At 39.9% G+C, this 144179-nt stretch overlaps 2 protein-coding genes across 2 annotated transcripts; both read left to right on the top strand.

Annotated features, from left to right (window-relative positions):
- Nucleotides 1-27354: 27354 nt before the first annotated feature.
- On the top strand, nucleotides 27355-60308 carry CPB1 (carboxypeptidase B1). Its single transcript, XM_058548938.1, has 11 exons — nucleotides 27355-27425; nucleotides 27538-27613; nucleotides 34461-34585; nucleotides 41274-41373; nucleotides 41458-41559; nucleotides 42404-42505; nucleotides 45237-45347; nucleotides 45426-45516; nucleotides 46206-46408; nucleotides 58988-59072; nucleotides 60121-60308. The coding sequence occupies exons 1-11, from the start codon at nucleotides 27355-27357 to the stop codon at nucleotides 60306-60308; spliced, it is 1254 nt and encodes a 417-aa protein (XP_058404921.1).
- Nucleotides 60309-65074: 4766 nt separating this feature from the next.
- On the top strand, nucleotides 65075-93838 carry CPA3 (carboxypeptidase A3). The gene is made up of 11 exons (XM_058548925.1): nucleotides 65075-65156; nucleotides 65248-65323; nucleotides 68043-68167; nucleotides 76886-76988; nucleotides 77093-77194; nucleotides 78524-78625; nucleotides 79965-80075; nucleotides 81049-81139; nucleotides 82155-82357; nucleotides 84147-84231; nucleotides 93305-93838. The coding sequence occupies exons 1-11, from the start codon at nucleotides 65089-65091 to the stop codon at nucleotides 93490-93492; spliced, it is 1254 nt and encodes a 417-aa protein (XP_058404908.1). The 5' UTR covers nucleotides 65075-65088; the 3' UTR covers nucleotides 93493-93838.
- The last annotated feature ends 50341 nt before the right edge of the window (nucleotides 93839-144179 follow it).

The following is a 144179-nucleotide window of genomic DNA, read 5'->3' as shown; positions in this document are numbered from 1 at the left end:
CATTTCTTATTTCAATGAATATAAAACTCAAAGTTTAGTCCTTGGGGCACTAGGGAAAACAAAAGATTGGCTAAGGTACAGAATTTTATTTAAACCTAATTTAGATAATCATATGAAGGTTGATTCTTATAAATTTTCAGTTCAAACTCAAATGATAAAATCCCTTTGAGCATGCGCACAATGGTTTGAAATCAAAGTACCTTCTTCATTTTCAAAACTTTCTATTCAATCTCAAATGTAGGGAAAATCTTACAATTAAACCTCCTAGGAACTATGTTTACTTTTAAGGCACAGCCAGTCAAGACGTAAAGTCTTCAGAGTCCTTGAATACTTTTTGCATTTCTTTCATTGTTTATTTTTAAAATAATATCAAAAATGAAAGAATAAGATAAGTTCTCAAATAATAATTTTAATTGCTTAGTTTTCACTAGTCCTTAACCTTAAAGTGTTTTATTTCAACCAGTGTCCAGATAATTAGCTAATATCTGAGTTATAAAGTACCACTGGTATTGTTATTATTATTATTTGAGGAATTCGACAGTTTAGGAATGTTTGTCAAAGTTACTTTTCTATTATCTCTGCACAAAATAAAATTAATTCAATAATAATCTCAGAAACCAGAGAGAGTTACTCTTAACATTCTAGTATATTCTTATAGACATTTTTCTTACATGTTATTTTTATTTTCTTACCTAATTAACATCCTATAATTTTGTATCATGCTTCCTAATCTAATATTATATTACAAGCACTTCCCATCTACTTGATTGTATTTCAACCACATTATTTGTAATAGTTATTATTCCATCTACAACTACATTATAATTTATTTCAGCAGTCCACTATTGTTAAACATGTAAGTCACTTACAATATTTCTTTACTAGAAACTATACAGAGTTCCATGTTCAAAACATTAAAATGTGCACTAATGTATAACCAAACATCTAAATAAAAAACTATTTTAATACACAGCCAAGTGTAAAACAAGATAGGGAAATTCCTAGTGCCAGAAACAAAGAGAAAACTAAAAGTCTTAAGGATAAGTAGGAGATGTAAGTGCTCACGAGGGGTATAAGAATCAGACATAGGCCATAGGGGCTGGAGGCTGCAATTTAACGGAACTTAGGAGATAGGAGAGGAGAAGTCACACCCATGAGAGTCAGAACTAAATTTTGCATAAAACCAGGAGTCACGAAGAGCTGTGCATTCCATTCTACAGGCTCTGCTTGCCAGCCTCGGAAAGCTACAAGGAAGCTGGTCATGTACATAAGGATAAGGTTGAAAAGAATCACCCTAGGAAAGCAGAACACCAAACCTGGGCCGCTCATGGGTCTAAGGGTCATATTTCCTGGGTGTGGAAATCTCAACATGAGAAATTAGAATAGTTTGTCTAAACCAGTAAAACTCATAAATCCTTGGATGAGGCAAATACAAAATCATTCCACAGGAATGACTCCACAATTCCACAGCCCAGGACGCTGGAGCTTCTGTGGTAAACAACTATTGCTGTAAAACCACTCACAGCAAAAGCTTATAAGCGCCACGCAGAAAAGAGCCACATTGAAGCAGAGTGTGTAGGTGCAACTAATGGGATCATCTGAACCCTAAGAACTGACGACAGCAGAGCAGTCCAAAAGAAACTTGCAAATAAATATGAAAGTTTCAAATGATCAAAGAAATAGAGAAAAGAACAGAAACTCTATGTTAAGAACAGAAGATTAGGTATAAATGTGTTTTTTTTTACAAAAGAGAAATTCTAGAAATAAAATATACGATCAATGTAATTTTTTTCAAAAACTTAAATGTTTCAGTTCAAAAGCCATTAAGTGGAGCTGAGCAAGATGAGTGTCTGTGAAAGATCAATGAGTTAAGGGCAGAGCTGCAATGAGAAATGGGCTCCTTATAGACAGGACTGACGCAGTAAATAAATGTATTGAGGATAATGGAGTCCATTTCCTCACTGTTAGAGAAAGGAGTGGCAAACATAAGAAGAAAAAAAAAATATGGGGCCAGCCTTGTGGCGCAGCAGTTAAGTGCACGCGCTCTGCTTCTGCGGCCCAGGGTTCACAGGTTCGGATCCTGGGCGCACACCAACGCACCGCTTGTCAGGCCATGCTGTGGCGGCGTCCCATATAAAGTAGAGGAAGATGGGCACGGATGTTAGCCCAGGGCCAGTCTTCCTCAGCAAAAAAGAGGAAGATTGGCATCGGATGTTAGCTCAAGACTGAACTGCCTCACAAAAAAAAAAAAAAAAGTTTATAAAAATAAAAAGGAAAGAGAAAACATAAAGTGGATTGGAATCGAAGGTATCAGTGGAACTCACAGGTGTCAATATAGACAGTTTGGGAAGTAAATATAGAAATATATATATGTATATGTATCTAGATAGATAGATACAGAGAGGCTTAATGTGGGAGAGACCTGGGAATAATAGCAATGATTACACCTCACATTCAGATCTTAGTTTTTAAATAACCAACCACTTCCCACTAAGAGGAACCAGGGCACCTTGGAGAAATGTCTACTTCCAGGGCTGGGGCAGGGAAAGTATAAGGAGAGCCTGGAACATCTTTGGTACAGAAAGTAAGAAAATGCTCAAAGAATCATGGGGAAATTTCAAAGACACAGACACCAGTGTAAGGGAACTCCTAGACAATTTTTGGACAATTTGAGCACCAGAATAAATAATTATTGCAACAGATTATAATCCATTGAATAAAATAGGAATTCTTGAGTCCATACTGATATAAATAATAAGTGAATATCTAAACGTGAAGAAAAGAAAGCTTTTCCCTGCCGTAGATTGCCAATGAATAAATGGAGAGAGAACAAAGAAATCAGAAAACCACAATTTGACGACCATCGGCATAATCATTAATTCAGCCAAGAAACGTCAATTGTGCTAAAGCTGCCTGGTGAAAGTTTAATGAGGAATGGGATAATTATATAGTTTCAAAGTATTTCTCCACAAAATCCTTACGGATTACCAAGGGATAAAGGGTACCTCTACAGTGGAGAAGCCCGACAGACACCACTCTAATCATGGTTATGATCACCAGCAAGGGAACAAACCAAACCACGTGCCACCTGATCAGAGGCAATGAGAAGAGCGTGAGGTCACTCCTGTGATATTCCCGTCAAAATGCACAGCCTGAATCTAACCATGAGGAAACATCAGAGATACGAAAACTGAGGGACATTCTACAAAATAACTGGGCTGTGATCCTGAAAAGTTTCAGCACGAAAGCCAAGAAGACTGAGGAACTGTTCCAACTGAAGGAGACTAAGAGACAGGCAATGCATAATTCCGTGCTAGATTCTTTTGCTATGAACAGCGTCACTGAGACAATTGGCGGAAGTTGAACGGAGCCTGATTAGACGGTAGTAACGTATCCATATTAATTTCCTGATTTTGATGGTTGCTTGTGGTGTTGTAGGAGAATGTCCTTGTTTGTACGAATCATACAGTGAAGTAATTGGAAGTGACAGGGCATCACACTGGCCGCTTACTCTTAAATATGCCAGACGAAAAAGTTCTTTATCCTACTCTTACAAGTTTTCTCTAGGTTTGAAATTATTTCATATTAAAAAAATTAAAATGCCAAACAGTAGAGCAGGCACAGCTAGTAGTGAATAAATTGTTTGAAACCTAGAACAGAAATGATTTTAAAACAAGGGGACTAAAATATGGGACAGAAACAAAGAACGTGAGTGGGGGATTTCAGAGTTAAGGATTTGCAAGGGCCTTACATTGGTTCAGAGCCTCCTCTGATGTACTGTTTTACTGTTTAACTTTAGAATTTAAGAAGGCGCATAAAAATTTAAAGATAACATAAAATAGAAATAGAGTGAAAAACTTCCAAATTAGTAGAGGAAAAAGTCAGGAATAATAAAAACAGGATCAATCTTACAGAAAGCTGGATGAAGAATAAAACCATGGAAACTGAATAAAAAAGATGATTTAAAAAAAAGATATTAACACTATAATAGACATCCTTGGATATAAACCTCTTTATATATATACATAAATACACAAATATTTAAGTGTATATATATATATAATACCCTTAGATTCCCTAGAAATGGAATAACTGTGTCAAAATTTATGTACACAATTTTATTGTAGACAATAACTTTTGATTTATCAACAAGTAAACTAAGGTTTTACTTTAAAAACTATATTTTTTTTATAAAAAATGTTATCTGTGCATCTCTGAGACTTCGCTTTGCCGTGCTCCACCCTGTTGATGAAGCTCCAGCCACGCGATTCTTCCACCTGCTCCCAGAACACGACAACCTCTCTCCCACCTTAGGACCTTGGCAGATGCTGTTCCCTGTCTGGGTTGTCCCCACTTTCCCCCACACCCCGCTACAAACACACTCCTTTTGGTCTTTCCATGATCGCCACCTCCCCAGAGAAGTCCCCCTTGATTCTTCTTTAGCCCTCCCTGGGAGATGACCTCCCAGGACACCCACAGCCACACTGCAGAACACTTCCCTCAACTTTCTCCCCTAAAACTGAGGACTGGAGTGTCACCTTCTTATGTTAATTTTGATAGCACAATCTTTCTCTTTTGACACACTATATTCAATTTTTTTCTTTCATAAATCAAGCTGCTAAGTGCTAATAAAACACGTAATAAAAAGGTAAATGGCCTCTGCATTAATCTTAAGTACTGCCGTCTGTAATATGATTTTTAAAGCTGTATTCTCAAATTACATAAACCCCGTGGGGCTGATTGTCAATGTCTTTCATACATAAGAAAGCCTCATTGTGGCTGTCATATAACTTATGCCAAATCTGTTTTCTTCTCCTTTTAAAAAAAAAGAAAATCTTGTTAAAAGAGATTTTTGTGAACTTAGTGCCGGCGAAGGAGCCACGCCAACAGTGCTCCTGACCTGGGCTTCACCACAGGAGCGATACCTCTTACAGCACTGATATGCCTCGCACGCACTACAGAAATCCACAGTTTTCCCATTAACAATCATCCAATACTGGTGAAAGTTTTTGTCATTTGAGGCTTTTCTGTTTCCAGTAGGAAATGACCTGGACTACCACAAAGCAACTGGTCCTGAGGTTCTGGTGATGGCCGTCAGGCATGAGCCGGTGAATTAGTAGCCTCACTGGACCTGTCTGTAGCTTTTACGATTTTCAGAGCGTTTTACAATCCCGTTTCTTAGTCATAACTCCTCGACTTGTGAAAGAGACAGTTCCTGTCATTTTTGCTCTGCAATTTGGGTGCTGATCCATGGAAAGGTTAAATCCCGTTTCCAGGGTCACCGAGAGTTTTCCTGACAGAGCCTACTTAAGCCCTCATTGCTGCTGACACAGGGCTCTGGGGAGAAGGAAAGAGAGGTGAGGAAAGCCCTAGGCTACGCTATGAGGACGCAATGCCATAAGCACATCGCTGGGGACAGCCTTTCTCATAAACTACTAAAGACAACTACATCACAGATACCCGATAATGTCCAATTCTTGCTAATATTAAATACCAGTATCCTTAGAATTCCTGGGGAACAGCAAATAGAATGGGAGGGGGATGGAAGAAAGTGCATTGACTTTTTTAATACCTACCAAGATACATTATTTATTTTCTATTTATACCACTTTGATGCTAACACATGTAGCTTATATTTACTAACACTAATGTAGTCCTGTCGTGTGTGCTGGAAGCACTAGGCATTGTTTGCTTTTTCTGTCTAAGGGTCACAACAGGATCTTATTGTCAAAGGAACCCTCTCATTTTTCAGAGTAGTGCACCATGTTCAGAAAAGTTAAGTGGCTCGTCCAACATCACACAGCCACCCAGTGCACCTTGTGCCCAGCACCACGCCCTGTCCCCAAGCCCTACTGCCTTCCTCTGCCTTTCTTCTGGTGGGCACTACTGATACCCTTAAATATGTGGAAAACAAGACCCATGAGGACATTTTAAGTTGGGGGGAGGACATGAGGGGAGGGAATCAATCAGCAACAAGAGCTACTGATCAACTGCAGGGGATTTGGATGAAATGCTGAAAATACCCCAAAATCCCAGGATCTGAAGACCTTTCAAGAGAGGAAATCATCATTGCTCAGTTTACCTCTCAACCTAAGGACATGAACAAAGAGGAGGTTGAAGCCCAGATCAGCTCTGGAGGTGCCTGTGACTCCAATCCTAGGCTCTCAGTCCCCACAATCATTCGTTTAATCAGATGGCCTTGAAGGTGCAGTTATGGCTACTTCTCACAGAAAGCAAAGTAGTAGTGTACAGATCAAATCTCTTGTCTTTCCTCTGTTTACTCCAGATGCTAACTTATTTCCATTGCACTGTGGTTCATGAAGACATTTGATCATAAAATCTCGGCAGCTCCTGGGAGTTAGTGTTGTCTAATCCAAAGCAGAATGGATGCCAAGGCAGGCCCTAGGGCAACTGAACACACTTGGGACTTTGAGATATTCCTCTCAGTCACGCCATCCTCTAAGCAGAGTCCAATCATGGCCCTTTTATTCCTGCCTGTAGCAGCAAACCAAAGACTTTTCACTGTGGGATTTGGGGATTTGGTTTGTTTTCCCTCAGCCGTGTGACCATGACTTTCCTAGTATGTGAGCGAGTTCATTGTCTCTCTGCCGAGCTCCCCAATTGGTTCCCCCAGAACAGACTTGGCGCCCAAGGTAACATAGTTAGGCAGACCACAAAGTCTCCAGAATGAGGGAATGTTGGAAGTGGATAATACATTCAGCTGAGCACTCTTCCTGGCAGTGTGAGCTAGAGCCTGATTTGGACATTAAAATCATGTGGCAATAACAAATGAGCGTTGGCCTGGAAAATCTGCTTCCTCTTAGGCAAGACAAGGTAGGTAATGTGAAAATAAGTTTTAAGTATTTGCAGAATCCCTCTGCATTTGAAAAAAATCGTCATACTTCCATACAGGCCGCTTTCATGGAATCATTCAGCTCTGCAGCCCTTGTGTGTGATCCAAAGCTCTTTGCATCCTTGACTGCCTCCCAGTACCTGAGGGTCAAGTATCCCACTGAGAGTTTGGAAAGAGAAGCCAAAAAGATTTGGAGCTGGTGCGAGTGACTGTAGAGCACAGATGGCCTATCAATGTAATCTGTGTATCTCGGAGGCATGTGCTGTAAGGAGGCAGCTGCTAAACCAAATGAATCAAGCCACAGTTTTTAAGAAGAAAGAGAGTGTGGATTGGAAAAGGATAGAAGTTTTGAATATATGCAGTTGTGCAGAGCTATGATCAATGGTTAAAAATCAGGATTGTATGCACTAATTGATTGAGGGTTTTCCCAAAGTACAACCCTATGGAGGGTCACAATGATAATCCATTGGGGGGTCATTTTGCAAGCTCAGCTTTAACTCTCTCAGCCCATTGTGTTCCTGGTATGCCAGAATGTGTTATATTACTATTGGTGCTCTGTGCTTCGGGATGTTACAGGCCCAGGGTTAGAAGAAGGTATTGATTGACCTGTCATTTTCCTATAGAGGGAGAGCTGGGAGTGCTTTTACTCCATTTGTTGATCGCTTAGATGTGTGGCTTAATCTGTACGGCTGGATAAATTTCGAAATTTTCTTTCTATCCATGGTGTAGCCCACAACGTTAGTGGAAAATGAGCCAACATTGCTTTGTTCTGGCTATGTGAGCAGCACTGAACTCTAATTGTGTTTCCCTGTCTAAGCCCCCAATGGAAACTGCCAAGATCAATTCATTTTGATAAATCAACTGTTTCTGATGGCCCTCTACACTGAACTACAGCTGCTGTTCTTTTTTTCCTAACAAAATGATTATGAAGCAAGCGTGCTCCAACTATTACTCACATTGTTTTACCGAACTAATGAATTGCTTTGGGAAGCCTGTTGTGAAGACTTTTGATCCATTATTGCGTACAAACTGGTTCAAAGGAAATACATCATAATTAGACTAGCAAATCTGCTGGGATACTGCCTCTCCTGATGAATGGATTCCTGGGAGATGGGGGTGGGCACATAGGGGTACTTTGCATTTTTTTGTTTACTGATTTTCATACTTTATAATATGATGGATTAACCAACACTGGCTCACAATTGCTCTTTGTCCAGAGTTTAGTGGAGGAAAGAAAATTTTGGTCTTTTTAAAAAAATCTTCTCCTAGACATGTGAGAGGAGTAAGCCTAGGGTCTCCAGCAATACTACCGAGAACACTCACCTTGATCAAAATCAGGAAATGCATTTCAGCTGTCACTACCATGTCATTCCAACCCCTCCTCAACTGCATTTATGTTGCCAACAAGAATCCTCACCAGATCAAAATGATTGGAATCAGGCCCAAGACAGCTGTGGCCTAGATAAAGAAACCCAAGTGATTTTCAGTCTCCTGGATACCAGGAAACAGGACACGTCATCAACGGCCAGTTAGTGACCTTATTCTACACTCAGTACTGCTCATCTGAGTGTGACATTTTCTGTATAGCCTTTGGACTATCATTGCTCCTTACAGTTTAAAGAGAAAAGGATTCCATTTTATTTAAAGCCTTTTACTGTAGAGTTGGGGACACGGACACCAAGCAGCCTAGAGAAATCTTCAGGAGTCTATGAAAAGAACCAACAATCCAATCGACCCCAATGCCCTTTTTCCTAGTAATTTTATTGTTCAAAAACTGAGGAGAAATTGGCAAGTACACATACTCTAGACTATAGACTACCAAATGACATGTGGAGTGTGGCTCTGGATTTATTAAAATTTGACCTTATATATTACATGAAGGGAGGAAAATGACTACATGAAGAGAAAGTCATCAGTCAAATCGCTCACAAGAAATTCTGGGCATTGATTAGAAATTAGCTCTTTTATAGCTATGTTTAAAGACACTGTTAGCATTATCCTCTATGAGATGAAACTTAATGAATTAAAAATTTATGGATCAGATATGAACGTGAGCAGGATCAAAGTCATTTGGACCTTATGCCCAAACAAATAGAAGAGAGTCTCTGAGACTTAAGGGTAGTACATTTCTTAGCAAAATTCGGTGCACCATCTTCCTCTGCCCCAAAAAGAAGCCAAAAAAAAGAGTCTCTTTGATGAGGCTCCATTTCCCAGCCAGGGAGTGGTCTCGTTCTTGTCCAAAGGGCTCTCCCCAAGGAACTCCTGAGCCTCCTGGTTCATAGAGCTTCTTGTTGCTCCCTGTTCTTGTTCCTCTCTGTAATAAAGCTTCTCTCTCCCTAAAATAAAGATAATAACAACATGTATGAGACAATTTGAAAAAGTGTGGTGTCCTTGGAAGACCAAAATTAAAGGAGTCAAATCACTAGTGACTTAGAGGACTCCCTAAGGGCCCCCAGCCTTCGTCCTATCATAGAACACGGAAAGTTAATGTTCCTACAGACAAGGCTGTTTGAGGTCAGGCAATCTGCCTGCCTGGGGTTGCTCCAGCAGCAACCTGCTACCCTGAGGACTGAGAGCTTAAATATCCCAGGCATACTGTGATCTACCCATGTGGGAAGCTTTGCTGTCTAGCAGAGGTGCCGTGGACCCCTTCAGGATCTGGTGACACCTATGGATCCCTTCTCAGAATAATAGTTTTAAATGCATAAAATAAAATTCATAGGATTGGAAAGGAAACATTATATTGATACAGTTATAAAATATTTAAAAACCAAATGTATGGTATAGTATATGTGGCTTTCTTATTAAAGCATTAAATAAGACGACTAGTGGCAAGTCTAGTCACCATCATAATTTCAAAGTCGTTATAAGTAACATTTCAAGATGTCTGCAACAATTACCTTGTGATATGAAAGTGTTTGTCCTACTACAGTGGTGTGTGGCCTATATTCATAGTTAAAGGACATGCCAACCTTCAGTTAGAAGTGAGAGAAAATAAGGATGTAATTTTTTCAAATCCCAACGTACAGACCCCCTGAATTGTCTCCATGGATCTTGGGTTGAGAACCCTGCTTTAGGAGAAGAAAGATTCAGGGAAGAGTCTTCTCTGTTCTTTCGAGTTTTCCCTTTCCCAAGACTGGTCCTGAATCTCTCAATCCGCTCCCTGTCCCCTTTTCCTGCAGTTTCTCACTATTTCTACTCTGTATCTGTCTTCCCTTCGTTCTTTCCTTACTACCTCCTCCCATGTCCTTCCTTCACTTCATTTTCTTTTCTCACTTTCCATAAGCCATTTCTCAATACACTCAGCACATGAGCAGGCTCTGGGGGAAGGCCCTTGAATTGGTCTGTCCATGGCACACAGTGGAGGTTTGGACAAAGAGAGACACTCACCATGCAATGCAATCAAGGCGTGGATGGATGCAGCTTGCTCCAGGCCAGGCCTCTTTGTCATAAGTAAAAGAAAGAAAGCAGCTCCCACAGCTCAGAATGAAAATGGGTAATTGTTTGCTAATTTTAGTCAATATACAGTCAGTAAAGTTATCCAATCAAAGTAGAATATTTGCAGACATAATTTTTATCACTTAAACATCAAGTTTTCCTATAGAAATTAAAGCTACATTAGTTAACCCCATATCATAATAGAAATTAGTATTAGCAAAACCCCAAAAATACTTCTGGACCTGTAAAAGATTGTAAGGAAGCTCACGCGTTTAAAATTGCTATCCACATGCATCAAATACACAACCATACACTGGTACTTAAAAATGTAGTAATACTTCACACACACACACACACACACACACACACACACACACACACCGCCCTCCTCCTCAAATAACATTCTAGAAGCATCTTATATGATTATTCTCTTAGAGATCACTGAATTCTCTAGTTGGCCTTCTGGGCCACCCCAGAGTAATCCAGAAGACGGTTAAACCCTTCAGTAAGTAGTTAAAAATAATGAATAAATGTGGAAACAATAGGAAAACAAAAGACTCATAAGTGAAATTTATTTTTAAATTGTGCCGGATAGATTAGACTCACCAATGAGGAAAGAGAATTCATTAAACGTTAAATATTTCATTTCAGTAAAGCATGTGTAACAACATTTAATGTAATTTTTTGTAAGACCATCTGAACTAATTTTGCAACAAAACACCTAGCCACCTGGGTAGAAAACTGCCTGAAAAAATAATGATAATTTATAAGAACGCCAACTGAGGAAAAGCACCTAATACTGTGCTGTCTGGCCAAAGAAAATGAGATCTATTCCAATCACTTCAATACTCTGACATGAAGCTTCCTGTGTTACTTTGTTCTTAATTCATCATGAAGAAGACCCAATCAGGAGGCAGGTAGAAGCATCTGGATGAAAGTCACACCTGAATTCACACTTTTTTTCTCAGATGACTCATCCCTTTTCAGACTACATAGGTCTCCCTTCTCTTGTTTCAAATACAAATAAATATGATGTCATTGGCTGCTCTGGCCAATAGTGTGACCTTGAGCAGTTACTTTTTTCTAAGTCCCAGTTTCTTCAAATATAATATGGGAGTATTTCATAGAGCAATGGTGAAAATCAAGATAGACAATCCATGTTAACTTGTTAGTACTGAGCCTGGCGCAGAGTAAGTTCTCAATAAACAATATGGTGATGGTCTTTAGCCGATCCATCCAACTGACCAGATATCTTAAACTATGAGAAGGAAGCACAGCCGAATATTGTATAATATGGAATGCCTTTTACCTGTTTAGGAATCCATTTTGTTCTCCACATATTCAGTGAAATATATACCAATGTGTGCCAATGCTGTGCCATTTTTCACACACCAAAATTGGTAGAAGTATGATTTTAACTTCAAATGTAAGCAGCTCATATTACGCCTAGGACAATGTCATATGCCTTGATACAACATAAGGAATAATAACATCTACCTGGAGAGAGAGAGGACAGCTATAGCCTTGTTTCTATTAGGGAGAGTAAACTAAAATTTCGTGTTTCTGTACTTTGAAATCCAAAGTACATTGGCTTAGCCTGGAGAGGCCCAAAATAATAATTTTTTAAAAAGTAATAGTGATCTTTAAAACTAGGGAAAGGATTAAAAATCTGTCTCCTTTATTCAGCCCATGCAAATATAATATCTATAAAAGCTTTGTGTTGTGGTAATAATACCTTACTATTTCCTCTCTCTCCTTGGTCTTTTCATTTATTCATTTCCCATTAATCGTAAAATTGAAATAAAAAGAGAATGAATTTTTTAAAGTCACTTTCCATTCTGGAGCTTTGTTAATTTCTTCTATGTGCACTTTAGTGCTGTTTAATTTGTATCTAGGGGTAGCGCACTGTTACTGCACTATTCGCTTATTCCTCCAGAGAGAAGCAATTAGCTGGGCTAGCCAAATCCTCCACCTGGCCGCCATCGGCATATGCATAGCACCAGGAGAAAACAGGAGGCTGAGTGTTCCTTAGGGCCTGTTTCCTTTGGTATTCAAAATCCCCACTTTCTCCAGTGGGCCTGTGGTAGTGGAGACATATCTATGGAACTCAGATCATCTCTGATCCTAATCCCTGCAGACAATAAACCTAGTTGTATTTCTATTCTGATATTTCAGTACCAAATGCAGTTTTTTCTATTTAAAAGCTATTGCACTGACAAACAAGGAAATCTTTAAAGTGTGCTTACTAATTTGGCATTGGTTGATACTTCTGATGTGTGTGTTTTTTCAACACAACCAAGCAATTTTCTGTGACACCAGCTAGGTGTCCTACAATTGAACTCAATTCTGACACTATCTACCTGGAAATAGCATCAGACCCCAGAGGTTAAGGGCTCAGTCCCACAAGACTCGCCCCCCTACTTCAGGTGCCAATTGCAAGTCCAGGTTGTTACCTGTGATTCCGACCAAGAGGCTATAAACCAGAGATTCCCATGATCCCCTCTTTGGGTTCAATTAATTTGCTACAGTGGCTCACAGAATTCAGTGAAATATTTTACCTACTAGATTACTCGTTCATTATAAAAGGATATAACTCAGGAACAGCCAGATGGGAGAGAATCATAGGGCAAGGTATGTAGGAAGGGGCGCAAAATTTCCATTCTCTCTGAGCTCACCGTTCTCCCGGAATCTGCATGTGTTCACCCCAACACAGAAGCTCTGCAAACCCCCTCCTTTGGGGTTTTTTATGGAGGCTTTATTACATAGGCATAATTGATTAAATCATTGGCCATTGGCAATTGATTCAACCTACACTCCTCTCCCCTCCCCGAAGTTAGAGGGGTGGGACTGAAAGTTCATTCCCTTGGCAACCAGCCCTCATCCTTAAGTGCTTTCCAAAAGTCACCTCATTAACATACACTAAAGTGTGGTTGAAAGGGGTTTGCTATGAATATCAAGACACCTTTATGGCTCTTATCACTTAGGAAATTCCAAGAGTTTTAGGAGCTTTGTGCTAGGAATGGGGAGGAATATCAAATATATATTTCTTATTATAAATAACAATATTACAATACTGGGACTCAATGTTTTGTTAATGTTATGAAAGAAAAGTCTAGAAAGAAACAGGAGTGATCTTGGTGTAGCTCAACCAGTATTATGGATGTCCACACTTAGGATAATGTATGGTGTTGAACTTTAGTGAGATTGTCTTTGTGGGGTCACTGGACAACTCCATACCCCTATGAATTAGAATTTGATAAGTTTGAAGTATAACTTGATATATCGCTATATTGAAAATGACTTTTCTCTTAGATGGTAGCATCACTAGTTTCTAGGCTTTCTTCTCAAAACTTAGCATAGCATTTTCTCTAATTTATATGAAATTTCACTCCCTAGATGTCACCTGATGAGTGCTCACTTTTATGCAGAAAAGTTTGAATTTAAAAATTAAATCATGCTTCATCTGGGAATCTGGTACCCAAGAGAGCAGCCATTTTTAACTAAAGATCTATCGGGTCACTTCTAACTGAAGCAAACATTGAGCATCTTGTACAAGATCAATAGCATGAGGAAATGTGCAAGAACTTTAGATGAATAGGACACAGCACAATATTTTTATTTTGTATGAAACGCTTGTAATTAACCCTGTAATTTTATTTTTTTTTATTTTTTTATTTTTTTGTGAGGAAGATCAGCCCTGAGCTAACATCCAATGCCAATCCTCCTCTTTGATTTTTTTGCTGAGGCTCTGGGCTAACATCCATGCCCATCTTCCTCTACTTTATATGGGACGCCTCCACAGCATGGCTTGACAAGCAGTGCGTCGGTGCATGCCCAGGATTCAAACCCCGGGCCGCGGAAGCAGAGCACGAGCACTTAACTACTGTGCCACTGGGCCGGCCCCCTTGTATTTTTATTTTTGAACAATATTTACATCTTTTTCCTCCTCAGGTTTCAACAAGAGGCAAGGGTTCAGAAGCCCTCATCGTGGAAGTCTTGGAAGACCATTCTCTTTCACCTTAGAGAATGATTCTTCTTATCCTTGGTCATGTTCTTCCTGGTCTTAGAAGCTGTTAAATACAAATCCACAGAAGAATCAGGAAAAATGTTGATCGAGCTATTACACCACAGAACTGAAGGGAAGCCCCAAAGATCTTTAAATCAAGTAATCAAAAGTTGCAAATTTCTTCTTCTAAAGCAAATTAACTCCTTTTTTTTAATTAGTTGGAAGAACCATTTGCTAAATAGCTTCTTTCTTTACTGTGTACAATATAAATTGCTGTTCACAGTTGTAATCTAGGTGCCTAGCTCAGTGCCTATCTCATGGACAATGCCACATAAATACCTTTAGAAACAATAAGAGGCTAGTTTAGTAAACAGACGAATGAAGACTATATTCTAAATCTTAATCTATCACTACCAATTTAGCAGACATGTCCTGAGAAGTGTTGCTGTTGATGTCAGTTTAACATTCGGCATCATCACATTTTCCCTATTCATCCTGTCAAAAATGTGCAAATGTAGAATTGGCCTCTAGATTGCTCTGCTGTGTAAGCAAACTGAGGTGGGGGAAATTTCCGAATCTCTTAACATGTCTGGTAAATCTATCAGCTATCCTGCATGTTGTTCTGGATTTGAAAAGATTTTAAAACAAACGATTTTTTTTCTCTTGGCCCCTTTAAGAACCAATCTAAATCCCAGTTTTCAAATGTGAAATGTCCTTCAAGCATAAAAGGACAAAAAGGGAGGGAATGAAATGATACACTCAAGGACATAGTTTTAAAGAATTAGATTGCTACAACACCTTACAGCAGACAGTCTAGAAATGACAATTGCTAGGCTTTTTGGTGGTATTAGCAGAGTAGTAAATATAATGTATATGTCATTTTTATTCCAGACAGGAAGACTGAAGGTAGTTACTAGTGAATGACAGTAAATTGTACCAGATGCCAAGTAAATTTTAACAGGCTTTTAGCTGCACTTCTCATATTCACATACTCATTAGTATTTTAATTTTTAGGTATATAACTCAAGGTTTCAATACAACCCTAAGTAAAAAAGAAAATTTCAAAAATGTCTATAGAACAACACCCTGTTCTTGAGATAAGAATCCATGGTTTGATCAAGAAATTATTCTGTACCTACCCAAGAGAAATGAAACATATATCCACACAAAGACTGATATGTGAATGTTCTTAGCAGCATTGTTCATAATAACCAAAAAGTAGAAACAATCCAAATGCCCATGAACTGGTGACTGGATAAACAAAACATGGTCCATCCAGACAACAAAATAGTATTCAGCAATAAAAAGGAATGAACTACTGATAAATGCTACAACATAGATGAACCTCAAAAACATTACCTGGAAATAAACCAAGTGCAAAAGACCACATATTATATTATTTCACTTTTATGAAATGCCCAGAAAATAAAAATCTTTAGAAGTAGAAAGCAGATCACTGATTACCTGGAGCTGGAGATGGGAGCAGTGATTGCCTGCAAAAAGGCCTGAGAGATCTATTCAGGGTGATAGAAAGACTCTAAAATTGGATTTTGGTGATAGTTACACAGCTCTGTAACTTTACTTCCTTATTGGTCCCTCATCAATCCTTAGTTTACATGACCTCTCAATAGGACTATTTTGGGCCTTAGAGTTGACGCTGTAATGGATTGAGACTTTGGGGAATGTTGGGATGGGTGAGTGTATTTTGCACCTTTACCCCTCCAAAGACCCAGATCATCACTTCCAACTGCCTCCTGCACACTTCCACTTGGATAACACATTGAAGTGCAGATTCACATACTATATTTCATCAAATCTAAATTGCTATCAATTATAAAATAAACCGTTACTTCATATACCATTAAGAAAAAAGTTACTAATTTTATTATGATATGCTAGTCATCGTAAGAACCATAGCAAATAGAGACACATTAAAATCTGGGTGGGGGAGGGGACACTGAGCCTTTGGTTCAAGAACTATGGCAAGAAGGTGAAGGGTCTCCTCCGCTGGACTTGAGAAAGGAAGATATTTCAAGCAGTTGGAAGAGCATAAGCAAAGTCATGGATGATTAAAAACACCTGGTCTGTTTGGGCAACTGTGGTATCTGGAAAGACCAATGCTAACTTGAAACAGTCTGTTATCAAAAAGATCTGAGCAATGAAGCAGGCTTTCAACACGATCCGTAGCCCCTTACCTCTGAAACGTGCTTCAGCATCCACAAACTCTCACTGAAGCAGTCTCTTTCAAATGAAGAAGTACCGCTCACTTCAGCCTTGAAGCTACCCTCTTTTAAGTCACCCAGGGAGCAGTGACACATTTTCAAGAATTCTGGAACTCAGAAATTAGCAAATTACATTGGCGCTTTAGAATTCTAAAGAAATAGTTTTCTTTTAAAAATATGTGTTACAGGTAAAAGAAAAAAACACACGAATAAGGAAGAATGTCTGTGTGCTTGCACAGATTTTTACTAACAGTATTAGGCAGGCCCAAGCCCAGAATGTGCTATGGTCTACGGGAAAATGTCAAGGATAACAAAATCATTTATTTGGATCACAAAGAGACAAGAATTAGCAAGAAATGGGTCCTTCTTCTTCACTTCACTTTGGGGAGTGAGTATCCTAACTAAAACGGAAAGAAAATAGAAATAAGTACACAGCTCCTGGTTTCCCCTGCCCCAGCTTGTCTTCACCTGGAAAGGGTAGAGGGAATCGGGCCCAGGGGAATCAGAGAACAGTAAGAAAGCATCTTGTCCCATTCACTCCAGTCACAGCCTCCGGGCCCAGCTGGACTGTGCAGGAAATCCAGTTTCCCTGGGGGACTAGAAGAACTTGCAGATGTTCAGAAGGAACAAATGCCAATGGATTTTAAAGAAATCAAGTTACCTCTATTCAAGAAAAGCCTCCCACTCAGTACCTGCCGCTCTCTTTGTAGGCAATTGCTGTCGCTTTCCAGCTTGTCACATCTCAGTTTCCACTCCTCAGGCCATGCTTCAGGGTTTCTTTTGCCCTGGGTACAATTGTTCCACTTCACCTCACAAAACTGCAGCTGCCTACAAGGCCGCCAACCCCTCTGCTCTGCACAGTTCCAGAGAATAATCTATTGGATCAAGCATCGCTTCCATGCTGGCATGTAAGTACCTCATTGTTACTGATGTTGTCTTGTGATTTTATGCTTTAATAGGTTCTTAGGGATGTTGATGGAGCCATCAAAAAGCCATGACCAATGTCTAATATTAACATACTACACATACACCTTTCTCCCGATTTGTGTCTACAGTCTACATCTGTGTCTACAGTCTTACTAAAGCTCATGCAAGCCGTAGCTTGATTTGGAAGCAAGCTAATCAGTGGACCAGTGGTTCTCAATAGGAGAGATTTAGACCCAAGGGGATATTTGGCAGTATCGGGAGACATTTTTGGTTGTCACAACTCAGAAGGGGTAAGGATGGTTACTACTGGCATCTAATTGCTAGAGTCCAGGGATGCTGCTAAAGGTCCTACAGTGCACAGGACAGCCCCCAGAACAAAGAATTATCCAGCCCCAAATGTCAACATTATAAGTGCTAAGACAGAGAAACCCTGCAGTAGTCTAACAAAATATTACAAGTTCCACGACTGTAAACTCCTTTTTCATTTGTCAGTATTCTTAGTATATAGAGTTACAGTACCTGCCACCTTCAAAGACCGAACACTAATAAGAGCCAGAACATGAACCTATTCTGCATACCTGCCATGCATACATTTAAACCAGATTCCGAGATCACCAACATCAGATAAAATAATTCATGTCAAAAACATTGTTGACTCTTTTTTATTCCCAAAATACATATAAGCTATTAATATGCATAAATCATCAACAATTCATATAATAGGTACATGAAAGAGTAAAGTTCTAATGGTTTCTACGCATAATTTTCACTGATAAACCTATCTCCAGACTGTTTCTCAACCCCATTAAAGCTTTATCTGCGTTACACACGATATCCCTACCATAACCAGGAAGAATGTGTGGAGTCTCTCTCATCTCAGCAGATTTGAGCCACACACCTCACCCTGCATGGTCAGAGGGTACACCATATTCTGAATCTGCCTGATGCCCGTTACAATGCTCTCACACTGCAGTACTGATGTGTGTGAACATTTTGTTTGTTGGACAAAATGCTAAGTAGATACGAGCCAACGAATGGCTTCAAAAATGAGTTTGAATGAGAGAGTGAAAAAGGAAGACTGGGAACGGAAAAAGAGAGAGAGAGAGCGATCTTTTTTTTTTAATCATCAAGGCTTATGCCAGTGATGTTGGGGATAATTACTTCAGCTGTGTCCTTTGCTCTGCCTCTGAAGCCCTGCCATTGTCCACAATTTGTGACTTGGTCCTGCATTTCTCTTGATCAACTTGTCAGCCTGTCAGTTAAAATTTGCCATCAAACAAAACTTTTCCCAACTGCTACCCTTATGCCCATTGGACTTAAACCAGCTACTCTTCCCCACATTTTGTACTATGAACTAAATTGTGTGTGAAAATTACCTTTTATTGACTTTAGCGAGAGCCTTATACAAACAACTGAGGGCAGATTTCAACTGCCCACTGCCAGAACAGCCCTCTGTCCCATCTGTTGGATGCACATATCATTAAGACTTTTATTAACCTCAGAAATAGAGAACTCATTTTATGGTGTTAGCTAAAAATCTACAAAAGTCCTTGAAAGGCAGCTCTTACTAGTGCTGGTAACCACTGAATCTGAGCAAACGCTGCTCAAGAACCAGACTGGCAACAGACATTAAGATAAAAATGCCTCCAAAAGATAGCACAAAAACGTAACTTCCTGTGTGTAAATTCACATTTTATATTAAACTGCTCAAAGAGAATGTATCTACTGTCCCTCCGAAAGTGGAGACTTTTTAAATTTGTTTTGAAAAAAGAATAGAAACGTTTCCTCAGAAACACTGGAAAAACATAATTTAGTAAAGAAACCACTGTGAAGACATGGAATAAGGATCACCACCAGAAGAAATCAAGAACTTTCTTGGAAATGGAAAAGTTGTAAAAGGCTTAACTATTAGGGGCCCAGGGAGAAGTAATGATCTTTTACCAGAAGAAGAGAATAAAATCATGGAAGCCTAATATGGCTTTCTACAGTTCTGCTTACAATTATGCATTAAACAATTTACCCCTTGTGGATGAGTTCCTAAAGCCTGCTGAGATGTTGCACTTGGAGAAACAAGTACATGCTGTTTTTTCTTCTGTTGTGGTTTATTTTTATTAAAACAAAGGACTTACTACAACTAAAAAGAAAAAAATTCACTTTGCTAAATTTTACTCTTTCCAAGAAGATCGACAGCATGGATGAACATTTGTCCAATGTTTGTAGTAAGTCCAACAATAAAAGACAATGGCTTATACATTCATGCCCAGTCAATGTCCTATGGGCTGGAATTCATAAAATAAAGGCAGCAGATGGCATACCTAAATTTAATTTGCTGTTTGATTTATCCTTGTGTTACCACTCTGAAATGCAGATACTAAATGTTTATCTAACACTGTTAGAAAACACAAGACCATGCTTTGAGCAAGTTTATCATGTAATCTGATGCTGGATCATCAATCCTGAGAATAAAAACTATAGTCCATCCACAGAGGCATCCTCCTCGGATTAAGAGGGTCCTGTCAACAGCCAATCCTCCCTGTATAAGGGATGGCATTTTGTGTGGTTTGGAATCACAACTCATGGCAGTAAAGCAATACCAGAGACCATCAAGAGGAAGAATGTGCCTTTGATTCTGCTGTTCTAATTTGAAGTTAGAGGGTATATTTTTGTGTGTCTCAGCCTTACCTCTCAATGTTCCCTGAGAAACCTGGTGTTTTGTTTGATTGATTCATGTGATCACTTTTTATTGTAGGTTCTTCTCTTGAACACTGTGTTACTGTCTTTGTCCATTAGTATGTATACATCAGACCAAATTCTAGACAACCACAACCTAAAATGGAAACTTCTTGAGTCTTATGTTACTGTTTCTGGCAGCTGTCAAAATAGTTCCTGCTGACATCATGTTTAACAGACTTGCCTCTGAGTCAGATCAATTTGGGGAGCAGCATGCCACGCTGCAAAATTAGGTCATTAATTGTGAAGCAAGTTCAACACTCCTTGCATTTGGAGACCAACACTCTGAGGTAAAAGCAAACTGAACAATCAAAGATTCTGGAATCTTCTTTTAAATCTCACTTAAGGTGTCAATTTAGCTATTTAATTCTCAGAGTTCTTTGAAAGTATCTTGTTATTTAAAAGTATGGTGATATAATACCTAGTCCTCCAAAGGGACTGTCAAACATTCCAATATTAAAGTATATCACTCCTAAAGGGTGAAAGTCCAAGTGCTAACTTCCATCTTACTCATCATCTTTCTGAGCACTCAAATATCAACTTTTTCAAATGACTCCAGGAGAATCTGTTGTCGACCTGTTTGTTACTCTCAAGTGTCAACCAGCGTGGTTGTCATAGGGTTAGCCTATAAAATCACCTCACAGTAATATACCAGAGAGAAACACAAGAGTCTCAATGACTTAGAATCTGGGAACAGAAAAAACCAACCTGGTGATTAGAACCAGACTGCCAAATGACGGCATCAGCTACATTATCTGTGTGCCTGGGGGCGGCCCTTCCAAACTAATTTTAAGAATAAATTGAAATTGAACTGGAGCCATGCAAAGTAGAACACAGACCTTTTTAAAGATTCATAGCAGGTAAACAGTAAACAGGTTGTCAGAAAATAGTGACATTTTCTTTTTGGAATTGATTTTATGCTTTTATATCTCTACCCATATGGCATTTTATATTATTAACATTTATTTATTAAAACCCTGCCCTTTCTTCAAAAGGTTTTAAGGAGCTTTAATGTTCTGTTACAGCATTTTAAGAATAAAAATAGTTCCCCATTACCTTACAAGCTAGAATAAAACAAATATTTCTCATATTTAAATAAAGGTAGAAATGTACATCTCTTACAAGTCTGTTTCCAATAAAGTAAAGATGTCAATATGGCAATATATGTAATTTATTCATTTAATAATTCAACATATCTGAGAATTTTTCCCTAAAATCCATAGTCTAATACACAAATCAAAGATAAAAATATTAAGATGGTCTATAAGAATTAACAAAGATAAATGTAGGTACAAAACAGGTTGACTTATTTGGCACCATTACAATTTACCTCCCTGCTCCTCTGTCCTGATTAATTGCCCTCAGCAAGGAACTGGAGCCTAGTTATGCTGTTTTCTTAATTCCTGTTGATAGAGTGTTGATATAAGGATAGAAAGAGAACCAACTACCTTTTAAATAACCCATTCTTCATGAGTTAATCAATCATAAATTGTCCATTTTAATTATCTCCCAAATTCCAAATGGAGATATGCTTGCAGTTTCCAAATATTTGCATGATTAAAGATGTTATCCTTGTTTCAATAAGGAACCTCAAATTGATGAGTCAGGTGGTAAGATTTATGGGATGAAGTTGTCCTGTTTATCTCCCAGCTTTCAAAAATACTGGTCTGCAATTCAGTAACAAACAACATTCCCACCAGAGATATGCAGACTATGCCCATTAACGGTGATGATCACATTTAAATAAAAAAACATTTACCACCATCAGTGATGCCAGAGAGAAAAGCTAGCCAAGAAAGTGTTTACTAGCCTCCCTCTTCATATCCATAAAAAGGCAGTTTATTTAAATATTAAATATAATTACACAAACCTAACAGGCCATTGGTGCACCTGGATAACATTTTCAGGTTGAGTTTGCCCTCCTTGGAGCAATACCAACGACTTGGGTCATCAATCAGTTATACCCACCAAGTTACAGAGAAATTCTGGCTGCTTCACAAACAAGTGGACAGTTCGGTTAAGATAAGGGTGTGAGCAGAATTTTCACTGAAGTGACTGAAACAATAAGTTATTTTGATTGGATGCAGATAAAAACAAAAGCTAACTCTTTTCAGAAATAACTACCCATTTAGGAGCTTCCCTCCTCTATCACCTAAAATCCTATTGTGTTCTTAACATCAGAATTGAAGCAACAATGTTCTCCTTTCATAGTAAATCGTCTAGCAATTGATGATAGAATATGAAGATGATGATGATGATGTTGATACAGGATTTCTGAGAGAATAATTTTTATATAAATTTTTTTCTATTCAATATATTACAATCACAAATACTGTACAAAGTACTTGAACTCTTCCAAATCATTAGAACTGTTTTCTCTGATTTAAAAGAAATTACAGATCCCCTGATTTCTCTCTTCCCTTGTATCATCTGGTCCTCTAAGAGTGAAGGAGCCCTCTATCTACTCCTCACCCATGAGTTCCAGGTTGCATTCAAGATGAAAGAATGGTGTACCCAGAATCATCAATTGACCCAATTATTAAATCCACACTCTAAAACAAAGAAAGATGCCAAGAAAACTACTCCACTTGCATGCCTGGCACAGCAGGGCTTGAAGAGCAAGAATCAAGCCCCTTTCATCTCTCAATACTCCATAGCACTTAGCCCAGTGACCTTAATATTGAAGTCACAATATACTCTTTAGCCTTGAACAAAACAGACTAAGAATCCATATGGCCAAACTTTTAAGTTAATGTGATTCCATTTGTGAACTCAGTCTAGAGTTTCCCAGAGTTTCCCTTAAGCGTCTTAAGCGACGCTTTGTGAAGAAAATGTCCCACTGCCAAACACACTGGAATGCAGCAATGGTCCTAAGTCTTCTAATTTTAGCTGGACTTATCCAACCTGGCACTCTACTGTGAGATATGTTTGGGAATGCTGTATCAGAGTCCCTTTTTGATGATTTACAATACATACTATAGACTCTAAAAAGCCCGACACTAAAAGAGCTTGTTTATTTTTGTTTAAAGCAAACACATTTGCCCTCAGAACGCTTCCTATTTAAAACCACAGAATATGCTTGGGGAAATGCTTTTCCAGAAACTGAGACATCACATAGGATGAATTACAACACCATGGAGCAGTTTACAGACTCTCCAAAATCTCACACTGTTACATGAAACACAAGCAGACACAAAGGTGCCTTTTGGCTTGTTAATCACCAAAGCTGTGCAAAAAATAGAAAAATTTAAATATATAAACATGAGATGGGAAGCAGAAATTTCAATATCTATGGAAAAATTATTGCAACTAACAAAAACAAATTTTAATCACTAACTGAAAATCCTAATTGCCCTCCATTTGGATTCACAAAGCATCAATTGAAATAAACTCTCTGGTATGTTTACAGTTTCAAGTACAATACCACCAGTTATCCACAAATGATTATGTCCTCTGTTAGTATATATTTGTCATTCTTTTTAGCCATCCAGATCTGAACCCCTTCTCTAAGTTTGGAGAATGCTCTAGCTAAGGAGCCATAAGAGGTGGAGACCCTTCCTACTATCAATGTTATAAGTCAGATTCCCACTTGCCCAGTCTCCTTTGTAGCTAGGGCACTGACTTATGACCTTGACTGTCACTGGGAACTGGTGATATACACAAGAGAGCACTGTTCAGGACCCATCATGTGGAAGGGTGGCAGCAGCAGCAGTAGTAGCTGTATTAGGCATTTTGTGTGGGGCTTATGCCAAGGCTCTAGGGATGGGCATGTGACCTGGGCCTGGCCACCAGCACATCCCATCATCCTGACCACAGAATTGGTTCAAGGAAAGAGAGGCACCCAAGTCAGTCCACTGAGATTCAATCTGAAGATGTGGGTTAGAATTTTGGGGAAGAAGAAACTATCTTTCCGGTAGGATCACCAATCCAGCAGGATGCAAAACTGGATCTGTTAGTGGCCATCCTGTTATCATATGGTAGAAGTGACCAAAAAGAGAGACCCAGGCTTAACAAACATCTTTAACTGAACTTGTGAAACCAGCACTATTGTTGAACTTTTCAGTTACATGAATAAGGAGTTCTGCCTTTCATTTAGCTAGTTTAGACCAGGGCTGTTATGGATGATAGAATTGCCCTAGACTGCCACCTTGTAGGCCATGGTGGAGTTTGTGCAATAGCTAATAGATCCTGTTGTACCTTTATTACTGCCTCAGGCAAAGTGGAGCAGTCAATACTGAAATTTAAGAAGAAAGCTACTTGGCTTTCTAAAGCAGACACTGATGGTTTATGGAATTTGTTCAGTTGGTTGGGTCTGGTACCCTGGGGAGGAATGGCTGAGTTACAGAATGGTTTCATCATGCTGCTTGGAATCCTGTTGATATTAACCTTAATTAAATTCCACATTAGACAAATTGAATGGATTTGGTCCCAGCCCCTGTCAGTCAGATTAATGAGTGACCAACAGAGTAGCGTACTCATGGGAAAATTCACCAGAAGTCAAGAGTGTGTGAAAGGGTAGGTATTGTTGAGAGACAATTCTTCATGGATCCCTCTGTTTCTGCATGTCTTGGGATAGCTTTTATTTTGGACTATCTTTTCAAAGACGTTTGTACAGCAAACAGCTTGGAAGGTAGAAATGGCATCTCCCTATAGGAAAAAAGAAAGATCTGTTTGCCCTCCAGGATAATAAAGCTAATGTCTCCTTTGGGGCAAAGGTTGGGCAGATTTGCTAGCAGCCCCCTCATAAGATTGAGAGTTTCCTAAACTCAGTATACCTCAATTGTGACACAAATCTATGTACCCAGCATAGGTTTGGGCCCACCTACACATCATCCCCATAGGACTAGGGAATAAAAGGACTGATACAAACATAAAGTTTATGCTGCCTGCCATGCCATGCGTAATAAAGTCCTTTGATTCTGACCCAGCAGTTTCATATCTTCTGACAGCATCTGTAAAATTGGCAAGATAACTATTTATCTTGCAGGTAGGACAAAATCTCAGACCCTTCACACTTTTTGACAAAGACCTAGATTAATGTACAGAGATAACATGCTCATGAGTTGAAAGACTTAATATTGTAATTATATTAGCTCTTTTCAAATTGATCTATAGATTCAGTGCAACACCAATGAAAATCCCAGTGAGATTTTTCATAGAAATTGATAGGTTGACACTAAAATATATATGGAAATGTAAAGTTGTTTGAATAGCCAAAACAATCTTGGAAAAGTACAAAGTTGGAAGACTTATATACTATCTGGCCTTAAGAGTTATTATAAAATATAGTAATCAAGACAACGTGATAGTTGTGTAAAATTAGACAAATAGATCAATAGAACACAATAGAAAGCCCAGAAATTATCCCAAACATATATGGCCAAATAAATTTTGACAGAGACACCAGTGTAATTCAGTGGGGAGAGAAAAGCCTTCTCAACAAATAGTACTGGGTCTACTGGATATCCATATTTTAAAAAATTTGTTGGGGCCGGCCCAGTGGCATAGTGGTTAAGTGTGCGCGCTCCACTGCAGCAGTCCGGGGTTCTGATCCTGGGCACACGCTGCTTGTTAAGCTATGCTGTGGCGGCGTCTCATATAAAGTGGAAGAAGATGGGCACAGAGATTAGCCCAGGGCCAGTCTTCCTCAGCAAAAAGAGGAGAATTGGCAACACAGGTTAGCTCAGGGCTAATCTACCTCACATTAAAAAATAAAAAAAAACAAAACTTGTTAATCCATACCTCACACCATACATAAAGACCTAAACTACAAAGCTCCTATAAGAAAACGTAGGCAAATATGTTTGAGTCCTGGGGAAGAGGCAACAGATTTTTGGAAAAAAATGTAGAAGTCATAAATTATAAAAGAAAAATATTGATAAACTGAAACTTCATCAAAATTTAAAACTTCTGCTCATCAAAAGATAATATTGAGAAAAAGAAAATGCAAGCCACACACTGGAAAGGAATATTTGCAACTTACATTTCTAACAAAGGACTTGCATCCAGAATATATTAAAACCTGCTACAAAACAATAATTAAAAGGCAAACAACCTATTTCGTTAAAACGGTAAAATTTTTCAATAGATGCTTCACACTGCAGGATTTACAAATGGTTAATAAGTACATGAAAAGATGTTCAACGTCATTAGTATCAAGGACATACAAATTAAAACCACAATTAGATATCACTGCACACTCACTAGAATTACCAAAATTAAAGAATAATAATATGAAAATGTTGGAGAGAATGCAGAGCAACTGGATACTGGTGGAAGCTTAAAATGGTACAATGACTGTGTGAAAATGTTAGTCAGAATCTTATCATTTAAACCCTCACCTACATTATTATTTAGCAATTCCACTCTTCGATATTTACCTCCCTCCAAAATGAAAACATATGTCAACAAAAAGACTTGTACAAAAATGTTTCTTGCAGCTTTATTCCTAGTAACACAAAATTGGAAACAACACAGATATCCATCAACAGAAAAATGGATAAACAAATTGTGGTATATTCATACAATGGAATATTACTTGTTAATGAAAAGGAACAAACCAATAATACAAACAAAATACTAATAAATCTCAAAAACATTATCTTGAATGAAAGAAGCCAAACACAAAGGGATATATACAGTATGACCTCATTCACGTGACGTTTTAGTACAGGCAAAATTAATGTATGAAAAGCTAGAAATTCAAAAATAGTGGTTGCCAGAGGGAAGTACAGAAATCGACTGGAGGGGTGCTCAAAGGAATCCTTAGGGTGATGAAAATGTTCTGTATCTTGATTGGGATGTTTATTACCTGGGTGTATACATTTGTCAAAACTCATCAAACTCTACACTTAAATCTATAGAATTTATTGTATGTAATTCTCAAATAAAAATGACAAAAAGAGACTACAAAATAGATTTATTTAAAACTCATTTACCTTCAGACTCTTCAAGGCCTGACATCCAAGTTAGATAGGTTGAACTTGAGATTATTTGCTCTGTTTCCACAGGTGTTGAGAGAGATAGACTCTGAGACTTTACACAGCTACTAAGGCAACAATGCCAGGAAAACCATTCATCAAGATTTGACAGTGCCTATTTGCAATCAGGAGAAGAAAACAAAGAACACCCTGGATATAAAAGCAGGTGAAACCCACCCAAAAGACCTAGTAAGCACAATGTTGGTGTTCTCGGTTCTCGTGACTGTGGCCCTAGCATCTGCTCACCATTCCGGTGAGCACTATGAAGGGTAAGTAAGCATCTCCTGAATGAGCAAGTCCCTCTTCCTCACTAGCTCAAAAATTTGAATGCATTACCCAGTTTTAAATTTTCTCTTATTCTTTTGCTATCTCACCATTCAGTGAGAAGGTGTTCCGTGTCAATGTCGAAGACGAAAATCATGTCAGCTTACTCCAAGAGTTGGCCAGCACCAACCAGGTAAACAATTCTATACCACAGGTTTGCTTCACACTTAGTTTAAAATCTTAGATTGCACTGTGATTCCATCAAAGGAAGAATGACATGAAATATTAACTATAGCACTGTTGTACCAAGAAATAAAAGCTTGAGAAACATTTAGTGCCACAATACCTTCTTTTTCTGCCTAGATTGCCATAAGCCATATAGTATTATAAATCCATGGTAACTTTTAAAAGAGCTGACAGAGCATGACAACTGGATGAGTTGGAACTGTCACAAAGGTCATAGAACATCTAACATACAGTCACTTCCCTTCTAAGGCAAAAGAGAAAAATGATCAACTTGGATATTACTGAAAACCTGGGCTTTCGTCCAACTTGAAATTCGTTTCCACAATCCATGTATCATCCGTTCTCTTTGATTTTCCTTCATTCCAAATCAAACAGCTTGAGTGTTCATGACCTTGATTCAGGCCTTCTTAATGATATGACATGAGAGGGAAAAGAAAGTAAAAACCCATGGGTGATTTCCATACTTTTATTTTTAAGAAACCAAAATCTCTATTCTACTTTAAAAAAAATCCACTGTATATGGGATGAGAACTGACATTTTTAATTATATGTAGTGTGGCAGGAAGCTATTGCTGATCACAAACAGTTCACTTGGGCCAATGCTGTTTCTTCATGAGTATATAAACCAAAATAATCTACTAGCTCCTAGATTTCTATCCATCCATCTATCTATCTATCTTTTAATAGTTTTTTTTTTTTTTTGGCTTTTAAGGTGTGGAGGAAGAATGAAGAAGGTAAAGGGTGTCATAATCTGAAACAGGTTCAGAAGTTTAGAATTGAAAGAGAATATAAAGTTATCTATTCTAGTCTTCCACTCAAATCGGGAATTTCCTCCATGGAAATAGCAACCCTAGTTGCTAGCCCTAATAAAACCTGCTTGAGTATTTCCAGGGATAGTAAGAATACTGCTTTTCAGAGTAGCCCATTTGCCTTACAAATCATTTTAATTGTTATGCTGAGCTGAAAGCTACCTTCTCTAACTTTGACCCATTGGACCTAGCTGAGCCAAATATTGTCTTCCCTCTAAGATTTATCTTTTCCAGATCCTCCATCATTTCTCTTAGCATTCGTTTACAGACACTTGATCATTCCAGCCACCTCTGGATACAGCTCAGTCTTTCTATCTATATTTCTTTTTTAAAATGTGGCTCGCAGAATTGACAAGGGACCTCCAGGTGTGCTCTGATTAATACATACTGCAGGACCATTGTCTGCCTTCACTTGTAAAGCAGACATTTATTAACGGGGCTTAAGATTCTTTTTAGCATCTTGAACAGTTGTAGAACACTCTTAGCTTATATTAAACCTACGGCCAATCAAAACCATTACGTTATTTTTTTTCTCACATGAATCACCCCCAAGCAGGATATTCTTCCTTCTGTGTTTGCCTAATTGATTTTTTTTAACCTAAATGCAGGATTTTAGATTTACTCTATTAAAATTTACCTTGACAGGGGCCAGCCCCGTGGCTTAGCGCTTAAGTGCGCACGCTCTGACACTGGCGGCCTGGGTTCAAATCCCGGGCGTGCACCGACACACTGCTTGTCCAGCCATGCTGAGGCGGCATCCCACATACAGCAGCTAGAAGGATGTGCAACTATGACATACAACTATCTACTGGGGTTTTGGGGAGAAAAAAGGAAAAAAAAGAGGGTGATTGGCAATAGATGTTAGCTCAGGGCCGGTCTTCCTCAGCAAAAAGAGGAGGATTGGCATGGATATTTTAGTTCAGGGGTGATCTTCCTCACAAAAAAAAAAAAAAAAAAAAATTTTTACCTTGATAGCCTGTTCTCAGCATGTTGAGATCCCTTTAAAAATGAATTCAGCGATCCAGGGAAATAATTCTTCCCCCTAACTTTGCATCACCAGCAACTTTGATGAGCATGCCTTCTCGACTTCTATCTTTGTCACTGATAAAGAAAAATATGAAGTAAGTCGGGGCTCAGCACAGAAATAGAGGCCTCCTTCAGTTCATTCACTCAATACGTATGTATCTTGAGTCTCCAATGTGCCAGACACAGTGTTAAGTACTGAAAGTGACTCATTAACCATCTCTCCTCAGATAAGTTTGCTCAACTACCCACGTCACTGGGGTGTTACCTAGAGCTAACACTGTGCTTTCCATCTTGTAAAGAAGAATATAAATGCAGACTTGCCAAACACTTGGCTAAGATCCAGATTCAGCATTCTACCAGGCTAGGGGTCTCTTTCAATAGTAAGATGAAGTTAATTGGGCCTGACTTATTCTCGCTTTAAACCGTCCTGGCTCCCAGGGATCACAGCTTTCTTTTCTAAGCATTCACAACCCATCTGCTTCCAATTTTCTCTGCATCTCTGCCAGAATCCATGCCAGGTCCCAGGAGCTCCTGCTTCTGGGATTCACCTGTCTCCATGTTTATGTAATCCAAGACTTGCCCCCTCCACTCCTCAGTGATCCCTTCAAGCTCTGATTCCTCCAAGATTGCTGAGAAAACTCTGCAATCATATCTGCAGTGTTTTCTTAGTTACCTAAAATATAGTGCTTTACAGTGGTCAAGAGCAGAGAATCTGGGCTCAGACTACCTGGATTCAATTCCTGGCTCTCCCACTTGCTCGCTGGACCTTGGACACACACCTCCCTGGGTCTCAATTTTGTCATTTGTCAAATGAGGAGAATAATAGTATTTACCCTATAGGATAGTTGTGAGGTTTAAAGGAATTAATATAAATAAAGCACTTAGAAAGAACTTATAGAATGAGATCTATATAAGTGTTTGTTTTTATTAGCATCATTCGATCTGGGATTTTGAATGCAATTTACATAATCCCCTCTTTCCTCATCTATCTTGGGCCTCAATGTTCTCTTTCCAAAGAAGATATTTCTGCTAAAATCATAACATGTGAAAAATTCTTTACTTATGGTACTTTTATTTCTCAGTAGAAGTAGAAGCAACAAGAGATAGTGTAATTCCTCGGAAAAGACAAAAACCAAACAAGAGTTAAATAGGGCTACTTCCTCTCTTCCAGGTGCAAACGTCATGTTTTAGCTCCAAGCAGTGGAACCACATGTTTGCTCTTTATTCATTGTATTTCCAACATGATTGAAAAAGAGATTTTTATTCTCCTCAGGAGTCTTGCGAGCGCAGCATGTTCTGGACCGCAGCCTTCCTGATAAGATCGTGCAAGGGCATCTAGTCTTTGTACTCATCCTTGGCCGTGTGTCCTTCCTCCCAGCTTTTGAACATGTCCTTTCAAAAGGTGAACGTGTTGGAGAGATCTGCGACCACTGGACACCAGCAGCCTCCTCCTTTTCATCTGTCATTTTGTATAGCAAGGATTTTATTTCATCTCCTTGCAATCAGGGTTGCACTTGGTCCTTTACTGGAAACATTCACCATAAAACCTACTCTCTTTTCTCTGTACTTCCTTCAACTCTGTTTCTCTAGCTTAAGGTGCATGTTCGTCTATGCCCAGAGTAACATGGGCACAGTCTTCCAATGTTCCCATCGATCCCACTGCACTAGTAAGTTCCTCCCTGCTGTCTGGAATTAGGCCTAGAGTAGAAGTCACTTCCTCTTCCAACAAGAAAGGAAAATTCCATCAAGGTAAATGAAGAGTCTATCAGATGCTCACCTTACAGTCAAGTGTAATGTGAAGAAACAAATTTGTGCAAATTTGTAAAGAACCAAAGATCTCCAACACCAATATTTATTATTTTGTATGCCCATCCTATTCTCAAAAGAATTTAAAGTGGATACACTACTTTATTTTCTTTTTGTGCTGGTTTTGTGATATATTTTAGGAAGGATTCTTTAGTTATTAGCCAGCTGGCTGATTAAGTTGTCATTCCCACAGTACTATCACTTAAAGATATTCTTTTTATCTTCCAACAAATGTTCTTTATGGTTCTTTGTCACTCAGCTTCCTGGATTTATAATTTTATAACCTCAGTTTTATAACTTTTTAACATATAATTCAATTCTACACATCTCATATCATATATTTTACTCCATTTCCGTATTTCAGACATAGATCTCATTCACAAGGTCTTGGTAATTACTGACATTTGTATTTATCTCCTTGTGCTAATATTTTGAGTCTATTACTTGTATCCATACTTGATGCACTGGTAAACATCTGTGAGGCTACAGTGTTGCTCCCGATTTTTGGCTCCACTGGGGATTAACTCCAGTATAGCAAATCTGCATCATACTTGCAGGACTCCATAGCGTTGGATGTTAGTATGTTTGCTGACAAATTTTCTCCACGTAAACTGAAGTTTTTCAGAGCCCTTAGGTTAGGTCTGCAAGTCTTCTGTCAAACATATTTATGAGATTTCTCCACCCCATTTTAAAGAATCTATCATTGTCACTGCAGAATCTTAAAAGTAATTCTCTCAGATAGATAGATAGATGATAGATAGATAGAGAGATAGATAGATAGATAGATTGATAGATATAGATATGGAGAGACATCTATATATATCTATATATATAGATTTCCCCCAATATTTGGCAGAGCCAAGACCAATGGGAAAGAGGTTAGTAGATTAGGGAAGGCAACTTTCAACTTAATATCAGGAAAAAACCACTCATAAGGCAATTAGGCTGTTCTGAAGTAGTACTAGAAGTACTCAACCATCACCAAGGATATTGTGCAGGTGTTTATTGCTCTAAGTGGACAGCTAGCATCTTAATATATGTTCTTCCAGACAAAGATTCAAGGGCAAAGATTTCATTTGGGAAGTGCAGGGAGCACTGGTAGAGAAGTGAGGCGTGATACAGAGAGGGGAAGGCAGCCAATAAAGGGGGCACTATTAAGCCAGCTACCACAGAGAATGACTAGAGCTTAATCCTACAAAAACTCTAAGAAAGGGTGCAAATCACACGCTTCAGAATTATCCCACCTGAGAGGTGAAGGAATTGGAGTATTTAGACATCCACTTTCCAGGGTCATTGGTTGAGCACTTCTGTGGAAAGAGTTATTTCTTTTGCTCCTCCTGCCTGCCGAAAGCTGTTAGCTTGGCTTTTTCCAGTTCTGGGGGAAAGTGCTTTCCAGCACAGAGACACAGATCTCGGCTGTGGGGAGGACCCTGAGCACACCGAAAGGGCCCAGGGTTATGTACAGACAGGGCACTCTCAAGTTGCCTCCAGACGCTTGGAGGACTTTATGTGTTTTATCAATTCTAATCTCTGTGTCTATAATAGATACACTTCCCTCTCCCATCCCACCTTGGAGTGACAAGCATTTATTAGGAACACAAATTCAGAGTTAACACTTAAAAATATGCCTTCTCCTGTAACGTGCTTATCTTCAGTGCCCTTCTCTTTACAATGCTGGCTAACTAGAATTCATCACCAGCCTCTTGTTTTCTCTGTCCTTATCATGGCATGCCTTTGTACTTCCTCCACTATCTTTTAACTTCTTCTCATCTTTGACTCACTAGATCACATTCTGTAGCCAATCCTTATCAAATCATCAATACTGTCTCTTTTCAACAGCTTAGTGACAACCACACACACTTTTTCTTCTGGAATCCCTCCTGCTGTAATTCTAATGCCCCTGCCTCCATTGCTCTGACATTCCCTATGGCCCTGACTCAGAATCGGCAACCACAAGACATCTACAGTGGTTTGAAGATTACCAGGACAGGAAACAGGCTATTGGAGTCTACACAGGTGTATCTACAATTGAGGCATCATAATATCTTACCTCATCAGTTTCTATTAAATAGCTTCTAAATCTGCCCAAATTCCCTTCCAAGTTTCCAACCAACAGTTCCAAATATCACCAACAGTCACATCTCCCACCTGAGACTAGCTCATAAACAACTGAACAGGGATTGGCGAGACACAGGGGCAGAGAGAGACGCAATGTCAGGCTCACCTCAGGCTTCTAGACATTTACTCAGCTCAAGGAAGGAACAGGAAAACACATACCTATGAGACGCAGCATGTCCTTGGTTAATATTTTTCCATGGAAAAAGGAGATTTGACACCACACATCCACAAAGAAAAACGTTAGAATTATCAAACATGTCCTCCTGTTATTTTGTGCATAATTTTCTCTAAAATCTCCCCCACGAGGACAGAAGCCATGTTTGATTTGCCCACGAGTATATTCCTACTCTCAGGCACAGAGCCAGCACGTGGTAGGTCCTCAATAACAGCTGATGGATAACTGAACAAATGAAAATGTCAGCACATTACTGGCTCCTCAAGAGTATTTTGTTTCTGGCTGTAGTGCCAAGATGACCACTGTGGAAAGATACATTTTTCCTCCCTGATGTATCCTCCGCAGCTCAGGGATCTTCCTGGTTCTACACATTACTGTGACATGTACAGCACTGAGTTCCAAGATAAACTCATAAAATAAGTCCATTAAAAAGTGAAAAAGAAAGCTCAATTTCTCTCTATTAAATTTTGTGACTCTAGTTAATTCATCATCATTCATTCAACACATTATCCCTGACCACAAACATTGCTATCACAATAAGCAACCGCTCCAGAAAATCAATAAATAGAAAAGAGCAGTTATAGAATACTGCAATTAACTAGCATCGTGGGAAATAATTATATGTTCTTCATGCTTGTTGACAATCAATTTAGTTTATGTATGTGTGTGTAAACATTTTTATTGACATCTAACTGCTTGGTCCCAACTCTTGTTCACTCAAAGGAGATATGTTTAAAGATTTCATGGATAATTTGAGTTCGAAAATAACCCAATGGAGTAGAGCAATAGTGTGCTTGCTGATGATAATTCACCTATTGAATTATAGGTGTCCAATACAATATATCTTATTCCTTATTCAGATTGACTTCTGGAAACCAGATTCTGCCACACAAATCAAACCTCACAGTACAGTTGACTTCCGTGTTAAAGCAGGTGATAGTGTCACTGTGGAAGACTTTATGGAGCAGAATGAACTACAATATGAGTAAGTTTATGTTTTATAGCTATTAAAATTCTCTCCCACGTATGCTCTCATCTGAGCCTCTGAATAACCCTGGGAAAGTAAAAATAAGACCAAAACCATAGCTTTCCCAGGACCCCACAAATAGGTCATGGCAGAGCTGGCCCTGGATTTCAAATCTTAAGACTTCAGGCCGGGTAGATTTTGTGTTTAGTTGTTGCTCTTATAAAAATGGCTGTGACACTCAAACCCCAAATCCTCAGCCAGGTATCTGAACTGCTACTGGCTTACAAATGATATACAGACTACAGGCCAAACCAACAGACACTCTATTATCAGCTAGACACAGCTTTAATCCCAAATTGTATCCAGTCTTCTCTCAGGTGAGAAGCCAGACCTATTGCGAGCCATGAGGGCTCTTCATGCTCTTTCAGATTAAGGACCAGACTACAGTTAGATTGAGTGGTACTTCTGTCCTTTTTTACCCCAAGGTCCCACCATTATCTCTAATAGTAGGAGAAGGCATGGAGAGAAGGACTGAAAGAAAGGAAAGTGGTTCTCCAAAGGCCTATAATAGAGTTAGCTGAGCTGATCACCCCACATCTCCTCTCCCCAAATACCATGCTGTTCCATCTAAGCCTTTTTTTTTATGAAGATAGTTATAGTTTTGTTTTGTTTTGTTTTTGAGGAAGATTGGCCCTGAGCTAACATCTGTTGCCAATCTTCCTCCTTTTTTCTTTTTTTCTCCCCAATACCCCAGTAGATAGTTGCATGTCATAGTTGTACACCCTTCTAGTTGCTCTATGTAGGACATTGCCTCAGCATGGCTTGATGAGCAGTACATAAGTCCGCGCCCAGGATCCAAACCGGTGAACCCCAGGCCACTGAAGCCTAGCATGTGAACTTAACCGCTACACCACCGGGCTGGCCCCCATCTAAGCCTCTTAAGATGAGAATATCCTCCTCAGGAAAGCAGTGCCCACTTGTTGATCCAACAAATAGATAGTGAGTGCCTATATATACCAAGGACCAAAAAGGATAGATACGGCCCTACCCCCTTCAGAGGAGACCAGACTTTAAACAAAGAATTGCAATAATGTGTAAAAAATGTCAAGGCCCAGCCCCAGTGGCCTAGTGGTTAAGTTCGGCATGCTCCACTTCAGCAGACCAGGTTCAGTTCCCAGGTGCAGACCTACATCACTCGTCAGTGGCGATGCTGTGGTGGTGGCTCACATACAGAAAGAGGAAGATTGCCAGCAGATGTTGGCTCAGGGCAAATCTTCCTCAGCAAAACAAAATGTCAAGAAGAATAAAGAGCTGGAGATGCAAGGGAAGAGACCAAGTCTAGGGGTCAGGGAGGGCCACCCTAGGAAATGAGGCTTCAGCTGAGAATTGAAGGATGAGTAGGAGTTAGCCAGATGAAGACAAGGAAAAGTCATACTCTAGACAGAGAATAGACTACACGCTAAGGCTTAGAAATAGGAGAGACCATATTGACCTGGAGGCATCTGTCCTAGAGAGAAGGAGGAAGTAAGGTCTTTAGACCAAAACAGAGTTCTTCCTCCAGGGAGCAGATCAGCAAGGAGTAAAGAGATAGTCTCAGGCTCCAGTCCTGAACATCTGAATGTTATCCAACAATCCCCCACCACGAGCTCAAGTCTTCATTAGATTTTGAGAAAATGTAACCTACATAATTTTAACAGAAATTCTCTCTTGTTTTTCACATCTTAAAGATATAAAATAGTATTTATGCTAGTGGAGATGTCAGAATTATCACCTATAAAATCTGTACCTCCATCAGGAGAAGTGGTGCAGCATAAAGCAACAAGTAAGTGCTTTGGAAAAAAACAGACCAGACTCAAATCCCAGCTCTGCAACTTCCTGGTTGTGTGACCGTGGGTAATTTGCTTAACCTTTCTGAGCTTCAGTTTCCCTATCCATAACATGAAGCCATAATGTCTCTCTCAAAGGGCTGTTGAGAAGATGAAATAAAACAATATATAAATGAATTGCAACTGATATTACTATTGCTGTGAATGCTGCTGTGGTTTCTTACTGTACAAAGAGGGAGATTATACATTTTTTAAAGGTCAACAGAAACTGTTTTGTTTAACTCTGTTTTATCATGCTTCACACAACTTAGCTATCTGCTTCTGCCTGAGGGAAGTGTCAAAATGTGACCTTAAGAATTGACTGTTGATTAAGTGCTCGCGCTCCGCTGCTGGCGGCCTGGGTTCAGATCACCGCTTGTCAGGCCATGCTGTGTCAGCGTCCCATATACAGTAGACGAAGATAGGCACAGATGTCAGCCCAGGGCCAGTCTTCCTCAGCAAAAAGAGGAGGATTGGCATGGATGTTAGCTCAGGGCTGATCTTCCTCACCAAAAAAAAAAAAACGATTGACTGTCTTTTTAAAACAAAGATATAACATGGTAAGTTTCAAAATGTGATTAAGATTCATGGCTGTCACATTTTCCTCTTCTTATTACACTAGGAAGAACTTCTAAAATCTTAGCGTTTAGGAGGCTTTAGTAACACTCAAAAAGATGAGTTTCTTTATAATTCTTTAAGAAAAACAAAAGGAAGATCAGCAACCATAGCTAACCCTAGCCACCTGAATGATGTCCTAATTCTACCCATATCACAAAGCAGTAAAATGGCATAATCGCATATCAACCTCCTTTTGTCAGGTGGAAAACTTTCTGGGAATTGTGTACGAATGTTGTCTCATCTAGAAGACAGGACGTTCCCCAAGGGCTAAGATCCTGTTAATTTTAGCCTCTCTGTTCAGTGCTTAGCACATTCATAGCATATAACATTCTAAATATTAAATAATAATAAGTCCCTAGAAATCCTGGAGAAGCACACCAGCAATATCCTTGCTGGGGCCACAAGCAGTCCCTGTGCACCCCATTATTACCTTGTATGAGAACTAATTGTATTTAGACAGTTTCCTGCCTAAGAATTTGCAGTTGTGTTTGTATTAACAGGAACCATCTACTGCACAAGTTCCACCAAAATAGCTTTTCAGATTTTTCAACGGTTCCAACCCTCTTCACCAAGGCTTGTATCATCTGGCAGCTTTAATTAGATTCTGAATTACCATGGGAAAAAAATTCAAAATGTGTGCACCAAGAAAAATAATTGGATTTTCAATGCTTCTGTTGCCCCTTAGGTACAGAAAGACTAGGAATTGGATGGTGTAAATCTCCAACTTATGGTTCTGAAGCCAAGCTGACAGAACCTTTTGGTGGGCTGCCCTTCAGAGAATCCCTTCATACAAATTGCACAAAGGTCATCTTTGCCCCATCTAACCCAGGGAGAGACTGATCGTTGCTAACTGCTTGTAATACTGTTTTCCTGCATATTTCAGATTCACACAGGAGAGTGTCCTTGCACAGGAATAGGTACACAGTAGCGTTCTTCAATAGCAATGGGCACGTGGTCTGGGAACAGAGCAAATGCTCCTTTTTCAAGAATTTGAAAGGAGGGGAAAACTAAGTCATGTCTCTCCTTCTCAGACATTGTGTTCCTCGCTTTGGTGGGAGTCTCTGTTACCTAATTTGTCTGCATGTTTAAAAAAAAAAAAAGGAGATGTTAGATGGCACTATAAAAGGAACATATAAAAATATAAAATAGTGTCCATGCCTCTGTATTTCAGAGCTGTAATGCAGTCCCTATTACAGTGAGAGGCATTGTTTTAATCTCCAAGAATAGAAGCTCATTACTTAGTAATAATATTTTGTAATATAGCTAAAGTGGTGCTTTGTCTTGAATCTAATGAAATCAAATAATCATAGAGCTGGAAAGCATCACTTGAGGTCAATCCCTCGCCTTCAGGCAAAAGTCAGCACCGCATTTCAACCTCATTCCGATGCTCTTTTGCAAGTTACCAGAGGACACTTTACTCTCGAGTGTCATCTTAAATTTAACTGTTTTTTATGCTTCTTTGTCCTGATTATTGATGAAAATGCTTAATATTTAACATAGTAATAACTCTAACAGAATGTCTCATTTTAGTACCGAACAAAACACTAACCCCCACACGGTCACTGATTCTCTTAAATAATTTGAATTTGAGATCGGGGGCAGGAGAAAGGAGAGCGACATGCTGTGGAAACTCTGCTCTCCCTCCACTCAGAGCTGGTTCCCGATAGCCCAGAGATCGCCGTGGTTATGGTCTTAGACACAAACGTCTACTGAAGGTCTCGAGGCTGTGGAAGGCCTGGGAGCATTTAGTTGATGGTTTCTTTTCTCTGGGCACCCACTAAGAAGCCACGTGACCTAGACAATATTTTACTTGCTCACTGACAATGGAAAATCTTGTTAAAGTGAAAGTAGATGTCATTTACCATTTCCTCTTGGATTTTTAGTTTTCTCATTCGGTCAGAGAAGTTCATCCTTGTTAGGCAGGATTTGTTCTTTGAAATTGCTGATCTAGGAATATAGGCATTTTCTTAAAGGTTTCTGCCAGTAGATTTTTTTTAAGTTTTCAAGGTTTTTGTTTTGCTTGTTTTGCCTTGTTTCTGTTCATTTGTTTTTAGTTTTTAGTTATATTTGAAAATCATTTTCCTAAACTATCTCTATTCTAGGTGTTTTCCTGGAGTTTATGAAGGTGGTAACTGGCAACTTTACCAGAGTTTAATTTTTTTTTTTCACAAACTTTGGAAGACATCTATGTAAACGACCAAGGCCTATGGATTTGAGTCAAGTCATCGCATTTCAGAACTGAAAATGACATTGAATACCAGCTAATCAAATGCCCCATTCTAAAAACTATGAAATTAAGGCCCAGAGATTAAATTATTTTTCTGAATTAGGCAAAATGATGACCCTGATCTAATTCTGGATTCTTTCTACTTCCATCCTATTCCCTAACAATCCAATTTGGGTGTTGAATATAATTATAGCACTTACCATGATCATTGTTCCTAACTGTAGCAGGCAGAATAATGGTCCCACCAAAATGTCTACATCATAATCCCCAGAACATCTGAATAGGTATTCTTACAAGGCAGAGGGGGTAGGGCTATAGATGGAATTAAGGTTGCTAAGCAGCTGAACTTAAAATAGGGAGATTACCTGGGATTGTCCAGATAGGTCCAACGCAATCACAAGGGTCCTTAAAAGTGGCAGAGGGAGGCAGAAGAGGAGGTCAGAGTGATGCGACGTGAGAAGGACTTGAGCTGCTATTGCTGGCCTCAAAGATGAAGGAGAAAGGCAAAAAGCCAAAGAATGTGGGCAGCCTGTAGGAGCTGGAAAGGGCAAGGAATCCGCTTCTCCCCTGGAGCTTCCAGAAAGGAGCATATCCTTGTTGACACCTTGATTTTGGCCCAGTGAGACCTGTGTTGAACTTCTAACCTACAGAACTGTAAAATAATAAATTCACGTTGTTTTAAGCCACTAGGTTTGTGGTAATTTACAGCAGCCACAGAAACTAATACACTAACAAAGTACTGACAGATGCTCAACGGGAAATGTTCTTCCCTCAAAATAAATACTAAAATCTGCTCCTTTCCCCCTTTTTAAAAAAATGCTACCTTAAGACAGTTAAGACTGTAAGACAGTATTTGCCTCTTGCTAGGAAGCAAATATCATTTGGTATTAATTTATTGCATTTTCCATAAACAGATACAAGTTCATGCCCAAGTTAACGAAATGAAGGAGGGACCAGGAGGGAGGTTCAGAGGATGTCCCTGACATACTTCATCAGAATGCCCTTGGGCAGCCGGAGGAGAAGCAGACTTTTGATGTGCAGCTGCAATTCTCTGTGTGTCAGATAAAAACATTTCAAGGCTTGACTGTGGATAATAGAAGTCTCGCAAACTAGCCTCTGTCTGTAATAGTCACAGTACTGTGATCAAGGACGTTAATGCTCATAAAAGTTTGTCCCTTCAGAGCACACTTTCCACTCAAAAGTAGCAAAGAGAAACAAAGTCAGACATACCCACACCTTCAGGCCTGCCTCTTATAGTAGGAACTTGCACCTGAACAAAATTTATAGAAATAAGTAGGCCTCGAAGGCTCTGTCACCAATTTTCATATTACCTTGCTACAGAACCATTCTTAGATTACTTTAAACCAGCCAAAAGACAGGCTAGCAAAAACCTGCTCTTTAAACCCAAAATATATTTAAAATTTTTCAAGTATTAGACAAAAACTTGTTCTTCTTTTGTCTAATAAATCTTTAGCTTGTTAATATTTCTGAATTTCCACCCATCAAGGTAGTTTTCTCAAAAACCTAGAGAAAGGCCTCAGGTGACCAACAGTCCCAGGTAAACTGGGACTGAGTAGGTTCCTGGGACATGGGACTTTTCATGCTAAAAGCAGCCAAGTCCCGAGGAAGAAAGACCATATAGAGGGCTCAAGTGCATGGTGTCGTGTGGCAGCCCAAGGCCCTGACCCAGAATGCCCCCAGTACCAGAGGAAACCGTTCTCTGAGTTTAGGGTCCAAGGACACCCAAACACATGAAGTTTGGGCCGAGGAAGAGCCTGCCTTGCTCCCACTCTCCAGTACCCTTCGCGATGGTTTACTCGCTCTTTGTGATGAGCAGCTCAGGTCGAAGGGCATCAGGAACAATCAGAGGACACACGTGACCACATGGACCAGATGGCATGCTGTACCATCTACTAAAGCCGCAACTCTGGGTTTCTGCATGTGTTCACCGGGAAACACGCTTATTCACAGGAGCACCCACTTTGGTTTATTGCAGGGTATTGATAAGCAACCTGGGATCTGTGCTGGAGGCTCAGTTTGATAGCCTGGCCCGTGCGACTGGACACAGTTACGTGAAGTACAACAACTGGGAAACGGTAGGATGTGCACATGGTTTAGACAGACACTTGGGAATTGAACCAAGAACATCACATTAATCCACAAATGGTTCCGTTTGGTAGATAGAGGCCTGGACTCAAGAAGTCACCAGTGAGAATCCAGACCTCATCTCTCGCAGTACCATTGGAACCACATTTGAAGGACGCACTATATACCTCCTCAAGGTAATCATTTTTAACCATGACCTTGCCATGTCTGAGGGCTTTAAATCAATGAATTCTAACACATTAACATCTGTTTCACAGACATGCTTATGCCAAACATTGTTATAACTCTTTTCCTGCCCATATCCCCCAGGGAATCCAACAGATTCCCTAGCTTCTTCTATTGTATGTAGAATTTTAAATCATTATTTTGATTTATTCAAAAGGAAAAATGCAATAAAATAAGAGAAGTCCTATAAATTTAACCACATTCCTGTAAGCAATGTAAATGATCATCTACCTTGATGAAATTCTTCTCTCCCAGATGTTGTTTGCAAATCCATTTGTTAAAGAGGTTCATAAACTTCACATCTATTAGACATTACAAAGCATATCAACAATTTGTTTCTGTCATCCTCTAATGTCATTTTTGTCATGTAATTCTAATGAAGAAAATAAAAAGACGAGGAATAAGTGGGAGAGAAGGAAAAATTCTTACAAGATTAGCAACAATCATGATTACTTCTAATTACTCATCCAGTTGTCTTGGTCATGTCATCTAATAATAGCAGCTGAAAATAAACTCCACATGAGTACAATTAAGCACGGTAATCAAGCACCTTCTGAAAATATGAGCTTGTCAAGCTTAATAAAAATAATAAACAGCCATGTAAGCCTTCAGCTCAAACACTGTGAGTGTCTAGAGGCAAGAACATACTGTGCTAGTACTATGTTTTAATTCAGTCATGGGATATATCTCTTGCTGCTGTCAAGTTTCACCTGTTGAGGCCAAAGCCTAGACGAGTAGTGAATATTAACCCTGAATGTGATGAATCACAGTTTTCCTTTTCTTTTGCTTCAATAGGTTGGCAAAGCCGGATCAAACAAGCCTGCCATTTTCATAGACTGCGGTTTCCACGCCAGAGAGTGGATTTCCCCTGCATTTTGCCAATGGTTTGTGAGAGAGGTCAGTAAGTAGAAAGACTTTTGGCAGAAGAAAGTAGGAAGTACTTTTCTTTTATTTCAATCAATTCCTTATAACTTAGTTATAATAAAAGAGAATAATACAGAAAAAAAATCATAATTCCAAGTTCTCATTTTTGAGTATTAGTTTCAACTTTCACCAAGAGACCTTTATAAGGCAAGATTTTATAACAGTTAGCAAATTGTATTTATCTGAATTTCACTCATCTGAACTTTCTCACCCACCTTTGGTGGAAAGGCTAACAGATAGTATAATGGATGGGTCATTTAAAATTTACTGCTTGTCGCTAAGCCACTAACTTGACCATTATCTCCCGGATAATAATCATTGTATACTTCAGGATAAAAAAAAAATAATATATAGTAGTCCTGACTCTAGATAATACTGTTTTTTCATTCCTTATTCCTTAATTCTAATGATAACATATATATGAAACCCCTTTAACTAAAGTTTTTAAATACCCCATACTGATATAAATAAATGATTCAATAAATAAATAAAAAGGAGAGAAAGAACAACTCTTTCTTAAAGAAGAATTACAACTAATGGATGTACAAAGAATGAGCAAAATTGAAAATTACCATGAGAATACCAGAGTAATAATCCTTTCAGGAAAATCTACGGATGGATGCAAAAATTAGTGGGTAAAGGTTTAAAGAGAAATAGGATATTTGCAGTCTCAAAGTGTCTCCCCAAAATATGCATTAAATTACTAAGGCAAAATTTACCATGGACAAACCTAGCAGAAACTGCTCGACCCAGTGATCAAGGTTAACATCACCAGTATAAGATATAATCAATATCATATACCCTCTGTCTTATGCACTGAAAAGATATATCATCTTCGTAGTATTTTTCCCCAAAATGTATAACCCCTTTCTAATCATAAAAAAAAAAACAATCATACAAATCCTAATTGAAGGACCCTCTGCAAACTCTTCAACAATGTCAAAGTCATAAAAGACAAGGACAGGCTGAGGAACTGTCACAGATAAGGGGAGAGTAGGGAGACATGACAACCAAATGCAATGTGGGATCCTAGATTAGATCCTAGAACAGAAAAAGGACATTAGTGGAAAAACTGGTGAAATCTGAATAAAGCCTACAGTTTAGTTTATAGTATTGTAGCAATGCTAGTTTCTTCACTTTGATCCTTGTACCATGGTTATGTAAGATGGTAACATTAGGGGAAGCTGTATGAAGGGTATATAGGAACTCCCTGTATTGGCAATTCTTCTATAAGTCTAAAATTATCTCAAAATTAAAAATTTAAAATATTGAAGTGCTTCAAAAATATAAGAATATTATTATATACAATATAATTTCTTTTGTGTGAAGTCCCTCTGTGTCTATTTGTTATGGTCTTGGTTTCTAGATATTGTATATCCAATTGGCACCATTTAACTTCAGTGGGTATCTCACCATCTGGCCTCTAGAAGGAAAGAACTTTTATCATTACTTTGGTTATCTCCAATTGTAGACCACTAACAGAACACAGATCTATAGCTCCTCCAACCTAAAAAGCACATGCTTTAGCATGTGTTATTGTAATGAATATACATGTATAGAGTCACTAAGAGTATATAAAAACTATTAATACATAGAAGGCTTAATATTTTAAAGTTTATTCAAGCAAGCATAGGGAAGAGTTGAATTTAAGTTTAATATGACCCTGGGGCTGAGGGACTACGACTAAGAGAACATAACAAGTGAACAAGTGGGCATGGGCTGGCCCCGTGTCTTAGCAGTTAAGTGTGCACACGCTCCGCTACTGGTGGCCTGGGTTTGGATCCCGGGCGCGCACCGATGCACCACTTCTCCGGCCATGCTGAGGCCGCATCCCACATACAGCAACTAGAAGGATGTGCAACTATGACATACAACTATCTACTGGGGCTTTGGGGGGAAAAAAAGGAGGAGGATTGGCAATAGATGTTAGCTCAGAGCCGGTCTTCCTCAGCAAAAAGAGGAGGATTAGCACGGATGTTAGCTCAGGGCTGATCTTCCTCACAAAATAAATAAATAAATAAATAAATGAAAACAAGTGGGCATGAGGTCCTTCATTCATAGGTAAGTGTCCACATTACTTAGCAGGGACAACTAGTCCCTCAACAGGGTTTTCTTCTCAAGAAAGAGGAGTAAGAAGGAGACTTCCATCGTTATGCAGCTTGGAGCCTTGGAGAGAGCCTCCCCAAAATCCATCAATGTGAGCTTACTTCATAATGGGAGGCTTTCTCATTCTTCTTCCATGTCGGACATTCCCTCTAGTAAGACCAGCTAGAGGAGCTTTCATAGAAAGTAAATAAATTTCTAGGTGATTCCATAGACATTTCTTATTCACCAGGAATAGGTCTTACCCTCATATTCTACTACCTTTGAAAAAAAAGTTATTACATTTACTATTTCAAAGACAGTGAGTATATATGTTCTTTAACAGTCTTTAATTTTATTAAATCTTTCATCTTTAAAGTTAAAATAAAAAATAATAATTATGTGAGTTATATACGGATGAAATAAGAGTATCCTGGAAACAGAGAAGAATTAGAAACAATCAGTAACATTTTGTTAATTGCTTTTTAAATATTAATAATATCTACCTCAGTAGGAGACACAGGTTTTGTTACCAAAGTCAATATTCATTCAGTCTATGTAAATTTTAGCAGCATGATGCGTTCCATTTTTCCATGAAATTCTCTTCGTAATTCATACACAGGCTGTTCGCACCTATGGAAATGAGATCCAAACAACAGAACTTCTCGACAAGTTTGACTTTTATGTCTTGCCTGTGCTCAATATTGATGGTTACGTCTACACCTGGACCAAGGTATATGAACCAATACTGAGAGGGGCTGAACCAACCACTTTCTATTATACTTGTCCTAACCATATAATCCACTTTCAGGCGCGAATGTGGAGAAAGACTCGCTCCACCTATAGCGGAAGTAGCTGCATTGGCACAGACCCCAACAGAAATTTTGATGCTGGCTGGTGCTGTAAGTATCTGGCTGACCATTTTGTATGCACCTGTTGAAAAGCACAGTAGGAAAAATAACATAGGAAAACACAACAGTGTCTAAAACAACAAAAAATATAAAATTTTATATTTTAGAGTTCTAACTTTTAGAGTTTTAACTTTCTGAAAGCACAGACAATAAACAGTTTACTTATTGAGTCAATAAAAATGTTTATGTGCTCCATTGTGCTCCCAGTTGTGCTAGAGGCTGGAAACATACGACTGAACAACTCAGACATGATCCTACTGCTTGCAGAATGTACAATCTAGAAGAGACCATCATTAAATAATTATTTAAATAAAATTGTGATTCAATTATAATTTTGTGATTCAACTCTCAGAAAATGATTATAGTAATATAGAAATTTCTCATAGATATTAGTTTCTCCTCTACTTACTAATTTTCTTGATCTCATTGTATAATACCACCCAGGGACACATTGGTGACTTCACATGCAACTTTTTACCCTGTTAGCTTAAAAAGGTACCATCCTAATCTTGTGACTAAATGTATACATACTTTATAATGTATACATACATGAGGATGTTTATAAGGATTCCTGTAAAAAAAACTTATTTTTAACTCTCTAATTTGAAAGTTTGAAACATGTCCTGTGAGAACTTCGGTAGATGACCATTTGCCATAAACAACAATATACATTTTTTCAGCAATTGGAGCCTCTAGCAGCCCCTGCGATGAAACTTACTGCGGACCTGCCGCAGAGTCTGAAAAAGAGACCAAAGCCCTGGCCGATTTCATCCGCGAAAACCTCTCTTCCATCAAGGCGTATCTGACAATCCACTCGTACTCCCAGATGCTGCTCTACCCCTACTCCTATGCTTACAAACTCCCAGAGAATGATATCGAGTTGGTAAGTAGTCATGGTGGTAGATATGGTCTTTCACTGTTGGGATTTTTTTAATTCTATTCCTGAAAAAAAAATTATAAGAACAAGTTCTGGAAGTTCTATTATTGATTTTTGGTAGTAGAAGTAAAAAACTTACTACAGACTTACAAGGAATCTAGAATTGGCTAGATAGATTAACTAAAAGAAATATGATTTTGATGCAGGGAATAGTCCCCAACATGTGGTTTATTCACTAATCTTCAAAATGACACCAGTTCCACTTCCTCCTGCTTGACTGCAAGGCTGACTCACGTGATGATTTCAGATGCATCTGGGATAATCAACAAAGTTCCTTCAGCTCATACATGATCTTAATCAGAGAGTCAACTCTGTCCAGTTGCCTTGAGCTGGATTTGACACAGGCAGAGCACGGCAGCTGTCATCAGGAATTTGGCACATTTGGTTGATAGCCGGTTAAATGATGAGATCCTAAAACTGCTTATTTCACAGTTTGATTAGGTGAGACACAGAAGTAAATCAATCAATGAACCAATGATGTGAATGGGTCCTTATTAGATACAGGAAATAATGCAAAGAAATTTAAGCATCCTTGACTCAAAAAACTAGCAGTCTTGTTGGACAATCAAGATATAACCACAAGAAAAGTTAAATAACATAAGAGTTTAATGACATTCACATTAACAAATATCACACATCAATGTATAGTTTTTTAAAAATAAGCAGGTTTGATCCTTCAAACAATACTTTTTTTAAATTTATGAAACATTTGGCTGCCAGAAGTCGGGACCAATTATCTAAAAGAACAAGTATAAGATTTAAAGCATTTGAGTTACGCCAAAAAAAAAAAAAAGTATTCCACTTAAACAATGACATAGATATTTGGCTCACCTAAATGCATAAATTCGAAGCCCCAGTGACTTTAACAATTGGAAATTGTTGTTTTGTACTTTCAGATACAGTCTTTCAGAGACCAAATAAAACATGTAATGCTGTAAATATTTTGTGAAGAGCAAAATAGAAAAAAACTCAGTTTCTTAGAAAATTGATAGCTAATAGTTGGCCAGGTCCTTTTCTTTAATAAAAAAAAAAAAAAACGCTATTTTTTAAAAAGATTCCCATTTTCCCTGTCTGTAGCCAAAAAACAAAGGAAAACATCATTAGTTGGAACTATTAAATATTTCAGTTTTTCAATCATGCTCAGTCTGTAAGTGTCCCCAGTGGGTGCTCACAGGCCTGCTGTCCCAGAGATGGGAGTGGTCAGTACCTCATTTCACCCCTAGATTTCTGGCCACCAGAGGAGAGGAGAGGAGGTGCAGGTATGTTGTTTGCTTAATTCATGTGAATACATTTAAATTGTTCCACATCAGAAGAGGAAAAGACAAAGCTATAATAACTAAGTATAATGAATTAATAAGTGTAATAAGTATAATGAATTAATAAGTATAATATTAAAACTAAAATTGTAAACTATATTAAGTGTAGCAATAACCAATATATCCAGTTTGCTTAATATCAACTAGTTTTAGAGATAAATTCTAAAAGACTAATGCTAACAGAAAAGCTTAAAGTGTTCTTTGTAATTGAGCTGCTTCACAAAGTCTCAATACATTTTCTTATTTGAGGAGTAAGTTTAAGCCCTTTGAGAGATGAAAGCTTTGTCACCCCACTGGCTCCATACGAAAATAATGTCGTATCCGGGCTACTCTAAAAGTCTACAAATTATCCTGTAAAAAAAAACAATCATGTAAGTTCTACCTTTAGGATCTCATGAATAATTTTTGCTACTTCCTATGAGAGTTTTATCCAGGGAAAGACCCAAGACTCAGAGTGAGTGTGTTTAGTGGGCCAATTCACATGTGCCCCAAGTGGTGTGATACCATTCCAGCAGAATGTGAGCCACTGATGCTCTTCTCCAAGAATCATTTCTCCATTTAAAATCAAGGAAAGAAAAGCAATAGTAAGAGATATTCGAAATCCTGTCCTCCAAAATTGTTTTTAAATTCTAATTAACAAAGAAGTGAAATAAACAGAATTATATCAAAGTAAAACATTCATAATCTATTCTCAAAAAAAGCACAGACTGGGTCAGCCCGGTGGCATAGTGGTTAAGTTCATGTGCTCCGCTTTGGTCGCCCAGGGTTCACAGGTTCAAATCCCGGGCGTGGACGCATGCACCACTCATCAAGCCATGTGTGGCGGCGTCCCACATGCAAAATAGAGGAGGATGGGCACAGATGTTAGCTCAAGGCTAATCTTCCTCAGCAAAAAGAGGAAAATTGGCAACAGATGTTAGCTCAGAGCAACTCTTCCTCACCAAAAAAAAAAAAAAAGTACAGACCACAACATCATCTTATCTTGGATGTTTATTTTTATACTCACAAAACTAATAAATTCAAAGAAAAGTACATGCTACTTCTTATCTTTTGCAGAGCATGATAAGATAGGTGACTAAAATGCAAAACTTAATTGCACTTATATCACATTCATTGATTTAACAGTTACTTTAATTTCCAATAATTTTTTTCTATGGTTAAACTTTTGCCTAGTATCTTAAAAGAAATATTTAAATGCCACTAGTAAAATCTAAGGTGATTTGATTTTTTTGATTATTTGATTTGATTATTTGATTCATTCGGGATCTAAATTTAGTTTGGCACTCCAAAGCAACTTAAATCTTTTGAATAAGAGATCCTTTCAATTTTTTTCTTATTTTGTATAATTCCAATTCACTTACTTCCTAAGCACATTTTGCTAAAACAACTCATAACTATAGTGTTATTGCAAACATATGTATAGCCCAAAGAGAATTTGAGTGTCTCAAAAGAAAAATATTGACTTTTTCCTGGTTTTTATTTGTAATGAGGATATCAAGGAAACAAAGTAAAAGTCTTGATCTAGAAAGAGGAATGTTCCATCCAAATCTAGTGCATCTATATTAATTCCCAGTTAGAAAAATGTGACCCCACTGTAGAAAACAAAAGATAGGGAAAGATAAGAAAGATGAATTCTTGACATACCACATTATGGAAACTCAGAATTTTCTTAAAGGGATGCAAAGCAGACTCTGTCTTATACAGAATTCTGCCTATATATATATATATATATATATATATATATATATATATGATTCTTCCTTTTTTGTGTGTGAGGAAGATCAGCCCTGAGCTAACATCCATGCTAATCCTCCTCTTTTTGCTGAGGAAGACCAGCTCTGAGCTAACAGCTATTGCCAATCCTCCTCCTTTTTATACCCCCAAGCCCCAGTAGATAGTTGTATGTCATAGTCGCACATCCTTCTAGTTGCCGTATGTGGGAAGCGGCCTCAGCATGGCCGGACAAGCGGTGCGTCGGTGCGCGCCCAGGATCTGAACCTGGGCCGCCAGTAGCGGAGCGCGCGCACTTGACCGCTAAGCCACGGGGCCAGCCCTATATATGATTCTTATTACTCTTTATACTTATAAAACTTATAAGATTATATCTGTTGCCAACAAAAAATGCTTCAAGGAGAATAAGACTTTAAACTGAAGGAAATTATTCTGTACTTACATTAGCATTCTCAGCCCAAATTTAGAACATATTGTAAGTAGCAATCTTTTGATATCTGAGTCATGATAAAAATTTATGTGGCTTCATTTATAAAAGATCTTACATGTAGATTTCCTGACAATTACTCATATCATGAGACGACCCTCAGAGGGAAGAAAGGCAGAGATGGGAGTGCAAAAGACCAATGAAGTAAAAGAATAGGAAAAGTAAGAGCATGGATTACAAAGAAGGCTACAAAAAAACATGTCTTCAGCAGATCAGGAAAAAGTATGAGGAATCATAAGAATATCTTACACACATAATGCTTTCCAATTTGCACATTGCTTTCACACATACCATATTATCTCAAGAAAGAATAGAAAGTGCACTGTGAGTTTCCCATGGCTTCATAATCTGTCCAGTCCCTCAGTGTTGACTTCTTCAATAAAACCCTCTATCACTATCTTCAAAGGAAGTTTTAAGACCCAGAAAAAGAATATACCTACACTTGCAAAATTCTAAAGGATAATGAAATATTGAATTGTATGACCTCTTCATTACCAGAGGAAAGAAAAACTAGGAGACAGAATTGCAAAGGCTCCCAAACCTATCCATATCTTTGCATTGATTGAGCATAGAGAAGCCTCCAATCTTTGGTCCACCTTCCCCACAAAGAGGCCAACATGGCACTGTTAATAATAATTATGATTATAATAACACTTCTAAGTCCAAAAGCAGGAACCTAGAATAATAACTGGTCAACTAAGTATCTTGACCCCTTCCCCAGATAGACCAAATGGAAGGCAGATGTGCACCACACACAGGTGCTGATCCAGCGTCTCACACCACATTTCTGCATTAGAAGCACCAAATTTTACAGGTGGAAATCTTAGAGTTTCTCTGGTTCTGCTTTCTCATTTTCCAGCTGAGACAACAGAGACTTGGCTAAGCCAACATCAGTAGTAGAGGCAGCCTTGGGCCTAGAGCTGTTGGATCCTGAAGAATTTCCTAAGCTGACCCAGTTTCCAAAGAAACACACACATATTTGTGTGGCCATGTTCTATGTTGGTATCCCATGTAGCTGTTTTGCAGAAGAACATTCATCAAATAAAGTCTTCCATCCCACAAATACATCGTTATTACCTCTGTCCCTGGACATTGCTAAGAATACACACTGGTCAGCTGAGATGCCTAACTTCTCAGGGCCCAGTCTTTACGATTCTGGGCCATACCTTCATGGGTATATATTCACTAACGAAGACAAAGATGACAGTCTTTCTGAAAAATTATTAAACTTGACCAACAGATAGAAATCCATTTCTAAAGTCTAACACATTCCAGTCCACTGGCCCCTCACTACCTCTTAATTAAAGTTTTAGTTAATGAGCCATCAAGATAGAAATCCACTGCTCCACCCAAGCACATGAGCACAAAGCAAGACCCATGATTAGAGATAAACATAAAAATCAGAGACGAGAAATATTGTGATTAGGAGGTGGACAACTGCAGGGCCACGCGCACACCCAATCACAGCTGCCACCACGTCCCTGCCTAATAACAGGAGTAACAAGCCCACAGTCCCCCTGTCAGGCAGGCTACCAGCAGCCAAGGCAGACAGGACTTGAGGCGCAAAACATCTGTTTCAGGAATTTTCTCAGAATTTCTAATCTCATTTATAAGACAAAAAATTTTTAAATGACAACTGCAGAATCTCTTTGATTACAGAAACTGGTTGCTGATTTACCAGTATACATTTTAAGTGACTCTTCAAGCTGTTAAAATTCTCCTACAGGGCCTGGTCGGTACATGGCTCATCAGGCAATTAGCAGAAACTTCATCGAGCACCTATTAAGAGCTCAGCATAAACCATGGTTCCTGCCACTGAAGACACAGGGTCTTATTGAAATGGCAAGACTCGGATGTCAGAAACCATACAAGAGAAGTGCAGAACTGGGAGTTTCCAGCTAGGCACAGTGCTAGGAATTCAGGGCAGGAAAACGGCAACATGGGATGAGGCTATTCAAGGAAGGTTATACAGAGGAGTTACAATTTGTTCAGAGCCTCGAAGGAAGGGCAGAATTTGAGTGGTAGAAGAAGGAAGAGTGTATTTTAGGCAGAGAGAAGAGCCAACCAACGTGAAACAGTGAGACAGAAAAATAGAGCTGAGGAGCGGAGTAGAAGGGTCAGCCTGTTTTGAGTGTTCTTGTGAGGGAAGAACAGGGGTGAGGTAACCAAATTATGAAGGGACCTGAATGTCAGAATGAATCCTGGGTCACAGCAGCCCTGGAGCCCGTGAACTGGTAAATACGTTTGCCAGGTCAAATACAGGACTCCTGGTTAGATTTGAATTTCAGATAAACAACAAATAATTTTTAGTGTTTATGTTCCAAATATTGCATGGGACACACCTATACTGAAAAAGTATTCACTGTTTAACTGAAATTTAAATTTAACTGGGTATCCCTATATTTTTTGCCAAATCTGGCAACTCTGCTGGTAAAATGATATTTTAGCAGGATTGACCTAGCGGTGGTATTTAAGAGGCACTTGTGCTATTGTCAGTAGAGAAAAGTAAAGCATTCAGAATACCTTTAAAACGAGTTGTCTTCCTTTTTAATTTTTCCTCTAAAATACACTCTTGTTTACCATAATTATGTCTTTTATCTGACTTTCCTTTAAACTAATTTTGCCCTCTTCCCCATCCCCAGGGGACATTTGGCAATGTTGGGGAGACATTTTTGGTTGTCATAACTGTGGGAAAGTTACTGGCATTGAGTGGGTAGAGGCCAGGGGATGCTGATAAACATCCTACAATGCACAGTGCAGCCCCCATAACAAAGAATGATCCAGCCCACATGTCCAGAGCACTGAGGTTGAGAAACTCTGCTCTAAACGAAGATAACAAGAGTCACATTCCTGGCCAAAGGTCCCCGACTTTCACAGGAGCTTACAGCCTCCTCGCAAGTAGTTTACAATGTTCTACAAATCTAAAGTGCAAGAAACCCTGTACATCCCCATTACACAGCATCTATTTTTTAATACTTATTGGGAAGAAGCACCACCTCCACCAAAAAAAAAAATCTCTGGACTTTGCAACTTTAGCTGACTCACACTTCACATTTTCCTTGAATTTTAAAGAGCTTAAAAATACGTACACAGATCAGCCACAGAAACAATTTGGTTTCCATCAGAGGAAGCATTCGCACACTCCCCACGGGCTCTGCCAAGATGGGCAGGCCCTGTTCTCCTAAGCCAAGCCTTTCTCCAACTCCTTCCCCTCCTCTAATCTCAGGGCTTTGTACCAGAGCCTATGCCTGTTTATCTCCTCCTTTTTCTAAGAAACATATTTGTTTTTCAAGTCCCAAAGGCTTTCTCCTCAGGGCCTTGCAGGCTTTGCCTTTTGCACCAAAATTATAAAGGGTAAGTTCCTCATTGGTCCCTGGAGTAACTTACCCATTATCACAGGACAGAGGAAGGAAGCAGCGGTGAAAGACCGTTTTGATGCTTCCATTGTCACGTGTGTTCACCCAGAGGGATGATCAAACTCAGGACTTGAGTTAGAAACAAAGTTCTGAAGGAAATTTCCTGTGAATTAGTTTATACCCCACAGTCAGTTCGGGGCTTTTATTTTCTTGTACTGTAATAATGGCCCCGTGGACGATGAGAAGAGGCAGCCCCGTGTCATGACAGTGGCTGTGTACGTGGAGGCTGCAGGGAGCACCATGAGCACAGTCATGGGACAGGGGTTTCCTGATCACATATTACCCAGGAACGCAGGGCAGTGGAAAAGAGCACCCTGGCCTGTTCATCTCAGCAGCCCTGGAGCTCAGAGCCTGCGAAACATTACTCTCATTGGTCCTTTGTCTCTTGGTTCTCTGAGCTGGATGTGACATTTTTATTTTATTTTTTTTTATTTTTTTTTATATTTTATTTTATTTTATTTGTGAGGAAGACCAGCTCTGAGCTAACATCTATTGCCAATCCTCCCCCTCTTCTCTCCGAAGTCCCAGTAGATAGTTGTATGTCATAGTTTCACATCCTTCTGATTGCTGTATGTGGGACAGGCCTCAGCATGGCCGGACGAGCCGTGCGTTGGTGCGCGCCCAGGATCTGAACCCGGGCCGCCAGTAGTGGAGCACGCACACTTAACCGCTAAGCTACGGGGCCGGCCCCTGGATGTGACATTTTAGACTCTCTCTCTGTCTGTTGCTCTATAACCAAGGCCTCTTTTTAAGAACACAGGTGACAAAAGAGAACATGCATAAGACGTGGTAGGAAACTCGTCACGAAGGATTAATAAAGGCAGGCCATGCCTGGCCTTCTTGAAAGCAAAGTTTTCTCTGAGGCTGATTTATATTTAGCTTCCTTCTGGTCTTTACAACTGGGGAAACCAGCTCCAGCAACACTTCTTTTGAAGTATTGAAAGGCCACGAGGAGAAGTGAAAAAGAGCACAAAATTTAAAGCAAGAAGAACCTAGCTCAATTCAGCCACTTCTGGGGATGCACGCTCTTAGGCGAGTTCTTTTATCCTCTCTCAGTTTCAGTTCTTTTATCTGTAAAATGGGGATAAAAATATCTAGCTCTTATCAAGAGCTCTTTTTAAAGTCTAAGATTTTATGTAAATGTTAGTTCTTATTTTGAACCCATTAAGCAAGGATGTAAAATGTCCCTCAAATGACAGATTGTACAGAAAGTGTCATTCATTGGAGTTTCGAGATGTGAATCGGGCTCTCTGATGTGTCATTGCTTCTGCGGGTCTTTCATCAGCTGTCTTAGACCCTTTTGACAGAAACAGACAAGGGAAAGGAATTACCATTCTAACATCTAGAAAATACAGGAATCACCTCTCTCTACCATTCCTGGCAGGGTGGGTCTACCCATCTTGTTTGGAACATTCCCACCACATGTGCTGTGCCACATGGCATTCCATTCTGCTAGAAAATTCTGGGTCGATGAAATGTGGACAGATAATGTTGTGAAGATAAATGAGTAACATTTGTGAAAGTATTTGAACTCTTCAAAGAAAAAGACCCACACTGATTCCAGGGATTTTTGTTAAGATAATTGGAATTTTAAATATGATATTTTGGTTGATTAATGTCTGTTCTGACTTTTTTGTCTCTTGGCCTGAGAGGAGCTGAGAGAAAGGGTCCACAGACTTCATTTCTTTAAAAATTAATAGAAACAAGTAAAGCATACAGCAGAGGTCCATGTCTAAATGTGGCAACCCATCAACCATCACTACATGGTACCACCACCCTCCCCACAAGCATCCCCAGTCTCCATTCAGGTGGGTCACAGTTCAGCCTTTGCAGAGCCCAGCACTCTGCACCCCCACCTCCAAATTGGGCCCATTCAAATTGGGCCCATCTGTAATGGTCTGAAGCCCTAGGATAAGACTCAATCAACCAACCATGTGCTACATGCTGTGCAGTCTGCTGAGGATACAAAATGAATGGCCAAGAATCCCTTCCTGCAAAGAGCTCGCCTGCGGGGCAAACAGATGTGAAAACAATTGATTGCAGCACGGTGATAAGAACTCTCATAGAGGTGTGAGCCCTCACAAAGGAGGGGTGCTCGGGCTCCCTAAGAGTGTTAGGGGCATCTTTACGAAGAAGGTGATGCTAAAACTGAACCTGAAAGAACAATAGTAATTCCAATGAAAGGAGAAGGATGCCCAAAGTCCTGGAGGTACGGAGAAGCAGGAAAGGGTGTGCAGGGAAGTAGCTCAGGGAAACCTGGCTCTGAAGGAATGTGGGAAAACACAGCAGGTGACACAGCCTGAGAGGGAAGGGAGGGACTAACTCACAAAGACTCTCTGCCAAGCAAGGAGGCTGGACTTCAATAGAAGGTGAGAGAGCCATTGAAACATGTGGTGATGAGGTGACGCTCAGAAGATGAGTGATGGGGTAAATATAAGATGAGAGAGCAACTGAGGACAAGGAGAGCCAAGCCTGAGGCACAACTGAATGTTCCTTCAATGGGCACCAGTGACGAGAACAAAATAAGCCTTTTTAAGCTAACATCAATCTTAGATGTTGCTTCAGCATCAAAGGCAAAACTACTGTTTCCAAAAGATGCTTCTGAAGGCTCAGAAAGCACTTGGTTATCACTTTGAGGAAAGGCAAACTGAACACATTTGTGTGGCCGTAATGGTAGTTATGACTAAACTGATATGTTGATAAGTCAAAAGAGATAACAAGCCCCTTTGGTTTTGTCAGATAACTCAAATGTTACGTTAAACCAATAAATATATTGAGAGACCTGAAGGTCAACTGACGTACAGGAGTTCATAGATAATGACAATGATCTTCTTGTCTTAAATTTTCTCTAATCTTCATAACTTTTCACATTTGGAACTAATCCTGAAGAATCATATTTCTTTTTTTTCCACCTTTATGGAGCTATAATTGACATATGACATTGTGTAAGTTTAAGGTATACAATGTGATGGTTTGATACATGTGTACATTGAGAAATGTCTACCACATTAGTGAACACATCCTTCACCTCACATAATGATAACGTTGTTGTTGTGTTGAGAAGGTAGAAGCTCCACTCTCACAGCAACCTTCAAGGATACAACACAGTATTGTTAACTATAGTCACTATGCTGTACATTACAGCTTCCAAACATATTAGAATCATATTTCTACTAACTAAAAGTAATATTTCAAGGCTTCAGGGGGAAAAGAAAAGCAGAAGAGAAAAAGAGCCTGAGGAAGGTAGCTAGGGAAGGAATAAATTCTTTAGGATCAGAGGTTCTGCCTTACAGAAAAATAACTAACTAAAGATTTCCTTCGATGAATGGCAAGTTAAAGAAACTGCAGAATAGTAGGAAACAGTAATACTGTTTACCTACAAAAGAACTAGTACTGCACCATGTTCAAGAGTTTTATATCTCTTCTGAGCATATGCAATGATTGTAGATTATTCTGATTTCAATCAGCAAAGGCCCCTTACATAGGAGAGGAGAGAAGACCTAACCCTAGGATGTTGGTTAGAACAAGATTAAACAGCAGGAACTATTCATTTAGATCACAATAGTGAAGATTCCATGCAGTAAGAGAAAGCACATATTAGTTTACCAGTTTGGAGAAAAGGGAAGGGAAATCCTAAAATTGTCATGTTATGGTTCCAAAACTGAAAATAATAACTTAGTTCCAAGAAACTGATTTCATTATTTCAGTGGACCAGACCAGAAAATCATGATTTAAATGTTCTAATTCTTTTTAAATTTTCTAATTTACCACTTGATTGATAAAGCCTTAAGTCTTAGGAGCTGGAATCCTTGAAGTCTTATAGCCATGCCCTCATCAATTTGAAGTAAGACTCTACTAAGTTGGTTTAATATTAGAACAAGACTGAGGGAAGCTGCTACTTTGTGAAAAATAGGATTATTCTGATTTCATCACCATCTTCACGGTTTTCCAAGCATATGTACAAGACATAATTATGATGCCAAAGTATGAAATATAGCTAGTTTCATAACCAGAATGAATTATGGCTAATTCTCCTGTAGTAAACAATCAGATTTTCAAATCTTATTCCCCAGACAGCCAAGTCAGGCCTTGTTTTTCAAGCGATTCATCTAAATAAGCAGCACGTCCGTGCACTTGAGGGCGTTTCCGGTGCAGGAGGAGTGGGGTGCAGAGCCCTTTTCCTCAAGAAGCTGGGCGTAGGGGCCCAAGGGCCATTCAAATGTCTTGCATTTTGAAATAGAATGAATGTTCTCTAATTTTTCAGTCTGAAAATCTTCCAAGCTGGAACTAGCCCTCGTCCTCGGAGCTGCCAATTCCTAAGCATTCGTGCGCTGGCACTGCACGCTGACTATCCAATCATTCACAGTGTCGTTTCTAACACTCCTGCCCCAACTCACACAATCCCGTCAGGACTTTATCTTGGCTTTATAACCTGCCACGTTTCCAGGTGGTTATTGTTTCGTTTTTTTGGGGGTTATTTTGCTTGTATTTGATTTTTGTTTGTTTGCCTAAAAGAGGTAGACAACCTCTTCGCACAACTATAAAGACCGCCTTGCCTCCTGCCTTTCTCTTACAAGCTCTAGCAACAAGATAGATTTGCCAAACTGATCCTTAGACATAAACTAATTCTTAACTCACAGTGACGTTTTACTGTCAGTAAAGGTGATGCCTGGGACAGTCACAGATCACTACAGCCTCCTTCCTCCAGCTTGAACTAAGGTTTGAAAAAAATGTTTAACAAGCCTAAGTAAGAATTCTAGGAAAAAAAGAACAACTAAGTTCTATGCAAAGAAAACGAAGTAAAAGATTATCCTCTGACTAAAATAGAATTTATTGCTAGGGCCCATACTTTACTGCAACAATTATTTAAAATCAATGGAAGGACCTAATTCTCAAATAATAGGATAAGAGTGCTAATCATTCTTTGAGTTCCAACAAATAGCTACTGGACAACCACTAAGTGGCAAGCCCTGGGCTGGACCCTGGGACACTGAGATAGAAGACAGAAACGTTCACGGAGCACTCAGAGGCTAGCAATGGTGTGGACACAGTAGGACACGTTCTGTGTGTGACAGACAGAAGCTCAGAGTGAGAGCGTGGGGAGGGCGTGAGGAGAGACACCCTTTCACAAGAATCGCTTGGATCACATGACTAAGCCGGAAACACTGGAATGGGTGCTGAATAAGTATAAAACACTAACCCAAATTGTGACCTACACGTCTTCAATGTCTTAAAAATAATGTGCAGCGGGCCGGCCCGGTGGCGCAAGCAGTTAAGTGCACAGGCTCTACTGTGGCGGCTCGGGGTTCCCTGGTTCAGATCCCGGGCGCACACCCACTCACCGCTTGGCAAGCCATGCTGTGGTGGCGTCCCATATAAAGTGGAGGAAGATGGGCACGGATGTTAGCCCAGGGCTAGTCTTCCTCAGCAAAAAAAGAGGAGGATTGGCAGATGTTAGCACAGGACTGATCTCCTCACACAAAAAATAAAAATAAAAAAAAATAATGTGCAAGTGTGTGTTTGTCAGTGTGTCTTTATTCATTTATTTACTCGCTTACTGCTGGTCCTTTTGCAGGACGCCCTGGCCAAAGCAACCGTGCAAGAACTTGCCACCCTGTACGGCACCAAGTACACCTACGGCCCAGGGGCCACGACAATCTGTGAGTCTGGGCTTTGGAACTGCGCAAAGAAACCCCAGGTTTCTGCGCCAGGTCTGAAAGAACTAGAAATACAAGGGAAAAGTCCCAGTCCTGTCATCAAGGGGCCTCCAGTGCAGTTGGAGAGGCTCCAATCCTGAGGGTTTTTTAAAAGCTGTATGTAGAATATGGTTTTCTGTATTCTTGTCCGTCTTTAAACTTCTCTGAATCTGATGGAGTACACTCCTTTCTTAAGGGGGCTCTAGCAGAAATAACCCACCTATTCATCTGTTGTGAACCTCTTGTATGTTTTCTTCAGACTAGCTCAGTGAGGTTTCTTTTTCCATGATACCGTAAGCTCTCGGAGGGCAGGAGCCATGCCTCTCCTTTGTCCTGACATCTCCAGAGTTGAGCCCATGGGCTGCTGTTCAGTGGGGCTGTATGGTTGTTGACTGAGTAAATAGATAAACAAATGGAGGAATGGATGAATGAATGAACAAGTGAATACGGAATCTGCGTGGCAGTGACATCATAACTGTTATTGGATGAATAACTGAATGAACGCCTCATCTAGGCCAGGCCATACGCTGGACCCTGAGAAACAAAGACGAAGGCCCGGCCCTGCCCTCAAGTTGCTCCAATTCCATCACTCAGCATGGTTTCCTCAGGGTTTGGAGTCCTCTCCTGTCACCAATCGTCCTGCAGCTTTCCTCATTGTCCTAGGAGATACACATTCTTTTCCCAGAAATCATATATATTTTATAAACAAATTACGTACTATATAGCACAGTTTACCATGGCATACAAGCGTGCCGAGAAGTTTGTATATCACAAAGTACATCCTTCCTGGGGTATGAAACCCATCACTCCCACAAAGCAGGCTTAGAGGTAAGATAGGACTAACTTTTTAAAATAGGCCCCCATATCTTTTATGATCCAGTTTACTAGAAAACTGGCCTACCTATATTATTTTGTACAGCGAAAACTTTATAATTATAGAAGGAAGCTGGCATTTTTTTTTAACCTCCTTCCTGGGTTTAAAGATTTTTTTTCTGCTGTTCACACGTTTCAGATCCTGCTGCTGGGGGCTCCGATGACTGGGCTTATGACCAAGGAATCAAATACTCCTTCACCTTTGAACTCCGGGACACAGGCAGATATGGCTTTGCCCTCCCTGAATCCCAGATCCAGCCAACCTGTGAGGAGACGCTGCTGGCGGTCAAGTATGTCGCCAGTTACGTCCTGGAACATCTGTACTAGTCCAGATGCTGGGAGCCTTTTCAAAATGCTCACTCTTTATTTCTTTCCTATCCTGAATTCTTATTTTTGTGTGCCTGGATGTTTTCCAGATCCCAAACTTTCTTTGAAGCTTCTGGGTCTATTAAACTACTTGCATCTTTTAATACTGATCATAATAAAAGTGAATCATTATAATTGAAAAACATGACAGAGTGTCTACTTCTTTGGGAGAAAAATGATGTGAACAAACGGCTAAGCAAGCTGTGCACAGGTGATGATGAGGGTCAGCCACATAGGAGTTAAAGTCCTAGGGGTATTGGCCAACGCTGGCAGAGTGCAGACATGCACAGGCTATAACGGGGGGCTTGTGAAGAAGAAGAAATATAGGGGGAATTTAGGATTGTAAAACGTGGTACAGGTGACAAGACTCCGTCTTGGTTTAGCTTCATCTCAGTTCATTCAGGTGACTTTATGAGCTTCTATTATGTGCCAAGCACTCTGCTACGCAGTTGAGGACAGAACAATGAAAAAGAAAAATAACGTTTCTGCCCTTGATGGTGGTACAGGCCATTTGGGAAGATAGCCATGAACAAACAATTATTTAATAATTAGAGATTTAATTTATATCAAGCAAATAAGTGCTGGGCAGTCTAGATACAAAAAACATACAAAAGGTCTCCCCACCTGACGTGGGGGAGAAGGCTCTCTCAGGAAGTGGGGAAATCTGAAGAATGAGTCACAACCAGCGGGACCAAGGGAGCACCCCTGCCAGGCCCTGGGACCACTCAGAAGCTGTGAGAAGAAAGCCAGAGAGGGTGGAACTTGGAGAATTGAGGGGAGAGGGGTATGTGTAGGGGCTGAGGAGGGAGATGGGGACAGGCAGAGCTTAGAGGCCACGTTCAGGATTTGGACCATTGGTCTAAGAACAATGAGAAGTCATTGAAGACATCATGTTGTAAATGACACGATCAGGGTTTCTTTAAAACACCAGCCAGGCTAAGGTCTGCACAGCAGATTGGAAGTGAAACGAGAGAGTGCCAAGGACCCTGGCTGGACCAGTTGGGCCCAAAATGAAAGAGGCAAAAATCACTCCATGACTTGTACATCACACATAACTTGAAGTTTTCCAGAATCAAAACTGAACGTACTAATGTTGGAGAGTATTGCACAGAGTCCAAATTTTAAAATATAATAATATGTATTTAGTTATAATTTGGGGGCATCTCTTACTTTAAAATCATAGAACAAAATATTAGTTCATTGTTTTCTACATGGATTCAAGGAAAATAGGATTTCATATGTAGCATAATATGTTGAATTACGTCTAATAGTGTTCTAGCCAAAAAAGAATCCTGTGAAGTCATAGTGATTTGTTTGGAAGTTGTCAAGCGCAAGAACGATTAATTGCACTAATTGTCCACTAGATGGTAGCAGTGCAGCTGCTACAATTTGCCAAGCAATCATCTTCAAAATAATTTAGTAATACATTATTTAAATAGGCAAAGATAAAGAGACACCCTCAAGTGCAAAAAAGAAATTCTCGTGAATTCTTAAACTAGTACTGATGATAATTTTAAAAATAGTAATTTAGCTAAATTATCTTCCCCCCATTCTATTTAGGTCAAAGCCATGTTGTGAATTGGAGGGCTAACTCAACCGTGGTTACCCGAGTGAAGTTATCTTGCTGGAGGTGCATCATTCAATCCATAGATAGTTCCAAGGACTTTCCCTTCTGCTGCCTCTACCAGGGGACCTCTAACTGAGGAACACTGTGGCCCCAAATTCAGAAGTCATGTGGGTAAACCACAAAGTACCCTCCGAAGCCCCTAAATTAAGGGTTTTAAAACAGAAATTAGGACTATATACGGGCTTTTCTAAAATTCCAAGGAATTTTTAAGTAGAAGAATAAGGATTAGGAAAGCAAATATGCCAATATTCTCATTTAAAATCCCATGTGTGCAGGACTTCCTGCACGGGAGGCATTTTTGCTGTATCTCTTGCCGACTGAAAGTTTACAACGAGCTGGCTAGGAGTGCCAGCTGCCTGAGCTAAACTGAGAAAAACAGAAAGAGGAGTCTGCTTTAGTCCCTCCCGTGCAGTAGTGCCATGTGAAACATCCAACTTTAAATCTCTTTTTAAAGAGATTAATTTAACATATGAAACATCACACTGTCTTACATAGTCAATCCTAAAATGATATGGTGTCCAACAACTATTCATCCTCCTCCATACACATGCCAAGACCTTTTATAAATCTTGATGCAGTAATATAAGGTTGTACTGAACTATACTTGCCAAGAAATCACACTCGTTCTGAGAAAAAGCTCCCGAATATTCTTGAAATCCATCTATTGTACAGTTCTTCAGAGGCTAAATAGGTCAGGGAGGAGTGGGATGTCTTAAAAGCATCACACTTCTGTGTCCTATTCCAGAAACAGAGAACTGTCAGTATGCAACAGATATCAAGAAGTCAAAGATTTATTTATCCTGTCTTATCCTGAGAGATACCAGGATCCCTCAAACATTTACTTAGATCCCCAAATAAAATAGAAGCGTCCTTCCTACTTGACCTGAAAACATGCATAGAAGCCTCTCTACATAGTTTTAAAACTAGTCACACAGAAAAAGGCTTCAAGAAAATATATCAGAATGCTAGAATTAAGGGTGATTTCTATTTTCTTCTTTCAATTTTTCTGTATTTTGCTAAATTATTTTCAATGAGCAGTTATTACTTTTAGAATCAGAAAATAAAACTTCAAAAAGCAAAGCTATAAAACAAAAAAAAATTTTTCTTGAAGTAGTCCACATTAAAACAAATACAGAGAGCTATTTCACCCCTAAAGGTCACAACCACCACTTTAATCCACCACTGGACATATGCTGATACTCAGTTCTGCAGCCTGACGGGGGCCAACCATAAGTCTGTTTACAGAACTGGACAAATCTGTCAACCACCTAGAGGGCACAGGCATGTTATTTTAGTGCCTACCATCCACCGAGTCCCTTACATGTGTTATCTCATTTAGCCCTCACAGCCACTTGTTAGAGTCGCAGTTGCATCCCCATTTTACAGACAAGGAAACCATGGCCCAGAATGACTAGGCAGCGTCTCGGGGTGAAAAAGCTGGTGTCTGGGAGCCACTCTGAGTTACGTCTGTCTAACTCCAAAGCTAAGCTCTTTGTTTTCCTCTATACCCCGGACAAACGCACCCTTGGAAGCAATGGAGCAAGCATTTGCTTTGGGAGTTTCTAGTGCTGATGAGCTCGTCCACTGTCAAGAACATGAAGGTATTTGTAAGACCTTCCTCTTCCTTACGTGCAGGGTTGGGGCAAGGGGCCCTTCTTGGGAGAACAGAAGAAAGTCTTACGTTATGTTGCACACCTACCAGACGGAGAGGAATGAAGCTATTGCTGCCGTACTTATAACAGGGGCATCACCCCAACAATATTATTATTATTTTTTTGTGTGTGTGTGAGGAGATCAGCCCTGAGCTAACATCCGCCAATCCTCCTCTTTTTTTTGCTGAGGAAGACGGCCCTGGGCTAACATCTGTGCCCATCCTCCTCCACTTTACATGGGACGCCACCACAGCATGGCTTACCAAGCAGTGTGTCGGTGCGCGCCCGGGATCCAAACCAGCGAACCCCGGGCCGCCTCAGCGGAGCGCGCGCACCCAACCGCTTGCGCCACCGGGCTGGCCCCGCCAACAATATTATTTTGATAATAAAAGTATACAACCATGACTCTGAGACGTTTCATATATGGCCGTCTATACACTTGTCAGTGTGAAAAGGTAATTTTTAAAAGGAAATTCTAATAAGTTATCTCATTAGATAAATTCACTCAGTCTGTTCAGTTACCTATGACTCTGGGTAAAAGTGTTTCCTTCTCTTAAATAATCCATAATTAACTGAGTCGTGCTCAAGACTAACCCCCCCCCCCCGAGAGACTGTTTGAAATGATCATTAATTCAACTTTCAGAAAGCATTTTTTGGGCACCTACAGCATCCAGACCCTGAAGACGGCAGCTGATGGACACACATTTGAGTAAGCTCCTTGCCTTCCCTCTAGGAGTCCTCAAGCCGCTTTAAGAACAGGGGTTCCCCCTGAGGACAGAGAGAGGAGGAGGGGAAAGGAGCCAGGCTGTGGGCCTTTAGCTCTTTCTCTGATGTTTTCTTCTTTACAAAGGGAGGTACAGAGCAAACACGGCAAAAGTACAGCCATCATAGAATCTAGATGGTGAACATCAGTGTCTACCAGATTACTTATAGCATTTTTAGTATGATCAAAATATTTTGTAATTTAAATGTTTTTAACTTAACAATTTACAACATAGCTTCAAAAACATATTTTATGTTACTAAGGATCACCTACCAAGGTGCTGTGGCCAGATTCCCAAATTAGGTTCCAAGAGCAAATCAAAACTGATTCCTTCCGTCAGTCAGTTCAAGCACACAGTAGAGCAGTATTTGAGAACAAAGAACCGGCTCAAATCCCAGCTCCGTGAACATACTAGCTCTGCTACCTTGGGCAAGTCATTTGCTAAAAAAGGAATTTGCCTCCCATCCCATCTGTAAAATGGGGTCCCTATTGTAAAAGGTATATGAGTAGCATGGCACTGTGCCTGCCCCAAAATGGGCATTTAGTGCTAGTATTGCCACCCCTCCCCACCCTCCTCAACTAGAAAACACGAGGGAAAAACCATTTTGTCCACCAGAACCCTAAGAGGAAATCAGTCCCTCCTCCAGATAAGAGCTGAGGCATAAAACCGGCAGAGGGCCCGGGGGCGGGCAGAGAACCATGCGGTCCCTCCTGCTGGTGGGCTTGATCGCTGCCGCGCTCGCCACCGCTCCTGTCCGCTTCGACAGGTAAACCCCACGCCTGCGCTGCCGGCTGTGGGAGGCGGACTGAGGGATGCTGCCCTCCAGTTCACACTTTCCGTCTTTTGCATTCTTAAAGGGAGAAGGTGCTCCGAGTGAAGCCCAAGGACGAAGAACAAGCAAACGTCATAAAGGACTTGGCCAAAACCAACAAGGTAAAGCATTTAGAGGGATGTTTTATCTTTTCTCTCTGTTCTCTAAAAGCTGCTTCTCTTTTATTTTAGGTTTAATGCCCACGATGCCACCAAAGACATCGCCAATACTTGCTTTGTTTTCCTTTTTTCCCAGATTACCACTTGCGCTTTCCCTCCCAAAAGCTTTGCAAGCAACAGCTTTTTCTAGGTGACGCTGTGACACAGGAGGCCACTCCTGACACCTTTATCAAGGCCTCTTTCCCTCCCGCAGGTGCTGTGCCCGCTCCATTCTGCTCGCTCCCACTCTCACCCTCACCCACGGCATAATTTCTGATAAAGTATTAGGTGATAACACCAAGGACCTGGCTGATAATAGCAAGATGTGACCCTTCCAAGAGCAGAGCCATTTTAAAAGAAACCCTTAATGTTAGATCAGTCTTTCAAAATCCAACGGGCTGACATAATCATTTTCTCACTTATCTGGCCACTCCTGTACAAAAGTCAGGCCAGCCGCCTTACAACACCATTTCAAATTCTCTAATGGATTTTCAATGTCAGTCATAATTTAATCTGTTTAAAATAGAAGAACTGAAGTTCAAAGACAGTAATTAAATGACCAAGATTACACATCAGACTTGAACCCAGATGAGAATCTGGGATTTATCATAGTCACACACACCCTTGTCTCCACATCAGATCAATCAAAAGTTCTGCCTACTCTAATTGCCAAATGTTTTTCAAATTGATGTTTTCCTCTCCATTCCACTGTCACTGCCAAGTTCATGCTGCTCTACCTCTTACCTGGACAATTTCAATAGCCCCTTAACTAGTGGCCAGGGTCCCAGTCCTCCCTCCCAAAAAGCCAAGTCCACACCGCAACCTACTGCTCTCTCTCAAACTTGAGGGTTGCATTCCTCCATTGGAAGCTTTTAGTGAGAGGCAGCCTAGTGTGGAAAGAGCATGGTCTTCAGAGGTTCCAATCCCAGTTCTGTGGCCTTAGGCAAGTTACTTAACATCTCTGGGCCTCAATTTCCTCCTCCATCAAATGGGGATAAAAATCATACCTACTTCCTAAGGTTATTATAAAGACTAAGTGAGCTAACATTTGGAGAGTGCTCAGAAGCAGGCCTGGTCATAATAAGCACTGTAGAAGCATTTTCTGTTGGTGCTGGTGTGGCATTCAAAGTCCTTCATGATCTGCCAGCCTCTCAGCCTCTGCAGGCTCCTGCTCCCCCACCCTCTTTCTCACTCCAGGAACACCAAATACTCACCCACTTTGGCCCGCAACCCTTTTCTCACGAAGAACGTGTTTCCTTCTTTGCTTGGCTAACTCACACTTATTCTTCGAGACCCAGCTCAGGCAGTGTCTCCTGCAGGAACTGTTCCCTGTCCACCAACTCTCGTAACCCAGTTTGGATTGCTTCCTGTGCTCCTGGAGCACCCTGTGCTCAGCCCAGCCTTGGTCAGCATGCTGAACATGCTCTGTCTCCCACACTAACCTTCTTGCTTCTCATAAGCCCTTTATCAGCCTCCACAGCCGTGGACACAGTCCTGTGCCCGGTGCTTAATCGATGCTCATGCAAGTTCACCAAGCCCTAAACTCTTCTCCACATCACCCTGTTAGAACAGAGGAATTGCTATGGTGATTAGATGGCCCTGCCTAACTCGTCTTCAAGTCACACTGCATCTCTCATATGTCCAATTCATGCTGTCGTTTTTGACCGAAATAAACCAATAAACATTGGTTGCTTCATAGAAGCCTCATATTGGCACATAATCGATTGACCTAGAGTTAGAGTGAGATCCAACCACAAAGCCTCCAGGTAGACTTGGACGCACACACAAGCTTGGTGTGATGGGTGGAAATTGAGTACTTCTCCACACTTCCCGGGTTGGGGAGTTGTACTTCATTTGGTTTCACAGCTGAGTATGATTTTTGAAGAACAACAAGAACTGGAATCTTCTCAAAGTTATTTTAATCTGAATGCTATCCTCCTGGGCCCATTCACTGAATTTCTGAAATTCTCAGCTAGAGGAAGAGAAAGAGAAGGGAATCAGCATTGCTAAATGCCTGCATGTCCCAGACATTATACTCATTTCACGACACTCCCAATGGACTCCTGTTAGCCCCATTTTTTAGGGGAGAGGACTGAAACTCTAAGAGTTTTAGTAATTTGCCCAAGGACATACTGCTAGAAAAATGACAGGGCTGGAGATTATGCCTTCTGTTGGGCACAAGCCTTCCAGGAATTCCAGAGTTCAGAGGGACACCTGGTTTTGAGGCCTGATTTGGACGGGGTGGGGGGAGGGTGTGCATATATTTAATCTATAGTCCCAATTAGAGACAGGTGCTGTGGCTAAATCAATTGTGAAACAACCCTAATCAACCCCAAGATGGTGGAAGCAAACAGATTAACCCAATACTGCTCATTCCTTTTGCATTTATATATAGATATATAGATACTATATATACATTTATATATAGATACATAGATACATATACATAGATAGTATGTCCTGAAAAAATGATCAGTACAAATGGCTTCTTTCCCACTCCTTAATCTTCAACAGTTCTTAAATATGTTTGCAAAAATCTCATAAGCTTATTAAAAGAAAGGTCCATACCTTAGTCACATTGAACTCCAAATTCCTTTCATGGTGTATGACACAGTCATTTCTTAATAAATGTGTTGCGTGAACAAGTAAACAACTGTGGCTAACGCTGAACTCATCTCCACAGCTTGACTTCTGGTATCCAGATGCCACCCATCACGTCGCTGCTAACATGACGGTGGATTTCCGAGTTAGTGAAAAGGAATCCCACGCCATCCAGTCTGCCTTGGACCAAAATAAAATGCACCATGAGTAAGTCCTATGCAAATATTCAAATGTGTTGGATTCTTGAAATCGAGAGGGAAGTACTATTTTTTAATTGGGCCAAAAAACAAAAGCTCTATCTATGAGATAAAATTCACAGTTCCTTCCTAACAGACTCTTGAGGCCTGCTTATAGAGGCGATGAGATCAAACTTGGCCACTCAACTTCCATCTTATGTTTGCTCTTATCTGCAAGAATGACAATTACCTACATCTGCCATCTCCAAAAAATCAGCCCCTAGTAAGGACAGAACAGGCATGGATGGCTTAGCCACACTCATCACCCTGACAGGTAATCACCCAGGAGCTCAGGGGCTGCTGGTGACTACCAGCACCACATTCCTGCATTTGAATTCTCCTGATACATAAAAGGAGGCCCAAATAACAGTGTTCAAGGCAGAGATGTGGGGATGTAAAATATATGATAAAAAAATAATTCTTCATAAAAGAACTTCTTCAGAGAAAGCAAAGGCAATACAGCAGAATAAGACATAAAGCAAAAGGAGAGAATTCTCAAATGGCCAAAGATGCAGGAATGAGTCATTGTGGCCTCATAGAGAAATAAGAGGAAATTAGAATTTATTGAGCACCATCCATGGGCCATGCACAGTCAGGGCCCTGGGGCAGTGAACAAGCAGGGAGCCCAACAATGAATATCACAAATCAACGCCTAATATAGAAAACAAAATGTGTTTTTACACTTTCAAACGTTTAGCGTTTTGATGTCCTGAGGGGTCACTCTGTTAACTCCCCCAGCACTTGTCATCCCAGGAGTCCCTTTTACTGAGACCCTCCCCACTCAAAACACTGCTAACCACTAGTTCTTTCTCTTTGACTTGTTACTTCATGCCTTTGCTCTCTAACGTAGGGCTGTAACTTAAAAGGCCTTCTTCTTCTGTTAGAGACAAAGATCCTATGATGTCATATTGCAGAGCAGGATTTACTGCAGCTCATCATGACTTGACTGTATTTATGATATTACTACCATATCCTTAATAAATATAAACTCTATTGAAATTAAGGAAAGACAACGTAAGACAAGTAAACAAAAAACATTCTTATTTGTGGCTTAATGGCTTAAAAAGTAGCAGGCTATTATTTGTGATGTTGCTGATCTCTGTCTTTGTTTTTGCTGCTGTTTCAAGAGGGTTGTGAAACAAATGTAGAAGTTAATACATGGGGAGAACATATTCAAAATTAATTTATACCAGCATCTAACCCTTTTTAATTACTGTGTCGATAAGTGCTTTTCTTTGTTTTTATAAATTGCCCCATTAAAATTAGAAATAGACACTTTATAAATATACCTCCAAGATCGAAGAAATTAGTAGTGCATTATGGACTCTGGTTACACTAAGGTTCAGATGACGTCTTGATTCTTTCATCTAAAAGAAATCGCCCCCCAAGAGACTGTGTCTCTTGATTCACTTCACAGTCAGACTTCTCAAATGTGTGCCTCGATTTTCACACTCCTCTCTTTTCTTCATTAACATAGACCTGACCAGATTCCTGTGATCAACTAATTCTTACAAAGTACACAGCCTAGACTAAAATAAATTGTAGCTGGCCAATATTGTATAATTTGATTTGAACAGCAGGGTAAAAATGAAGCATTCTGTTTTCCTGAATATCCAGGTAATGTAAACAAAAAGCTAGTTGCTTGACATGAGTGTAGATAGTGGAATAAATCACTGTGACAGAAGACACCTAGGGAGGTGGCCGACAACCTTCCATTCTATCACATAGCTCCCATGAGCCCTCTCTCCTCTCGCTCTTCTTGGCCTCTGCCAGCCTGAAACAATTCTGACCCAAACAGAGGTCTAACTCCAGATCCTTACAATAGTGTGTCCTTCACTTTGTCTTATGCCAAGATACTTCCTCACTATCTGCATCAAGAACCAAAGCGTTAAACTACCTATAAAAATTAGTTTTATCTAATTAGGACATGATTTCTAGAAATTGGTCCAAATTAACCACAGTTGTGGGAAAGCCACATAATTAGATAGTTACCTTCCTCAGAAATATAAATATGTAAAGTGATCTGTGCAGACAAGAACTATTTAAAATCTTGTCTCCAAGTACTAATTACACAGATAATTTTATTTGCATATTAATTATATGTGTGACTTGGTGTCAGTTAGTAACAGAAGAGGGTTCTAAGAACAGAAACATCTGGTTGGACCCAGGCACCAGTCTGAATAAAACCACATTAGGAGGCTGCTTTGATACAATGATTTACTTAGACACCCTTCACTAGACAGTGCATATAAACCACTATTTAATTTAAAGCATCTGTGTGTGATATTCTTTTAATTTTCAGAAAATTAAATTACTAAGACAGATTTGATTCTAAAGTAGCATGTTTGCTCCTTTTTATTTACACTTTTACAAAATCATAGAAGGCCAAGTCCAAAAAACAAATAATGTGTATATACTAACAAACCTGAACAGACTGCTGAGTAAATATCTAAAGGAGAGCACATCCATCCGTTGGACTGAGCCTAAAGGAGCAGACGCTGTATTCAGACTCAGCAGTTAAAAACCCTAGTGTGTTTACTAATTTCTTAAATTTTAAATGTTTGTATCTTAGATACATTTTAGATTACCTTTTGTTTGATCAAAAGTTAAAATTAGAAAATAGAGTTGTTAATGAAAGGTAATTCAGAGAACAACTATTAATACAATAGTAAAACTCAAACGATACAATTGAGTAAAATCTTATTAAAATCCACATAAGATTATGTGGGAAATGAAAAAGAGATCGACGCCAAACTGACCCAGCGACCATCAACACTTCATGTTAATGTCTAACTACCTAATACTGTTCAGTCAGACACATATTCATATTCCAAGTATATACACGGGCCTATCAAATAAGTATTTCAATCAAATAAATCATTCTGATGTCTCATCCCATTCGCTTTTCCTTCTGCTCCACATTTTTATATATTACTTGCCCAAGAGTAAAACAGATCAGTTGACACCTGCTACAAATGTCGAAGAGATGTTGGTCACGGTGGAAAGCAGAAGAGGGTGATATGCAAGAATGTGGACTCTGGAGCGAAGCTGTCTGGGTCCAGTCCCATTTAAACCATGTATTAGGTATTTAACATTGACATTAACTTCTCTCCACCTCATTTTCTTCATCCTTAAAATGATGTTTCATAGGGGTTTCATAATGATTGACTGAGACCATAAATCACTCTTTGCCTGGTTCCTTCACTCCTATTAATGCAAGTGGAGGAAAGACCACTTATACACGTGCTTACGTGAGCACACACACACGCTGTGCAACAGGGGATAACTAGAGGCTATCACCAGATGCTCCCTTTCCCTCCTAGTGAATAAATTAGTGCCTTACAGTTTATTATCCAACACAGAGGTATGCCTCAAAGGCTGAGAAATCCCTCTCAGTGAGTACCAAGTTTGATACATGGTAGCAAAATTAGGGAGTTACTGGGGACAAATGGATCTTCTGGAAACCTGTAATCATGCTTTTTGGGTAGCCCCTATCCTGCTGGAATGTGGGCCTGGGGGGGTGGGCAGACCAGTTTATAAGGCACCATAACAATGACTCTGCCTCCCTGTAACATCCCTCCCACCACAGGTACACACACACACACACACACACACACACACACACACACCCCAGAGGCTATAGCAGTCACATACACCTGTCCACAGTACCCCATTCCTTCTTTGTTACTCTCTAAAAGCAGCAGAGGGAGGGTGCCTTGAAATTATCAAAATAAGATTCATCTTGCCTCTTCTCTGAGCTTCTTCCCTGCTCCCTGACCTTGGGACACAGGCTTCCAGGAGAGCTGGTCATCTGGGCAAACTTTGCACCAGCCTTGGTAGACTAAGAAGACTCCAGGTCTGATGGCAGTGGCACAAGCCACTCCTTGTGATAGAGGCATTGTTTTGGAATGGTTCACAGCTAGAGTACTGAAGTCCGACATCCCTGGGTTCAAATCCCAACTTCTGTATTTTACCAGTTGTGTCAACTTTGGAAATTGACCTAACCTCTATAAAAACGGGGGTGATAATGGTACCGAATTAATAGTGTTGGCATGAAAATTAAATGATAAAATATAAATAACACGCTGAGCAGCGTGCCTGGCACATGAGAAAGACTCGATAAACATTAGCCATGTACGTCATTAAATCCTCAGTGTTAATTATTTACCCTTTCACCTACATTTAGGAATATTTTTTTAACAAATTAAGCAAATCTTGGAGCACTAAAATAATATTTGAGAGAAAGTAATTTGGTTTCATCTGCTTAAACCTGGCTGCTGGTTAGTGGAAGGGCTCATGGAAATAACATCTGGCCCTAGTTCTTAATTTCCAGCCTTAGGCTTAATTTCTAGTCCCGATTAGCAACAATCTGGCAAATTCTGATGTCCTCATGCAGCTGCATTTGTGGAAAGGTTGTATTTCAGCTCACGAAATTTTCTTTTGCTGTGGTTACCACAAGAGCTAAATTGATATGTGTAAGTCTAAAAATATTCTTAGATACAAGCTTCCTGTGACTAATTAATACTGCTTTATGTTAGAATCAACCTCCGGGACCATAAAATTTCTCTTTTATCTGGTTCCTCTACTTCTATTAATGCAGGTGGAACAAAAGCCACATGCCCTCTTTAAGGTTTAAAATAATGTCTGTAGTGACCACCCAAAATATAATTTCCAACCTTCTCAAGCTTCAAGTGAGTTTTAGTGCAACATGCCCCAACTGACTCCAAAATTGTCACAATTTTTTTTCTTAGAAATCCTAGATTTCATCATAAGTCAAAAGCCAAGCGTACAGTGAGTTAGACATAATGTGCATAGTAATGTGCTTGTCACTGCTGTTAACGAGAATCAATATTCATGAGCAGTACTTGGTCTCATGTGCTAAATAAACTCTAATTAGGAGTATACCTTGTTTACGTTCTGCCTCCGAACTCAGATCAGTCAATCAGCAAGAAGAAACCGACAAGCAGAGTGGGTGCTGCAGTGTCACAGTTCATTATCATAAGAAATTGAAGAAATCAGTCAACCAGCTACATACCATCAGAGCCTGGTTTAAAGACACATTCAGACGTGAAGCAGTTGTCAGTTTTGTGACTCATCTTCACTGTTATCCTGAGGTTCACTGCATGCCTGTGGCATGGCAAGTGCATCTCATGTTTCACTTCATTTCATCCTCACCACCATCCTGGTTGGCATGTTTGGTCCCATTGCAAAAATGAGTAAACTGAGGTTCAGAGAGATACTTAACCCAGCCAAGATCACATTAAGTATTAAGGAGCCGAACTGGGGATGGAACTCAAGAATGTCTGACCACAGAGCCTCTCCCCAGTAGATTACTGCTTCCTTATTTAACAGTATTTATGGAGGTGAAAAAGTGCATGATACTGTCCTACTAGAAGGAATGTTAAAAAACAGACAGCCTCAGGCCGGCCCTGTGGCTTAGCGGTAAGTGCGCGCGCTCCACTACTGGCGGCCCGGGGTTCGGATCCCGGGCGCGCACGGAGGCACCGCTTCTCCGGCCATGCTGAGGCCGCGTCCCACATACAGCAACTAGAAGGACGTGCAACTATGATGTACAACTATCTACTGGGGCTTTGGGAGGGTGGGGGAAGGAGGAGGATTGGCAATAGATATTAGCTCAGAGCCGCTCTTCCTCAGCAAAAAGAGGAGGATTAGCATGGATGTTAGCTCAGGGCTGATCTTCCTCACAAAAAAAAAAAAAAACAGACAGCCTCTTCCTCCATAGGACTCACTGCTCACAGAAGGAAAATGCATATGTTTCATCAACAAAAGTAGAACAACGCCCTTTTTTATGTGAAGTCAATGGGAAATGAGATAATCCAAATAAGGAAATTGTTCAGATTAGTACAACTTCAAAAAATCCTTTATTGTAAATATTTCACTGAAATATTTTCGTTATAAGCCACAGTTCCTTACCCTGCAAAATAGAATATATTGAATATAGTTTACCTTTGGCTGAGGGATTATCATTATCAACACAAATTTTCATACTGTGCTGTAAAAGAATGGTCTCCTCAAGGGCTATTTAAGTTACCAAAATATGCTGGGTCATTTGGACTTACATCCAGGGACCCCAGACCCCGTGTTTGCAAAGTCCTTCTGTCTGTGTCGTTTCACTTCCCTTTTTTGCTGTCAGCTATCACCTACTGATAGTAGGCTTGCTCCCTGTAAGTCATTTTCCTTATGTCCAGTGCATTCTTCCTAGGTTGGACAAGCTTTTTATAACTGTATCTAAAATAAGATGAATGAGGCTTTTTGTGAGAGTGTTTGCAAATCTCCTATGGCTGTAACATATTATTTAACATATTAAGGGATCTAATAATAAATTTTAATGCAACCATACATCGATGGACAATAATAATTTGCTCATATCAATAGATACGGCCATTTTAACCTCAAATTGGCAGTCAATATTATACTTAATGGTGAAAGACAGGTTTTCTTGTTAAACCCAGAAAAAAAATAGAACGCCCTCTTTCACCACTATTATTTTCCATTGTTCAGAGAGTTTAGCCAATGCAATAAAGGGAAAAAAAAGAAAGAGTTATTGTAAAAAAAGGTAGAAAGTATAATTTTTTACAGAAGTAACTACACAGAAAACCCTAAAGACATAAATATAAAATTCTTAGAAGTAAAAAGATAGTTTTTTAAACCAAGTGGCTAATAGATAAGTACAACCAAAGCATAAGGTTTTTTTAATATATGAATAATAACCAGTTCAAATGTTTAGTGAGAAAAAAGCCACTCACAAGACTAATAAAAAATATATGAATAGGGGCCGGCCCAGTGGCACAGCAGTTGAGTGCACGCGCTCCGCTTCAGTGAGCTGGGGCTCACAGGTTCGGATCCCAGGCGCGCACAGATGCACCACTTGTCAAGCCGTGCTGTGGCGGCGTCCCATATAAAGTAGAGGAAGATGGGCATGGTGTTAGCCCAGGGCCCATCTTCCTCAGCAAAAAAGAGGAGGATCGGCATCAGGTATTAGCTCAGGGCTGATCTTACTCACAAAAAAAAAAAAAAAAAAAATGAATAAACAAAATATACAAAATTCTACTGAAGAATTAAAAAGATAGCTATATATGGTCCATTATTAATAAGATTCTTCTCAAATTTATTAATAATTTAATATAATTCTAATCAAAAGCCCACTTTTTAATAATAATTCTAATAATTTCTAAAATGATTCTGACAAAACATTTACTAAAAACAGGTGAAATTACTCAAAAATTTTGAAAATAAGAATTACGAGACACTTTATGAAATGTTAAAATTCAATATTAAAACTATAATTAAATATGGTTTGGTTCTTACCAAGGGTAGAAAAACAGATCAACAGAGCACAAAAGAAAATCCTAAAACAGACAAAATACGCAAAAATATTTGTGTATGTGAGGACAATGGTATTTTTGAAACATAAATCTTGAAGTCAGGCAAGTCAGCATTCAAATTCCCAACTCCAACACATACAAATTTTGAGTATTTAAACTTTGTGGGCGACAACGTCCCCATCTCTAAAATGGTGATAATATTAATAAGATAAAATAAAATAATGCATGTAAAGCAATACCTGGCCCACACTAAACAAATGGATGTGCAAGTGAAAATGTCAGGTAGGCAGCTGGCTGTACCAGACACGGGAGATGTAGGGAAGAGGAAGGTGAGGGGCAGGTTCAGGGGAGAGGCCAGATCTGGAGATATAAACATGGCAACCATCAGGTTGCCGTGAGAGCAGTGGGACTCAATGAGATGATGAGATGACTTAGGAAGAGAGGAAAATAGAGAAGAGAGTAGAGACATTAGCCTTCTGGTCCCCAACATCAGCTTCCCAACAATTCTTCCCTCATCTTATTTCACCCCCTCCAAACCAGCCTAACCATTTTCTAGCACTGTAACCATGAGCAAGCTATTCAAACACTTTGTGCCTCATTTTTCGCATCTGTAAAAGGAGGATAATAATCTCATGTGAAGATTAAATGAGTTAATGTACATAAGGTGGTTAGAGCAATGATAAGTGCTAAGTAAGCGCTTACTATTATTGTTGTTACTCAAGTTTCTCCCAGCTCTCAAAGTGTGAAATGATAAGGGGTGTGCGTAAGAATACCCGTTGTTGCCTGTGTTGTGTGTGCATGCGCTGGAGAAGGATGGGGAGTGACAGTAGATCAGCGCTGACGAGTAGCAGTATAATGCAAGCCACATGTGTGATTTTAAGTATTCTAGCAGCCACATTAAAAAAGTAAAAAGCAACAGGAAAAATTAATTTTAGTAATATATCTTATTGAACCCAATATGTTCATGCTGAAATACATTTCAATATGTAATCAATATAAAACTTAGTGAGATATTTTACTTTTTTTTTATTCTAAGTCTTCAAAATCCAGTGTATGTTTTACATATACAGCAATCTCTAGTTTTGGACAAGGCTTATTTTAAGTGCTCTAGAGTGATGTGTGGCTACAGACTGCCATATTGGACAGCACAGCTCTAGATAAACAGGAAATGTGAAGCCAGACACATGACACATCTAAAGGAGATGGAAAGAGAATAATGAAGAAACAGGGCAAACTTGAGATCTAAGAGAGAGAAGAAGGAAGAGAATATTTCTGCAAATGAAAGATAACTGTGTTTTCCTTTCTCTGGTAACTGTGTACTTTATCAATCCCCTATCAAACAGAATCTTGATTCATGATCTACAAGAAGAGATTGAGAAACAGTTTGATGTTAAACAAGATATCCCAGGCAGGCACAGCTATGCAAAATACAATAACTGGGACAAGGTACAGTATAAAATGCCTGTACTTCAAAAAGAGAGTTATCCTCAACATTTGTTGTCATTTACTTTTCTTTTATTCTAATTCCTCAAATTTGTTTTGCTCTTAAGATTGTTGCTTGGACTGAAAAAATGGTGCATAAGCATCCTGAAATGGTTTCTCGTATTAAAATTGGAACTACTGTTGAAGATAATCCACTGTATGTTCTCAAGGTACAAATAATTCAAGGACTATTGATTCTTATTATTGTTGAAAAACGTGAATTGAAAAGTTACTTTGTGACACATCTAGCTAATTTTGAGAAAATAAAAAGTCTTAATTTTTGAAGGACATTATGCTCTAGACATCCATTCAAGAATAAAAGTGACAGATGGTTTTAAGTGGAACCAAGAAAGTCCCAGAATAAACCATTTGTCAGATACAGAGGATAAACCCAGACAAACATCTTATTCTATATCTTTATTACAAGAGTTTATGATGTCCCTGGTGTATAAAACAGTTTCCATCCATTAAAATTCAGTGAAACTGATGACTAAAATGTCATGAAGAAAAGAGAAATTTAAGAATCATAGAATCATAGGATCCCAGAACAGTAAGTGAGGCATTTTAACCTCTTGTTGATGGAGGATTCCCTTCTATAACTGAGCTGACAATTGTCATTCAGCTGCTGCTGGATTTTTGTACATCCAAAGACACTGCTCCCTGAAGCATCCCCTTAATAACTGGCAAGCCCTTCCTTCCACTGAACTCCCATCCATTCCTTCTCTCCAACCACCCAAAACAATCTAAATTTTCTTCAAAATGATAGCCCTTCAAATAGCCCTTCAGATAGCCCTTCAGCCCCTATTCCTCCTCCACACTGCAAACACAACTACACACTAAATAAATATCCGGGGGAAACATCCCCCGTTTATGAAGCCAGAAAAACAAAAGGACGTGACAGAAATAGAAGCAATGTTATAAACTATTTCTCAGACCAATGGATGTTAGCAATAAGAAAAAAATGGATTGTGATTTTTTTAAAAAAAAATCCTGGGGCCGGCCCGGTGGCGCAAGCGGTTAAGTGCGCGCGCTCCGCTGCGGCGGCGCGGGGTTCGCTGGTTCGGATCCCGGGCGCGCACCGACGCACTGCTTGGCAAGCCATGCTGTGGCGGCGTCCCATATAAAGTGGAGGAAGATGGGCACGGATGTTAGCCCAGGGCCCTCTTCCTCAGCAAAAAAAAAAAAAAAAGAGGAGGATTGGCGGATGTTAGCACAGGGCTGATCTCCTCACAAAAAAAAAAAAAAAAAAAAATCCTAACAAGCAACTCTGCAACTAGAAAAAATTTTTGAAAAATCTACTATGTAATAGATGATGAATTATGTATAGAGACTTAAGGGTATGTGTCATGGTCTCCCCTGAGAGCAATATGTGCTTACAGTTACCCGTTCAGCAGCAGACGAGGAAAGAACTACTTTGAGAATATGAATGAGTTATTGGACAACAAGCGATCAATGTGTGAGTTCATGCAAAATAATATCTCAACTTTGTTTTTAAATAGATTGGGAAAAAGGATGACAGCAGAAAGGCTATTTTTATGGATTGTGGCATTCATGCGCGAGAATGGGTCTCGCCAGCATTCTGCCAGTGGTTCGTCTATCAGGTAGGTAAATCGGAGCACTCACGCAGCTCTCCTTTGACTGTCGAGTCTCCGGCACTTCTCTGAGGGGCAACACCCCTTTCCGAACCAGCATGGCTCCACTTAACCAGAAGAGCCCACGTGTGGTGCTGTCAGGAAATAAATGCTCTGGATTTTACTCATAGTTGCAGTTTTTATAAAATTGACACCTTCCTTCAAAGTTCTTGAACTCCAGCTGACAGTTGTAAAAATTAAAAGAAAATTTTTTGGTTTTGGGAAAACAGAGAGTTTTCCCTGTAGTTAAGCCTGGAAAATCTGAAACCACCTTAATATTACAAACATGGCCTTTCTTCAGTGAGCTCAAAGCCCAGACCTTTAGTTCCTATTTAAATATTTCACTGGCCACACATGCACTTGGAATTTTCATACTTAAATTTCCTTTCCAAATGCAAAATAACTCACTTTTTTTTTTAGAGTAAATCCTATTTATAAGTTTGTTATTCTTCTCACTCTATTTCTATTGCATTCTGACTCCTACTATCTTTTAACTTTCTCTTTCTGCAACTTTGTGTACAACACGCTGATGGCACATGCAGGACAATGGCTTTCTGGGCATGGGTACCTTCACTAGGAAGGAACCTGCCAGTAGAACTGTCTTATCTCTACGGCTGCTTTAGCTCTTCCAGCTGAGGGCCGAGAGTTCCCCTTACTCAACCCATAAAAGAACACACACCACGGGGCTATGAGAAATCTCTTGGCTCCAGTACACATGTACCTGGAAGACATGTTCCAAGAATGATGAGAGAGATGTTAGGTAGCCATATTAAGTCCAGATAATTAGAGAAATTTCAGCTAGATGTGAGAAAAAAAGTTGATCGGTCAATCTCAATGTTTGACTTTTTTATTAACAGAGTATTTTTTCTTTAATCCTATGAATAATTAATTAATCTTCTCCAACATTTACATATTTCTATGCTTAAAGACTCAATTCATATTTACCTAAAGAATGTGAAGGCAAGAATCCATTTAAAACAAGTTGTACTGCTAATTTTTCACTTGGCCTCCATTCTTCTATGAAACATATCTTGCATGCTACATTTGAAACGCTACAAATCTCATTAATTAAATGATCCTTTAAAGAATGTTGAGTTCAGTTAATTTCACTAGTCTGAATAAGTGTCATTTTTTTTCTGTCATATATATAGGTCATTTATTTTTGTGCAGTTTAGAGGAAATATGTTTGAAATCATGTGACCTTGGGCGAACGACTTAAGGAATGGTAGTTGTTACTATTATAACCACAGCTTTCCACATCATAGCTAAACTTTACACCAATAGCTCAATTTTTTTCCTACCCCTACAGGCAACAAAAACTTATGGAAAAAACAAAATTATGACCAAGCTCTTGGACCGAATGAATTTTTATGTTCTTCCTGTGTTCAATGTTGATGGATATATTTGGTCATGGACACAGGTACTGCTCTGTAGTCTCTCATTTGCATTTAGATAATATATTATTTACTGACTTTAATGCACTTTGATTGTTATACATTAAGTTTAAGGTTTGGGTAACCAGTTAATTCCAATTCAGGAAAGGATATTTTTAAAAATCTCAATTTCAGACTAAGGCAAGCATGATTTCCTGGTTGCATAGATGTCCTTGACATAATATGAAATTTTTGCTGCTGAAGCCAGTAATGTGGAAAAATAATCATAAAGGAAATGTATGTTATATGATATGGCAAAAACATATTCTAGCTAAAAATAAAAGTCATTTAAAGACATTATGAACACATTGACATAGTTGTTATACTGTATTGTTTAGGGAATAATGACAAGAAAAAAAAGTCTGTACGTGTTCAGTACAGACGCAACCATCATAGGCCTTTTATCTGCAGTTGGTTGAATCTGCAGATGCAGAAACCAGGGATACGGAGGGCCAAGTGTAAAAGAGTGACACAGATGTCTATCTGTCTTTTAACAGGATCCTTTATGGCCCTACTGTTGCTAAATAAGATTAATACTGAACTTTCAGATAGATACTATCACATCAAGTTCTTTTATGAAAATTATGCTCCAACAGTCACAATTTGACCTATATTATATCTGAATCTATAAATGGTGAAAGACATAATGAAGTTATCATTTAAATTATAGGTAATTTCAGAACATCGTTGATCATTTTCTAACACTGAGAACTAATCAACAGTTTTTAAAACTAATTGAATAATTTTATCAAAGCCTTAGACTATTAATATAAAAAGCAATGTTTCTGAAAATATTACAAGTTATAAGAAAACAATATATTTTTCTTTATAATAAAGGTCCTCAGGTTAACCAGATAGGTTTCAAATAAAGTTGTAGATACCTGCAAAGAGGATCCGAAATGATTAAACTGAAAAACGCAAACTGATGTGGTGTAAACACTTCATCATTCAATCCTACAGAACCGCATGTGGAGAAAAAATCGTTCCAGGAACCAGAAGTCTCGCTGCATCGGCACTGACCTCAACAGGAACTTCAACACCTCGTGGAACTGTGAGCAGCTGACGTTATCTCAAGGAAAATAGCTATAAAGAGCGTTTAGACACCGAACTTAGTTAAACCACCTACTTATTTCAGTAAAGATAGGTGTTCCCTGCATGTTAATTTTCTAATCTAAAAAATGAAAGATGATCATCACTATCGTAGAAGTATTACAGATGCTCCCTTGTATGGGAGGAAGTGGGTGGCGGGGCTGTATATCACACCATCTCTTAATGTATCTAGCTTGCTAAAAATCAGGCACAGCCTAGATGTACAAAAATTCAGATAATCTGGAGAGAGGTTTCAGGTCCCTCCTCTTCCTGGTCTGATAAAAGTTGAGAAATACCAGTGGTTAAAACCCACAGGTAATTCTTCAGATGTTCAATGAAAAGAAACATCTGGGGCAAAGAAAGTGAAAATGTTTAACGGGAATGCAATGATAAGCAGAGGCTCACTACATCAGATGGCACTGTAGTTGCTACACAAATATGACGTTATCCTCACATACATTCAGGAAGAAATAACCACTATCCCAATTCATAAATTTTTCCTTTAACTAATTTTGTTGAAAATACCACCTCAGCTTTTAATTCTATTCTACCGTAATGACTGTAATAATAGCAGCTACCCCTAATTGAGAGCTGCCTGCTGAAACATGTTGAAGAAACTCAGGCTCAAAGAAGGTAATTTACACCAGTCTCCAGCCAGTTACAGCCTGGGTTGAATTGAAACTGGGGTATATCTGGCTCCAGGCCCTGGGCTGCCTCTGATGTATTATTCCTGTGACCCTGCGAAATGGAGGGGAAATAAACAAGGCTAAGAATATTCCAGTGGGCTAAGTCTGTTACACTCTGAGTTGTGTGTACAAAGTTAATCTGCAGAAACTGTGACAGCAGAGACATTGAGACAGCCCTGCAAACCTGAGAGACTAAAATGTTTAAGACATTTTGTGAATCCCCGTCAGAAGAGGCGGGGGCTGTACTGATGGGAAGCAGATTGTGATCTTGTCCATCCATGTCCTCTCCAGCTCTTCCTGACACCAAGCACCCATGTAAGGAAATCTATCGGGGCCCCGCACCAGAGTCCGAGAGAGAGACCAAAGCTGTCACTGACTTCATTCGAAGCCACCTGAAATCAATCAAGGCCTACATCACATTCCATTCCTACTCCCAGATGCTACTGTTTCCCTTCGGATATACATCAGAGCCGCCACCTAACCATGAGGACTTGGTATGTAGAAAAAAGCTTGTGGTTTATGCATTGACACCACCATTGACTTTCAGTCTGTTCTTCATTAACAACTTGGCTCATGTTGAAAGAACTTCACATTTTAATATCATAGAAAAGAACTAATGAAATTTACCTTGGAGTTAAAATCATAATGCTTAATTTCTCATGTGATAAAAGTATATAAATGATAAAATCTTTCAATGTGATTCTACACATAAAGCAGTAGGAAGAAATGTCTAGGCCATCCAGGGTAGAATTCCATTACTACACAGATCATTGTGTAAACATTTACCATGAGCCATACTGTAAAACCATACACAGCAAAAACCTAACAGAACAGCAAAGACATCAACTATTCCTGTCCCCAAAACACCAGATTTAAGGAGATCTGTTGTATTTTTATCCTCCTGATCAACTTGGAAATGGTATTAATTCTTTCACTATCCAAAGAAAGAACATCATGCCTGTTTGTGAAGCTTCCTCACTAAGAACACACTGTCTTTGCAGAACTATGATTCACTAAGCATCCTTTTTCTTTTTATGGACTAATTTTATCATGTTAGCTTTAAACAAAACAAAAACACCCTCCATACGGGTTCCAATGAATCACAAGTACTGGCAGTTTGAATGAATGAATACCCATAAAAAGGAATAAATATTTTTAATTGCTGTAGAAGAAAACAAATAAAGCAGATAAAGTTCAGTGTCCCAGATCCCATGGTGCCTGGCAAATATAGCACATCCAGTAAAAGCTGTGGTTCAAATACTGCCTCATAAAATTTTTTTTAAAGTTTTTTAAAGAGGTCACAATTGTCATTCTGACTTCAGTCAATTGTATTCAGCACAACAGCATTTAATTTTGAGTTGGAACAGAGATTTGAACCAGTTAATAAAACAATTTGTGTATATACAACAAAGAAGACATGCAACCAATATATGGCTCATAGAGTCACTTATTTAACCAGTCAAGTTGAGAATCTGAACCCATGAGTCTGATTAATTTATGCAAAGATACAGCAATGCAATTTCAATCTGCCCTTAGGAAAATGGTGTTATGGATTAAAAAATACAACTATACACAACAAACCACTTTGAGTAAAGTAAGTCCTTACACAGCAACTAAACTGATTGAGAAAAAATTTATTTATTGGTTATATAAACTATACATATAGACTAAAAAAAAAAAGTCTTCATTTAGAGTACAAATATGTTAGTGACTCCATTTCATTAAAGTTCATTACAACAGCACAAAACACTAATGTGTATTAAAGGTCATGAAATGCCACTCTGGAAGAGAAACTCTGATTTAAAGAGGAGTCAACCAACCACCTTTCTTCCCTTGGCATGCTAAAATCAGTTGTGGGAGAAAGTCCTAGGGCAATGTGGAGCCTATGAAGACAAAGGAAGGAGGAACGTGAGAGAAACTGACTTTGGAAGAGATAAATATCTGAAGCCAAAAAAGTCTGAGAAGAAGAAGAATGAATATGTTTTTTTAGAAGGAAGAAAGGAAGAGAGGGAGAGGGAGAGGGAGGAAGGCAGGAAAAAGAGAAAGACAAGAAAGGGGAGAAACACAAAATGAGATATGACATTGCTGTATATAACCAATTTCACATTTAGAAGTTTTCACAATGACAGCATATCTTACTGAAAATAAATTTATAATTTAACACTTATTTTATTTCGATCTTCAAATGCCAAGTAACCAGTAAAATTGACTTTTTTTAATCCCCAGTAAATTAATTGCATTTACATAGTATCCTATTCCACTCGAACTTCCCTTTCTCTCCAGGACAAAGTTGCAAAGATCAGCACTGATGTTCTATCAACTCGATATGAAACCCACTACATCTATGGCTCAACAGCATCAACAATTTGTAAGTTTTTCCTATTATTTACTGTGTCATTTTCCCTAATTCTTTTTTATAAATATTATAGGAAGTTATAGAATTTGTAAATTAGGATTAGAACATCTAGAATTGCTAATTTAACCTTCTGTTTTAACAGGCAATTCTGAATTATATGTGAATCTAGGGGATAGATTCCACCCTTTTGGGGGGATAAGATTTTTCTAGAAACAAATTATACCGAACTTTTACAAGGTTAAAACAAGGCCAACAGAAGGTATTAAATCAAGATGAATTTACAGTTTAATTCATCCACCTTCCTGCTCCCCACCACCACCACCACCACCATGTTATACTCACAGGAACTAACAAGAATTAGTTGGGGGCAAGTTCATATATTTTTTCTAAACCATTTAACTTTAATTGAACTCTTTCTTCTTTGGCCTTGTCCCCAAGCAAGCACTGTCTTTTCCCGAGCTTCTGGTGGGAAAATGGGTAGGCCAACAGTTTCAGCCACTTTGATCACGTAGAACCAGTTTTCTGTCCTTCTCACCAAGCCCTTCCTATTGTGTTCAACTGAAATCTACATGGTGGATCAAGAAAGGAGGTCACTAGGTTCTAGTTCTCTTGCTTTTGTTTTAGTGTCTCAGCACTACTTCTCATTCTCCACTAGTTTTAGACTTTCTTTGTCTTTGTGTGTTTTTGAATTATTGACTTCGATTACTTACACATCAGGAACTGTGCTTAGCCCTTGATTTTCACAATCTCAGTTAATCTTCACAACACCATAGGAGGTGGGCAGTACTTGCAACTTGCTAAACTGGGATTCTATCCCAGGTTTTAACAAAACCAAAGCCCATGATCTTGACTACTGTGCATACTACTTTCCCTTTTGGTTTTTGTAGCTAAAATAACCAGGCTTTTCTATTTTCAAGCAATGAAAAGAAATTCATTTGGTTTTCACCAATCAAAGACCATTAAATCAGACCTCAGAATTAAGATCATTTCTGCAAGTACCACTGATCTTAGTTTGGAAATACTTTAGTAAAAATCGCCTTTTCTCCAAACCATTTCCAAGCTTTAGTTCTTAGGCCAGAACTTTACAGAAAATTCCCAATGAAACTGCTTACAAAACCTTAACTTCCTAACAAAATTTAATTTCTCAAGCAAAGATTACACTTCAGATCTCCTCTCAGACCACATAACATCTAGCACAGTGCAGGGCATGGAACAACAGCAGAATTGATTCCCATAAACTTGCTCAGTGAAAATGGTGTCCTGACTCATCCAAAAGGAATGAATGTGGATTGAAACTACAACAAGACTAGACTTGATTTAGCCTGCATCACTTTCTAGAGCCATGACAGCCAATATTTTTACCATGAAGACTGCTGTTTAACTTTTAAACATTTTCTGGACAACCCACCACCACCAAACTCACACGCTTATTTCCATTATACTTTTAGAATTTGTAGATTGAAAAAATAAATATGTGCATTTGAATCTATGGGCTCCTTGCAATTACTCTACCTGGCCACACCTTATAACCCACTTCCCTAACCCAAGCTAAAAGTATAAACTTAGAACTGAAAATCTACACCCTCAACAATTGCCATGGAATTTGAAAATGACGGAGTCATCACATACGGCTTCTAGAACCTACTTATTAGAGGCTCCTTTGGTGGAATTGGAAAAATAACTTAAAAAAAAAGCAGGCAAGTCCTATTCCTAGAGAACGTTCATCAGCAATCACCTATCAACTAGTCACTAAAGGGCTGAAGAGAAAGTACAATGACACAGCCAATCACCAGCATTCAAATAAATCTTGCTGCAACGCAGCGATGTCAGGGATTCATTACATACACAAGTGGATGACAAGATTTCAAAACAGATGACATATGTGAGTGGACAGAAAGTTAGCAAAATAAAGAACTAGAGGACAGACTAGAAAACCGGTTTAAAATGGCCACCTACATAGTGGATACTGAGAAATAGCAGGGCCAGATAAACCACCCAGATGTAATGTAAGAGCAAGTATTCCATCATAAGCAGAAAAAACACACAGACTTTCTTGGCAGCAAAGAACAAAGGGTTCCAAACAGGAACAAACTTTGCAAATGGTAACTAGAGCATCAAAGGATTATTACTGTCACACTTTCCACATATATATGCAAATAGTATATTTGCAGATATATATGCAAATTATGGGCGTACTAGAGCTACGTGTGGCATTGCATCATAATCATTTAATGAGCAAGAATTCTTGGAGCACCTACATAATAGCCCAGCACTTTAGAGCTTTGAGAGATAGGTGAAAAGAGTTAAGACACAATAACTGCTTTCAAGGAGTTACACTCTAACTGGGAGGAGCAGATAGCCAAAGACACCATAGCTCCATGCCATCGTGTGTCACTTTCAAAATGGGAGGACAGGGTGAACAGGAATTACTATTCTGTACAATCTACTATTCTGTGTCACAGTATTTTAAACTTTTTTATTATATTATCTTAAAAGTTTTTTTTAAGGAATTCAGATTTAGAAAGAATTCCCTCTTCCATACAGGGCTACAGCAGCTTGATAGACATGCAAAGTTTTTGGGAGTGACTGCTTTAATAAAGCATCTGATTGAATGTTAATCAAACACTCATGGAAGCAGCGGGTCACAAAGTGGTTGACTTGGTAAGAATAGAAAATAAGGGCATCCCACGATTAAAGTTTGGTCATTCCAATTGATGGTCACTTAACAAGTCCCAGGATTTGGGAAAGCATCTACCATATGCCAGTATTTTTCTCTCTTTAATTTGATGGAGACAGAAGAAAAGAACTGAGGGAGCATTTTTAAAACCCAAATTGTGGAGAGATCTCTGACTTTCAGAAAAAAATAAATATGTTTGCAATTTGAACCTAAGAAGCAAATATAGCAAATTAGTTAAAATCATAAAATTTGAAACCAGGAAGAAACCTAGGAGATGATCTAATTCATAGTTCCCAAGCCTGGCTTCCCATTAGATTCATCTAGAAGCTTTTAAAATACGAAGATGGTCAAGCCCCATGCCCCCACCCCGCCCCCCACAGAGATTCTGATTCATCAGTCTGCGGTGGGGCCCAGGTATCTGCATTTTTTTAAAGTACCCAAAGTGATCCTAAGATGAAACTAAGGTTGAGAACAACTGATCTAAGCTAAATCTCTCATTTATAGTCTGTAAAATTGACATACAGAAGGATCGTATCACTTTGGGGCAGAAGAGGAACAAAAATCAGCATTCCAGGCCAGAGTCAAATGGTGTACCAACTACTTTGCCATGAAGCAGCAATATTTGGATGGCACAAAAATTGATGTTAAGGGGTTGGCCTGGTGGCATGGGTGGTTAAGTTTGCACACTCCGCTTTGGAGGCCCGGGGTTTGCAGGTTCGGATCCTGGGCTCGGACGTACTCACTGCTCATCAACACACACTGTGGCAGCATCTCACATACAAAATAGAGGAAGATGGGCACAGATGTTAGCTCAGGGCCAATCTTCCTCACCAAAAAAAAAAAAAGTTATGTTAAAAGATTGTAAAATGTTTCCGTTTGCATATTGACAGCATATCCAATCCTTTACCATCTTAGAAATAACTGAACATCATACCTAGTTAGCAAGAATAGTCATTGAATTGATAGGAACCAGGCAGCTTGCATCATTAATATCATCCATCTGTGAGTCACATCGCAAATTAAAGTTAACTTCAAAGTACCTCTCTTGTTGCCTTCCCCACCCACCAAAATTGCAAGATCTGCTCCTGTTTCTCAACTCGGTACTGTTTTCCATACTCTATACCACTGTACATTTTGAAGAGGAGAAAATCCAGACCCCGAATTTGTAGTTCACAATACCCAATATCTATCTACTAAGAGACACTCAAGCTAAGATTATATTAAGGGGCAACAGAAGTGCAGAGAAAATATTTCAACTCAGGCCCATGTATCTCTAGCTTCAGCTCTTGCTTCAAATAGAATTTTCATCTAGTGTTGCTATAGAAATGCAGGTTATTATGTTTAAAGCACGTCAATAATACTTTTTTAAAAAACACATGTAAAGTCACCAGTTTCACTTTATGTGGATTCCTTTGGGCCGAAACCAGATTCCTAGTTTGGTTCAGTTTTATTTTGACGTGTTTTGATTATATTATAGTAAATTCCTTGCACTTAATGTGCCTCAAAAGGAGTGGGAAAAAAAAATTTTTAATGTTGATATATTAAGAAAATGGCCACAAAAAAAATTATCGTGTAGAACTCAGTGAAGACTTTTTATCGTGAGGACTCCAGACTGCCATGTGGTAGGTAGTACAGCACAATGCTTCATAGCACACACTCTGAAGATGTGCAGCCTGGGTTTGACTCCTGACTCAGCCACTTACTAGCTACGGTCTTTGAGCAAATTGCGTAATCTCTCTGTCCCTAAGTGTCCTCTTCTGTAAAACAGCAATTGGTATTTAAATCATAAGGATTGTGCAAGAATTAATGAAATGAATTAACATACATAAAGCACTTAGAAGGGTTCCTGGTATTTAGCAAGTGATTGTTATTGTATTTTATAAATGTATACACATATTTTAGTGGGTACAGATGGAGATAAATAAAAGGCTAAGTAGCACGTTCAACAAATTAAGTTCTATAATAATGTATTTTTGCAAGTAAAAAGCTTTCAATGTTGCATTTATTTTATGCCTTAATATAGTTTTTGTTTGTAAATTTAAGGTTTTGAAGATACAAAAAGTGGTATCATAAAAGAAAATATATTACACTCAATAACATCACACAATTATGAAGTCACCAATCACATATATGCTCAATCACCACTATTAATGAGAAATTTCACATAAAATAAATTTGTCAAAATGGAATAGGCATACTCTTTAACTCTTTGAAATCACAATAGTTTACTTAACTGAAAATGGAGAGCTGGTACAGCTAGAAACTGGCCAAGTTTCTTAAAATGTCTAGCACGCTCTACATCACCAGGCAAGACACAATTCCTATTTACTCGACCTCCATTACTACTAAACTCTTACCTTTACGTGCTTTTTTCCTAATGAACTTAAACCCGACTTCTAGCTAACAATGGCAGCCTTCTTGATCCCTAAAGCCGGTACAGTTATCTCAGCTCACACGCTCCACAAACTCCCTGCAACACTGGACGCCGTGGATATCGCTTCCTCTTGCCCTTCCTTTGGCTTCCTCGACACTGAACTCTCCTGCTTGGCCTCCTCCTTTTCTACTCTGTCTCTGCTGACTGCCTCTAAAAGTGGATGGACATTTTCAAAAAAAAAATAGGTATGATATGCAGATGCTTCACAAGGTTCTCTCTTCAGGCCCCTCCTCTTCCTCCTGCCTCTTTCCTAATCAGGGAAGTGCTCTCTATCCCCCACAGGTGGGAGCCCACACTTGCCACCTAGAGGCACCAGGTGGCCCAGCTAGGAAATCACCTTTCCCCCAGGCAGCAGCTACCTGCAGGGATCAGCAGGAGCCCAGCCGCACTAGGTGAACCAACCAGACTAAAAGAGCAATGCAAAGGCTCTGCAAACTATACTGTCATTGGAACCACACGTCACAAAAGAAGACCAGGCCTGCATGCTAAACCTAAACAAGGTGACTACCTGCTAAAATAGATTTCAGTTAAGATGTAAGATTTAACGTAATCGCTAAAATGTCCAGGATATAATCAAAAATCACTTATACCAAAAACGAGGAAAATCACAGCTTGAATGAGAAAAGACAATCAAGAGATGCCAACATTGAGATAATTTAGATGTTGGAATTATCTGACAAGAATTTCAAAGACACCATTATAGAAATGCTTCAACAAGCAATTACAGATAGCCTTGAAACAAATGAAAATATAGAAAATCTCGGCAAAGAAATGCAAGATATAGAAAAGAACCAAATGGAAATTATAGCACTGAAAAATACAATAACTTAAATTTTAAAAAACTCACTGGAGGGGCTCAACAGCAGATGAATATGACAGAAGGAAGAATCAGAGAACTGGAAGATAGAATAGAATTCACCCAATCTGAAGAGAGAAAACAAACTGAAAAAGAAGATGAGCAAAGCCTCAGGGCTGTGCAGCATAATACCAAAAGATCCACAATTCATGTCATCAAAGCCCCAGGAGAAGAGAAAGAGAGTGGGGCTGGAAAAAGGATGTGAAGAAATAAAGACTGAAATTTCCTAAAGATATAAACCAACATATGCAAGAAGCTAAGTGAACCTCAAACAGGATAAAATCAAACTCACATTGAGCCACATCATAATTAAAATACTGAAAACTAAAGACAAAGACAAAACTCTTGAATGTAACCAGAGAGAAACAATGTAGAAGGGAATAACAATTCAAATGACAGCACATTTCTCATTTGAAACCATGGAAGGCCAGAAGGAAGTGACAACATTTTTCAAGTGCTAAAAGAAAAGAACTATCAACTCTAAATTCTATATTTGGCAAAAACATCTTTCAGAAATGAAGAGGAAATAAAGACATTCTCAGACACAGGCAAACTAAGAGAATTTGTCACCTGCAGACCTACCCTTTAAAAATGGCTAAAGGAAGTTCTCCAAATAAGACAGAAATGAAAACAGAAGGCAGGTTGAAACTGTAGAAAGGAAGGAAGAACAATGGGTTAGGTAATACATGAATGAATAAATAGGGTAAATAGACTTTCTTCTCATGGGGGTTAAATCAAAAATTGTAATTCCATCCAATGTGATGCTCAGTGTATGTAGAGACACACTCGAGACAATTGTATTTAAGAAGTGGGAAGGGGAAAAGAACCTAAATGCAAGTAAGATTTCTCTATCTCACTTAACATGGTAAAACACTGATACCAGGAGACTGTGATAAGTTATGTATGTAGATTGTGATATCTGGAGCAACCACTAAAAACTATACAAAGTGATATACTCAAAAACATTATCATAAATAAATCAAAATAGAATCCTAAAAGTGTTCATGTACGAAGACAATGGCAATAAAGGAGAAATAGGAATAAAAAACAGAGGGAACAAACAAAAATCAAATAATAAGATGGCAGATTTAAGTCATATCAATAATTTATCTAAATATATTAATTAAAAGACAAACATTGGCAGAGTGGATTAAAAAATGTGATTCAACAATACACTGTCTACAAGAAACTCACTTCAGTTATGACATAGGTTGAAATTCAAAGGCTGGAAAAAGATATACCATGCAAACATTAATCAAAGGAGGAGTGGCCATATTAAATATCAGATAAAGCAAATTTCAGAGCAAAGAAATTTACTAGAAACAAAAAGGGACATTAATAATGATGAAAGGATCAGTCCACCAAGAAGACACAATGACCTGAATGCGTGCAAGCCAATTTCACCTAAGATGCTTCTGCCAATAATTTCAAAATCCATTTTCCCAAGCTCCGTCCTGGATGTCTGATTGACTCTAAACATACCCTTTTGTCTTCTTTCCTTCACCCTCTCTTTTCCCTATCACTACCCTCTCTGAGTGCCTGTTTCTGTTAATAATATGTGGCTTGTTTTTAGCCACCCACATTGAAATCTCAATCATTTTTAGCAAACTCTGTGACTCTTCACTGCAGTGTTTCTTACATAGAGCCCTCAATTCTACGCCCAGTGTGGTGACTCTACACTAGTTCAGGCTTTCATTTCACAATACCTCCGAACTGGTCTCTACTCTTTCCAGTCCAGATCAACCGTCCTAAATCCAACACTGAAATGGCTATTATTGCCTCCCAAACAAAACACCTTATCCTGATTCATCAGGTTTTCTGAGCTTTGCCACAAACTCTCACTTCTCCGTTTGTTCCAGTCCAACTGGGTCTCACGGGTCCCTAAAAATGCCTCCATGCTTTTCCATCCTTGAGTTCATTGGCCAGAATGCCTTTCATCCATCTCTATCTGGAAAAATACTAGCCTTTGTTCAAGGCTCACCATCATCAAGGTGGTATTTGAGCAAATGTTAAGCACGGAATGCTGTCCTCCTCACCAGGCATAATCTCTTTTTTCCTTTAAATATTCATAAGATATGGTACCTTTCCTAGGGTATTACATATTCTGCCCTGTCTCCATTGATTTGCATCTTTGACTTCTCTCCCCTAAATTGTAAGTTCCCAAAGACACCAATAGCATCTTCCTCATCTTTGTACCCTGCACCACCCACCCTCCACAGTGCCAAATAAAATGCACTGTGCATATTAAAGGTTTAGCAAATATTTACTGAATAATTTAAGAGCCAACCCTATCTCTTTCCACCAAAATATTCCTTCTCTCTTCCTTCATCACAGCTTTGAATTCTTATCTTACAAACCTAACATGTTAATATCAGTTAAACTCATTACTAATCCTAGAACATAAATGGTTTCGTGTACAAAAAAATGGTTTTTCTATTATATAAAGCAAAATACATATAAATACATTTATAGTGTTTATCTGAACTTGTATAAACATTATGTATACATAACCTCTAGATGTAAATTTATATTTTCAATCTTTTTACCAAATAATAACATTCTTAGTAAAATTTCATAAAAATTGACATGGAAAAGTTGGATTAGGGGATTAAATACATCCTTAAAATAACTGATTTAAGCTTTCTTGGCCTTTTAACTATAAAATAGCTTACCCTAGCAACTTGAATAGAAAAAGATCTGAACTATTAGAAAGAATGTAATTTTGCATAGCTTGTATGTATAGTTTTCCTCGGTGGGTTTTCAGTGACTGGTGACCTCTTCTCAGTTGGTTTCCCCAGCTGCTTGCACTTGCTCAGACCACCTCAATCTGCAACAATGTGTGCTCAGGAAGCAAACTCAATTTAGAGCACTGACCCAAGCAAAAAGTAATATTGACAATAAAAATGCAGCACATATTTAAAATGTGTGGTGGATTCCAAAGCCAGGATTATTTTTTACTCAACGCTCTATACTATGCACACCACTACTCCCATTCATTACTTCAATTAACTGTACATATAATTATTTTTTATTGCTAATTTTACACCAGTGAACTTCCATTTCAAAAAAAATGTTAGCGTTTGTTTCTAATTAAATATTTACTGCTTATGTTTTACAGACCCGACATCAGGTTCTTCTCTAGACTGGGCTTACAACCTGGGCATCAAACACACATTTGCCTTTGAGCTCCGAGATAAAGGCAAATTTGGTTTTCTCCTTCCGGAATCTCAGATAAAGTCAACCTGTAAAGAGACCATGATAGCTGTCAAATTTATTGCCAAGTATATCCTCAAGCACACCTCCTAAAGAATGGCCCTCAGTTTGGAATAAGCCAGTTAATCCTTCTTTATGCCTTTCACCACCAGAGAGTCAATCTTCAGTTATCCCTAGCTGTAGCTTCCACATCACCTGAATAGTCCCTTTCTTGCTCACTTAAGCACTATGTTATTTCTTTCTACTTTTATTTACTCTCAGTAGCACTTTAACAAATACCTTTAAGTGAAAGCTTTTACTACCTTTCTTTGCTCCGAGTAAAGTCTGAACCCAGCTCAAAGGATGATTTTGAGTATTTTGAAAGATGATATACAGTGGTCACAGGAAAGAAATGAGAACCTTCAGTTTCTCCAGAATCAGATTTTCCATGCAACTTCATCATTTCATGTGCTAATATAATGAAAATAAAATGCCTTCCAAAATGCATCTTCTGTTTCTGATGAAGTATATTCTCTACATTTCTCCATTAGCATTAATAATCAAGCATTAATGCTTCTCACGAAGTCTGTTAATAAGAAAGAAGATCTTCAATTTTCAAAAACATATTTTTCCTACATATATATTTTTTTAATAGGAGTAGACATTGTTTATATCTTCACAATAGCAAAAGGATGTCCTAGCAGGAAATAAAGTGGTTCATATAGAGATGAATCTCATCGCTTTAAACAACCAATCCAGTTCTCATCAACAGAATGTACATTAAATTCAAAATAGTTTAATTTAACCTGCCATAATCAGAGGAAACTACCTGCCAAAACATCTCTTGGCAGGGGCTGGCGCGGTTTCATAGTGGTTAAGTTCGCACTCTCCACTTTGGCAGCCTGGGGTTTGCAGGTTCGGATCCCGGGTGCGGACCTACACACCACTTGTCAAGCTGTGCTGTGGCAGGCGTCCCCCATATAAAGTAGAGGAAGATGGGCATGGATGTTAGCCTAGGGCCAATCGTCCTCAGCAAAAAGAGGAAGATTGACAACAGATGTTAGCTCAAGGCTAATCTTCCTCACCCAAAAAAAATAAAAAAATCTCTTGGCAGTTACACAGCCAAGACAATCTGGTTAGCTGTGAGGGCCACTGGTTAGCTGTGAGCCCTGCCCTCATAATGGATAGAAAAGAGGCCTGGAAATGTAGTACAAGTTGAAGAGAGAAAGTCATGTTGACAAGGGCAATCAGAGTAACTTACTACGTTTATACTGTCTATAATCCCATTGTTTAAGATAGTCTTACAAAATACCTTTTCCCCAGCCTTGATTCTTCAGTACTTCATCAAGTGACAACAGATTTCTACACTCCAGAAATCCAGAACACAGATGCCTGACCAGAATTTGAGGGACAAGTAGAGAGTTCCTTGACTTCCTATAAACTTTCTTCTCAGAACACTCCGGATAAAATTTTTGAGGATCCTGAAAGATCAACAAATAATCTGGGACATTCCTCATGAATCTTTTAGGGGCCCATAAAAGAAAGAGTGCCATCAAATCTGCAAGGTGATGATGTTTCTGATAGTTATGAGGCAGGTAAAAGTTTCACATGCAAAATTGTCAAGGGGTAACCAACATAAACTAACAAAATCACTTTACAGGTACAGAAGGGGAAGGTGACACGGTCAAAAAAATAAAAGACAAACTGTGGTTATAAGATTACATTGCCCCTTATAAAAAATATAATATCTATACCTAAATATTTAGCATTCAAAACTGGCTCAGAACACGAGAATGTAAATTTGTTCCATTAAACATGCCATATGGGAATTATACACTCGTTCACACTTACTTACTCAACTGAGAAAGGACTGAAAGAAATTCTAAACCTTAAAATTTACATAAGTATTTCTAATTTCATTGAGTCTTTAGGTGGAGGAGCTGAGAGAGATAATCCCTATGGTTGAATATCGTCCTGTGTTCATCCGCTATTCAGTTTATAAAAGACACAAAAATTTTACACACTATTTTATTTGAGCTATTTTGGGGGTTTTTTTGAGGAAGATTGGCCCTGAGCTAACATCTGTTGCCAATCTTCCTCTTTTTTTTCCTTTTTTCTCCCCAAAGCCCCAGTACATAGTTGTATATCCTAGTTGTATGTCCCTCTAGTTCTTCTATGTGGGATGCCGCCTCAGCATGACTTGAGGAGCAGTGAGTAGGTCCACGCCCGAGCGCACGAACTTAACCACTACACCACCACTGGACTGGCCCCTATTTGAGCTATTATGTAATTTAATATTTATTTTCTCAATCAGAATAATCATTTGAGTGGCTAAAAATCAAAAATCCTAACAAAACCATTCCTTATCTTAATCGAATTTCTTTTGCACGGCATCCCAGGGTATTTTGTTTCTTTGACTTTACATGAATTGTGAAGAAAAATAGCTACATTAAAATTTAAAAACTAAAACTTCATTTTATTTATGAGATGGTTTGAGTAGTCAGTGCTATGATTCTTCCCTTGTCATTTCTCATTTATCAGTGAAAGGACTTTGTACCCATGTGACAAGTGTGCTATCTCTTACAATCGTCTTGATAATATCTCACAAAAAAATATTCTAAATCATCATTCATTTCCTAGTTTTCTTACTACCAAATTCACTCAAGGGACATTGTTTCGTATTTTGAAAATTTATTATTCTATGGCAATGGTCTAGTGGCAGAGATACATATCTCCATTATATGAGAAAATGAAACATTATTTTTCTAATACAAATAAATGAGTTTCCAGTGCGCATTATGACTCCAAACTGATTTTTAAATGTCATATCAGAGGTACTCTCCCCACATCCTAAATGCTGGATACATTCTATAACTACATAAGTGCCCACTGGCTAAGTGAACATTAGGCTTATTGACAAGAGTTTCTGTTTCTCATTTAAGACAAACATCTACGCCTGATTTTCTTTAGATAAAAAAATAAACAAGTAATTCCCAGAGAAACTTAAAACAGATCACTGAAAATACACGAGTTCTCTCTATTCTCAGGTTCTTCCCTAGCAATTGTTCTCACAAAAGTGTTTAAATTATTTTGGCCATTCCAAATGGATGGATGCTGGGCTTTCCTGGACATGGGAAAAGATCAAAGACAGAACTCTTCTTGATTCCACCATGTGGTTCTCAGTACTATAAACTAACCTTTACCTTTAATATAGGAATGTAAATAGGAGTTTTTTTAAAAAAGAATATGCATTGGTTCCAAAAATCTACAATGAAATACGGTAGTATTAAATTGATATTGATTTCCCAGGATACAAATAATACAAAGCAGCAGCAGTAAGCAATCGCAGTTGAACACTCATTTATGTGAGCATCTATAAGAAGCAAGAGAGTCCAGAAACTGTGCCCGACCCTAGAAACTGCCAGTTGCCCCTAAAATCTATTCTCCCCTTTTCTCTAGTAATAGGCCTCCCAATTTTGAACTGAGCACATGGCCACTCAAATACAGGCTCAATTTCCAAACCTCCCTTTCACATAGAAGTGGCTCTTGGACTGTTCTTGCCAGTGAGTCGTAAGAGGAAATGTCACGTGGCAAAGTCTAGGAAGCCAACTTCAAAGACCTCTACCAGATACACTTGGGTCCTTCTTCTGCATCCCTCTCTCCTTTTTGGCTGGAATACAATTGTGAAGACTGATGCTGAGCAATCATCTTGGACTATAAAATGCTCTTGAGAACCGAAGCAAAAAATATGATAGTAGGAGCCCAGGACTCTGACAATTGGTAGAGCATTCCAGGTGTGTCTTAGATGGAAATCCTTGGCAAGTGATGTGGTGTTATACAAAATCACAAAACTAGAAATCAGGAGATTTGGGTTAGAATCCTGAGTCTACCACCAAATAATATCCAGCAAGACACAATCACCCTCTCCCTGCCCTACTTATCTCCAAGATTTTTGTTGGGATTTAAGATAATAGATGCTCACCAAGGTAAGCCACTGGTTTCCATTTTGTTTGTATTTGGGACAAAGTACATTTATCCTAGAGAGAGTCAATTCAGGAGGTTCCTAGTTGAGGTAGGTGTTGGGTGGTACAGAAAGAATGGCTCAATTGCCGCTCTCAAGTGTGCTTCTTCCCCAAGGCTCTGCTATAATGGGATGTAAAGTGACATGTGCATGTGCATATGTATGTTTCCCTGCATGCAAAGTTTTCATCAGCTTCTCACAATCTAAGGGTTATTGATCCTCAAAAGTTTAAGCACAATTGAAAACAAGATCCAACATAATTTGAAAAAATATTTACATACAAAAGTAAAAATTAACTCCACTCAGGGATCTCAGAGTTTGTACAGCAATTTGCTTCTTTTTTGTTGTTGTTACTATTGTTTTCTTCTTTGTTTTTAAACAAAATTCAGAAAAAAATATATAAAATGTCTATTGGATGGAAAACATAAAACGTTTCCAATTATCAAAAACAAAAAAATTAAATAGCATAAAATTTTACAAAATGATTAAAGCCTGCCGATTTATTTCTTCTAATATGTGGCCTGAATGCTTCCCTGCTCTATAGGGCCACCCACAGTATTCCCAGTTGTTCTGCCTCTGATCTGGTGCTTGTCCAAATGTAGCATATGGAGAAGTGACGTCAGCAAGATGGCTAAATAGGACATCCCTCACTCACATCCCTCCTTCAACAACAACAATTTGGCATCCATCCATGGACCAAAGTGCCTTTGTGGGAGCTGTAAGATCAAGCTCCATATGCCAAGGAATCCAGGAGGAGTCCTGCCCACCCATGCATCAGCTAATAGATATACAGACCTCAGTCCTAGCTGTGGTCCATGAACTGGCTCCAGTCCCTCTGGTCTGGGATCCCCTGGAAAATACTGACTTAAACCATCAACCACTTACTTTGTGGAAGTCCAAGAGTCCAGGGGAGAAGTTCCAGCACACCACTGGAGCAAAAATATCCAAGATTGGACACATTGGAGAAGGTAAGAGGAACAGTTTGACTTTATCTGCATCACCTCTCCTCCAAGGCAGCACAGTTCAGCCCAAGAGAGCCCTTCTTGGCCCATGATTCTTCCCAGGGAGGAAAGAGAGAGCATGTGAGTGAGCACTTGGCTTCCCCAGCTGTATGGGATGCTGCCAAAGAGGCCCATTTCTCTCTTACCTTATCCAGAGTACTGAGCCATGAGCTGCAAGACTGGGAGCAGTGAGCAGCTGGGAGAACAGGAGCCAGGGCTTGGAACATATCAAAGGGACGTGGATGCTACTAACCATATCACGGATTCCATATTGAGGCCTATCCATGAGTCGTTGGGAGGCCTCACCCACAGATTCCCCCAACTGGCCCACAAGCACCCCCCGTGCTCTGTACTCATCACACACATATTCCTACACCCCATGGCCACCTCCCTGTGTGCACTCCCAATAGTGGTGAGAGCAAGCTTCAGCAGACAGATAGTGAACACATGCCAAAAGATGGCCCAAATCTGTGGGACAAGGAGAAACCACAAGCTTGAACATTTGGCACTGTCCTTGGAAAAGCAAAAGGGAGACTATCAGCAGCCAGCCTGATGCATTAAAAGATCAAGAGAAGGCATACAAGCTCAAGAATTCTGCCACAAGCGTGGAGCAGGCATATCCACAGAAGGTCTGAGAAAGCCTCAGAATTCTTAGCAGGGCTGACAGAAGGTATTTCTCTCCCAAGGTCAGTTAGACTGGAGGAGGTGACAGCTACTTCAAATGTGAAGACAGCAATGCAAGACTTCCAGGAACATAAAAAATCAAGGAAACATGACACCACCAAAGTATAATAATTTTCCAGTAACTGACCCCAAAGACATGGAGATCTGCAATTTACCCAATAAAGAATTCAAAATAGTTGCTTTAAGGAAGTTCAGTGAGTTACAAGAAAATGCAGAAAGAATAATCCAAAAAAATTAGGAAAACAATACACAAACAAAATGAGAAGTTTAATAAAGAGACAGAAATCATAAAAAAGAATCCAACAGAAATTCTGGAGCTGAAGCATACAATGAATGAAATGAAAAATGCAGTAGAGAGTATCAACAGCAGAATGGATCAAGCAGAAGAAAGAAACTGTGATGTAGAAAACTGGAACTTTGAAATTATCCAGCCAGAGGAGAATAAAGAAAAAAGAATAAAAAAGAGTGAAGAAAGCGTACATGAATTATGGGATACTATCGAGAGAAGTAATTTGCAAATTATTGGAGTTGCAAAAGGAGAAGCAGGCAAAAAGCTTATTTAAAGATATAATGGCTGAGAACTTCCCAAATCTGGGAAAAGATTTGCCCATCCAAGTTCACAAAGCTCATAGAGCCCCAAACAAATTCAACTCAAAAAGATCTTCTCCAAGACACATTATAATAAAACTGTCAAAGACAAACATAGAATCTTAAAAGCAGAAAGAGGAAAGAAGCTTGTCATTTATAAGGAAATCTTCATAAGTCTATCAGCAGATTTCTCCAAAGAAAACTTACAGGCCAGAAGGGAGTAGGATGATATATTCAAAGTGCTAGGGAAAAAAATGCCAAGAATACTTTATCCAGCAAAGCTTTCCTTTGGAAATGAAGGAAAGATAAAGACTTTCCCAGAAAAACAAAAGCTGGGGGAGTTCATCACCTCTAGACTTGCCTTACAAGAAATGCTGAAAGGAGTTCTTTAAGTTGAAATGAAAGGATACTATTAGTAACTTGAAAACATATGAAAATATGCAACACACTGGTAAATGTAAGTATATAGTCAAATTCAGAATACTCTAATACAGTGGTATATTAACCACTTAACTCTAGTAAAAAAGGTTAAAGGACCAAAGTATTAAAAATAACTATAGCTACAAAAATTTGTTAGTGAATACAAAATGTAAAAAGAGGTAAATTATGACATCAAAAACATAAAAGGTGGCAAGTAAAAGGGTAGAGATTTTGATTGTAATTTAAGTTAAGTTATCAGTGTAAAATAGACTGTTATTTATAAGATATTTTATGTAAGCCTCACAATAACCACAAAGCAAAAACCTACAGTACATACACAAAACATAAAGGAAAGGAAATCAAAGCACCACTATGGAAAATCATCAGTTCACAAAGAAAGACAGCAATATTGGACAAAAGGAACAAGGGAACTACCACACAGCCAGTAAACAATTAATAAGATGGCATCAGTAAGTACTTACCTACCAATAATTACTCTAAATGTAAATGGGTTAAATTCTCCAAGCAAAAGATACAGAATGGATTAAAAAACAAGACCCAACTATATTCTGCCTACAAGAGACTCACTTCAGCTTTAAGGACACACATAGATTCAAAGTGAAGGAACGGAAAAGATATTTCATGCACTTGAAAACCATTTAACTCAAAATGGATTGAAGACTTAAACATAAAACCTCAAACCATAAAACTCCTAGAAGAAAACATAAGGAAAATCCTCCTTGACAGTGGTCTTGGCAATGATTTTTTGGATATGACACCAAAAGCACAAGCAATAAAAGCAAAAATAAATAAGAAGAACTACATCAAACTAAAAAGCTTTTGTACAGCAAAAGAAACAATCAACAAAATGAGAAGGCAACTTATGGGATGGGAGAAAATATTTGCAAACCATCTATCTGATAAGAGGTTAATACTCAAAATATATAAAGAACTCATACAACTCAATAGCAAAAAAAACCTCACGATCCAATTTAAAAAATGGGAAGAGAACCTGACTAGACATTTTCCAAAGAAGACATACAAATGGCCAACAGATACACGAAGAGATGCTTAGCATCACTAACCACCAGGGAAATACAAATCAAAACCACAATGAGATATCACCTCATACCTGTTAGAACAGCTATTATCAAAAAGACAAGAGATAAGAAGTCTAGGCAAGAATACTGAGAAAAGGGAACCCTTGGGCATTGTTGATGGGAATGTAAACTGGTGCAGCCACTATGGAAAACAGTATGGAGCTTCCTCAAAATATTAAAAATAGGGGCTGGCCTGGTGGCGCAAGCAGTTAAGTGCGAGAGCCCCACTGCGGCGGCCCGAGGTTCGCCAGTTCGGATCCTGGCTGCTCACCAACACACCGCTTGGCAAGCCATGCTGTGGCGTCATCCCATATAAAGTGGAGGAAGATGGGCATGGATGTTAGCCCAGGGCCAGTCTTCCTCAGCAAAAAAAGAGGAAGATTGGCAGATGTTAGCACAGGGCTGAACTTCCTCCCAAAAAAAAAATATTAAAAATAGAACTACCATATCATCTAGTAATCCCACTTTTTAGTATATATCCAAAAGAAATGAAATCAGGATCTCAAAGAGATATCTGCACTCCCATGTTCATTGCAGCAGTATTCACAATAGCCAGGACATGAAAACAACCTAGGTGTCCATCAATGGATGCTGCTTTTCATATATATAAATATTCATTTTTAATATACATATATATTCACCCATTTTTCATATATATACACACACACATTCGTGCGTCATTTAACAACAAGGATACATTCTGAGAAATGTGTTGTTAGTGATTTCATTATTGCGTGAACATCATAGAGTGTAATTACACAAACCTAGATGGTATAACCTAGTACACACCTAAGCTATATGGTACTAATCTTATGGGACCACCATCGTATATGTGGCCCATCATTGGCCAAAATGTCATTATGTGACACATGACTGTATGCACAATATTCAGCCATGAGAAAGAAGGAAATCCTGCCATTTGCAACAACATGGATGGTCCTTGAGGGCATTATGCTAAGTGAAAAAAGTCAGATAGAGAAAGACAAATGCTGTATGGTATCACTTATTTGTGGAATCTGAAAAAGCCAAACTCATAGAAACAGAGTAGAATAGTGGTTGCCAGCGGCTGGGGGTGAGGGAAATATGGAGATGTTAGTCAGGGGGTACAAACTTCCAGCTATAAGATGAATAAGTTCTGGGGATCTGATGTACAGCATGGTGACTGTAGTTAACAATATTGTATCACATACTTGAAAGTTGCTAAGAGAGTAAATCTTAAATGCTCACCACAAAAAAAAAAAAGAGAGAGAATTATGTAAGGTGATGGAGGTATTAACTAACCCTATTGTGGTGATCATTTCATAATATATACGTGTATCAAATCAGCAGGTTGTACACCTTAAACTTACACCATGTCTATGTCAACTATATCTCAATAAAGCTGGGGAAGAAAAAGAAAACAACATATGGCCCTTATAGATGCTGTGATATTTTTAACCGCATATTACAACATTTTGAGGCAAATTTACATGTTTTCCTTCAAAAAAATTAACCCATTGAAATGGGAGAAGAAGCAGTATTCTAACACTTAGGGAAGAAAGAACTTCCAGGGAATTATATGAAGTCCAGATTACCTCTGATTGCAGAGGACGCCTCCTTTCCATTCAACTAGTGACATGCAGAAAGTTATGAGTAACTCAAATTAGAAGTAACAAATATATGTGACCTTCCAAATTAGAAGGTTTTATTATGTCAAACCACATTAAAAGCAACAACATTTACTAAATAGTGCAGCCAAGATGAATACATGGCAGTATTTCAAAGATTGTGCCTTTACATGTCTTTCTCCTTTTCAACACAATTGTATTTCATGATTAAAATACCAAGCCATTTTTCTATAATGAGTAGAAATTGAATCATAACAGCATCTTGAAAATTTCGGCAGCATATAGGCTACTGTCAGAAATTCCTTAGGCAAAGCTTTTGGAAGACTCTCTTGCATTTCATTGTCGCAAAACCCATTATACCAGGACAGATCTCAGCCCGCCTGAGTAACATCTATCTGAGGCTTATAATTGTGTCATAAAAATTTACTCTCACATGAACTTAGCATAAAAGGTCTCCGTCCAGAAAACAGGAATTGAAATGGATACATTATCACTTGAACTGCTTTTTTGCTCACTTATCCTTCAATTACAAGTCTTAAGAGTTCACTGGTGTCAAGAGAGGTTAGACCAGAAAAATGTAAAACAATTTTTGAAATATGTGAGGGAAATTTGACACTTAATGTTCCAAATGCATTATTATTGCCATGGTATCACTGAAGTGTGCTAGTGATTCATTTCACATTGTGGATTAAAGGCTTAAAAGACTATTCATGAAACAAAGAAAACATCCATATGCATCATTTCATATATAAAAGAAATTGCAAGAATCTGGTTTCTCATTTTTAAAGTCTCCAATTTCTTTTTTAAAAAATCTCTGCTTTGCAAAACAAATTTCAAGAGGTAATTAAATTTTAATGGGGCAAAGAGTGGGGAGGTGAGAAGGGAAAGTTTTGAGACTTGCAATCATACTGGCAACAATAATCATACAAAAAGTAACATTTGCATAGCACTGGATCATTTAAAAACTGCCCTCAGGCACATGTCTGTATTTGATCACAACAACTTGATGCGGCTGAGTTGAGGAGAGGCTATTATTATCCCCATTTTAGATATTAGAAACCATGGCTCAAAGTACTTAAGTGACCTACATATATAAAGTTGCAGATTGAAACTAGACCTTCACTCTTCAAAATTCAGAATCTTTTCATTACATCACACTGTCCAATGGTCATCACTTCTCCAGAAGGCAAAGAGAGAAAGAGGTTATCTAATTTGTGAGTCATCGATTTAGGTTCTAATTCTCGAACCCTGCCAAAGGTATATCATCAATGATAGCAATCCATCGGACGCACTTCTGGATGGTCTAGACCAGGGATTCTCACACTTGAAGGTGCGTCAGAATCATCCGGGAAGCTTATTGAAGTTCAGGTTGCTGGGGCCTTCCCCCAGAGTTCCTGAAACAGTAGGTCTGGGGTGGAGCACAAGAATTTTCTTTTTTTTTTTTCTGCTGGGAAAAATTCACCCTGAGCTAAAATCTGTTGCCAATCTTCCTCTTTTTTTTTTTCTCCCCAAAGCCCCAGTACATAGTTGTATATTCTAGCTGTAGGTCCTTCTAGTTCTTCTGCGTGAGCCGCCGCCGCAGCATGGCTACTGACAGACGAGTGACGTGGTTCCACCACTGGCAACCCGGCAGGGCCGCCAAAGCAGAGTGCACCAAACTTTAACCACTAGGCCATCAGGGCTGGCTCAAGAATTTTCATTTTTAACAAGTTCTCAGGTAATGCTGATGCTGCTGGTCCAGGAACAACACTTTGAGAACCACTGATATAGAATAATTCTAAATTTTCCATCTGTTTTCCAATGATTGTTTTTTTCCCAATAATTTTAGTGATCTTTATGGAATTGTGCAGTTTATTTGCAAAGTAATTTACTCATAGGTTTTATCTTCAGTTAAAATTGTAGACAAATCAAATAGACGAAATAGGCATAATATTACCATTTCAATTCCTATCTTCTATGAAAATGTTTGTAAATAACAAAACCAAGCATTTGAACACAGATTTATGTATTTCCATTACACATTAAAATGGTTTTAAAATATACATAAATAAGTATAATAAAGGGTCTCTGCTTTGAAATTTTATTGATTCTACAGCTTTTAAAATAATTGGCATTAATTTATTTTTTATTATTTATATTTATATTTTATATTTTTATCATTTTATCGACTTTTTAAATGTTTTAAGTTTTTACCTTAAATTTCATATCCAAATCCATTTTTAGAACATAAAAAATGTGACTTCCACTGAGGCCCAGGTTCACAATGGCAACATCCAACTGAGGAAACTCTGGTTTGGAAACTATTGTAAAAATTCCTTTAGATATAAGCAGTAGCTTTCTTAAAAGTAAAACTAAGTGAATTCTGTGAGAAGTATTTGCAAAAGTATTTTTGGAATTAACAGCATTTGTTTCATGAAGACTAAGGGGAAGATCCCACCTGATATGGTTCCTTGGCTGTCACATAAAAAGCTCACACAGGGTCATGGGACCTTCTTATGTTCAGGCATCCCTTGATATTGCCACTTTACAAAGCTCAATTGTAGCTGCTCTAATTAACTCTTTACAAAGGCAGAGAAGTGAAGAAAGGTAAGGAACCTGTGTCTAGTCATTTTGGCAGAAGACTAGAAAGAAAAGGGTCAGGAAGAAAAAAGTAATAAAATCAGATTTTCCCTAGCCCCTTCTCCATTCTCCCACCCTCTCCCAAAATTATTTAAATACTCTGCCTCTAAGCCTCATCCTAACCCAACTGTCCATTTCATTTGGCCTACAAAAAGCAAATCTCTGAGATGAGTCACCTTTTCTTAGGCTTTGGACCAGGGCAGCCTCAGGATTCTGGGGTGTCGAGTATATTACTATTTACCTGTTGATTTTTTATTAAAATAATCTTATAGAGGTTAAAGATCTTTTGTTCCTTTATCTCATTCTAAACCAAATATACTTCTGATACACATTTTGAAAGACTAAATAAGAATATAGGAACAACATTTGAACGTACAACAGACGTAATGAAGCATTCAGGGCTCTGAAGTCACTCAAAGGCAGGTTTGAATGGAGGCTTCACCACGTACTAGCCATGGCCCATCTGTGAAACTCAGGTCACGTACCTATGTCCTGAGATTATTGCGAAGACTTAAAAAGAGCTATATAAAACACACGGGTGACCAGTTGTTCTGGTTTGCTCAGAAGTGAGGGGCTTCCCAGAACGCAAGACTGTCAGTGCTGAAACCAAGACGGTCCTGAGAAAACTAAGATGGTGGTCACCAAGTTGCACTGAAATGTTTCTCAAGCAAAAATAAATAAATATTAGGACGCCTTCTTCTCTCCTTCCAATTTTCTAGAAACTATTTCACCAGATAAGATATATATTAATATTTATTAGTAGTTATCATTTTGGTTTAGGTGTTAAATACTCTACATGGGTTATATCAGTTATTCTTAAATGAACCCTTACAGCTAAATGCCATTTTAATCACTCCCATTTTGACAGATGCCAAAATGGAGGCTCAGAGCAGCTAAATGGCCTACTCAAAATCAGGGAGTTAATAAAGAGTAGAACAGGCATGCAAACCCAAGCCGTCGAATGTTAAAATGTGCTCAGTGTGCTCCTCAGACCAGCAGCCTCAGCGTCACCTGGGAGCCTCTTAGAAATGCAGACTCAGCACCACACCCACCCAGACTAGCCGACCCATGGTCTGTGCTGAAACCCTGTGCTACAGCACCAAAGAGATTTACAGCTGGAAAGAAGTTAGAATCTTGAGCTTTAGATAGCATCAGCAAATTCTCATTCCATGCCCCTAATTTGAGAGGTCACAAATCTGAAGCTCAGAAGCTCTAAAAACGACACAGAAACAGTGAAGGAAGCTAAAGTTGAACTCAAGTAGAACTAGAAGTAGACTTAAATACACTAAGTAAACTTAGAACTGAAATAAACCCAAACAGTGCTTTCTTAAAGCACAGTTTGGGGGAGATTTTTCCTCAAAATATACCTACTTAGAACATGACCAAAACGACACCGTTTTCTAATACAAACGCATCAGGAGGCAGAAAGGGCAGAGACCAAACATCAAAGCACTTTGAAAAGAAACTTTGAGCTGATCTACTTTTTGTGCTGTTCAAGTTCTCGGCTTTCCCATAAAACTGAAAATAGGAGGAAATTTCTTAATTAGGAGACTTGCTTATGTTTAGCACGGATTTAGAGTTTTAAATATAAATATAAATTAACAAGTATTTGATGTTCTTTTCCAAAACAGGATCTTCGCAGAGATAGTCTCTCTAGCACTCTTACCAAAAGCTGAAAGCAAAGCAATAAAATCTCATTCCGGGCTGAAACCAGACACACAGAGTCAGAAGTGATGGAGTCATTATCGTTTGCTAGATTAAAAACACTCAGTCTCAATAACAACTCAGACCCAGTTCAGAGTAACAGCTTCAGTCTATCAGAGTAAATATTTTATGTGCCAAAATATGTTGGGTACACAGTCTGTACCAAATTATGTGTTTAATTAGCTGCATTTCATCAGATGCCTTTATACCAAAGATATCTCTTCTATATATGATATATATTTTTCCATATAAAGTGGATAAAATAGTCACTGGAAACAACTGCATTTAGGAAACAAGACTGTAATTCCACCTTCAAAATTCCTCAGCTTGAATCTAAAGATTTTTCTCGTAGTGTTTATTTTTTTTAATAATGCATAAATATCTTATTTTTTTTCACTAAATTTAAATTGGACTTTTAAGGCTTTAGCTTCAGGTATCACAGCTGACATGTTAGGCTGCATTGGAAGGGAACTGACATTCCTGGAGCTCCGTGCCAGGCGCTTTACATCACTGTTTTATTTAATCTCCCATCGATGCTATGAGACAGGTATAATTAACCACCGTATAAAGGAGAAAACCAAGACTCGAAGAATGTAAGAGAATCAACCATGGTTTTCACCAGAGGGGCAGCCTTAGGCTTTGAACCCAGGTCTGAGACACAAGTGATGCCTTCCAAAAGTGACCATGAGTCCTTGTGGTACATCATTCAAGGCCTCTGAGGCTGACCGTGAACTGTTTCCTAACACGTGAGAATTTACAGACAGGATAGACTCACAAGGAATGAGTCAACAAAAGAAAGGTTTAATGCTCCTCCCAGCCACCTTAGACCCCTGCCTCCATCCCACCATTGCCCACGGGAAAGCAAATGGTTACAGCTCTCCCCTAGAGATGGAGAAGAGGCAACATGGCTCCACAGGGTGCAGGTCCACCCGAGAGCTGATCAGCACCATCCAACAGGCCAGGGACAGCAATTCTCCCAGCAAGTTCCAGCACAGGTGACACAATGGTGTGGACCTGAGTGCATGGACCGTACTACATCTGGCTGCCCCAGAGAGCAAGCCATCAGGTTCTCCTCTTTATGGGTCCCACTGCATCTACGGCTCTTATCCAGAGTTGCCAGACATCCAGAAACTGAGCTTCCTTACACAAGTATGTCACCAAGCCTCTCCAAGGACACTGCTAAATGTCAGTCACCTGCCTCCTCAGCAAACATAGCATTTGGACCTACATTCAAATCTCAATCCCACAATCAAGTTGCCCTCTCTTAAGGTCTACAGACTTCAACTAACTTACCGGACAATTTGGTGACCAAAGAGGAATAAGATCACATCTTAAAGTGGCATTTGCTTGGGAGGCCCAGGCTCCAGAAAGAATGTGTCCTCAGACCTTTATCAATATTGCTCCCCTAAACAAATTCCCTGCTCAGACCTGGCCCCTTCATGGGGCCTTTCTAAAAGGTTCCAGTCCATGAGAGCTCTCCTCTCTCAATTGCTCCCCGAGTTAGAGCTGCTGACTTCAGAAACTTCCCCTGGGGTAGGGTTACTCCTGAGCACACATCTATACTTCTGGAAACCAGCCACTATGGCATGGACTTCTTTTTTATCCCCCGTAGCACCTAACACATCTAGAGCATAGTAAAGGATAAGACCAATCCTGGCAGGCTGCTTCAGCAGGGCCTCCTGGGATGGCAACACCTAGGTGGAGCAACCACAGTCCAGAATCTGATGAGCAGAAATGTGATGGGGAGCGAACAGGCTCTGCTAACCGAATGCATGTCAACCAGACTCAGTAGGGTCTGACTTCTACATGAGCTTGCCAAATTATTGATTTACTTGGGCTGATAGGGGTTTGGAGGGAACTGGGGCATGCAGAGTAGAAACACTCAGGACAGACAGGCAGCATGCATCCCAAGCAGTTGTTAAAGAGGCAGAAATGCAAACAGACTAGGGGAACAAATGTCATAGGATCATGCTAAGTCTCAACTTTATGCATTTTGGCCTAGCAAGTAACATGGAAAAAACAAAACCAGCACAGGGCTTCCCAGTCGTCATCACTGTTCTTTCCCTTTATTCAAAATAATGAGGGTGTCTCTGCTTTTCTACCTCAGAGAACCCTGGAAATTGGGGTGTAGGAGATAGTAAATGTCCCCAGGGGTGAAGTTAATGCCCGTAGAGGGTCATCCATTTCCAGAGATCACTTTCTAAATATGCTCTCTATGCACCAGCATCCCTGTCTCAGGCTCTGCTTTTAGGGGAACCCAAACTAAGAGAGAAATGAAGGCAGGAGAAATCGCCAAATCATCCAGAAGAGATGAACGAGAGGCTTGTGTGAATAATTCATGCACCATCCAGGATTACAGTCGTTCATCACTTAATGATGGGGACACATTCTGAGAAATGTGTCATGAGGCAACTTTGTCATTGTGTGAACATCATAGAGTGTACTTACACAAACCTAGGTGGTATAGCCTACTACACACCTAGGCTATACGGTACTAATCTTATGGGACCACCATCATATATGCAGTCCGTCATTGACCGAAATGTCATTATTCACTGCATGACTGTATCCTTAAAGCCCTAATTATCAATTTGTCAGAAACTTTTTGCTGACTGTGCACAGAAGTTACTTAATTTCCAGCAACATGTAATTCAATTGAGGAAATTAATAAAATTATTTGTGTAGTCAAATAGAAAATGCTAAAGAAACTCCAGTGATAATACTACCAGTGCTAAATGTGCTAAAGAGATCGAGATCATGACACAGGTTATGAAAAGCAGCCTAAACCTGTAAAGCTATGCATAATTGCCAATAACAGTGTTGTTGCTATATTTAATTTTTTAATAGGCTTTATTTTTTAGAGCAATTTTAGGTTCGCAGCAAAATTGAGCAGAAAGTACAGAGAGTTCCCATATACCCCCTGCCCCCACACACGCACAGCTTCCCCCACTAACATCTCGCACCAGGTGGTACATTTATGACAATCAATGAACCAACATTGACACATCTCTATCACTCAAAGTCCATATTTACATTAAGATTCATTCTTGCTGTTGTACATTCCATGAGTTTTATATTTAATTTTAAATTGCAAAATGGTATATAAAAATGAGATCTTCCCCCAAGATGTTATAGTATGTGCTCAAAAAACATAGATGGATTGCCACAAAGCTAACTGAAAGTCTTCGGAATAGAAAACCAGGAACCCTTCACGACCCACCAACTGGGTTAGTTCTTGATGCATTGCAGTAATGTGTATTAAGACAGGTAAAGAACAAGCTCATTGAGAAGTGCAGAACCTCGCAGTCATTCCCGGTGGCACCACTGAGCCACTGCAAATCCTCACACTTTGCATCCACAAACCATTTAAGGTCTCTTTGAGAATAGAATATGAGTTGACATAAAATCAAGACAACACCAGCCAAACTGGCAGAATAGTTGTTAGCAGCTTGGAGGAAAAGACAGGAGATATTGATGGAACATCCTTTTAAGAAATGACCCATCACCAATGTTCTTGATGCCTCCTAATGAGTGGGAAAATGCACACATTGAGGCCTCAAAGTAGAAAAATGACTCATAGGAGCAAAATTCTGAATGTGAAGTTATTTCAGGAATAACAGCAAATTTATTGTGCTCATATTTGCATTTTTCTGTACGTATAATTGTGAAATATGTTTTTTAAAACCCATCTAGATAAATCTAAAAGAGGCTTTTTAAAAAGTATGGGTTAACACCAGCTGGGAGAGAATATTTGCAAAACATACATCTGACAAGGGGTTGATCTCCATAATATATAAAGAACTCACACAACTGAACAACAAAAAAACAAACAACCTGATCAAAAAATGGGCAGAGAAAATGAACAGACACTTCTCCAAAGAAGATATACAGATGGCCAATAGGCACATGAAAAGATGTTAAACATCATTAATCATCAGGGAAATGCAAATCAAAACAACACTCTAAGATATCACCTCACACCCGTTAAAATGGCTATAATCACCAAGACAAAAAACAACAAATGTTGGAGAGGATGTGGAGAAACAGGAACCCTCATACACAGCTGGTGGGAATGCAAACTGGTGCAGCCTCTATGGAAAACAGTATGGAGATTACTCAAAGAATTAAAAATAGAGATGCCCTATGATCCAGCCATCCCACTACTGGGAATCTAGCCAACAAACCTGAAATCAACAATCCAAAGAGGCTTATGCACCCCTATGTTCATTGCAGCATTGCTCACCATAGCCAAGAAGTGGAAGCAACCTAAGTGTCTCTCAACCAATGATTGGATCAAGAAAATGTGGTATATATATACAATGGAATACTACTCAGCCATAAAAAAGACAAAATCGTCCCATTTGCAACAACATGGATGGGCCTGGAGGGTATTATGTTAAGTGAAGTAAGCCAGAAGGAGAAAGACAAACACCGTATGATCTCACTCATATGTGGAATATAAACCAACACATGGACAGAGAAAACTGTATTGTGGTTACCAGGGGCAATGGGGGTGAGGGTGGGCACAAGGGGTAAAGGGAGTCATATATATGGTGATGGACAAACAAAAAGGTACAACCCAAAATTTCACAATGTTAAAAACTATTAAAACATCAATAAAAAAAAAAAAGTATGGGTTAAAAATCTTAGGAATAAAAATTTTTTAATCTAATTGATAGCATTTTTTTTTCTTTCTTAGTGACACAATCGATGGCATCTTAAATTCAATAAAATATTACAAGTGCTTACGAAATTGTGGGAAGTTCTGGGGGAGCAAAGGTCAGGGGAAACTACCAGTGTCTTTCAGAGGTCAGAAGGCCTGAGGAATCACAGAACACCTCTACTGCTGATCTCAGCTGGGCTACACCAAAGCAAGTCATTTGCAAAAGAATGCCCGGAAGTCACAGTAAACCTCATGACTGCCAACTGCTATTTATCTGCCCACCTGCTGGCAAAGAATAACACCTTCTCCTAACATCCCACTTTTGATATCTCAAGTAAGTGTTTCTCACTAACAGAATCTGACCCAGAACTCTGTTGGCTGGGGATTCTGGGAAATGTTGTTCCTAGGAACTATGGTCTGAGTTGTGTCCCCCTCCCAAACTCATATGTTGAACTCCTAACCCCATATGTGATAGTATTTAGAGACCAGGCTTTGGGAGGTAATTAGGTTTAAATGAGGTCTATAGGGTGGGCCCCCGTGATGGGATTAGTGTTCTTATAAGAAGACACCAGCGGGCCGGCCCCATGGTTTAGCGGTTGAGTGTGCAGGCTCCACTACTGGCGGCCCGGGTGTCGATCCTGAGCGCGCACCGATGCACCGCTTGTCCCGCCATGCTGAGGCGGCGTCCCACATACAGCAACTAGAAGAATGTGCAACTATGACATACAACTATCTACTGCAGCCTTGGGGAGAAAAAGGGAAAAAAAAGGAGGAGGATTGACAATAGATGTTAGCTCAGGGCCGGTCTCCCTCAGCGCAAAAAAAAGAGGAGGATTGGCATGGATGTTAACTCACAGCTGACCCTCCTCACAAAAAAAAAAAAAAAAAGACTCCAGAAAGCTGTTGCCTCTCTCTGTCTGCCATGTGAGGGCCCAGCGAGAAGGTGGGAAGTCAGGAAGGGAGCTTTCACCAGGACCGGACCATGCTGGCATCCTAATCTCGGGCTCCCAGCCTCCAGAACCGTGAGAAATAAATGCCTGTGGTTTAAGCCAGCCAGTCTATGTATTTTGTTATGGCAGCCCAAGCTGACTAATACACTAGGCTTCTCCCCTACAATGCAGTGCAATCAGCACCTTTAATATAGTATAGGGATGGGGATGACGGTGAGCTAACAATAGACAATCTGCACAAGTGCTTTGAGGTGACAATGCACAGGATTGTTGTTCTCAGTTCTTCCCTGTTTCCTTGATCCAGTTACACAGCCACACTCTTTCCCACATGGCTCTGCAGTGCCTCCCACTGTGGGCAGAGTAGATGTCCCAGCCACTGTGGCTGCACTTGGCCATGTGATTTGCATGGGAAGATGGACTTTTAGCAAACGTGATGCAAGCAGAAGTTTTAACTATGTTTGTGTGGTCTCGCCTGCCCACTTACATTTCTGTGGTCTACAATAAGAACATGTCCCAGAGAGCCTCTGGCACTGGTGAAGCAGACAGGACACAACCCACAGCCTGAAGCCACTGCCAGGCTCCTGGAGCCCAGCTGAGCCACACACAACCCACAGATCTGTGAAGGAGAAAATGAATGTTTATTATTGTAAGCCCCCAAGATTTTGACATTGCTTGTTATGCAACAAAAATTAACGCAAGGGTTAAATATACAGTATCTAAAACAGTGCTTGGTACATATTAACCATAATTATTTCAGGAATCTTGTAAATTATATTGCACGATAAAAATGTAAACAATATATTCAGAGTCTTTGTTTAAAGATAATAGCAGGTATGAATAGCAGGCCTTCAATATGTAAAAAACGTTACATTTTTGCAGTTTTCTATATCAAATTAAATCTAGTTTGAGCACCAGGCATTAGGGTTGGCAAGAAGTCTAATAGCTGTCCTTCTTCAATCCTCATCCCTTTCTTGCATAATACAAAACCCCAGGACTTACATGTTTCAGAGGGGAAGGCCCAGACTTTCAGACAACTTACGGAAGTAACACCGATTTCAAAAAATATTTTGTACCTTTCTGGGACACCTAAGACCTCAAACTATATAAGTAATACATGCTCTCTACATTGCTAGAATCTGAGGGAGTAAATGTCACCCATTGTCTTAATTTATATTTATATTCCTAATTACTTAAATTAGAATTAGAATTAAGAGGATTTTACAGGGCTATTTGGAAGTAATAGTGGTTTGAAAAAAAGGAGATGGTCTATCACCATTTTAATTTAATGTATCCTTAAAAATGTAATCAGAGTAGTGTAAAAAGACAGAAGAGGATTTGTCTTAAGTGATATACAGCAAGTTTGTTCATATGCAATTAAGTATGCATCAGAATAAGAGTATAGAAAACCATTCAAAGAATAGCATCATTCTTTGAAGGGCAATTTGGCGATACTTATCAAGAGTCATCAAGTTTTTACATCCATGGACCTTGTAATCTCATTCTTAAAATAAAGCTAAACCAATAATTCAAAAGAAAAAAATATATTTACAAAGATGTTATACTCATCTCTAGTAGTGAAAAGTAAAAAGAATCTAAACATAAAGAGAGCTTCGGTAAGTTTTGGTATCTAATTTTTTAGAATATTAAAAATAAACAGTGTAGAACCATAAAAATAAACAAAAAGAACAAACCAAAAGAAGTACACTCAAAAAAACGTAAGGTAAAAAATCTTGCAGCATAAAAAAATGTGATTGCGTGTAGCTCAAGATTGGAAATGGAACACAGGCAAAGAAGTGTAGGTGTAGTATTTTATATTCTACATTTATATTTATATTCTAAACACCTTTTGTAAAAATAAAACCACGAGACAAAACTATATGTTACTTTGTGCAAAGGGTGGGTGGATCCATTTCCAGATCCTACTAGGAAGATGAACAGGCAATGTTATTGCCTCTCACCCCCAAGACCAACCAAAGACACCAAGAAAGGTATGAGAAATCCCTGAGATGAGGACAGAGGGCTGTTTTGAATTGATGAGAGAGGGAAGGAGTGGCTTCAGCCAGCACAAGAGGCAGCCCAGTAAAGTAGAGAGAGGACAGAATAGAAAAGGTACTTTGGGGACAAAGAATACCCACCCCGTACCTATAGCAACTCAGACTTGGTCCAAGTGATCTCAAAAACAAAGGAAAATCAGTGGCAGAAGCCACTGTGATATGGTGTGAAAACGAAGCGATGACTTTGGGAAGTTGCTCTGCTTATGGAAGATCCCCATCTACAGCTGCTCCTTCCCATGGGAGCAAAAAGCAAAGCCCAGCCTGGAGTTATTTTTTTAAGGTGAGGAGTGATGGACTCAGGTTTTCACTACATGAGCCCTTCCACACTAGGGCTCAGGCATACACCCCATTCTCACCCCCTGAGCTGATGGTGGTGACAGACACAGGGGTCTGGTCTTCCCCTTGACAAGAGATCCTCACATATTGAGGTATACGTGGAAACTATTCAGGTTCAAAACTGATTTGGCTTGAACTAAAAAGCCTGACTTATCAAACATACATTGTACATCTGCTTAACCATTAAAGAACACACTCTCTTAAAATAAGAATGCACACTTCCCCTCCTATGCCCTATTGGTAATGCTCTATTGGTAACTCCCGGGTTAGTCCCCTTCCCGACATCACAGTCATGTTGACCTGCTAATTTACAACAAAATACCTCTGAAATTTTGATGAAAATGTATCCTGGGTGTGTTCAATGTATGTTCTTTGTTCTAAAAAGATATAAGACTGTACTGAAAACCATGCTTCTCTGGGACGCTTTCTAAGGCCTTCGAGGGTTATAATCCTCACTCTGGCTCAAGTAAACTCACCTTATTTCTCTTATCTATGGAATGGTACTGGTTATTTTGCCTCAACACCCTATATGTATGACTTCACAGAGTCAAAAATACCTCCAGGAAAAACAAGCCCACAAACCAAAAGGAAAAGATATTTGAGGAGTACAACTATCTGGATTTTAGATTCCATCAGAAACAAAAGTATTTAAACCAATAATTTTAAATCAGCTTAATGGAAATTTTTTTAAAAGAGAAGAATGTATCAATATCATAAAAGAAAAAATATATTAAAAAGAGTCAAGCATATATTTTAAAGATAAGATTATAATAGTTGAAATAAAGAACACAAAGATGAGGTACGTTTTACAAAAGACACTGCTGAGAAAAGAAGAAGGAAAGGGCAAAGAAACAAGAAATAGAAAAGAAAAGGCAATAGGTATAAGGAATAGAAACAGAAGTGCTAAAATCCAAATCACAGAAAGAGAAGAAACTTGAAAGAGAGGAGTAAATATTTGAAGAGATAGTGTAGATAAATGTTCCAGATTTTTAAAAAAGATAACAGGCCTAAGATTGAAAGAGACAATAGAGAGTGCCAAAGAGGAGAAAGAAAAATCCACACCATATTATACTAAAATTTAAGAATAAGAAAGATAAAGTTCTAAAAGTTAACAAAAAGAAAAAGCGTATCGCATCAAAGGAACAGAATCAAATTATTGAAAAGCAACACTGACTGCAAGAAGACCACGGAGGTAGAATTTCCTAAGTATTGAAGGAAAAGAACTTAGGATTTAGAACTTTATATCCAGCCCAAATATTAGTCAAATCTAAAGCCTTGATAAATATGGTCCCAGGAATATAAGGCCTCAGAAGGTTTGCCATGCAAAGACCCATGTTGAAAAGAGCATGGGGATATTCTCAAGAGAATAAATACGGGAGATGCTGCAAGTAATATCTGAAATGAAAGAGAGCTGAATGAAAGAGATCAAGTGTCTTGGCTGCTATCTTAAAGAGAGGGCGAGAAAGAAATCTATTACCAAACTAAAAGAGGAAACATACTCTAACAACCCCTATTTAAAAGCTTAGTCTGTTGAAACTCAGGTTCTCACAGGGATGTAAGAACACACTAAAACAGTATTTCTCAAAGTGTCATCTACCAAAGTGTATATCAACCACATTATTAAACACACTGCTTAGTTCAGCTGACATGATTTTTACATCAAGACTTTCTCAATGAAGGGAGCAGTGCTTTAATTCATGTTCTGGCATGAGGTCCTTATCTCATGTTGGTAACAAACAACTCCTGGACCAGCACTTTGAGAAGATGTAGCTATCAATTTAAAGGAGGGAGGGAGATGAAATGGGTGAAAAGAAATAGAAATTGAGGAAAAAAACAGAAATAATAAGTTGAGATATTTAAAACTGGTCCAAATATGTTAATAATTAGCATAAATAAATATGAACTAAACTTGAAAAGATAAAAGTCACAGTTTGGATTTTAAATAAAATCTAAAATATGATGTTTAATAAAGTATATACCTAAAGCATAAGACAAAGGTCAAAAGTAAAAGGATAAAAAATGAAACATGAAGCAAATACAACCAAAAGAAACTTTTGTAGCAATACTAATAACAGCTAAAATGAATGTTAAAGTAAAATGTATCATTAAGGACAAATAATTCAATTCACTACTTAATCAATTTTCCAAGAAGATGACGTAATTTTAAACATGTAGTCACTAATAAAATTGCCTTAAAGCATATGAAGTAAATTTTATTGAAACTGCAGGGACAAAGTAATAAATCCCCCATAGTGAGAGATTTCAGCACAACTCTCTCAATTGTTGAGAAGTCAAATAGAGAAAAAAATCAGCAAAGATATACAAGATCTGAATGACACAACTAAAAAACTTAACCTAATGAACATATATTGAATTCTGCATCCAAGAATTAGAATAAAAATATTGCTAAGTACATATGACTATTCATAAAAATTTGTCATGAATTAGGTAATAAAGAAAGCTTCAAGAATTTTACAAAAATAAGTATGCAATTGGGTTAGGCAATAATACAAATATAAATTTTTAATTCCCACTTACTTGAAAATTTTTTTAAAATCCTGATAAATAACTCAAAGGTTAAAATGATGTCTTAATGGAAGTTTTAAAATATCTAGAAGTATTTAAAATTTTAAAAACTATATATCAAAATTTATGTGATGCAGCAAAAGCAGTGATCAGAGGGAAATTTATAGCCTTAAACATGAATATTAAGGGAAAAACATTAAAGCCTCAAAATTAATGAATTAAATGCCCATCTTAAGAGGTCATAAAAAACTAAAGAAAATACAAGATAAGGGATAAAAGAAAAAGATAAAAATAGAGGAGACTAACAAAGCCAAAAAATGGCTATTTGGGAAAACCAACAAAATAAATAAACTTTGGCAAAATTAATCAAGACAAGTAGAAAGAAGACACAAATGACTTTATAAATAAAAACAGAGACAATCACTACAGAAAAAGTAGGGGTTAAAATGATTTTAAAAGACTTCTGGTTCCAAACAAGACGGAGAATCAGGGACCAGATTGACCTGCCAGAAACAAATTTTAAAAAAGCCAAAATAGGGGCCAGCCCCGTGGCTTAGTGGTGAAGTGCTCACGCTCTGCTACTGGCGACCCAGCTTTGGACCCTGGGCAGGCAACCACCTACCGCTTGTCGGGCCATGCTGAGGCGGCGGCCCATATACAGCAACTAGCAGGATATGCAACTATAACATACAACTATCTACTGGGGCTTTGGGGAGAAAAAGGGGGAAAAAAAAAGGAGGAGGATTGGCAATAGATGTTAGCTCAGGGCCAGTCTTCCTCAGCAAAAAAAAAGAGGATTAGCAATGGATATTAGCTCAGGGCTGATCTTCCTCACACACACACACACACACAAAAAAAGCCAAAATATATGGAACAGTAGTTCTTAGATATTGGTCATTATACAACAATTGACAATGAATGGTGCCTGAGAGATGGAAAATTTGAGGGGAGCACCCTAATTATCCCAGTTTACTGCCTGGAGAGAGTTTTCAGGCTGCAGCTCAGTAAGGATCTGTAGTATCTCGAACACATTACTAGTGGGAATGTGCAACCACTTTGTTAAAGAATCTACCATTATCTTCTATAGTTGAAGACTTTTGTGTGTGTGTGAGGAAGACTGGCCCTGAGCTAATGTCTGTTGCCAATCTTCTGCTTTTTGCTGAGGAAGATTGTCTCTGAGCTAACATCTGTGCCAGTCTTCCTCTATTTTGTATGTGGGACGCCGCCACAGCATGGCTTAGTGAGCGGTGGGCGCCTGCACCTGGGATCCTGAACCGTCCAGCCCTGGGCTGCTGAAGCTGAGCACGTGAACTTAACCACTATGACGCCAGCCGGCCCCTATAGCTGGAGATTCACATAGCCTGTAACCTACCAATTCCACTTCTAGGTATATAGCAAGAAAAACTCTAGCACATGTACGACAGGATACATGTAAAAAATGGTTCACACCAGCACTGTTCACAACAGCAAAAACTTGGAAACATCACAAATAGCCATCCACTGGCGACTGGATGAATAAACCATCGTACCTACATATACATAGCAGTCAGGACTCATTAACCACAGAGGGACTCGCTGCCATGATGACTCCTAACAATATGATATAAAGCAAGTCCCTAAAGAATAGGCTGAGCACGGTCCTCTTTGTAAAGTAAAAAATAAGTAGAATAAAAGCAACATAGGAATACGCAGAGATACAATTAATCTACAGAAAAAGGAAAGCAGCTTCCCATTCCAGGAAGATAGCATAGATGTCTTTTTCCCTGTTCCTCCCACTAAGTACAACTAGAAACCCTGGATATAATATATAAGACAAACACCATGCTGTACATTACATGCCCGTGACTTCTTTATTTTATGACTGGAAGTCTGCACCTTTTGACCCCTTCCCTCCGGTATCGGTGACCCTCACCAGCACGGCGGCGTCCACCTGCTCGTCCGCACGGAACTTCTCTTCACTCAATCATATCCACTCACATAAGCAGCCAAGCGGTCAACAAAGAAGAAATGTCTTTTTCCGGAGACAAAGAGATGCTTCACACGAACCAGTTGTGGCGGCTGCAGTCTCGTCAGCTCCTGCGGTCCCCAAGCCCGTCAAGAAGCCGGGCTACGTGACGACAGGCACTGGACCGACGGGGACAGCACAGAAGCCAGAGTGAGGGTCCGATTCCCCGGCTTCGTCGGGCTTGTCGGCCGGCCAGTCGTGTCCTGCTCTGGCTGGGGAGAGTGTCAAGGCTGACACGACTGCTGAAGGGACAGACGCTCCTGTTCGTCAGGAAGCCTCGGGGCAGGACGCCCACGCCGCACCTCGGGCCGCGAGGCTTTCCCAATCGGCCTGCGCCTCCGTAACCCAGGCGCCGGGCCACGCGCTCCCGCCGTCCGCCTCTGCGGGACGGAGACGTGTCCACACTGAGGTCGCGGTCTGCCTCCACGGCTCCACGGGCACACGTCTGGTACGTCCGTGTGGACGGCTGCGGTCAGCGCACGGCGGGGCCGAGAGGTGTGGAGACGGGGCACTGCCGCAGCCTGCAGAGGGGGCCCGCTTCTCTGTGACGAGCGCAGGCCGCGCAGGCCTCCCCGGGACGGCACGTCTGCGCACACGGTGGGACGCGGGCGGACGGCCGGCCCTGCCCCGGGCCCCGGGTCCGCGGAGGGGGCGGGGGGCGCCGGGCTGCGTGGGCAGGGCAGGGCAGGGCAGGGCAGGGCCTCTCCCCCGGACCGGACGCTGCGAAGCACCGACTGCGGTCCAGATGCCCGCAGGAGGGGCGGGGTCGGGAGGACGGACAGGCAGCCCCCGCGGCGGCCCCAAGCCCAGTCCGGGCCGCAGGGATCAACAGGTCACCCCGTTACAGTGTGACAGGGCTCCGAGGGCAGCCCTGGGCCGGGCACGCGGGGTGGGCGGCCGGGAAGGATTCACGTCTCCATCCGACGAGTCCGCCTCGGTGACGACAAGGCCGCCTGCGCGGGGACGCGGCTGCTCCGGGCCTCCGCTCACGCTCGCGCGGCTGGAGACGCGCGCAGCGCCCCGGGCGGGGTGCAGGCCGGCTCGGCCAGGCTGCGGCCGCCGGGCAGGGGCACAGGGGGGCGCGTCGAGCGGCGGGGACGCGCGGCCTGGCGCCAAGGACCGGAGGCCTCCCCGGGCTCCCCACGACCGCCGGCCGGGCTGATCGTCAGTGGCTCTGCGCGCACCGGGCCAAGAGTCCTCCTCGGGGCCCAGGGCGCAGGCGGCAGGGGCGGCGAGGACACCCGGGCCAGCCGAGTCCCGCCGTCCAGGTCCAGGTCTGCGTCCTGGTTCCTGATGGGCCTATGTCCCCGGGCCCGCCGCCCTGCTGGCAGAAGTCGTGGGAGCGCCGCGACTCCTTCCACAGGTGGTAGCGGTGCCGCGCACACGCTTCCCGGGCCGGGTGCGCGCCTCCCGGGGCACCAGGTGGAGTGGAGCCGGTACCCTGGGAAGCCGGGCTGAAGCTCCTGCTCTCCTCCTCCCTCAATCTCAGAACCCACCTCGGGTCACCTTCGTGTTCAACCGCAGCCTCCGCACGGCCTCCTCGGGTTGCAATTGCATTTCACCAGCTCAGACGGCGCCTGCTCACTGTCTTACACGGTTTCTCGCCCCCGGGAGCTGAGACCCGACCATCTCGTGCCAACGCATCTTCACCGCCCGGTACAAGAACTCCTCCACTCCCCTCTCTGGGAGGGTGTTTGGGTCCCAGAGCAGGTGGTGTTGGTACTCATGGATGGTCTCACCATGGCGGCTCAAGGGCAGGTCACTGAGGTCGGCTGGTTCAGCGTGGTGTACAGCGCGGTGACTAGAGTTAATAATAAGGTATTGCATATTTGAGAGTTACTAAGAGAGTAGACCTTAAAAGTCCTTATTGTGAGAAAGAAAAGGTTTTTGGAACTACGTATGGTGACAGATGGTTAACTAGGCTTATTGTGGCGATCATTTCACAGTATATACAAATATCAAATCATTATGTTGTACACTGAAGCTAATATGATAAATCAATTATACCTCAAGTTTTTTAAAATAAGTAAATATGACAAACATCAGAAGACCTGAAAGGTGGAGAGAAGAAGGCCGACCATCTAGGGATGTTGGGACCCAAGGAAGGATGTACTGGTGAGTTCCCTGGGTTTTTTTGTTGTTGTTTTTTTTGTTGTTTTTTTTTTTTTTTGCTGTATGTATACCAGGCTGAAAGCTGAAGAAGCCAGCAACAGAGAAACCCCACTGGACACGAGAAAAGAGCCCTAACAAAGGCCTACTCTCCCCAGCCCAAGAGCCAGGAGAGGGACAGCCCAGCAAGACAGAAGACCTGTAGGCAACAACTGCTCCTTTTCAGCAAAACACCCCAAAACTGTGGCCTAGCCCATGCCAGCAAAGACTGAGGGGGATGTCTAGACTTCCACTCACTCCTCCCCACCCCCACCTACATCCGCCCCCTCCCACCTTTCACCCCCCTCCCCCAGTCAGGCTGTGACAAGGAACTCCAAACCACCCAAAGGGGTGGTGTCCAAGAGGGCAGAGTAGGGAACTAGGACTTTCAACATGGTAAAGCTGTCAATTCTCCCCAAATTGATATCCAGATTTAACACAATTTCTATCAAAATTCCAGGAGGAATTTTTGTAGACATAGCTAAGGTTATTCTAAAGTTTATACGGAAAGGCAAGGGAACTAGAATAGCTAAAACATGCAGTTCACCAATGCACTCCTGGGCATTTATCCCAGAGAAATGAAGACTTATGTTCACACACACACAAAATCTGTACACGAATATTCATAGCAACTTTACTGCTGTAGCTCAAAACTGAAAACAATCCATCTCTCACTCAGTGGGAAATGGTTAAACAAACTACAGTGCATCCATACAGTGGAACACTACTGAGCAATTAAAAGGGATAGACCATCAGTACATGCAACAATCTGGATGAATCGCCACAGAATTATGCTGAGTTAAAAAAAAATCCAAATCCCAAAGGAAGTGGTTCTGTTTATATAACATTCTTGAAATGGCAAAATTACAGAAGTGAGGAATGATCTAGTGGTTGCCAGGGGCTAAGAGGGTGTTGACGGCCAGAGGGAAGTTGGCATGACTATAAAAGGGCAACATAACTGATCTTTGTGGTGATGGACACGTTCTTGACCATATCAATGTTAATATCCTGGTTATGATATTTAGTGTAGTTTTTCAAGATGTTGCCACTGGGGGAATCTGGGTAAAAGGCACACAGGATCTCTCTGTGTTATTTCTTACAACTGCATGTGAATCTCACGTTATCTCGAGATAAAGATTAATTTTTTTTAAGAAAGAAAACAGAGGAATGATCAATGCAGTTTCTGGATTATGGTTATCTTGTGTAGAGAATCAGCGGATAGAGGAAGGGAAGACCATATAGTTAGTTGTAGGATTTTGTCGAGGTCCTTGCTCTTCTTTTGGGTGGTGAGTTTGCAGGTGCTTATCACATGATTAATAATAACTAAGTAAATAATTAAAAGCAAAAGTTAAAAATCAAAACATGGTGGTTTCAAATTATCTCAGAGTCTTATATTCTCAATAAAATGTTGTGGCTGGACAATGCTAGGAATGCACGAAACTTTTTTATTTTCCTCTCAGGCACAGGGAAAATCTACATTCTGTGGACACCCTGGAGGCTGAGTGGGACTATGGGACTGAGTTCTGGCTGATGGTATTGGCCACAAGTGAAGTACACTGCATGCAGAACTGGCCATTAAACATCCTTCACGATCAGCCACCATCTTTCTCCTCCATCCCTATGCTAAGAAGATGGCAGCGCTGTACAGTGTAAGAAGCCTAGATAAATGAGTACACTGCTTGGAGGAGACCTACCCAGGGAAGCCTCCTGACCAGGAAGATCTGCATTGGACACTGCAGGGGCTAGAAAGAAACCTGCACTAGATTAAGCCACTGTGATTTGCGTGTTTATTTATTCCTACAGCATGGTCTAGACTACTGTGACTAATATAGATGCTGAAAAAGACCCCCCAGAATGATGGAAACTCAAGCAGTGAAAACTAGAACTGGCGCTTAATTGCCAAAATCTAGGAGAAATGGCCACTATTTGCAAAGCCTTTATAATTGGATTGAGAAATATAATTGGTGACCCATGAATGTGTTGGCACTGGGCTGCAGAAAACCCGATGGCTGAAAAGAAGGTGGAAAGATGCTTCGCCCCTCCCCACTGTCTGCCCTGGCTCAGAAACGCAGAGACGCTGCCAGCCAGAAGACGGAGCAGTGCCTCCTCTACTCCCACATGAGGCTTTCAGCAAGCGCTGCTCCCCCCTCTTCCAGCTCTATCCCATCCTCACCAGATTTGTTTTAAGTAAAAGAGCATCACAGATAGATTTGAAACTGCCTTTAACCTTCCCAAATCCTTCATCCTCCCTTATGCGTCTGCTCTGAGTATGGTGTCTGTTGTTTCTGGCCATATTTTTATACTTTTACTCATATGTATTTGTCCCAAAGTAATATATAAGAGTGTGGGGTGTTTTAAAAGATTTACCTAAATACTAGCCTATCCTATGACTCCTTCTGCAATTATTTTTTCATTTAACACTATATTTTCTATATTTATTCACATTGAAACACAGTGGTTTATTCATGTTAACTGCTATATATATTCAATATACCACAATTTTTATCCATTCCTCTATTAACATGTTCCATATACATTTTGGCTATTATAAGTAATACTCCAAAGGGCATTGCCGTATGTCTCATTATGCATATTTATAAGCGTTCTCTGCGGCGTGTATCTAAGAGTAGGGATCTTCCATCATACCAGACAGATTCAAAGTGCTCTCCTTGTGGTATACCAATTTATATTGCCATCAGCAGTATATGAGCTTCTATTTCCCTCATCCTCAATAAGACTTAATATTTTCAGACTTTTGATGAGCATAAAATGCTCCTTTTGAATAATCTCATTGTTTAATTTTTAGTTTCCTGATTATCAGTGAAACTGAGCATTTTTTCATATGTTTATTGGCCACTCAGATTCTAACTCTATGAATCACTTGCTCATGTTTCCTGTCCATTTTCCAACTAATCTTTCTTTTTTCTTATTGATTTGTAGAAATTTTCTGCATAAAGTACTAATTCTAATATAACTAGTTATGTTATATTCTTTGAAAATAGCTTCTCTCCGTCTGTGGCTCGTCTTTTCCCCTTGCTGATGAAATCTTTTGCCATACAAAACTTAAATACCAAATTTATCATGCAAACATCTTTTCCTTTAGGATTTGAGTTTTGTGGGTCTATCCCACTGGTTTATGATGTCAACTCTTTCATTTACCAAATGTCTGTATGTCCACGGCAATATTTCTGGCTCTCTATTCTGCCGTATTGGTCTGTTGTTTTATTCCTATGTCGATTACCGTACCACATCAATTACTGCAGCCTTGTGGAAAGTCTCGATACCTGCTAAAGCATATGCCCCAAACCGTGTTCTTCAATTGTTTTTTCTCTTCCTGTTCTATTATTCTTCAAATAGAGTTTAGGATTGACTTGCAAGTTTGCCTCCAAAAAAGACTTTTTAAAATTTAGAGGACAAAAAAAATTTCTTTCATACAATTATGTTTTTAGAATCAATAATATAAAGAATGCTAAAAATTAATGCATATCAAGAAAGTTTTTAAAATAATGCTTTATGTTGTTAAATGGCTGCAGTTGTCAGAACATTACGTATCCTTCTACATGAAGTTCTTGGTAGGGGACATGGGGGCTGCTGGGCTGGGAAGAGTAGATGTGACTTCACTGTTTTGAATCCCAGAGATTAGCAACCTATCTAAATGAAGATAGTCATAATTATTAAAGCAGTCATAATAATTAAAATTGTCAATCCAGTGTGTTTCATTAAAGAATTTTTTAATGGAAGAAAAGAGTCTATACTTTTGTTCCTCTGAGACGCTGTAGACAGCACTTTGATATTGCACTCTATTCATCAGAATTGATTTTTTTTTTCCTGAGCCAAGTGCATTTACAAATAAATAAAATAAATTTCCTTCAATTCTCTGCTGTTCAAAGAATTTGGATATTGGTCAGGGTTCCCTATAGAAACAGAACCAGTAAAATGTGTGCATAGAGAGAGAGAAATTCATTTCAAGGAATTGGCTCATGCAGTTGTTATCTGGCAAATCCAAAATCTGTAGGGTAAGCAGGCTGGAGACCCAGGGATGAATTAATGTTGCAGTTCGAGTCCAAAGGCAATCTGCTGGCAGAATTCCCTCTTCTTCAGGGAAGGTCAGTCTTTTTTATTTTTAAGACTCAACAGAGTAGATGAGGCCCACCCACATTATGGAGAGTCATCTGCTTTACTCAAAGCCTACTGATTTAAATGTTAATCTCATCTAAAAAATAGTTTCATAGCAACACCTATAAATGTTTAACCAAATATTTGGGTACCATGGCCTAGGCAAGTTGATACATAAAATTAACCATAACAGCTATTCCAAATGAATTTCATAAAATATGTGAAACTGTAGTTAAAATATTTCAGGAAACACTTTCAGCAGGGGAAAAAACTGACACTAAATGTAACAGGATGAATTCTATAGTATAGACTAGTAAAGAAAAAATAGCTTTTCTGAATGAATATATTTTCTGAACATTTTAGATTAAATGCAAAAAGGAAAAAAATGATGAAATTTCATATTCCACATTGTTCTAGCATCTCACCATGGAGTTGGGGTTTTGTCTCCTGAGTTTTCAGGGATATGAGAATAGACTTTTCACTGTTCCTAACATTGCTAAGATGTTAGAGAGGTCATCCATACCAATACTTTTCCTAATAATTTTTTTCAATTTGAAGTAAATTCTTTTTTATCAAAATCTCAACTGAAAAGTATTGACTATGTAAAAATACCATAAAGATCTTTTAATTTATATTGTATATGGAGTCTCTTTCCTGTTCTGGTATTTCAGGAACTGAATGACTGTTGAACACAAAGCTAGAATCAGCCATCCCGTAACCACAAAACCTCAGATGGAATCACAGTCTTACTGAGGTTTGGCGATTATAGCTGGGCAATTTTACTGCTGGCATGTTCTCCATGTGTTTCTTCTTTAAAAGGAAATAGTTTAGGAAAGGAAAAAAGATATCCAGTGACTCCTTGCTTTTCCTGCCAATTTTCTAATTGACTGTAACTAGGCTCTATTGGCTCTATGCATAATATGCCAGATTTTCAAACAATAAGGAATTGGACGAGCACCTACTGTGTGTGTGGTGAGATGAGTGCCTTAACTTTTCAAATTTCCCAAGGATGAGGAGGCTGTTCTGCTGTGTGTCAGTGTTAAGCAGACATACCCTGCGTATTTATAGGTAGCTGCTCAGGGTCAGGGCTGTCTGCCTTCTTGGCTCTTTGCCCCAAGGAATGACGTCCCATCAGCAGGATTCTTTTAACCACCACCTTGACCTTTCTGTGGATTCTCACTGATTTATGTTGGACTGGATATTTTTTTCCCATCTCTCTCTCCCTAATCTTTAAGACTTATTTTTTTTAATATTTCTCAATAACTATTCTTATTCTCCTAAGGTTTTTAATATTCAGTTTTACTTTCATTATTTTCAATTCCTTTTCTTAATCCTTAATCCCCTCTACTTTTCTATTCTAATCTTTTATAGCATGGGTTTAGTCTTTTATGTTAAGCTTTTCTCTCTTTCACTGTTATATTTTTAATCTTTGAATCTTTATATCTTTATTTTAAATCACCTATTTATTATAATTTTAGCTCCCAACCTTTTGTCTTTATTCAGATTTAATTGTCAGATTTAGATTACACTTTTCCTTCTAATTTCTTCTTACATCTCCAATTTTTGTTGTAATCTCCTCATAATACTTTACTGTAACAGGTAGGAGTCCTTCTGTTGCATGCGACAGGAGCCCTCGCTCAAAATGGCTGGAGCAACCGAAAGGTTTGGGTGCAATATACTAACGCACATTACTGAAAATATCCCCTTGCAGGCTTGGTTTCAGGCAGAACTAAATTGGAAATTTCAAAAACTTTCATCAGGACCCGGTTCTCTCCAGGTTTCCTCTGTGTTGCCACAGCCTGGACAGGCTCCACCATGGCCACCACAGGTGGCGAGAGACGTATGGCGGCTCCAACCTGACGACTTCCTTGCTCATTCCAGTCCCTCAGAAGAGACACCACACCTCTTCTTCTCAGTTGGCTCCCTGACGTCTCACACCATGCAGGCTTTAAACAAACAAGCACGAACGCTTGCATTTTACAGTCCAATGGAAATAGAGAGTGTATGAGCTGAGAGGGGTTGGTATCTGAGTCCTTCCTTGGGGAGGTGCTCCCTATGCAACATAACTGGCCTGATCCCATCAGATCCAGCAGCTTGAATGAGTAATAAGCATCAAGATAAAGGCAACAGATGCTTATTTTTAAGATCCAGAAGATTCCTTGGAGTGTGCTGCTCAACAGCAAAGACTCCTTCCGAACAAGGCAGAGACCTGCATTTGTTACTATTTATATTACCTTTTCTAATTTCTCCCCTTTCGTCTCTTCGAATATCAGGAGTAAGAGTTGTGGCAGGCGTTAGTGTGGACCAGCCACACTGATTGTATCCAGTTTTGCAGCTCATTTCATCAGAACTCCTTCCTTCCAGGCCTAATTCAGTTCCAGGAAGATGATAGAGTTATCGTTCCACTCTCAAGCCACTGTCTGTACACATAGAATGTGTATGATTTCACAATTTTTGTGATGATTTTACAGTTTTTATTTACTCAACACACCCGAGAATTAATCATGTATCGGGAAATGAATGATACGTGCATAAACTTAACACACGTGTTGACTTAAATGACGTCTCTCTCTTTTCTTCCTATTTTGCTGGAATCCTTTCCTGATATTTTGGGGGTGAATTCTATTGCTCAAATATATATGTGAGGAGTTATATCAAATGTCACACGCCAAATCTTTGTGCATCGCCTCTTGACCTAACGCCTTCCACAGTTATATAAATCCCAAACCCCAAGGTTCAGAACTGAGCCAAAAACATGCCACATCTACATGACACAAAAGAGCTTAACCTTGAAAAGCATCACACCAAATGGAACCCCATTCCTTGCCAAAAGCATTGCAGGCATCTGTCACAACATTTATCTCCCTTCAAGCAACAGCATCAGTGGCTCATGTTGGATTCTAACATTCGAGCTCTGTCCAAGTCCCTTCACCCCACCTTCTACAGATCTCTCTCCAAATGCATAGAATTGGCTTCCTCCTCACACCCAGAAAACTCACCTTCTTTCCATTACAGGGTTCCCTGATTCGCCCTACAACAATTATTTTTCCCACTGGTAAGAAACTCCTTTACATATATGGAATTGACGTGTATCTTCCAGGGCTGTTTCTTAACTCAGTCTTCCGCTCTATTAGTATCATACAGTTTCAATTACTTTCGTTTTAAATTGTTTGAGTCTTTAAGTAGTAAATGCACGTGGTATTTCTTTTAAAAGTTCAAAAGAGTATAAAGTGAAAAGTACATTTCTTTCCCACACCACTCCCGTCCCGAGTTCCCCTTCCCCAGAGATAACTACTAAAGATGATTTGTTGTGTTTTTCTAAGACATGCTTCCTTGTTTAAATAGAGAGGTAGATATCCAGTTTATTGAGAAATGTCAACTAGGTGAAGTTTAAATTGTGATAGTGTTATTTTTTCAAGCACTATATTCAACCGAGCTCTAAAGAATCCCCTTTCTCCTCCTACATGACTTCTTAAGCAGATCCTATAACTTTCTTGCCACTTTCAGTTAAATTTCATTTTAATGTTTTTAAATCTCCACTTCATATCAAATCTAAATCTCATCTCCTCTCTTCTTTCCAGTGAAGACCTGGCATTGCCTCTAGGGACTTGGAGTTGGGAAGAGGCTCTTTCCTTGGGTGGAGGAAGAGGGAGAGAGCCTGGTTCCTTTTCTGGATCAGGCATTTCAGATTAAGACTTCAGGGCAGGGGTAGGAGGACTGGGAGAAGCAGAGACCCTCTTCATTACTGGCAGCCTATGGAGATTTGGAGGCTCCCCTGGTCTTGCTCTGGCTCTGCCTAGTTCCACCCACACTGGTAGTCTCTGCTGATGGGGAGGACTCTCCGTGGGTGGGATGATTGTCTTGGAATGATGCCCAGCTTTACCAGGGCTTCTCCATCGTTGAGAAGAAAACAACCTCAGAAAGTGGCAGCTGTGTCTCCCTTTGACCTCGCTAAAAAACCTGGGTCCCTGTTATGGGCTGAATTGTGTCCCCCCCAAAATTAATTTATTGAAGCACAAAATTCCGGTACCTTGGAATGTGACTGTATTTGGAGGTAGGAACTTTAAAGAGGTGATTAAATTAAAATGAGGTTGTTAGCGCGAATCCTAATCCAACCTGCTTGGTGTCCCTTACGGAAGAAGAAATCTAGACTCACAAAGAGACACCAGGGTTGCACACACACAGAGGAAAGACCGTGTGAGGACACAGCAAGAAGTCAGCCATCTGTGAACCAAAGAGAGAGGCCTCAGGAGAAACCCAAACTTGCCGACACCTTGATCTTGGACTTTCAGCTTTCATAACTGTGAGAAAATAAGTTTCTGTTGCTTAAGCCTCCCAGCCTGCGGTATTTTGTTATAGCAGCCCTAGCAAACTAATACAGTCCCCAAACCTTATACACACACTTGGACCAGAGGCTGCCTGGACAACCTCATGGCCTATGTCTCAACTCTCTCCTTCATGCTCTTTTATGTGAAGATCGAGGACCCTATGAATTCATCTTCCTTTTTTCCAAAGGATCTGGGGGGCTGCAGGTGGGCTGCCCCCTTCCTCTTCCCATGCAAACTACCCCCATCCATGTTCACCTCTCTGCAATGGATGCCCCTTTCCAGCCTCCTACTTGCAGAAATCCCCAGATAAGCAGTAGTCCCTGGGTTCGGATTACCTCCAAACCACTGGAGCATCTGTCAAGCTCTCCCAGGTAGTAAACTCCACTCCGGTGGTAACACCACAGTGCACCTCCAGATGGAACTGCGTCCAGCCAGGAGAGGAAGTGTCAGGCACCCCTGCTGCTTCTTACAGCAGCCCCCATCCCCAGGAGTGAGCCTTCTGGAGCCCCTTCACTGTATCTTGGATGACAGAACCTTGGCCCTTGGACTTATTCCCTAATCTTGTTATACAAGGATGTGAGGACAGAGGTGATGGTTGAGTGACAGCACCGGTTCAGGACCCCTTGGTAAGCCCAAAGGGAAGTGTCTGACTTCATTGTTGGCAGCTCTCTGTAGCAAGTGGGAGCCAAACACCTCTTTGTTCTCAACTTTGAGCCTTATTCACCAGTTTGGGAGAAATAGGAAAAGCACAATTTCACATACATATATACATTCCAACTTTTTACTCGGAGGTGCAAAGAAAAGAAAATGTAGTTTGTTTTGACTGTATCTGATCTGGTCTTCAACATCAGCCCCACCTTCCGGGAGGTAGTGGAACACGAATCAACTTTAGTCCTATCTGGCTTGACATTGTATCCGATCCCTTAAACAGCCCCTTTCAGGAAATAACTGCTCTTGGGATAACTGCTCAGTCTTTTGCTACAATAAACAATGTTCAGTGACTATCAGGGTTTATGTTGCTTTGTGCACACGTACAAGTGTGTCATAGAATAAATTCCTAGAAGTGGAATTGCTGGGTCAAATGCTATTCAATAAATTCAAAAAATATTCAATAAACATTTATAAATAAATATTTATTTGACAGCTTGCCAGGCACTGTCAATGAAAGAAACATAAAAATAAATTTCCCCCTTGAGGAGCTTACATCTCATGGAAAGAAACAGACAAAACCACAATAAGTAAGGCAGTCATATAGCACGTTAGAAGATGACAACAGCTACAGAAATGCGTAGAGAAGAGTAAGAGAGAATGCGATCAGGCGGTCGCAGGTTTAAATCAAGTAGTCAGGGAAGGCGTCGTTGAGAAGGCGATATGTCAGCAAAGACCAGAGGAGGGGAGGGATGTGGCCTTGCAGCCATCTGGAGAAGACTGTCCCAGACAGAGGGAACACCCCAAGCAAAGGCTCCAGAATGCAAGGATCGCTGACATGCTCAAGGAAAAGCACGCAGACCAGTGTGGCTGGAGCAGAGGGAGAAAGGACGGAATAAGAGACAAGATCAAAGAGGTGCTGGGCCGAGTTATGTAGGGTCCTGTAGCCCATTACGGGGATTGAGGCTTTTGCTCTTAAAGAAATGGGAAGCCAGAGTGACGTCAGCATCATGGCGGAGTGAGCTTTCCCGTGAATTCTTCCCCCACAAGATACAACAAAAGTAACAGCCACAGACCAACAACGGAATCCCAGACAGTGAAAAGCTAGAGCGGAGGGATCCACACTGCCGCACATCTGAGACCGGAACGTGCTGGGCCCCCGGAGGAAGTGGGGAGAGGTAAGGAGAACTCCGCTCCCTCCCCATCAGATCAGCGATCCGGTCCCCGCGGCTCCCAGAGAGGGGGGAGGGGCGGCCCTCGGCGGGAAACTGTAGCTCTTCGGGCGCTCTCAGCCAGTGGGAAACTCCCGCACAGAGGGCTCAGAGGAGCCACAGGGCTACCATCAACATCTGAGCAACCCAGAGAGCGGATAAAGAGGGGCAAACGAGAAGCCTCCCACGTCAGGGACCCAGAGGGCAAAAGAGAGAACTCCCCCCTCCCCGCAACCCGGAGTCTGCAGCTCGATCAGATCTAGCGGTCCGAGGCAGACCTGAATAAACTGGACTGGACCCGTGGATCGCAGGGGGGAAAAAACAAAACAAAACAAAACAAAACTGCGGATCGCAGCAGAAAAACTGGGGCAGAGCGCAGGGGGCTTAGACTACACAGCCCTTTACCACCAGACAGTGGCGGCAGGTGGAAATTGCAACCAGAGACTTCCAGGATGAGGAAAATCAAAACCAACACAGGAACCACAATGCAAAAATATATGAAATCACCAGACCAGAAACAAAATGACAAGCACCCAGAAATCAACCCCGAAGACACAGAAATCCATAAACTAAATGACAGAGATTTCAAAATAGCTATCATAAAAACACTCAACGAAATACGAGACAACACAGACAAACAATTAAATGAGATTAGGAGTTTCTTCACAAAAGAGATTGAAATCATAAAGAAAAACCTATCAGTGCTGATGGAGATGAAGAACACAATGGAGGAGATAAAGGAGAATCTGGAATCTTTAAAGAACAGAGCTGACAATATGGAGGAAAGAATTAGTACTTTAGAGGATAGGAATACAGATATACTCCAGATGGAAGAAGAGAGAGGACTAAGACTAAAAAGAAATGAAGAAAGACTCCAAGAAATATCGGACTCTATTAGAAAATGTAACATAAGAATTATAGGTATTCCTGAGGGAGAGGAGAGGGAAAGAGGAACAGAGAGCCTATTCAAGGAAATAATAGCTGAAAATTTCCCAAATCTGGGGAAGGAGCAGGAAATACCAGTAAGCGAAGCCAACAGGACGCCTATATATATTAACAGACAAAGGCCTTCACCACGACACCTAGTGGTAAGGCTAGCCAGGGTCAACGACAAAGAAACAATATTAAGGGCAGCTAGACAAAAACAAAAAATAACGTACAAAGGAACTCCCATCAGGCTCTCAGCGGATTTCTCAACAGAAACTTTTCAGGCTAGAAGAGACTGGAATGATATATTCAAAATACTAAAAGACAAAAACTTTCAGCCAAGAATACTCTATCCAGCAAAAATATCCTTCAAATATGATGGAGAAATAGTAACTCTCCCAGATAAACAAAAGCTAAGGGAGTTCATGGCCACGAGACCGCCACTACAAGAAATACTCAAGAAGGCCCTCAGGCCTGAAAACAAGAAGAGAAAGGGAACACAAAGCTTGGAGTAAGGAGAAAAGTAGGTAGACAAAATCAGAGAAATAGTAGATCTTTACCGGAATAGGTTAGCAACCACTTAAATACTAAACTCAAAGATCAAAGGAAGAAATTCACCAAAAATAAATTTAACCTCATCACTGTAAACACACAGCCACAACACAAGATAGAATAAGGTATAACAAGAGCAACTTAGAAGGGGAAGAGGAAAGTGACTGAATTGACTTAGTATAAGGAAATAGGAGGCTATCAGATAATGGACTATCTCATACAGAAGATTTTTCGCCCAAACCTCAAGGTAACCACTAAACAAATAATCAAATTAAAACCACATATGATAAACAAAGAGAAAACTAGAAGAATCATAAGACAGAACAACCAAACTGAATTGGCAGTCCAAAACAAATGGGACAAGAAACAAAGGAAATGCAAAAGAACCAGAAAATAAGTGAAAAACAGCAACATTCAACCCTCATATTTCAATAATTACCCTAAATGTAAATGGATTGAACTCTCCAATCAAAAGATACAGAGTGGCAGGATGGATTAAAAAGCAAGACCCAACAATATGCTGCCTTCAGGAAACACATCTTAGCGCTAAAGACAAGCACAGGCTCAGAGTGAAAGGATGGAAGACAATACTCCAAGCTAATGGCAAACAAAAGAAAGCAGGTGTTGCCATACTCATATCAGACAAAGTAGACTTCAAGATAAAACAGGTTAAGAAAGACAAAGAAGGGAAATATATAATGATAAAAGGGACACTCCATCAAGAAGACATATCACTTATAAATATATATGCACCCAACATAGGAGCACCAATGTACATAAAACAACTATTAACAAACCTAAAAGGAGAAATCAACAACAACACAATAATAGTAGGGGATCTTAACACCCCACTTACAGCAATGGATAGATCATCCAGACAAAAAGTTAATAAAGAAATATTAGACTTAAATGAAAAACTGGACGAGATGGACCTAGTAGACATATACAGAGCACTCCACCCAAAAACAGCTGACTACACATTCTTCTCAAGTGCGCATGGAACATTCTCTAGGATAGACCATATGTTGGGAAACAAAGCAAGCCTCAATAAATTTAAGAAGATTGAAATCATAACAAGCATCTTTTCAGACCATAAGGCTATGAAACTGGAAATGAACCAGGAAAAAAAAACTGGGAAAGTGACAAAAATGTGGAGATTAAACAACATGCTACTGAACAACCAATGGATCATTGATGAAATTAAAGGAGAAATCAAAAACTATCTGGAAACAAATGAAAATGATAACATGCCATATCAAACCATATGGGACGCAGCAAAAGCGGTCCTGAGAGGGAAACTCATAGCGATACAAGCCCACCTTAACAAACAAGAAAAAGCCCTAATAGGCAACCTTAAATTACACCTAACAGAACTAGAAAAAGAAGAACAAACAAAGCCCAAAGCCAGCAGAAGGAGAGAAATAATAAAAATCAGAGCAGAAATAAATGATATTGAGACCAAAAAAACAGTAGAAAGGATTAATGAAACAAAGAGTTGGTTCTTCGAGAAGATAAACAAAATAGACAAACCCTTAGCCAGGCTAACTAAGAAAAAAAGAGAAAAGGCTCAAGTAAATAAAATTAGAAATGAAAGAGGAGAAATTACAACGGATACCATGGAAATACAGAGGATTATAAGAGAATACTATGAGAAATTATATGCCAACAAATTGGACAATCTAGAAGAAATGGATAAATTCTTAGACTTATACAACCTCCCAAAATTGAACCAAGAAGAAATGGAGAATCTGAATAGACCAATCACAAGTAAAGAGATTGAAATAGTAATCAAAAACCTCCCAAAAAATAAAAGTCCAGGACCAGATGGCTTCTCCAGTGAATTTTACCAAACATTCAAAGAAGATTTAATACCCATCCTCCTCAAACTATTCCAAAAAATAGAGGAAGATGGAACACTTCCTGAATCATTCTATGAGGCCAACATCACCCTGATACCAAAACCAGACAAAGACAATACAAAGAAAGAAAATTACAGGCCAATATCGCTGATGAACATTGATGCAAAAATCCTCAACAAAATATTGGCAAACCGAATACAACAATATATTAAAAAGATCATACACCATGATCAAGTGGGATTTATACCAGAGACGCAGGGATGGTTCAACATCCGCAAATCAATCAACGTGATACATCACATCAACAAAACAAAGAATAAAAACCACATGATCATCTCAATAGACGCAGAGAAGGCATTTGACAAGATACAACATTCATTTATGATAAAAACTCTCAATAAAATGGGAATAGAAGGAAAGTACCTCAACATAATAAAGGCCATATATGACAAACCCACAGCTAACATCATACTCAACGGGGAAAGACTGAAAGCCATTCCTCTGAGAACAGGAACGAGGCAGGGCTGCCCACTCTCACCACTCCTGTTCAACATAGTACTGGAGGTTTTGGCCAGAGCAATTAGGCAAGAAAAAGGAATAAAAGGAATCCAAATAGGTAACGAAGAAGTGAAACTCTCACTATTTGCAGATGACATGATTGTATATATAGAAAACCCTAAAGAATCTGTTGGAAAACTGTTAGAAACAATCAACAACTACAGCAAAGTTGCAGGGTACAAAATCAATCTACAAAAATCAGTTGCATTTCTATATGCTAATAATGAACTAACAGAAAGAGAGCTCAAAAAGATAATACCATTTACAATTGCATCAAAAAGAATAAAATACCTAGGAATAAATCTTACCAAGGAGGTGAAGGACCTATACAATGAGAACTACAAGACATTATTGAGGGAAATCTACGATGACATAAAGAAATGGAAAGATATCCCATGCACGTGGATTGGAAGAATAAACATAGTTAAAATGTCTATATTACCTAAAGCAATCTACAGATTCAATGCAATCCCAATCAGAATCCCAATGACATTCTTCACAGAAATAGAAAAAAGAATACTAAAATTTATATGGGGCAACAAAAGACCCCGAATAGCTAAAGAAATCCTAAAGAAAAAGAACAAAGCAGGAGGCATCACAATTCCTGACTTCAAAACATACTACAAAGCAATAGTAATCAAAACAGCATGGTACTGGTACAAAAACAGACACACAGATCAATGGAACAGAATTGAAAGCCCAGAAATAAAACCACACATATACGGACAGCTAATTTTCGACAAAGGTGCTAAGGACATGCAATGGAGAAAGGAAAGTCTCTTCAATAAATGGTGTTGGGAAAACTGGACATCCACATGCAAAAGAATGAAAGTGGACCATGTGCTATCGCCATTCACAAAAATTAACTCAAAATGGATCAAAGACCTGAAGGTGAGACCTGAAACTATAAAACTCATAGAAGAAAATATAGGCAACACACTATTTGGCATTGGGTTTAAAGGAATCTTTTCGGATGACATGCCTACCCAGACTAGGGAAACTAAAGAAAAAATAAACAAGTGGGACTTTATCAGACTAAAGAGCTTTTATAAGACAAATGAAACCAGAATCAAGATGAACAAACAACCAACCAGCTGGGAGAGAATATTTGCAAAACATACATCTGACAAGGGGTTGATCTCCATAATATATAAAGAACTCACACAATTGAACAACAAAAAAACAAACAACCCGATCAAAAAATGGGCAGAGGAAATGAACAGACACTTCTCCAAGGAAGATATACAGATGGCCAATAGGCACATGAAAAGATGCTCAACATCACTAATCATCAGGGAAATGCAAATCAAAACAACACTAAGATACCACCTCACGCCCGTTAGAATGGCTATAATCACCAAGACAAAAAACAACAAATGTTGGAGAGCATGTGGAGAAACAGGAACCCTCATACACAGCTGGTGGGAATGCAAATTGGTGCAGCCTCTATGGAAAACGGTATGGAGATTCCTCAAAGAATTAAAAATAGAGATGCCCTATGATCCAGCCATCCCACTACTGGGAATCTATCCAACGCACCTGAAATCAACAATCCAAAGAGGCTTATGCACCCCTATGTTCATTGCAGCATTATTCACCATAGCCAAGAAGTGGAAGCAACCTAAGTGTCTCTCAACCAATGATTGGATCAAGAAAATGTGGTATATATATACAATGGAATACTACTCAGCCATAAAAAAAGACAAAATCGTCCCATTTGCAACAACATGGATGGGCCTGGAGCATATTATGTTAAGTGAAATAAGCCAGAAAGAGAAAGACAAACACTGTATGATCTCACTCATATGTGGAATATAAACCAACACATGGACAGAGAAAACTGGACTGTGGTTACCTGGGAAGTGGGGGTGGGGGGTGGGCACAAGGGGTGAAGGGAGTCATATATGGGGTGATGGACAAACAAAAATGTACAACCCAAAATTTCACAATGTTAGAAACCATTAAAATATCAATAAAAAAAAAAAAAAAAGAAATGGGAAGCCAATGGAGGGACCTGAGCAAGACATGTGACATGATCTGGCTTTTGTTTTAAAATACTTACTCTGAACTTGTGTTGAGAACAGACTTTGGGGGACAAGAGCGGAAGCAGGGAGACCAAAGAGGAGGCTACTGCAGCAATCCAGCTGAGAGATGCGATGGCTCAGACCTGGATGGCAGCGGTGGAGGTGCAAACTATGGTCAGAGTCTAGCTGTATTCGGAATGTCTGTGATAGAGGTCGCCCTACTGCCCTCCAAGGTGGTTGCACCAATTATCTTTCAGGAGACTTCCTGTTTCCCCGCACCCTGGCCAGTGCAGCACACTATCAAACCCCTGGAGCTTGGCCACACTGGTAAGATAAAGGGCAGAAGCCCGTTTTTAAATTGAATTTGTGTTTTTCCATTTGTGAGTGAGGATAAATATTTCTCACATGTTTATAAATTATTTGTATTTCTTTTTACCTGTTCATGTCTTTTGCCCATTTTTCTAGTGGGTTGGTGATCTTATATAAATTGATCAGAACTCTTTATATATTAAGGAAATTAGCTGTTTGTTTTATCTGTCATCCTTTCTCAGTTTGTCATTTTCCCTTGACTTTTTTAATACTATTTTCCCATGTAGACATTTTTAATTTTTATATACTTAAAATTACTGATCTTGTCTCTTAAAATAACTTCTTCAGGGGCCAGCTTGGTGGTTAAGTTCGCATGCTCCACTTCGGTGGCCCAGGGTTCACAGATTTGGATCCTAGGTGTGGACCTACACATCACTTGTCAAGCCATGCTGTGGCAGCATCCCATATACAAAATGGAGGATGATTGGCTGTTAGCTCAGGGCCAATCTTCCTCAACAAAAAAATTAAAAATAAATAAATAAATAACTTCTTCAGGAAAGCATTTCTTGTCCACCTATACTCCCTTTCCCAAGGTCTCTTCAGAGTACAGTGGTCCTCTAAGTCTCCAACAGAATGATCCCTGTGGTCAAAAAGTCTAGAAATAAGTGCAACCCTATTCTCTTCCTAGAGACTTACAACACAACTGAGCATATGAAGAAAAACATTCCAGTAAAGAAATGTGTTTACTCTGCTAATCCTGTGTTCCCCAAACTTTGAACCACAAACCTCTGCCATCACTCCACTTTTCTTTTATTCCATATTAAATCCCATGGAACTGGTTTTACTCTGAACGTGGTTTGAAAAATGTTGCATTAAATATTCTAAAGTCTATCCCAGTGTCAATCCAGCCACAGATGGGTTCCCAGATTACATTTTTTTGCCTACTCCCTCCCTCCCTCCACATTGCCTGGACCACCTCACCCGCCCAGACCCCTGTCAGCAGCCAACGTGCAGGCCCCTATAGCACATGTCTCATGTACCAGCCTTACTCTTGATTTCATCTGACCTTTCCCAATGCTCTCATTTTCCTTCTGTCCTGCTCTCCTCATTTATTTTTTTAATTTTATTCATCTCATTATTTTGCATTTATACATGCATATATTTGAGACCCTCTCTTAAACTCTTTCTGGAATAAGACAAGGAATAAGTAAATATAAAGAAGTTAATTCCATCTATGTACCAGCAATATTGGGCTGGCATGTAAAGCCCCGAGGATATAAAGATAAGTCCCTTGAGAGGGAGGAAGCTGCCGCGGTGAGGCTGATGGCCGAGGAGAGAGGGGAAGCGAGGATTGCTGACCTCAGCAGCACGCGAAGGCCCAGGAATTGCATAGCCCTCAATAGCAGTGTCCCCTCCTGTCCTCTCTGTCACAAGGTGGGTGGGGTCCGCCAGAAGTCGTGCTGGGACCTCAGCTGAGGGTCAGTAGAGAATGAGAGAAAATTGGGATTGGAGAGGACCAGGGCTGAGGACATTGATCCAAATTAGGGCTGGTCCTCAAGGAGGTCCAGCAAGGCGCCAAACGACAGCAGCCAGAGGAGATCTGATTGAGGGGGGCACAAGGAAGGAGGGGGGAATACCCACTGTTGGGCAGTGGATGGCCACATCAGTTTACAATAGGACTTCAGACAGGGGCACAGTTTCACAGAAAAGAGTCCACCTCAGGAGAGGCAGAAGAGTAGAGAGGCTAAGAGCAGGAACTTTGGTGCCACGTTAACCGGGTTCGAATCCTAGTTCTGCCACTGACTGGCTGTGTGACTACAGGCACTTACTTACCCTCTCTGGGCCTTAATTTCCTCATCCTTATGAAAAGGGTTAACAGCATAAGACTCAATGAGCTAGCATCCATCAAGAGCTTAGAACAGCATCCAGTGTAAAGTAACGACTAAGGAGAGGAACCCAGCAAGAAATAGTTTAGGCTCAGGAGAAAGCAAATGGAAACCAGGGGAACTGAAGAATGCAAATACTCCATGTTTTGTTTGTTTGTTTGTTTGTTTGGGAATGACCAGCAAGTTGAGAAAAAGGCCCTAAGTTTAAGCACAGCAGGACACAACCAATCTAGACTAATCATTTCAGTTCAGCTGGAGGCCTAGGACCAAGGCAGCAAAACTAAACCTTTTAAATATTAACTTAGCATCAGAGCCTCTGCTTTCCCAGATGGCATCTTTTTGCAAATTGGGGGGTGAGGGGAGACCTTCCCCAAGACATTTCCAAGTGGTTTGCTAGGAAATCATTGTAATAAATATACAAATGTACCATGGCTCTGATGGGAATGGAGTCCCCAGCATTGTGCAGTCTGCATTCTGCACAACCAAACACATCAGCCTTCCAGCTCCGGCTGAAAGTTTGTTTTCTGGTCTTTATGCAATATGTTGCATATTCTTTATCTTGAAAAGTTTTACACAACAAGAAAAAGGAGAATGGCATAAACGGTGTTAATTTTTCTTCCTGTTGTGGTAAACTGGAATATTTTAATCCTTATCAGATTTTAAAATAAATTTCTGAAAATCTGTTTCACATGAGATATGACTGCTTGCAAATGCAATTTTTAAAAAAGGGAACTTAGTTCAAAAAGTTCAAGTTGTTTAAAATAAAGAATGTTGAATATGATCTAGTGTTGGAAAAGCTGTGTTAGTAACTCCTTTATTTTGAAATAAATTTCTGGATAGGTTTAACAAAATCTGAGAGGCTTTAAAAACATTTCTGCAATAACCAAGGTCACAGAAGTCTGTGACGGGGCGTGAAGCAGTTTGGCTGAAACAAACGCACACTGAACTTCTGGTTTGGGCTTTTCTCCCCCAAAGTATGTTCCTTTCATCACAAAATAGAACACCTCTTTGTTTCGTGTGTCCAGCTGAGCACCCATGGGCATTCGTTCTGGTTTGGCCTCAGCTAAACGCAGAGAAACACAGTGGACCTGTTTCAAATCTACGCTGCTGCGTTGTCATGAATTCATCACCACACTGTCACAAATGTCCTCTCACAGTGCCTTTCAGGGCCTTTGGTACCAAAAGAAAGGAGCCAGCATTGTTTGTGAAATGGCTGTGAAACATATTTGATTCTTTTTTCCCTCCGAATCTGTTATAAGCAACGGAAGCAAAGGAAAGAGGAATTAAAAAAAAGAAGGGCAGTCAGTCACTTCAGTGGTGTTAGAGCAGAAGGAGAAGGGGCGAGAGAAAGGGAAGGAAAGAGCTGAAAGAGAAAAGAAGAAAACTAGAGAAAAAGAAGGAAGGAGGAAAAAAACCCGCTCTCCAGCCACGTACCCGGAATGTGAGCAGGCCCTCATTTGAAGGAAGGTTTTCTTCCACTTGTTTACCTTCAATGACAAGCGTTTACATCTTGTTCAGCTGTGATCTCTATTTTTACTGTAGTGTAAACCCAATATTCATCTAAGACTTTCTTTCCCAAAGTCGTGCTATTTAGATTTCTATCAGAACTGCTAGATAACCAAGACAGGAGGTAAGTTTGAATCCGTCTTGGAGAAACCAGAGTGTCCCTCCATCTTCCTCTACTCCCAGGGCCTGGAGCAAGAGGAGCAAGCCTAGCACCCAGGATGCAACATTTAAGGGGGCGCTCACTGAGGGGCGCCAGCTCTGTACCTGCAGGAACCTGACAGCGGGTGCCTCCTTAAAGTTTAGCGCCCTAGGTGCCTCACGAGCCTGACCTAGTCCTGCCCTGCCACCTGCTCCCAGGACAGGTGCTTCTCCACCCTGGCTGGAATCTCAGGGCTCCTTCTCTTCCTTCCACTGAAAAGCCAGTTGCTGTGGCTCCTTTCCCATCTGCATCTCCACCCTACGCCTCCACTCCTTCCCACACTGTCCAAGCCTTGCTCTCACCCACCTCAGCCAAGCAGCTTCTGACTTAGGAACCTATGGCTGAGTTTTAAACAAGCCACCAAGAACATTAAAGCTTAACATGTAATTCTGGGCCTGGTTTCAAGAAAAAACAAATCAGCCAAAGAAATTTTCTTTGTTATGCTTTGAAACTGTGAAACCACATTTAGTGACACCATGTCTTACAAACCATACCACAGTTCTATCCCAAATAGATTCTTATCTAACCACGAAATGAAGTCTAAGAAGATGGGCCTTTCTAGTCAATTACAGATTAGATTACTTCATTATTAGTTCAGATTCCTGACTGAGGTTAGCTAGAGGAAATGGTGATGGCACAGAGGCACCTTTCAGGGCTGGCTTCACCACCCAGAGCCACCCCCCTCCCCAGCCCACCCCCTCCTCCCCTGCAGACGGCTGCACTGTCCTGGGCCTCTCTTAAGGACAGGGGTCCGGCATGTGCCTCAGGGTGAAAGTCGTGCTGAAAAGCACGGCTTTGGCTGGAGACGCCAGAACAAGATGACTTATGTCATAGCAACGGGCCCCGGGGAAGCCCTGCAGTCTCCGTGGCAGGTGGGCAGAGCCCTTCCTTGTCAGAGGGTCTCCTTCAGCTCCGCCACCTCCCACCATGGGCAGCAGTGCTGCCCCACATCCTCTAGATGCAGCCTCTGGATCCTGAACACAATTCTTCCTTTGGTTCCTTTGATGACAGAGCAACAGCAAAATGCTGTGGCATCAACACTGCCTGAAAACAGCACATTAACCATTTACAGCTGTAGTCGAGTTAATCAGGGGACCGTCAGCGCCGCCGTTCTTCTCCAGAGACGAATTCCCGCGGCTGTGTCCTTGGGACTTCACTCCTCCTCACCTCGAGTCCCTCTCCCAGACAGGACTCGGGATTCAAGAGTCACTTCCACTGGGATGAGGGTAGGAATGAGGACGTGCCAGACACTCACAAACACCTTGTCTTTAATTTCCCAAAGAAGCCTGCCAGACACATCCCAATGTCATCACTTTGCAAATGAAATTGGTGCTCAGAGTGGCTTTCCTAAGGTCACTCAGTCAGGGAAAGACGGAGTTAGAACTGGAGCCCCGTCTAATCTTGGCGGACTTCACACTGTTGCCCCTCTTCACCCCCGGTGTTTCCTCCCATAACTCAATGTGACCAATACTCTCCACGAGAGCAATGTGCTCTCTGCTCACAGCTGGTTTATTTATAAGAGCTGGGTCTTGGCCTTCCTCTTCTGACCTCCAGTCATCGGAAACTAACGCTGAACGAATCTTCCGAGGCTGCCTCGTGCAGTCCCTTTAACTTGTGATGAGAAACCTGAAGTGCAGTGATGAAGTTACCGTGCCCCTAGCCAGCCATCGGGTCAGAGCCAGAGTAGGACCAGCGCTGACCCCGGTGCAGTGCATTGCACGTCCTGGTGCCGCCAAGATCGTGCAGGGAGAGGCCCATGTCCCAGACGTGGGGAGCTGATTCGCTCAAGCCCCCAACTTTTCTGGGCACGCGCAGGTGAGTGGTGAGGTCTGGAGCGTCGGTGAGGGCAGCCCCCGCCCACGTCAATCGCGTGCGTCTCCAGCCTTCAGCGCTCCTTTGCAGCGGAGCAGTTCTGCTCGTCAGAACCCACAGGGAGGACAGACGTGCCAGTGGCAGGAAGGAGCTTCTCCAGCACTCTCCCAGGCTGCGTCCTGCGTCTTCCTCCAGGACCTCCTGCTGCTCCCAGCAGCGAGCATCACAGAGCTCTCACAGCAGGGCCGGGTCTGGACCACTCCTCAACTCGCCACCGCCACCACCCTCCACTCCTTGTAACCGTCCTGCAGCGTGGCCTTCGTCTGAGTCAACAGTCCATACATATCAGCCCCACACACACACACCCTCCGCACAGGACTGACCTGCTCCCAGTTCTGGCTCATTCATGCCAGGGCTCCTGGATGTCTGCCTCCTCCCTC

Source organism: Diceros bicornis, chromosome 2 (genome assembly GCF_020826845.1).
Source record: "Diceros bicornis minor isolate mBicDic1 chromosome 2, mDicBic1.mat.cur, whole genome shotgun sequence".
Classification (NCBI taxonomy): domain Eukaryota; kingdom Metazoa; phylum Chordata; class Mammalia; order Perissodactyla; family Rhinocerotidae; genus Diceros; species Diceros bicornis.
Note: the sequence above shows the minus strand (reverse complement) of the source record. Positions and strands in the feature narration are given on the sequence as shown.

Coding starts and splice junctions, on each gene's coding strand:
- CPB1 (XM_058548938.1), top strand. CDS start 27,355: ATGTTGGTGTTCTCGGTTCTCGTGACTGTGGCCCTAGCATCTGCTCAC. Junction 42,506..45,236: donor GCCAATGGTTTGTGAGAGAG/GTCAGTAAGTAG, acceptor ATTCATACACAG/GCTGTTCGCACCTATGGAAA. Junction 46,409..58,987: donor CAGAGAATGATATCGAGTTG/GTAAGTAGTCAT, acceptor GTCCTTTTGCAG/GACGCCCTGGCCAAAGCAAC.
- CPA3 (XM_058548925.1), top strand. CDS start 65,089: ATGCGGTCCCTCCTGCTGGTGGGCTTGATCGCTGCCGCGCTCGCCACC. Junction 68,168..76,885: donor CAAAATAAAATGCACCATGA/GTAAGTCCTATG, acceptor CCTATCAAACAG/AATCTTGATTCATGATCTAC. Junction 78,626..79,964: donor GCCAGTGGTTCGTCTATCAG/GTAGGTAAATCG, acceptor CTACCCCTACAG/GCAACAAAAACTTATGGAAA.